Raw genomic sequence first — 144179 nt, forward strand, 5'->3', positions numbered from 1 at the left:
TATTTTTTCACTTTTCAGTGGACACTTAGCAAATCGAACACAGACAGACACAGACACACAACCGGCGTCTGGTTCGGGGAAGAGCTCCCTCTGCTCTCGCTCTCCCTCCTTAAATAGGGCGCGGTCACTGGGGAAGACACACAAACACATTAATTCACATCAGATGCAGTGATTCTGCCACTTACCTTCTCTGACTCTGCCCTCCGGTCACAGACCGATGCTTGACCACGCCCCCGCTGCCACATACCTCCACCGCCCGACTCAGACCGGGTGGCTGTCTGGCCTGCAGCCGACTCCCCCCCCCCTTGACAGGAGAGGAAGTCCGCCACGACCATCTGTGCCCCCAGCCTGTGGATCACCTTGAAGTTAAAGGGTTGGAGTGCCAGATACCAACAGGTGATCCGCGCGTTGGCATCCTTCATGCGGTGGAGCCACTGGAGGGGCGCGTGGTCCGAACAGAGGGTGAAAGGGCGTCCCAGCAGGTAGTAACGGAGGGCGAGGACTGCCCACTTGATTGCCAAGCACTCTTTTTCAATGGTGCTGTAGTGCCCCTCACGCACCGACAGCTTTCTACTGATGTATAAGACTGGGCGATCCTCCCCCTCCACCTCCTGGGACAAAACAGCCCCCAGCCCTCTGTCTGACGCATCCGTCTGTAACATAAAGGGGAGAGAAAAGTCAGGGGAGTGTAAAAGTGGCCCCCCACACAGTGCAGCCTTTACCTCAGAAAAAGCCCGCTGGCATTGCTCCGTCCACTGGACCGGATCTGGTGCCTCCTTTTTAGTCAGATCAGTCAGCGGGCTGGTGACGTCCGAATAATTAGGTATAAACCTACGATAATAGCCAGCCAGCCCCAGGAACTGTCTCACCCCCTTTTTGGTCTTGGGCCTCGGGCAGGCCGCAATTGCTGCTATCTTGTTAATTTGGGGACGCACCTGCCCGTTGCCCAAGTGGAAGCCCAGATACCGTACTTCCACCCGCCCAATCGCACACTTCTTCGGGTTGGCTGTGAGACCCGCTCGCCTCAGCGACCTAAGGACGGCCCTCAGATGTTGGAGGTGCCTCTGCCAGTCATTACTATAAATAATGATATCATCAAGGTAGGCGGCCGCATAGGTGGTGTGGGGGCGGAGGACCCTGTCCATTAGCCGCTGAAACGTAGCGGGCGCCCCAAACAGCCCAAAAGGAAGTGTGACAAATTGGTGTAAGCCGAACGGTGTGGAAAAGGCCATTTTTTCTCGGGATAATGGAGTCAAGGGGATCTGCCAATAACCCTTTGTTAAATCCAGTGTCGAATAAAAGCGAGCCGTGCCTAGTCGATCGAGCAACTCATCAATACGAGGCATTGGGTACGCATTGAATTTAGACACCGCGTTGACTTTTCTATAGTCTACACAGAACCGGACCGACCCGTTGGCCTTGGGTACCAAGACCACCGGGTTGCTCCAGTCACTGTGGGACTCCTCGACAATGCCCATTTCGAGCATGGTCTCAAGTTCTTCCCGAACCACTTTTTTTTGTGTTCGGGTAGCCTGTAAGGGCGGCGACGCACTACCACCCCCGGGGGCGTCTCAATGTGGTGCTCTATGAGGTTGGTGCGGCCGGGCAGGGGCGAGAACACATCCGAAAACTTGGTCTGCAACTGGGCAACCTCCGCGAGTTGGGTTGGGGAGAGGTGGTCTCCACAGGGGACTGGAGAGATACGTGATGTCAATGTTCCTTTTTGAGCCTCCGGCCCCAGCTCTGCCTTCTCCGGAACCACCAACACCAATGCCACGGGGACCTCCTCGTTCCAGAGTTTGAGCAGGTTGAGGTGGTAAATCTGTAGCGCCCCACCCCTGTCCGTTCGCCTCACCTCATAGTCAACATCCCTGACTCTCCATGTGACCTCAAAGGGTCCTTGCCACTTAGTGACTAATTTGGAGCTCGATGTGGGCAACAGTACGAGTACTTTATCTCCCGGTGCGAACTCTCTAAGGCGCGTACCCTTGTCGTACAGGCAGGTTTGTCGTTCTTGGGCCTGCCGTAAATTCTCCTGGGTTAGGTGGGTGAGTGTGTGGGGTTTTGTGCGCAGGTCAATAACGTATTGGATTTCATTTTTACTTGGTGAAGGTCCCTCCTCCCAATTTTCCCGCAGCACATCTAGAATGCCGCGCGGCTTACGCCCATATAGCAATTTGAATGGGGAGAACCCCGTGGAGGCTTGGGGGACCTCTCGCACTGCAAACAACAAGGGCTCGAGCCATTTATCCCAATTACGTGCGTCCTCACTTACGAATTTTTTAATTATATTCTTGAGGGTGCGATTGAACCGTTCAACTAAACTGTCCGTTTGTGGGTGATAAACGCTGGTGCGGATCGGCTTAATACCCAACAACCCATACAGTTCGCTCAGTGTACATGACATAAATGAGGTGCCTTGGTCAGTCAGAATCTCTTTCGGGATTCCAGCTCGGGAGATGACGCGGAATAGTGCCTCCGCAATACTGCGTGCTGAGATATTGCGAAGAGGCACTGCTTCTGGGTATCGCGTTGCATAGTCCACCAGAACTAATATAAAGCGGTACCCTCGTGTTGACCGATCTAATGGCCCAACGAGATCCATCCCAATTCTTTCGAACGGGGTCTCGATTAACGGTAGAGGGTGCAAAGGCGCTTTTGGAATGGCCACTGGATTTACTAACTGGCATTTGTGGCACGCCGTACACCACCTACAGACATCGCCGCGAATCCCTGGCCAATAGAACCGGGCCATTATTCGGGCTAGTGTTTTATCCTGCCCTAAGTGTCCAGCCATGGGATTAAAGTGAGCCGCCTGGAATACCAATTCCCGGTGGCTCTTCGGAATCAAAAGCTGTGTGACTCGCTCTTTGGTCTGAGTGTCCTGCGTCACTCGATATAATCTATCCTTCATAATCGCAAAGTAGGGGAAGGACAGGGTGGCGTTTGGCTGGAGCATTTGACCATCGATTACTCTCACTTGGTCAAATGCATGCCGCAGAGTCTCGTCTTGCAACTGCTCTAATGGAAAATCCACGAGGGATTCCCCAATAGAGAGAGGAGGAGCCGGCAGCTCCTCACTCTGACGCGGAGCTGACATAGACGGCTCTGTGACAGCTGCTCCCGCCAACGCAACACCGGGACCTCCCCTTATTAAACTACGGCAGGACCCACTCTTTACTAGATGACTCATTAATTCCCCAAATCCCGGCCAGTCCATCCCCAAAATTATCGAGTGAGTAAGGCGAGGATTAACCGCCGCCTTTACTATAAATTTTTCCCCTCGAAAAAAAATGTGGACCGACACTAAAGGGTAGTTGTGAACATCCCCGTGCACACACAACACCTTCACCAATTGTGCTCCCCCCAATGCCTCGTCTTGCACCAGGTTTTGGTGGATTGAGGTCTGATTACAACCAGAATCCACCAACACCTGATATGTATCCCCTTGGATACTCACCGGTATGCGATACGCTCTGGCCTGATCGAGGGCGGCTCCTGGCGCATCGGGGATCCGAACCACTGTGCCCACCTCCATTACCGTGCACTGCTGTTGGAGGTGGCCTGGCTCCCCACAGCGCCAGCAAACCGGCCCGGGCTTCCTCTCCGCACTGGTGTGCTGGGGCTCACTCACCTGAGGGGGGAAGAGACAGACACAGAAGGGAGAAACGGGAGGGCACAGTGGGTGCGGCAGGCTGGCTGGGGTGGCGCCGGCCCCCGGCTCTGCGGTGGGGGAATGGGGCGAGGATGAGACACAGGAGGAGAGGGAGAGAGAGAGAGAGAGAGGAGAGGAATGAAGAGGCTGTCTGCTGTCCTGCTGTCAGGACAGCCGCCAAATGGTCCTCCGCCAGCTCGATTACCTGATCCAGCGACGCCGGGCGGTGGCACTGGACCCACTCCGCGGTTCCGGCTGGTAAGCGTGCAATGAATTGTTCCAGTACCACCTGGTCGATGATCCCCTCGGTGTCGCGGTTGTCGGCCCTCAACCGCCGCCAGCAGGCATCCCGAAGTTGCTGGCCAAACGCGAACGGCCGGCTGACTTCCTCCAAGCGCAAAGTGCGGAAGCGCTGACGTTGCTGCTCGGGGGTGCGCCCCACACGCTGGAGGACGGCCCGGTGAAGGTCCGCGTAGGCCAGCCGGCGGTCGGCGGGGAGCTGTAGCGCGGCCAGCTGCGCCTCTCCCGTTAGCAGGGGGAGGAGGCGTGCCGCGCGCTGTTCCATCGGCCACCCCGAGGTCTCTGCGACTTGCTCAAAGAGCATGAGGAATGCCTTGGGGTCGTCCTGCGGGCCCATCTTTGTTAGGGTGGGCCCGCGGTGGGAGAGTTGGTAGACCCCGCCGACGCGAGGAGGTGCCGGAATGCCTGACGATCTTCTTGCTGAGCCAACACCAGGGCCTCGAACCGCTGTTCCTGCTCCTTTCGGAGGGCGACTAGCGCCTGGTGCTGGCTTTGCTGGGCCGTGGCGAGGGCGTGGATCAGGTCGGCGAACGGGGGACTCTATGGGGCTGTTCTGTTTCTGCGCTCCAAATTATTCCCGGGTTTCGGCACCACTGTAGCAGTTCGTACGTATGGGAGGAGCACAGAAGACGGCAGGACAGAGCGCAGGTTGGTAAACCGTTTTATTTTTTCACTTTTCAGTGGACACTTAGCAAATCGAACACAGACAGACAGACACACACACACAACCGGCGTCTGGTTCGGGGAAGAGCTCCCTCTGCTCTCGCTCTCCCTCTGTAGCTGGCGCTGAAAAGTGTGCCAATTTCTTTGTTGCATTTAATATTTTTGTATATTATTTTTATACAATATTTTTGTTTTAAGATATTTTTTATATTCTTATTCTTTCTATATTTCTTATATAATTGGGAAAAAATGTGAATTGTAATTTTGAGCTGTAATAATGACATAATGACGTGCACAGGTAGTCATGTGACTAACGCAATGAGTAGCTGGGAAATCATGCGTTCAGTCTTTTGGACCTGCGATGCTCATGGAGCAAGATGTGTGTAACTGTTTGTCCGTAAAGCCTTAGCAGCTCCTGATTTTCCGGTCAGAAGGCGCACACGGTATGAAAATTGTATTTCCTGTGCATTCTATGTTTATTTTATGTGTTTAAGTTTCCTTAAGATTTTATGTTACAGTTTCATGAAGGCTACATGGACACTCATGGACTGTAAAGGATATTGGCCTAAGATATTCATTGGTTGGGAAGATGTAACAATGTTAAGAATGTAATATTTATTTCATTTCAGTTTTTCACGGTGTTTGGTGTTTGGAGACATTAAAGATTCTTGAAGATAATAAAAACATCACTCTCATCAAGCATCAGTCGATGCGTGGCTTAATTCTGACCAGAAGAAAAGCGTTAGGGGCAGCTAAAGTGAAAAACGTGTCCTCCGAGGGGAACGTGACCGATGGAGGAAGATTTCGCATGGTGACCGCGAGACCATCGATGGAAGGAGGACGGCATCGCCACCCGCGAGAGGGAACAACGGCCATCGGGAGAGAGAACAAGCTGCGCCAGCTTTCCTGTGAAGATCCGAGGGCCTGCGTCTCCGGAGCATTGGCTTGGCATTGTAGGCCTGCGCGAGGACCCGCCTACTCGCTCTGGTATCTGCTCAGCAAGGCAGCGCGAGCTGCAAACCAGCGCAGGAAAAGGGCACAGCGCAAGAAGAAGACGGTGCACAGGCACAATTCAGCTGACGAATAAGCCTACTATTGCAACGGATAACAGGTCAGACTGTATATTTTCCAATTTGATTTTCGTTCATTCAACTGGACAGAATTGAACTGAATATTTCTTGCTCATTTGTTGGTGAAAGAAAAAAAGGAAAAAAGAAAAGAAGAAAATGTTGCATTTTGACAATTTGTAAATTGAACAGAATTATGTAACTTCTTTACATTTGTTTATTTGTCTTTTCATGACAGTTCTATAGTTATGGTTCTATAGTTTGCATTATATTTAAAGATTTAATATTTGCATTGTGTTGCGTGCTAAAAATGTTGAGCAAAATGGCAGAGGGCAAACCAGATACAAGTGTCCTAGAAGGAGTAATTGAAGCTCTGGTAAAAGAGAAGACAGAGTTAGAGGCACAATTAGACACTGAACTTGAAGAGTCAGAAAGACAGGAAATTGAAGAGCGCATAGCTGAAATTAATGCAGATCTTCAAATTCAAAAAATAGGGCTTGAGCCAGCACCTCAGACAGTATTGAGGCGATCTGAAAGAGAGAAGCATCGTACTGAAAAGGGAATTCAATACATAAAAGAGGAGAGTTCCAAAAAGGAAAAGAAGTTCATGTATGCTTATGTAAACTTTAAGGCTGAGGTTCAGCTCATTAGGACCAAATTAAAGCAAGAATGCACTAAAAAGGAACTAGGCGACATGATTCAATCCTTAGGTGTATATGAGCCAATATTAAAGCAAGAATATGAGAGCTTGCGCACCATGACCACACCATCTCCAGACATTAGGAGAAGAATGAATAGCTGCTCTTCAGTGACAACAGAAGTAGTCACACTTCTAAAAACACGCTACGCAGAAGCAGATAGAGTTTGACCCCGAGACAGTGAAAGAATCACTCTCAAAATTGCTTGAAAGAGATGACGCCAGGTCAATATATGGTTCGACAGTGTCAAGAGCTGCAGGGGGCAGTCTGCAAGGTAGCCATGTGTCACAAAAGAAGGCAGAGGTGGCAGCGCGATTGGCTTCGAAGCGTGCTGAAATTACCAGGGAAAAAGAAATATCTGTACAAAAGAAAGAGGTGTTAGCCCAACAAGAGAGGTTAAAAATGATGGAAGATCAGAGGGATATTGAGGCTATGGAGGCTGAATACAATGTATATGCTGAAGAGGAATCAAAGTTATATGCTGAAAAAGGAGAAAGAGAAATTATCATATTGTCTCCACGTCAGCTTCCAATACAGCATGACAGCATTCCACCCATTCAGGCGCCCCAAAATCTCTCAGGTCTGCCTAGCGCTGAAAGCAAAGTAGCACCAACTTCCAATGAAACCTTGCTGGTTGAAGCCTTAAAACAGTCCCTGGTAATGACTAGATTACCAGCACCAGAGCCATTCACGTTTACAGGAGACCCACTCAACTTTACAGAGTGGCGTACTAGTTTCAAGGCGCTAATTGAACCAAGTTGCACAAATTCAGCGCACAGGCTCTTTTTGAAAAAATACATTAGTGGAGAAGCACTTTGTGTATTGGAAGGCACATTCTATAGGAGTGACGAAGAAGCTTACGCCCAGGCACGGGAAGCCCTGAATAAACGTTACAGCCAACCCTTCGTTATTCAAAGAGCATTCCGGGGCAAGCTGAGCAGCTGGCCTTAAATTGGACCCAAGGAGTCTCTGAAGTTGAGAGAATTTAGTGAGTTCCTCATCTCTTGCAAGAACGCAATGCCACATGTAGCTGGTCTGATGGTGTTAGATGATTGTGAAGAAAACCAGAAATTGATACAAAAGCTGCCTGACTGGTTAACTACCTGCTGGAACCGGCTTGTGACTAAAGCCTTGGATGAAGGAAAACCATATCCTAACTTTGAGGAGTTTTCAAGCTTTGTGGCAGAAGAAGCGCGCATCGCGTGCAACCCAGTCTCATCCCTTCATGCACTGAAACACATGGATGAGAAAACTGCTAAAGAGCAGAAGCGTCCTAAGGCCAACACATTGGTGATGACAGCAAAGATGCCAAAGGAAAACTCAAACTCAACAGAGGGTTTTACTGCCAGCCTGCCTGTCACTCAACCAAAAAAGCCCTTAGAATGTGTCTGCTGCAAAGAAAATCATTTCATCTACAAGTGTGAGAAATTCGCAGCAATGCGTCTTGAAGACAAGAAAAAATTCGTGATAAGCAACAACATGTGCTTTGGATGTCTCAGAGTCGGCCATGCTGCCAAAAAATGCCAAAAGAGAGCCACTTGTAACATCTGCAAGCGGAATCACCCATCTCCACTCCACGAGGATCTTCCTCAAGGTGAAAAGCCAGAAGTGCCACTGCAAAATGAAAGTACTTCCACAAACTTGTGCAATGTGAGAATGGACAGCGGTGACCGTACTTCCATGATTGTCCCAGTTTGGCTTTCCAGTGTGGCAAAGAATAGCCCAGAACTCTTAGTCTATGCACTGTTGGACACACAAAGCAGCAGTACCTTCATAGACCAAGATGTCTGCAAAAAAATTCAAGCTCACACAGAACCTGTGAAATTGAAACTGTCAACAATGACAAGAGTTCTATAGTGAATTGCCACAGAGCTGTTGGACTGAGGGTGAGAGGGTATAGCTCACAAGAGAGCATTGAGCTACCACCAACGTATACACAGGAATACATTCCGTTGGAGAAAAATAATATTCCAACAAGTGAAACAGCAAAGAGGTGGGCCCATCTTCATAGCATGGCTGAAGAGATGCCAAGTTTGTTGAACTGTCCAGTCGGACTCCTGATTGGCTATGACTGTGCAAGGGCTCTGAAACCACAGGAAGTGGTATCTGGGGAAGAACATGAACCCTATGCGGTCAAGACAGCATTAGGCTGGAGTATAGTTGGAGCCACTGTGCCTTGCTCTAGCACAAGCAATGAGACCAGATTCTGCCACCGTGTGTCTGTGAAAGAACTTCTGCCCATCACACCCGCCTCTGTGATTAAGGCACTGGAGACTGATTTTCTCGACACGAACCCAAAAGAAAAAACAATATCACAGGAAGACATTCAGTTTCTACACATGTTGAATGACAAAGTCAGGCACAATGAAGCAGGACATCTGGAGATGCTGCTACCATTTAGGGCACATCCGCAGTTGCCAAACAATAGGCAGCTTGCTACAGTGCACCTGAAACATTTAAAAAGAAAAATGGAGAAGAATCCTAAATACAAAGAGGATTACATCAAGTTCATGGACAGTGTGTTTAAAGATGGGGATGCAGAAGAGGCAAGTGCGGACCCCAAAGAAGGCAACACATGGTACATTCCACACCACGGGGTGTATCACCCTAGGAAGCCTGAAAAAATTAGGGTCGTATTTGACTGCTCCGCCAAATTTGAAGGCACTTCCCTGAACGACCATCTGCTCACAGGCCCAGACTTAACGAACACTCTGACTGGAGTCCTGTGCAGATTTCGCCAAAACAAGATCGCAATCAATTGCGATATGGAAAAAATGTTTCATCGCTTCCACGTCAGCCCAGAGGATCGTGATTACATGCGATTTCTTTGGTGGGACAATGGGAATACAGAAAGCGAGCCTAAGGAATACCACATGCGTGTCCACATATTCGGCGCTGCATCATCACCGGGATGTGCTAACTATGGCATGAAACACCTTGCCACTGAATATGAGGCGGACTTCCCACTGGCAGCGACCTTCCTTCGCAAGAATTTTTATGTGGATGATGGGCTGGTCAGCGTCAATTCTGTTGGAAAGGCCAACCAGCTTGTCAGTGAAGCATGACAGGTCTGCAGCAAGGGACAGCTGCGTTTACATAAATTCATCTCCAATAACAGAGAAGTTTTGGCTGCAATACCAGAGAGTGAACGTGCCAGTGCTGTCCAAGATGTAGACCTGAATTACAGTGAGCTTCTGACGCAGAGTGTACTTGGCATAAGATGGAACATTGAGCGGGATGCATTTGCATTCAATGTCGTCCTCACAAAAAAGGCAGCCACACAGAGGGGAATCCTATCAACAGTCACCAGTGTTTACGACCCACTGGGATTTCTAGCTCCCTACCTCTTGAACGGTAAAAGAGTGCTGCAAGAGATGTGCAGACAGGGCGTGGGATGGGATGAACCCATTCCCCCTGAACTGAAGCCAAAATGGGAAGCATGGCTCCAGGACTTAGAAGGTCTTCAAAAGATTGAAATTCCAAGATGCTTCATCCCTGAAACCCTTGGCGCAGTCAAAAAAATTGAGCTGCATCATTTCTCAGATGCCAGCACTAATGGATATGGCCAATGCTCATACATTAGGGTTGTTGCAGACGAGAAAGTGCACTGTGCATTAGTCATGGGTAAGGCCAGAGTGGCACCAATAAGAGTTACCAGCACTCCCTGCCTTGAGCTCACAGCAGCAACAGTCTCTGCTGCTGTTAGTAACACCCTCCGAGAAGAGCTGGAGCTGGAAATAGATCAAGAGTTTTTCTGGACCGATTCACAGGTAGTGCTCGGGTACATAAAGAATGAAGCAAGGCGCTTCTATGTATTTGTAGCCAACCGCATTCAGAAAATAAGAGACACAACTGATCCTAGTCAATGGTTCTATGTTGAGACGGGTCAGAATCCAGCAGACCATGCGTCACGGGGTCTCAAGGTGGCAGAGCTGCTAGACTCAAGTTGGCTGAGAGGACCAGATTTCTTGTGGCAACAAGAAATTGTCACAGACCAAAGAACACCAGAACTTCTTGTGGGCGACCCCGAGGTAAAGGTCTTGAGAACTGATGCAGTTGAACAAGACAGCTTCCTGAAAAGGCTCTCAAGATTCTCGGATTGGAACACAGCCCTCAATGTCATTGTGCGAATCCAAAGACTGGCACATAAAGAGAGAACCGGTCCCATCAGTGTTGAAGAATGAAGAGAGGCTGGTCTTGTGCTAGTCAGAGCAGCACAGAGAGAGGCCTTTGAAGAGGAACTCAAATGGTTCAGCCAAGGGTCCACAAAATTGCCAAAGACTCACAAGATGCATCAACTTGATCCAATATTTGAAGATGGATTGCTTAGGGTAGGAGGCAGATTAAGAATGTCTTCTGCATCCCTAGAGTTGAAGCATCCAGTGATCTTACCTAAAGAGGGCATTGTCACCCAGCTCATTCTTGACCACTGTCACAAGAAGACGCAGCACCAAGGCCGAGGCCAGACTTTGAATGAGCTCAGGGCCAATGGTTATTGGATATTAGGTGCTGGCAAGTTAGTGGCCAAGCATATTAAGAACTGTGTCACATGCAGAAAGGTACGCGGTCCGACAGAGCAACAATGTATGGTGGACCTACCCAGTGACCGAGTCGATCCCTCGCCTCCGTTCTCATACACTGGGATTGATTGCTTCGGCCCTTTTTTCACCAAACAGGGTTGTAAAGAATTCAAGAGATACGGTCTATTGTTTACATGTTTGAGCTCCAGAGCCATCCACATATAAATGTTGGAAGATCTCTCAACAGACGCATTCTTGAATGCTTTGAGGTGCTTCATAGCTCTTAGAGGAGCAGTAAGACAGATCCGCTCCGACCAGGGGACAAATTTCCTCGGAGCTAAGAACGAATTGGAGAAGGGTCTCAAGGATCTAGACAAAGAGAGGATTACAACTTACCTTGCTAGAAAGCAGTGTGATTTCCTCATGAACGTTCCCGAGGCAAGCCACATGGGTGGGATTTGGGAACGCCAAGTTCGGACTGTCAGGAGCGTCATGAGCACTGTTTTGGCACAAGCCAAGGGAAGACTTGATGACACCTCATTGAGGACATTTTTCTATGAGGCTATGTCAATCGTAAACAGTCGTCCACTCACCACGAATACCATCAGTGATCCGAAGAGTCTTGAACCTCTAACTCCAAATCAGTTGCTCACCATGAAGACTGTTGTGCCACTCCCGCCACCAGGCAGTTTTGAGAGAGAGGACTTATATGCCAGGAAAAGGTGGTTGAGAGTGCAATACTTAACAGAGCAATTCTGGAGTAGGTGGCGAAAAGAATACCTGTCTAACCTAAGCCTCAGACAACTATGGCATGTGCCCAGAAGAAACGTGAAAGTGGGAGACATTGTCATTGTCAAGGAGGATAATATTCCCAGAAATGAATGGAGACTTGCCAGAGTTGTGGAAGCAAGACAGGAGGATGATGGTCTGGTGCGCAAGGTTAAAATCCAGATAGGACAAAGTAAATTAGGAAAGCGAGGTGAACGCTTAACTCAACCAACCTTTCTTGAAAGACCAGTTCAAAAACTAGTTGTGCTAGTGGAACAGAATTCATAGACAAGTATCAAACAACACTTAAGGCTGATCTTTAAAGTTTCAGATTTTACACAAGAATAGGTGTGAAAGTTGTTTCTTATTTTGGGAAAATTCCAAGATTTATTTCCATGGTTCAAATACAGGTAACAAATCTCTGAAATTTTGGTGACAGTGTAGCTGGCGCTGAAAAGTGTGCCAATTTCTTTGTTGCATTTAATATTTTTGTATATTATTTTTATACAATATTTTTGTTTTAAGATATTTTTTATATTCTTATTCTTTCTATATTTCTTATATAATTGGGAAAAAATGTGAATTGTAATTTTGAGCTGTAATAATGACGTAATGACGTGCACAGGTAGTCATGTGACTAACGCAATGAGTAGCTGGGAAATCATGCGTTCAGTCTTTTGGACCTGCGATGCTCATGGAGCAAGATGTGTGTAACAATTTGTCCGTAAAGCCTTAGCAGCTCCTGATTTTCCGGTCAGAAGGCGCACACAGTATGAAAATTGTATTTCTTGTGCATTCTATGTTTATTTTATGTGTTTAAGTTTCCTTAAGATTTTATGTTAAAGTTTCATGAAGGCGGGGTGGCACAGTGGTGTAGTGGTTAGCGCTGTCGCCTCACAGCAAGAAGGTCCTGGGTTCGAGCCCCGGGGCCGGCGAGGGCCTTTCTGTGTGGAGTTTGCATGTTCTCCCCGTGTCCGCGTGGGTTTCCTCCGGGTGCTCCGGTTTCCCCCACAGTCCAAAGACATGCAGGTTAAGTTAACTGGTGACTCTAAATTGACTGTAGGTGTGAGTGTGAATGGTTGTCTGTGTCTATGTGTCAGCCCTGTGATGACCTGGCGACTTGTCCAGGGTGTACCCCGCCTTTCGCCCGTAGTCAGCTGGGATAGGCTCCAGCTTGCCTGCGACCCTGTAGAAGGATAAAGCGGCTAGAGATAATGAGATGACATGAGTTTCATGAAGGCCACATGGACACTCACGGACTGTAAAGGATATTGGCCTAAGATATTCATTGGTTGGGAAGATGTAACAATGTTAAGAATGTAATATTTATTTCATTTCAGTTTTTCACGGTGTTTGGTGTTTGGAGACATTAAAGATTCTTGAAGATAATAAAAACATCACTCTCATCAAGCATCAGTCGATGCGTGGCTTAATTCTGACCAGAAGAAAAGCGTTAGGGGCAGCTAAACCGTCCTTAAATAGGGCGCGGTCACTGGGGAAGACACACAAACACATTAATTCACATCAGGTGCAGTGATTCTGCCACTTACCTTCCCTGACTCCGCCCTCCGGTCACAGACCGATGCTTGACCACGCCCCCGCTGCCACAATAAAATATCTTTAAATTAAAATTTCATGTAGAACAAAAATGGTATATGATAATGACTTGATATTTCACACATATACTCACAGTCTGACGGTGTTTCAAAATACTTAAAGAAAAGTAACTGTGAAATATATCAGCAACAAAATTTTAGAAGGCTGGAAGGGATCAGGAATTCTTTCCCGTGTGTGACTTTTTGGCCAGGCAGTGCATTTAAATCACCAATAGCTGTGTTTCCACAACTAATTAGATTAATTGGCAGCAGGTCAGTAAAATGATTGGGCATGAAAAGGGCATCCTAGAGAGGCCAAGTATCTCAGAAGTAAAGATGGGAAAGGATTCACTGTTCTATGAAAGACTGCATGGGAAAATAGTGCAACAATTTCAGAATAAGACATAAAATTGCAAAGAATTGGGGGCTCACATAATCTATGGTACATAATATCATTAAAAGATTCAGAGAATCCAGAGAAATCTCTGTACATAGGGGACAAGGTCAAAAATCAACATTGGATGCCCATGATCTTCGGGCCCTCAGGAGGCACTGCATTAAAAACAGACATGATTCTGTAGTGGAAAACATGACATAGGCTCTGGAACACATCTGAAAACCATTGTCTATTGTCTATTTTGTCGCTGCATCCACAAATGCAAGTTAAAATTCTACCATGCAAAGAAGAAAGCATATATAAACAATATACAGAAACACCACCATATTCTCTGGGCCTGATCTCATTTATAATGGACTGAAGCAAAGTGGAAAATTGTTCTATGGTCTGACCAATTGAAATTTGAAATTCTTTTTGCACATCTTGGAAGGCACCATGAATGCTGAAAAATATATCCAGGTTTTGGAGCAACATATGCTGCCATCCAGACAGTGTCTTTTTCAGGGAAAGCCTTGGTTATAATAATAATAATAATAATAAGCTTTATTTGCCAGGTATGTGAACACACACGAGGAATTTGACTCCGGTTTCACTTAGCTCTCTTAGTACAAACAGATAAAAAGTGTAGACAAAAACAAAAAGCTATGTACATGTAGAAGGGTACATATATGTATAGACAACATTGTGCAAGAATGAATTAGTAAATATAAATATACAGTGTGCACAGAATGACGGTATGAGTGTGCAGATATTTCACAGTTGATGTTACTGATATTTGAGTCCGGTTTTAGCTGTTCATCACAGAGACAGCCTGAGGGAAAAAACTGTTCTTGTGTCTGGTTGTTTTTGCGTACAGTGTTCTGTAGCATCTCCCAGAGGGGAGAAGTTTAAACAATTTGTGACCAGGGTGTGATGGGTCTGCAGAGATGTTACCTGCCTGTTTCCTGACTCTGGACAGGTACAGGTCTTGGATGGAGGGCAGGCTGACACCAATAATTTTCTCTGCAGACCTTATTGTCCGTTGCAGTCTGTTCTTGTCCTGTTTGGTGACCGATCCAAACCAAACAGTGATGGAAGAGCAGAGAACAGACTGAATGATGGCAGAGTAGAATTGTGTCAGCAGCTCCTTAGGCAGGTTGAGCTTCCTGAGCTGGCGCAGAAAGTACAACCTCTGCTGGGCCTTTTTGATGATGGTGACTGTGTTGGTCTCCCACTTCAGGTCCTGGGAGATTGTGGAACCCAGAAACCTGAAGGTTTCAACAGCAGTCACAATGTTGTTGGTGATGGTGATGGGCGGCAGGGTGGGGGGGGCTCCTCCTAAAGTCCACTGTCATCTCCACAGTTTTGAGCGTGTTCAGCTCCAGATTGTTCTGACCGCACCAACAGACCAGCCGTTCAACCTCCCGTCTGTATGCAGACTCGTCACCGTCTCGGATGAGGCTGATGACCATTGTGTCGTCTGCAAATTTCAGGAGTTTAACAGATGGGTCTCTTGAGGTGCAGTCGTTGGTGTAAAGGGAGAAGAGCCTAGACTTAAACACTGAGACTGTTTCTGAGTCCCGAACACTACTTGGAAGGCTGTTCCATAACTGTGGGGCTTTGTAAGAAAAGGCTCTGCCCCCTGATATAGCCTTCACTATTTGAGGTACCAACAGATAGCCTGCATCTTTTGATCTAAGTAGGCGTGGTGGGTCATAAAGAACCAGAATTTCGCTCAAGTACTGTGGTGCAAGACCATTCAATGCTTTCAAGGTCAACAGTAGTATTTTATAATCAAAGCAAAATTTGATTGGGAGCCAATGCAATGTGTATAAGATAGGTGTCCTAGTCCTTCCCACACCATGTGGTGCATCGGGCGGTGCCGATCTCCATTTCCACAGCCCTCGGCCTCTCGCCTATTACATAGCTAGGGTTACAGTGGGGGGCTAGTCCTCTGGTAACCACAAGGGTTTAACTCCCCACTCGCATCTGTATTGCAGCGTGCCTTGCCAGATGGTAGTAGGTACCATTTTTATGATGGTCTTTGGTATGACCTGACCGTGAATAGAACTCACGATCTCCCAATTGAGAGGCAGACACGCTACCACTAGGCCACTAGCCGGTCACATAAGATAGGTGTGATATGGTCATATCTTCTAGTTCTAGTAAGGACTCTTGCTGTTGCATTTTGAACTAACTGGAGCTTGTTTATGCACTTATTGGAACATTCAGACAGTAAGGAATGACAATAATCCAACCTAGAAAAAGCATGAAATAGTTTTTCTGCATCATGTAGTGACTTCATATTTCTTATCTTAGCAATATTTCTGAGATGAAACAAAGATATCCGTGTTATGCTATCAATATGAATTTCAAACAAAAGACTGGAGTCAATGATCACCCCAAGGTCTTTTACTGCTGCACATGAAAAATCAGAAAGGCCACCCAGACTTACTATGTAATCAGAAAACCTACTTCTAGTTGCATGTGGTCCTAGTACAAATAATTCTGTCTTGTCAGAGTTAAGCAGAAGGAAGTTAATAAGCATCCACTGTCTAATGTCCTTTACACATTCATCAATTTTATTAAGCTGTTGTCTCTCATCTGGCTTTGCAGAAACATACAACTGCATGTCATCAGCATAACAGTGGAAGCTAATACCATGCTTACAAATAATATTACCCAGAGGTAATATATAAAGGAAAAAGCAGTGGGCCTAAGCCAGAACCTTGTGGAACATCAAACTTTACCTCAGCATAGAAAAATCACCTTTTACATCAACAAACTGATAGTGATCAGTTAAATAAAACCTGAGTCAATTACTTTGGCTTAATAAAATAAATGCCCTGGTGAGCTTAAAACATCACCAAATGGTATGTTTGTGAAGATCAGATCAGCTGAAAAATAAGCATCTCATACACCACGAGGCATGATTTAGACTGTCATTCCAGCTGCGGACACAAAAGGCATAGTCTTGCAGGCTTGTAGATATTTGCGAGTATCTAGCATAGTCCATTGTCTTTGTTGTCTCTCATCTTCTTGATAGATTTTCAATTTGAGACAAAAGTGACTCAGGATCCAGATCTTCTGCTATGGGATATTGTGGGATCTCATTGAAGATGTTGTTGTCTACTACAGTGTTTCTCAACCACTGGGCCATGGCCCATTAGTGGGCTGTGAGGTGCCATCTAAGTGGGCCACAATTTTTTTTTTTCAAGTTGAAGCTAATTTTTAGCAGGGTACAATTGCATCTGATGTCCTATCCACCTCATCAGTTATGCAAGACATGAAGTGGTGGTCAGCTACAGCACCTTACTAGTTGGTAAAATGCCCTGCGCTTGCTTTGTTTTGGGCTGTTTGAATCAAACAAACCATGAAATTGATAAAAGTTTCTTCTGGGTTCCCCTTGAAGTGATAAAAAAAGGGTGAAAGAGCAAAGGAGCTTACCAAAAGACAAAAAGAAAGGTAGTTCTTGAACCTTTCGCTGTGATGGAACAGAGCCAAGTCGAAGAACATTTGCGTTTGTAGTGATCACTTTGTGAAAGGTTTGTAAATTCCTCTGATTTATTTCGTTTGGACTTGCAAATCACTTTTCTCACCATTTTCTATGATTTCCTGATGTTTTGAAGTTCAGGAGACGCTTAAGTCCTCAGATGTGTTTTTCTTTACTGTTTGATCATATTGTAAACTAATGTGTACAGTGGGGCAAAAAAGTATTTAGTCAGTCACCAACTGTGCAAGTTCTCCCACTTAAAAAGATGAGAGAGGCCTGTAATTTTCATCATAGGTATACCTCAACTATGAGAGACAAAATGAGAAAAAAAAAAATCCAGAAAATCACATTGTCTGATTTTTAAAGAATTTATTTGGAAATTATGGTGGAAAATAAGTATTTGGTCAATAACAAAAGTTAATCTCAATACTTTGTTATATACCCTTTGTTGGCAATGACAGAGGTCAAACATTTGCTGTAAGTCTTCACAAGGTTTTCACACACTGTTGCTGGTATTTTGGCCCATTCCTCCATGCAGATCTCCTCTAGAGCAGTGATGTTTTGGGGCTGTCACTAGGCAACACGGACTTTCAACTCCCTCCAAAGATTTTCTATGGGGTTGAGATCTGGAGACTGGCCAGGCCACTCCAGGACCTTCAAATGCTTCTTAAGAAGCCACTCCTTCATTGCCCGGGCGGTGTGTTTGGGATCATTGTCATGCTGAAAGACCCAGCCACATTTCATCTTAAATGCCCTTGCTGATGGAAGGAAGTTTTCACTCAAAATCTCACGATACATGGCCCCATTCATTCTTTCCTTTACACGGATCAGTTGTCCTGGTCCCTTTGCAGAAAAACAGCCCCAAAGCATGATGTTTCCACCCCCATGCTTCACAGTAGGTATGGTGTTCTTTGGATGCAACTCAGCATTCTTTCTCCTCCAAACACGACAAGTTGAGTTTTTACCAAAAAGTTCTATTTTGGTTTCATCTGACCATATGACATTCCCCCAATTCTCTTCTGGATCATCCAAATGCTCTCTAGCAAACTTCAGATGGGCCTGGACATGTACTGGCTTAAGCAGGGGGGTACGTCTGGCACTGCAGGATTTGAGTCCCTGGCGGCATAGTGTGTTACTGATGGTAGCCTTTGTTACTTTGGTCCCAGCTCTCTGCAGGTCATTCACTAGGTCCCCCCATGTGGTTCTGGGATTTTTGCTCACCGTTCTTGTGATCATTTTGACCCCACGGGGTGAGATCTTGTGTGGAGCCCCAGATCGAGGGAGATTATCAGTGGTCTTGTATGTCTTCCATTTTCTAATAATTGCTCCCACAGTTGATTTCTTCACACCAAGCTGCTTACCTATTGCAGATTCAGTCTTCCCAGCCTGGTGCAGGTCTACAATTTTGTTTCTGGTGTCCTTTGACAGCTCTTTGGTCTTGGCCATAGTGGAGTTTGGAGTGTGACTGTTTGAAGTTGTGGACAGGTGTCTTTTATACTGATAACGAGTTCAAACAGGTGCCATTAATACAGGTAACGAGTGGAGGACAGAGGAGCCTCTTAAAGAAGTTGTTACAGGTCTGTGAGAGCCAGAAATCTTGCTTGTTTGTAGGTGACCAAATACTTATTTTACCGAGGAATTTACTAATTAATTCATTAAAAATCCTACAATGTGATTTCCTGGATTCTTTCCCCCCATTCTGTCTCTCATAGTTGAAGTGTACCTATGATGAAATTTACAGGCCTCTCTCATCTTTTTAAGTGGGAGATCTTGCACAATTGGTGGCTGACTAAATACTTTTTTGCCCCACTGTATATAATATGTGTAATACCCTGGTCTTTAAAGGGGTTTCTGTGGATCTTTGTGAATGATTTCCCCAAAAGAGAAGCGCAAGGAGGATTGAGAATAGCACGGCTGTGGTTTGTTTATACCCAATACTAAAACTTGTCGCATCCTAGCAAACATTGCAAAGACGCGTACAAAAAGCCCCAAAATTCCTACTTACTCGGGCAAAAATGATACACGATTTATCTTGTCATGTCTTGATCCCCAGATCTTTAACCCAGCCACATATAAAAAGTTGTACTCCTCCATGTTTTCATCTGTTTGTCCATGTAGATGTCTGCAACAGCAGGTAGTTTGAGATATCGGGGAATTTAACAGATGGATAATTTTCAACTCAGAAAAAAATCCTTCTTTGTTAACATGTAAGGATCGATCCCATTGAGTGGTTTCTATATCCACTTCTTTTGAGTGTATTTCTTGGTTTTAATAACTTGCTTGTTTGCTGCACACAAACATAGCAATAAGTTCTTGTGTTAATCGACCAGACTCCACTTTTGGGTAATTAATCCCTTTTGACTGAGAATGCCCTGCATGCATGGTTTTATGTTGGCTTCTGGCACATCCATACAGTTTTAAATACAATACCTACAATTAAAGAGAGTTTGTTTTTCTTACATTTATTTAATTCCTGTGCTCCCATCTGTAACAGTGAATGATGTTGCATTCCATTAATACACTTTACAATAGATTATTAGATGCTAATAGGATAGATGAGCCAAAATAATTGGGGCTCTTTCTTAATAGGCGACAACTCATTACAAGTATGAAACGATGGGCCTTAAAGTAGAAAAGGTTGAGAACCCCTGGTCTACTACACTGTGTTCACTGAAAAAGCTGCTGGGTTGCTTTTGCCAGAGGACATTTTTTAGCAACCTTATTTTTCAAGATTACTGTCCTGTGTTTGGAGTAGATGGTTGAAGTGTGTTTATGGACCATAAAGCATTTAAACATCCTTGAAAAATTCATGGATGTCAGTGGAGTCTAAAAAAAATGCATCTTCCAGTTGAACACATACTCGGGCCTCCCAGACATTGTCAACTGTTTCAGCTAGATATTCTCTCAGCTTTTTTGTGTAGCTGGATCTTTGAGAATGATTATGTTGATTCTTTCTCTTTAAGTGTGTTCATTAATTAGGCTTTTGGCTTGGTGGGAGTCACCACCAAATGTTTAAAGGGCTGATGACACGTTTTTGACATCTTTGGCAATGTTTTATAACATAAAAAGTAATTCCCGATGATCCATATATTAATTCACGAAGGCGCCTATTTTACAAGTTATGATAAAAAACGTGGCTATTTGGGCAAATTTGACCGGGCTATAGCACCCAGAAGACGAATGAGGAGGAGGGGTTATATGACGTCAGCGAAAGAATCTTCCTCCTAACTTACCAGTTTGTTGTTGATGCGACAGGTGTTCAGTTTATCATTATTAGTATTATTATTATACATTATTATACATTTTATATATATATATATATATATATATATATATATATATATATATATATAATTATTATGCCTTCGCGTTGTGTTGCCGGCTTTTGCTCCAAAACCCACAAGGATGGTGTAAGTTTATTCAAGTTTCCCAGAGATCCCGAGCTGCATGCGAAGTGGGTGAAGCAAGTCAGGCGCACTCGTGACAAGTGGGAGCCCTCACCAACATCTGTCCTGTGCTCTGAACACTTCGATTTGGATTGTTTTGACACCCTTCCCAGCTTAAAAGAATCTCTTGGGTGTGCAGTTCAGCACAAACGTGTGTTGCTACCACCAGCAGTGCCTACAGTATTCCGGAGGGGGTCTACTAGTAGCTATGCCGGATCCAGCAGTCGCCTGGGACAAGGTGACTCGTCCAAAGACAGTCCTCCTGTCAGAACATGTGTTGAGAAACGACATAAGATAAAGGTACGTAGAGCTATAGAGGGCGGCACGGTGGTGTAGTGGTTAGCGCTGTCGCCTCACAGCAAGAAGGTCCTGGGTTCGAGCCCCGGGGCCGGCGAGGGCCTTTCTGTGCGGAGTTTGCATGTTCTCCCCGTGTCCGCGTGGGTTTCCTCCGGGTGCTCCGGTTTCCCCCACAGTCCAAAGACATGCAGGTTAGGTTAACTGGTGACTCTAAATTGACCGTGAGTGTGAATGGTTGTCTGTGTCTATGTGTCAGCCCTGTGATGACCTGGCGACTTGTCCAGGGTGTACCCCGCCTTTCGCCTGTAGTCAGCTGGGATGAGCTCCAGCTTGCCTGTGACCCTGTAGAAGGATAAAGCGGCTAGAGATAATGAGATGAGAGCTATAGAGTGCTCCGAGATGATGCTAAAAATAGTAACCATGCGGTCTGCGCGGCTATCTTGGAAGTGACTCGCTCCAGAGCGCTCATAGAGTACACATCATAGAGTACACATTCATGATAATCATAAATGTAATCATAAAGTCGGCGTGATGTCAGTCATGTTTGCTTGTGAAAGCTTGCGGCTTTCATGTTACTGCCGCCTAGCAACGAGAGGCAAAGGGTAAAGAGGGTAGGCTATCATAGATTCTATTCAGAAGAGATCAATACATGATTGCTTAAAAATTAGGTATTTTAACAATTTGCATCTGTTTTGTGATTATCGTGACACTTGTGTGTTATATAGAACTGTATGTCTTATCAGCACATCGAGGATCTTCCACCGGAGGCTTTAGCAAGTACTCGTAGCAACACTACACTTTACCCTTTGCCATGCGTTGTTAGGGAACGGTAGCAAGTACCCCGATGACCGACTTCAAGAATATGTAGAAAAAATTTAGAAATTATACTTTCCAAAAGTCATTTGAGCTTAGTGTATTGCATTTACATTTATATTGTAGGTTCTTGCTGATGTTTTTGCGGAGTATAACGCAGCTGCTGAATCAGAAGCTGCAGAGTTTGTATGTACTAGTTGTGAACATTCACATTATTATCAATCTCATTTATTTAAAATCAGATAAAATCATGCCATCATGATCACTGCTTAAAGTACCAGTATTTGGTTGTTCTTTTGTTCAGAACTGTGATGCCAGCTGCCATTTCCATTGAGTAGAACCAGAGTAGAACAGCCAGTGAACCGCAGCGTGTTCTTCCTGTTAGGACTGGGACTGTTTTGGCCTCTAGAGGCCGCTGTTATGTTTATCTTGTCATGTTTGTTTTGGCCTCTAGAGGCCGCCACTGTGTTTTGTGTTTGTCTTGATTGCCTGTTTCCTGCCCCGCCCTGTTCCTTAATTAGTTTATGTATAAATACCCCTCTGTTTGTTCCATTGTCATGGAGTCTTTATGCTATGCTGTCTCATGCTAGGGTCTGCTGACTCATGTAGCTTGCCTGTGCCCTTGTGGTTTTGATATTTTTGCTTTCTTTGGACTTTGTACCTTTTTGATCTTCTGAGCGGTTTGCATTTTTGCCTTTTCTTTTTTGGACTTTGAACTTTTGGATATTTTATTTTTCCCTTTGTCTTCTCTGCGTTGGATTATACTTTTTGGGTTTTTTTGCCCTGGATTGTATATAGTGTATATAAACTGTTTTTGCTACTTTCGCCTCACGCCTCTGCACTTGAGTCATTCCCCTGGTGGCCTAGTAGGGGTTTGCTGGATCATTACACCAGCGACCCAGGCCCGATTCCCAGCAGAACCCTAACACTTCCGCTGACGTCACAGCATGGCCGCGAGCCACGGACCCAGTTTTCTTGTGCTGTGCAATTAAAAGTTGGATATTCGCGTAACAGCTTCTTTTCACGTAATTATAACAGAAATCTAACATGTTTGCGATGTTGTATAGTTTAAGAAATTGCATAGTCATGTTCGTGTTATCAGCCCTTTAAGTCTGGTCAGTTCAGCATTTATTGGTATTAATCTTTTATTCATCTTTCTCTTTCCATAATCTTTCTTCTATTGATGTGCATTCTTTCTCTGCCTCTCCTTTTTGTAAATTTGCTGAGGTTTCCTCCCCTGATAGTTTCTATTTACAATAATACTATATCTAACACACTTGACACTTTCACTCCCCTTAAAACTAGGCAGGTTTCTGTGAATCGTGCCTCTTCTTGGTTCACCTCTGAGCTTAGGGCCATGAAGGCCAAGGGAAGGTGGCTAGAGCACTTTTTTTTTTTATAAGAAAACTGGCCTTACTATTCATCTTTCACTCTTCTCTGAACACACAGTCAAGTATAAGGATGCTCTTAACGCTGCCCGATCCTCTTACTACGCTAACATCATTAAGAGTGGCAACTATAGACCCAAAACTCTGTTTAATACAATAAATACATTTCTTCAGCCTCCTTCCTCAACCACTCCCAGTTCTCCTGCTCAGTGTCAGGCTTTTTTTGGATTTTTTCAAGGATAAAATTGACAGTATTTACCAACACTTTCATTCTTCTGTCTTGCAAATAGCTCTTCCTCATAAAGCTGACTGCTGTCTCTTTGCTTTCTCTCCTGTTGATTCTTCTAAAGTATTGGAAATCATGACTAAGTCCTCCTCATGTCTGCTGGACCCTGCACCCACTGTACTTCTTAAATCCTATGTATCTGCTATCTCCCCTTATATTGCTCATATGATTAATCAGTGTTTTGCTTTAGGCACTGCTCCCACCTCCCTCAAAATTGCTTCAGTTACACCAATACCAAAGAAACCTGGTCTAGATCCTCTTTCACTGTCTAATTATAGACCCATTTCTAATCTCCCTTTCTTAGCTAAAGTAATGGAGTGAGTTGTAGCCTCTCAGCTTCATACTTTCCTTGCTCATAATGATCTCAACTCTTTCAGTCAGGCTTTCGCAATATGTATAGCACTGAATCTGCTCTCTTAAGAGTTGTTAATGACCTCCTGCTCTCAACTGATGCTGGTCATCTCAATGTCCTTGTCCTCTTGGACTTCACAGCTGCCTTTTTTTTTTTTAAACACTGTACATCATGAGAGAGTCTGGAAATGAGTATCTTCTTTTGGTATTACTGGCTTAGCTTTAACCTGGTTTCAGTCATATCTAGCAAACAGGCAACAGTTCACCTCTATTGGTGTTCATAAATCATCCACTGTAACTGTTGCTCAAGGTGTGCCTCAGGGTTCTGTCCTTGGTCCCCTTCTTTTTGTTTCTCCTATAGACCAGATTATTCACAACCATGGCCTTAACTTTCATTGTTATGCTGATGACATTCAAACCGTCCTCCCACTTCATGCACAATAGGGAGGTGTGTCATGCTTTCCTTGATATCTGCCAGAGTCCATGGGCAGTGAACCAGCATAGGCCCATCTGTTCCTGCCACTTACACCATCGGCATGTTCAACGCCTTGTCACCATCATCCTCTGGATGTGAGCCTGCTGCGTGCTCTTTAGCTTTTCTCTGTTTCCTTGTCATCAGTGGTGATGGCTTGCTCTGACGAGGTGTTGTGGGGCGGTCCTCGTATCTGGGTGGTGGACCTGTGGCCTCTGCCAGGTTTGGGTAGAGTGGGTGCTGTGCTGGGGCCTGGGGGGGAGGTGTGCTGGGCATAGGCGATGTGAGGACTGGGGCTCCTCCCTCTGCTACTGGTGGTGTTGTAACAGGAAGTGTTGCATACATGTCAACCTTGGGTCAATCAAACCTGTATAACCAAAATCCGTATTTCCCTTATAAAAGCCGTATAAGATGCAAATTAAAATAATTTACCTAAAATTTGAATGATAATTAACAATGATATATCCAAGTTACTTTTTATTCAATATTAATAACAATAAACCTTCAGAATGAATACAAAGCTCCAATGTTTGACAAAAACACAAAGTGTCACTCTAATGTTCTGAATTGTACTCCATGACAGCTTTTTTTTTTTAGCAGTCTGCACCAATACCTCACTAGGCTGCATGTCACAGCAAGTGTCTGTGTTGATCTTGCCAGAGTGCCCATTCAGAATCTTTTCAGTCACTAGTAAAAGTCGCTCAGGTGGAAATACGCGTTTCAGACAAAATGTTACTTCTGGGTTGGCGGGATTCTCGCAATGCGGTGTGCGCATGATCAAAAGTGGAACGAAGTCTCGCTACCACAAGATAACGCGTGATTTCATAAGACTCTTTACTGGCTGTTTGTGCTATCTGTGGTGTACAGTACGTTTGTAAATGTTATGCGCTCTTTTATCATTGTGGGAATTGATTATAGCTCTAAATATTGAAGTTTTTTTAAAGAATCCGTATAACTTTATTTGTATGCCCGTATACTACGTTTATTGAATCAAATCCGTATAAAATACGGACATTCCGTATAGGTTGACATGCATGGTTTTGGGTCATTGTCTCACCGGGGCGGAGTTGAGGTCAGGATCAGCCTGCAACTTAAAACACTGAGAAACAGATGAAGGTCCTGCCTGCCGTTTTTCTCTTTATGTGCCTCACTCTGCCACTCTCCAAATGCTTTCCAATTAGCTAAAAATGCCTCATTCTTCTTTTATTTTTGTCTAATTCACACTTCTCTTTCTTGTCTAAAGCCTTTTTAAGCCTTCCAACTATCTCATACTAAAACTTCCCTTTTCGGGAAACCCGCATTCTTTTACCCAGATATCAAACTGTGCTAGAGAGCCTTCCCCATAGTTAACTCTCATGAATGTTATATTAGGATTATCATATGAACAACCAGAGTGCCTTATTGTGTGCCGTGTTGTGTCTTCGGTGCCTTTGTTATGGCACGAACCCATTTTACTTCAAATTACTTAACTCTTTGTTACAGAGGAAAACTCTTATTACAACTGTATGTGTAGAATAATGAAATAAAACTTACATTCATGGTATACAAAACTTGCACTACCCACACTGCGTTAAAAATAGAAATAAACACACACGAGATCTCTCTCTCTCACACACGTGCAAGAGATATCTCTGTGTGTGCGCGTGCGCACGACAGACAGGACTTTGCAATTGTGTATGAGAAGAAAGCGAAGAGAGAGAGCACACTGGTGTATATAGGACGAGCCTGGTGTTCTTATCTATGTAGGAACAATTTAACGTGATATGGGCGATTGCTCAATGACTGAGGCTACGTTTACATTAGACTGTATCTGTCTCGTTTTCTTCGCGGATGCACTGTCCGTTTACATTAAACCACCTGGAAAAGCCAGGAAACGGGAATCCGCCAGCGTCCACGTATTCAATCTAGATCGTATCTGGTCCGGTGCTGTGTAAACATTGAGATACGCGAATACGCTGTGCTGAGCTCTAGCTGGCGTCCTCATTGGACAACGTCACTGTGACATCCACCTTCCTGATTCGCTGGCGTTGGTCATGTGACGCGACTGCTGAAAAACGGCGCGGACTTCCGCCTTGTATCACCTTTCATTAAAGAGTATAAAAGTATGAAAATACTGCAAATACTGATGCAAATACTGCCCATTATGTAGTTATGATTGTCTTTAGGCTTGCCATCCTTCCACTTGCAAGTAGTAAGTGATATGCGCTGGGATCTCACACACAGCGTCTCAGTCCCGAATCGTGGCTCGTGCACTTCACTCGCGCTCTGTGAGCTGCACAGGGCCGGAGTGCGCACCCTCCAGGGGGCACTCGCTGTTCAGAGCGGAGTGATTTGGAGCGCAGGATGCCTGCGGAGCCGAGTGTATCCGTGTATTGGTGTTGCTGTGTGCACGGCTAACGGTTTTAGTGTAAACACGAATCGTTTTAAGAACGTTAATCTGGTGATCTGCTGATTCGACGTAATGTAAACGTAGCCTGAGAGTCAATGGCGGATCCGTCTTTTGTTGGCAACTACCCATCACAAGTTATGCCATTCAACCAAACTACCTCTTAACCATGTAGTGAAAATTCATTATGTCTTATTATAACTATTCTTTAAGTTCGTTTCTTAAGACACGTTTTTTTTAGTATGTTACCTCGTTTGTTGACAGTTTCGGCAAACACTTCCGCCTTCTTCAAAACAGTCACCAGATGTCGAGTGGTGACGTGCCTTATCAGCTGATGTACTCTATGGAGGTGTGAACGTCCCGACGTCCCAGAAATCCTTCCTGTAATATGCAAATTTGGCTGTCCAATCAGAGGCGGCCAAATTTGCATATTACAGGAAGGATTTCTGGGATAGCATTGAGTCAAGCCTTCCGTCACTGTGTAACATGTCTCTCTGACTAAAGTTGTAGACTAACTCAAGCAGTAAATCAATTCACTTCTCTTACCAGCTCTGCTTTGCAATATTAAAAATAAAAAAAAAACACCCACACCATTGGTACAAAGCAAGCCCATTCACTTTTTATGCTGATCAAAGAATTACAATGGTTTCTCACATGATAAAAATGTGATTTGCGATTAAATATTTTAATTGTTTGACAGCACTAGTTATTATTTTTAGAGACAGTACATGCTGAATTCCAAAACAAGGTAAATAACAATGGGAGCTGTAGATATTTATGCTGAAATCCACTCAAAGTAGGGGGCGGGGCACCATCACGCTGTGTCAAGACAAGAACTTTCCTGAGAAATAACGCGAACGTCTGCATCATGCGGGATTGAAAATCATAATTTTTTTGTGGGCGCAGGCGGGAGCGGGACTGCACAATGCGGGAGCGGGACTGAAAAATCCGACCCGCGCAGACCTCTAGATCACAGTTGGAGCTCCATTCATCCCCTCAAAACAATAGAAGTCATCTGGCTCAGAAGACTTTCCTCGTGGTTTTAACTCAGGGAACGGAATCTTCAATTCCCTGCACATTTCAGAAGCTTTAACCACAGTCTGTGGATGAGAATATTTGTTATTGCATCCATGAATAATGGGATACAGTCGTTATTTTAGGTTTATTTAGATTTAAATGTATGGGTTGCTGTCCTTAATTCAGACTACAGGCTTTCAGATCCAGAGACTAATGGCCCTTTTCCACTACCCTTTTTCAGCTCACTTCAGCTCACTTCGGCCCGACACGGCTCGCGTTTCGACTACCAAAAACCAGCACGACTCAGCTCGTTTCAGCCCTGCTTAGCCCCTAAAACTCGCACCGTTTTGGGGTAGGGCTGAAGCGAGCCAAACCGTGCTGACTGAGGCTGGGGGCGTGAGCAGACACTCCCCTGTGCACTGATTGGTGAGGAGGAGTGTCCTCACATGCCCACACACGCCCCGCGAGCGCGCTGGGATCTGTAAACACCGCAAACCCGGAAGAAGAATAATTACGAGAATTTCTGAAGCCTTATGCGCCTCGCCTCATCTATACGCTCTTGCCAGTATCTGTTGGCGTTGTCAAGCCACAGCACCAAGACCAGCAACACTAACGACTCCATGTCCTCCATGTTTATTGTTTACTATTCGGGTCGTGAGACTACCGCTTAAAAGCTCACTGAATCAGTGACATACAGAGCATCGTGGACGAGTTCGCGGAGCGCAAGGCTCGTCGTATGCCCTTCAAATAATGCGCGCAGTAGGCTATTGATGTTTTATTATGAGCCATGTACAGTATGTCGCCGAATGTTTTTTTGTTTCTGAGTTACATGCTCGTTTGAAGGACTTAATGTACAAAATAACATAGTTGCACCCCGTAGTGTTGAAATTGGTAAACACAGTGCATTCAGTGAGGTTTGCACCGCCCTCCTTTTATTTCTGACTCTTCCTGCCACCACTCTGAGCGCTCATTCGTATGCCCTTCAAATAATGTGCGCAGTATAGGCTATTGATGTTTTATTATGAGCCATGTACAGTATCCTAATGTTTTTTGTTTCTGAGTTACATGTTCGTTTGAAGGACTTGATGTACTAAATAACATAGTTGCACCCGGTAGTGTTGAAATTGGTAAACACCGCAGTTGCGGACATTTTGTAGCCTAAAACGATGTTATGATAAGCTTTAATAAAGTGCCCGGTCATTTGCCCCGCCCCCGGCCCGGCTCTGACTTGTTCCGCCACTGTCACTGATGTCACTGTTTGCGCTGCTTAACGACATCACATGACGTCCACCCACTTTCGCTAACTCCACCCAATGTGTCCACCCACTTCCAGCCAGCACGGTTCAGCGCGGTTGTAGTCGAAATGCAACTCCAACAGCCCCGCTCAGCTCGACTCGGCACGGCACGGCTCAGCCGCGTTTGTAGTGGAAAAGCGGCATTAGGTGACTTTTTAAATGGGCTAAAATTACCCAACCCGATTTGTGAAAGTTCAAATAAGTAACACTTGAATTTGAACACCTAATTTTGACTTTCACAAATTAGGTTGGTTAATTTTAGTCCATTTAAATACATGTACAATTAATGGGATAATATGTAAGAATAACTACAATGAGAGTTAAAACTCACAAAATGTGATCTGTCAGTTTCACTAATCAGTATGGGTTTAAAAAGTTAAGGAAAATTCTTGACACTGCTTAAAACGTGTCTCTTCCACTTTTGGTTTCACAGACTTGTAAGCAAATGACAGACATGCAGTCATTATTTTCACAAATCTTGGTTAATTAGAGATGGATTTTGAGTCATGGAGAAATCCAATGTTGACAGTAGTGTTTTTTTTTTTTTGTCAGCGTACAACGTTTTTGTAGATTGCAGAATTCCAAATAGCTAACTAACTTTACCAAGCTTACAAAAAGGATATTACACCTTAAGTAGCTGTGTAATAAGTGTGATAATATACAACTACTTACAGCGCTTTTCTCACTCCTATCTCCTGCTGGTTATAATCTGATGTCATCAGATGCCTTTTTTCATAGAAGTTGTCTTTGGAAACTGGCATTTAAACCCCCCCCCCCTCCCCCCCCCCCCCAAAAAAAAAAAAAAACCCTGATAGATGGTGATGAGTTCATACCATTACCTATCACAGGCTAACTTTAACCAGCTTCCCCCAAAGGACACTGATTGGTCTGTGGCTTAGCAACAAGCACATTGCACATCTTTGCAAATGGGAAGTGTGAAATCCAAGCAGGAAAAAAAAAAAGCGTATGCTTACCGCACTGGGAGTGAGGCGTGGACAGCGTATTAGGGCCATTGTAAGTTTTAAAAAATAAATAAAATAAACGAAGTTGGATGGTAATATTCTGAGAAAAATACTTACCAAGATTCAGGTAGTACATTTATGAGAAAAAAACTTGAATATTCTCTGAAATTATAGTCATAAATTTGTGAGGGGAAAAAAAGGAGAAATTTCAAGATTAAGAAGTCACAGATTTATAAGAGAAAAAAAACTTGGAAAAATAGTATTTTTGTCAAGGAACCAGACTGCTGCACTTTGCAAGGTTGGCTCAACATCACATAAGGGATGCCATGGCTGAGCTGAGAGTTACACTCACTGGCCACTTTATTAGGTACACCCATGCACCTGCTGTTTTATGTAATTATCTAATTGGCCAATCCCTTGACAGCAGCACAATGCATAAAATATCATGCAGATACAAATCAACAGCTTCAGTTAATGTTCACTTCAAACATCAAAATGGGAAAAATTGTGATCTCTCTGCCTTTCACTGTGGTATGGGTGTTTGGTGCCAGATGGACTGGATTGAGCATTTCAGAAACTGCTGATCTCCTGGTGTTTTCGCACACAAACAGTCTCTCGAGTTTACACAGAATGTTGCAAGGAAAAAACAAAACACTGAGTAAGCGACAGTTCTGTGGGTGGAAACGTTGATGAGAGGTCAGAGGAAAATGGCCAGATTGGTTCCAGCTGCCAGTAAGGATATAGCAACTCACAGCAACTCTTTACAACCGTGGTGAGCAGAAAAGCATCTCAGCATGCAACGGCAGAAGACCACATGGGTTCCATTCCTGCCAGCCAAGAAGAGGAATCTTACAATCAAGAACAAGTTTTTATTAAAGTGGCTGGTGAGTGTCAGAGAATAAATCACTCAGATTTTCAACTGCATTTCTCAGAATGCACTGCCGGCAGAAAGCACATGGATTGTTGTGCTAGAACAGAATGAGGGAAGTGGGAGAAAGCCCTCACAATATCTTTTGTTTTCTATGACTGGAAGATGTTAAGAGTAAATTAATGTGATTAGGGCTTTCAGCTTCTCCTTTTTTGCATTTTGCAGGGGTCTTGAATTGAAAGATCTGTTGGTCTGTCAGCAGCCAGCTACTGTAGGTCCAAAGAGGCATATTTCTAAATACATTTGTTGGATCACCATGAAATGTTGACAATACTCATGTTGAAATGAGACCTATTAAAATAATGAAATTTAATTGAATAATTCTGTAAGTATGCGAATGCTCTGCATTAATATGAATTCTTTAGAACTTAACATCTCCAAGATGTTGAAGAGCTGTGGCATGTTGGGAGGTGGTTATCTGACACCCCTGACCTCTCACTGCATGAAAGTGGGATTTTCATCAGAAAGCAGCAGGTAAATGAAAATGCTGTGGACTATACAAATGCAAAATCAGGATAGTAGGGGGGTTTTGACCATCCTTGACTTGCAGGTGATGTCAAAGCAAAATAGAAACCTGAATGTCGGCCATGTTGGTGGATATGCAAATGCGGGGTCAAGCGACATTCCATACAAAACAGTCATGCATGCACAACTGTTTTTCCACTGCTTTAAGCGTTCTTTTAGCTATGCCATATCTTTGTGCTGTATATGGTTGTGGTCATAACAGTACTCATTACTGTGGCACATTCTGAGTTTTTAGAATTCCATCCGTGATTTGGAAGGAGGGCAAGGAAACTCTGACGCTTAGTACGGAGAGGAGATGAAGGGATGAGGATACTTCATCCAATGACCATTTCGTTCAATGCCATTTTGTCCAATAGTTAAGGCATTTCATCCAAAGCCTTTTTTATATGCACTATCAATTATTTTATATTTCAGGTATTCCAGTATTCGCAAACGAAAGCCCCGCGAGAACGCTGCTCTGCACCTAAAGATTTAATACGATTCAGCGGCTTTAAAAATCAATAACTTTGCCAACGGATCTCGCAGTGAGGCCAAATTTTACAGGCACCTTCCTCTAAGCCTCCCCCTTCGAAAGAGCATGGTCTCAGGTTGGTAGGGTCACGCCTCGGCCTGGCATTCACGAACAAAGCCTCCGCGAGAGTGCTGCTCTATGCCTGAAGATTTAATACGATCCAGCCGGAAACAGACATGCAAGCAAGCAGCCTGCAATGACAAGAGAGTTAACTCATCCCAGGGTCAGCAAGTGGCACAGGCCCACATGGTTACACCCCCCCCCCCCCCCAGTACACACTAGTGCAGAAGTACACGTACTATGGCACTCATTTGCTTTACAAAACTGTATTTTGCTTCAGTCAAATTCCATTGAGAATTCCTCCCTTTTTCAAACAAACAAATACCTGAAATATAAAATAATTGACAATGCGTATGAAAAAGGCTTTGGACAAAATGTCTTAACTATTGGACAAAAAGGCATTGGACGAAATGACCTGCATTCATGCTCAATGGATGGTAGAAGCGTCTTATCTTCAGCAAAGTCTGACTTTTTAAAATGGGTCAAAACCACACATCTCTTTGTATCGAATCTTCGCTCGATCATTCAAATCGTGGTAATACTGAGAAAATTCAGCATTGTTTACAGACACGGTTTCAGCGGCTGTCATCCTAGTTGCTTTGTATATCAACCATCATGGCAGACGCTTATGACATAGCACATTTTGATCATGTGGTTGCAAGTCATCTATTGGTCTCGAGGTTGCACCTTTTTCTAAAAGGGCCTCACTCCATTTTAAGAAAATCTCTGGTATAAATAGGTTAGGCTTAGTATAATTATAGACTCATACACTGTTGCTTGAATAGATTTACTTTATGAATGCAAGTATGCTATGATGAATTACCTTGCATGCCATTATCAATGGCCAATAATGCTTTTAAAAATACACAAGATAATACAATTTTGTTCAAGAATTTATTTTAAATGAGGGTTTGTTTGCTTCTTAAAAGTAAAATTCAAGTTCTTTTCAAGCAATTTCAAGGTACCTATATCAAAAATTTCTAAACTCTTGAAGCCTTTATCACCACATCCAAGTTGTTCCTATAAATGCAATTGCAAAAATTCACTTTGCAAGGTTGGATCAATATCATGCCACATGTCACGGCTGAGCCAGGAGTTATATGAAATGTAGTTTTTCCTCCTTGATTGCACAATATACAACCCCAATTCCAAAAAAATTTGGGACATAGAGGATTTAAACAATCTGCTACACCGAGCCCACTCGCATCTGGATAAGGGAAATGGCACAGTGAGGATCCTCTTCTTGGACTTCTCGAGTGCCTTCAGCACCATCCAGCCCCTACTGCTTCAGGACAAACTGAACAGGATGCAAGTGGACCCCTGCCTGGTCACCTGGATCTCCAGCTACCTCACTGACAGGCCGCAGTACATCAGGCTGAAGGACATCACGTCTGACACTGTAATTAGCAGCACCGGAGCACCCCAGGGCACGGTGCTGGCCCCTCTTCTCTTCACCCTGTACATCGCGGACTTCTGCTACAACTCAGAGCTATGTCACATTCAGAAGTTTGCCGATGACACAGCCATCGTTGGGTGCATCAGTGACGACAGAGAGGAGTAGTATAGGAGCCTGGTGAGGGACTTTGCTGTGTGGTGCAACAGGAACCATCTGCAGCTCTACACCTCAAAGATCAAGGAGCTGGTCATTGACTTTGGGAGGTCCAGACCAAGGTCACGACCAGTTCTGATCGAGGGAGTCGAGGTGCAGGCTGTGGATTCCTACAAGCACCTTGGGCTGTGGCTGGACAGCAAGCTGGACTGGACTTGCAACACCAATCACTTATACAGGAAGGGGCAGAACAGGCTATACTTCCTTAGGAGGCTGCGGTCCTTTAACATCTGGAGGAAACTCCTGTGGATGTTCTATCAGTCTATGGCTGCCAGTGACCTGTTTTACACTGTGGTGTGCTGAGGGGGGGCAGCACATCCAAGGAGGACACATCCAGGCTGGACAAACTGATCAGGCGGGCTGGCTCTGTGGTCGGCGTGAAGCTGGACTCTCTGGTGACGGTGGCAGAGAATAGGACTATGGACAAACTATTGAACATCATGGACGATGACAGTCACCCTCTGCACACCGTCATCAGCAACCAGAGGAGCCTGTTCAGTGACAGAATGCTCCTTCCCAAGTGCAGGACGAACAGACTTAAAAACTCCTTTGTCCCTCATGCCATCAGACTGTACAACTCCTTTCTGGGGGGGAGGAGGGGTAACAGGAGGACAGAGGACAGGAAGGAGCAGTAGCCTAGCCTGGCACTAAGCAATACCAGACAATGTGCAATATCTTTCCTGCTCCCCCCCCCCCCCCCCCCACACACACACACTTGCCCTAACCCCACTTCCCCCCCTTCCTACCTCCCTCTCTTCCCCATATCTTATATTTGTATATGTAAATACTTAATTTATTTTAATTTATCTAGAAGTTCTCCATTTCTTTTCTCTTTTTATCTGTAATGATGCTGCTGGAATCTTAATTTCCCTGAGGGAACCCTCCCAAAGGGATCAATAAAGTTTTATCTAATCTAAATGTAAATAAAAACAGAATGCAATGATTTGCAAATCCTTTTAAACCTAGCTTTAAAAAAAAAAAACTGTCACATGCACACTTCAAGCACAGTGAAATTCATCCTCTGCATTTAACCCATCTGAAGCAGTGAAAAAAAACACACACGCACCAGTGGGCAGCCACACTAGAGCACCCGGGGAGCAATCGGGGGTTAGGTACCTTGCTCAAGGGCACTTCAGCCCAAGGCCGCTCCACGTCAACCTAACTTGAATTGAATACAATATAAAGACAAGATATTTAGTGTTCAAACTGATAAACTTCATTGTTTCTTGTAAATATACACTCATTCTGAATTTGATGCCTGCAACACATTCCAAAAAAGCTGGGACAGAGGTGTGTTTACCACAGTGTTATTTCACTTTCTTTTAACAACACTCAGTAAGGTTTTGAACTGGGGACACTAACTGCTGAAGTTTTGAAAGTGAAAATTTTCCCATTCTTGCTTGATATATGACTTCAGTTGCTCAACATTCCAGGGTTTCTGTTGTATTATGCACTTAAAAATGTGTCATACATTTTCAATGGGAGGTAGGCAGGCCACTTTAGCACTCTCACTCTTTTACTACAAAGCCATGCTGTTGTAACACATGTAGAATGTGGGTTGGCATTGTCCTGTAGGAATAAGCAGGGAGATTCCTGAAAAACATGTAGGATAGTGGATGGCAGCATGTGCTGTTCCAAAACCTGTATGTACCTTTCAGCATTAATGGAGCCTTTACCCCTGCCATGGGCAACAACACACCCATACCATCACAGATGCTGGCTTTTGAACTTTTGATGCTGGTAACTATCCAGATGGTCCTTTTCCTCTTTTGCCTGCAGGACTCAATGTCCATGATTTCCAAAAACAATTCAAAATGTGGCCTCAAAGCTTTCACTTTGCATGGCAGATGCAGTGATGAACTGTGTTTGTTTACTAACAACAGTTTTCCAAAGTGTTCCTGCGCCCAAATTGCTGGGTTTCACATGATGTCACAGCCGCCTCAATAGTTATTCAAAACTTTAGCTGGTGGTCTACCAAAGCTCAGCTGACAAAGCGTTTGTATGGAGAAGGTGCATTGCTCGCATGAAAAATGCCATACGCTTGCATTGTTTTAGGTTATTCGAATCGATCAAACCATGAAACTGAAAAGTTTCTTCAGGGTTCCCTGTGAACTAATAAAAAAGGGTGAACGAACATAGGATTTCACAAAAAGACAGAGAAAGGTGGCTTTTGAACCTCTCACTGAAATCAAAGGGAGCAGAGTCAAAGCATGCTTGAATTTGCAGTGATCACTTCGTGAAAGGTTTGTATTGCCCTCTCATCTATGTCGTTAGTGTTTTCCAAGTAGTTTTCTTGCTGTGTGTCATTATTTTACAGTACTTTTTTTAGGTGGGGTTTACATTAGACCGTATCAGCGGATCATCAGATTAACGTTTTTAAAACGATTAGTGTGCACACAGCAACGCCAATACATGATTCGCGTGCACACAGCAACGCCAATACACGGATACGCTCGGCTCCGCAGGCATCCTGCGCTCCAAATCACTCCGCCCTGAACAGCGAGTGCCCTCTGGAGGGTGCGCACTCCGGCCCTGCGCAGCTCACAGAGCGCGCGAGTGGAGCGCACGAGCAGTGATTTGGGACTGAGCCGCTGTGTGTGTGTGATCTCAGTGCATGTCGGGCATGGGCGTCACTTACTACTTGCAAGTGGAAGGATGGCAAGCCTAAAGACAATCATAACTACACAATGGGCAGTATTTGCATCAGTATTTGCAGTATTTTCATACTTTTATACTCTTTAATGAAAGGTGATACAAGGCGGAAGTCCGCGCCGTTTTTCAGCAGTCGTGTCACATGACCAACGCCAGCGAATCAGGAAGGTGGATGTCACAGTGACGTTGTCCAATGACGACGCCAGCTAGAGCTCAGCACAGCGTATCCGCGTATTCTCAATGTTTACACAGCACCGGACCAGACACGATCTGGATTGAATACGTGGACCCTGGCGGATTCCCGTTTCCCGGCGTTTTAATGTAAACGGACAGTGCATCCACGAAGAAAACAAGACAGATACGGTCTAATGTAAACTTGGCCTTAGTCACAAAACACTAAAGTCCCCAGCTGTTTCTTTGTTTCCTCCTCACAAAGTCCATATGTATGAAGGTCGCAACAAAATTCTTACCCAGCCATGCAATTAGTACAACGTGACATGATCACTTATCCGTCTTGTTTAACTAAGATCCAGGTCTTTAAAGGGGTTTCTGATGATCTTTGTGAATGACTTACCTGAGAGATAAGAGTGGATACAAGTGAGTGTCAAGCGAACTGGTGTTTGTTTACATTTCAACTTGCAGCACTTCATTGTAAAAATGCAAATGAAAAGCTTAAAAAAAACCCAAACATACAGGGGCAAAAACAATACAGGATTCATTCAGCAGTGACTTGATACTGAAGTCCTTTACCCAGCCACATACAAAAAAGTTGTAAGCCTCCATACTCTTCCATGCTTTCATCTGTTTTGCGGTGTAGAAGGATGTCTGCAACACCAGATAGTTCGAGATGTCGGGGAACTCGACTGAAGGGTAGTTTGTGAGATTGTAAGACAAATCCTTCTTTACCAGATTGTAGAGGTCTATTCCATTGCACATAGCAATCTTCTGAATATATCTAAAGCGAGCAGTGGTTTCTAGATTACTATGAGCATATTCTGATAAGTTATTGTTAGTTGTTTGCACTACGGTGGCCGTTTAGACCACCGACTATTTCACTTCCAGTAAAACCGCTAAGAAAAGTCACATGACTGAAACCCAGCAATTGTAGTGTCCTTTATACAATCATGTTTTTAAATGCCATGCCACCTGAGGGATTGAAGGTCACAGGCATTCAATGTTGCTTTTTTGGCCTTGCCCCTTATGTGCAAAGATTTCTCTGGATTTGCTTTAATTCTTTTATGAGATTATGGATCGTCAGTGGTGAAATCCCTAAATTCCTTACAATTTTACATTGAGGAACATTGTTCTTTGGACTATTTGCCTGCACAGTTTTTCACAAAGTGGTGAACCTCACCCCATTCTTGCTTGTGAACAATTGAGCCTTTCAAATTACCAATTAACCTGTTTCCAAACAGATTTTTTTTGAGCATTCCACAATTTTCCTAATTTATTGTTACCCCATTCCTAATTATTTAAAATGTGTTGCAGGCATCAAATTCAAAAAGAGTGTATATTTACAAGAAACAAAATTTATTGCCATAGCACAGGCACTTACAGATGCAATTGCAGGGGAAAGTGGGTACTGGGCAAATCGTAGAACAGGAATTGTAGTCAGAAAACGGGTGGAGATCAGTCGATCAGCAAACAGAATAGTGTCAGGTAGACAAGAAGATGAAGTCAGGAATAAACATAAACAGAGATCTCAAACTGGAAATCAGGCAGAAATCAAACAGTTTTGTAAAGTCAAGTACAGGACACAGAACGATACTTCGCACTGAGTGAGTGATTGAGCAGGGTAGATGCAGTAATTAGCAGGTGAATTGGTGACAGGTGACGTAATTAGTATTCTGGTGATGGGGGCACTGTGGCTCTTGGGAAGTGTAGTCCAGAGCAGCCATGTTTTGAGGCTGCTTTGAAATCAGGCTTTTAGCCCAGGAGTAATAGGGTTATACCCGGAACAAATTAGTAACAAGCTGAAAATTTCAGAACATGTTCAGAATACCTTTAGGAATAACATACTAAAAGTCCCCGGAAATCCCCCTTGTGCTCTCTGAGAAATTCAAGATGGCGTCCAAAATGGCCCCCAAATGGAGATCTGCCCATATCTCAGGCCCAAAACAAAATATTAATGCAATTAAAAGGTCAGAATATATGTTTTGTAGGGCAGGAGAGTAAATTCCAACATGTGTGTATTAATTACATTGTGTATTAACATTATATAATAACAATGTACACATTATTATAACAGTATATTTGTGTATAGTGTGGATCCATTGGTTACTCGTTCACTCCGTATCATCCTATTCTGTTCACAAAACAACAAACACAATTACTAGGGGTTGGAGCACTTATTTTCATTAATATTAATTAAAGTAAATTGGTGGTGCAAAATGAAAAATGGCATGTTAAAAGGTCATGCTGAGTTCAGTCATTTTTAAAAGGTCATGCTGAGTTTAGTCATTTTTTGTCCGAACACACTGGCATTGCTAGTAGTAAAGACTGGCACTAGAAACTCAAAGATTAATTTTTTTCCACCCTTAAACAAGCTTCAATAAATTCCCTACTTCATTGATGGACCTACAACAAAGGTCCAAGCATTACAACTGAGGCACTGAGAAGTGTTTAAGGCTACATCCACACGACAACGGCAACGAGATGTTATTTAAAAATATATCGCGTCCAAATGGGCAACGATCAGTAAAATATCAGGTCCATATGGCAACGCAACGCTTGCTGAAAACGATGCAATACACATGCCACACCTCTAGGGGCGCTGTAAGACGGTCCCTTCAGAGACACCAGAACAATAGAAGAAGTAAGGACGCATGCGCATAAACTATTATGCGCGAGACTTCATATTAGCCACAAAGTCAGGAAAATCTGTTCGTAAAATTACATTATAATGACCAAATACAATGAAAAGTATTTTTCCAGTCTCACCTGTGAAAGGTAATCCCATGTGATCTCGTTTGGACGGCAAACCTGTTGGTACAATTAAACGCAGCTAATCTTTATTCTCCGCTTTGACCTATCCAATATGGCGGCGAGGATGACGTATGATTCTACGCGGAAGGCGGCGTCTTTAATGGTCCGGAATAAATTGAATGCTACACGTTGATGGATTAATTTGTTGTTTCTCACCTGTGAAAGGTAATCCCATGTGATCTCGTTTGGACGGTAAACCTGTTGGTACAGTTAAACGCAGCATATGAATCTTTATTCTCTGCTTTGACCTATCCAATATGGCGGCGAGGATGACGTATGATTCTACGCGGAAGGCGGCGTCTTTAATGGTCCGGAATAAATTGAATGCTACACGTTGATGGATTAATTTGCTCTTCTACGCCCTTTTTGAGGAATGTATTGTAGGACTTAAACCATCATCTGAAGAGGTGAGATCGCTCCTTTTTTTCCCTATTTTTGCTGGCGGGATTGACTCTGCCCTAAGGGCAGAGTCTCTCTCTCTCTCTTTGCACCATTACACAATAAATATTCACAGTGAAAATATTTTGTAAGCGCGTTTCATGAACCAAGTTATAGGATTTGCTGACAACTCGCATCGAGTTCGTTACACTTCTACCCGGCGTGAAGCACTCACAGTCATGTGGTTGTGACGTCATCGTAAACAAATCCGTTCTACTCATCCAGACGACTTCACAACGGCAACGTTGCCAGATCTTTCCACTCTGGAACCCGTTCTCAAAAAGATTGCGTTTTGGGCACCCAAAACGCCGGTGCCGTGTGGACGCCAGGCCTAAACGATAAGCAATTGTATCGGAGTCACCTGAATCCATTGCCGTGTGGACAGGGCCTAAGTCTACTCATTGTTTATAAGCAAGAGCTTTTATTGAGGCAGACCTTTTTGTCATGAAAGTCGCCGGAATGTTGAAGAAGTGTACTGAAACAGCTTGCCATTGTAGTTTTAGAAGATAGAGTTCTCAAATTTAATTTCCCTTTAATATTTTATCAAAGCTTAAAGATGCACTAAATATTAAGGAAATTGATGTCTAATTGTTGTCTTACATTATGTTCATGTATGTAGGTAGCCTACTAAGCTAATCTGTCAATCATGTCAACCATCAAATTCCATGTAATTTCCACATTAATGACCTTGTAATCTTGGTTAATTTTAACAGTGTGACAATGGTGAATTTGCATTACTTGTATGAGAGAACATATAATTTAACATTTTAATTGCATTTATATTATGTTTTATCCCTGAGATATTGAAAAATCTCCAATCGGCGGCCATTTTGGACGCCATCTTGAATTTCTCAGAGAGCACAAGGTGGATTCCCGGGGACTTTTAGTCTGTTATTCCTAAGGGTATTCTGAACATATTCTGAAAAATTCAGCTTGTTACTAATTTGTTCCGGGTTGGACTCAATTTTGAGCTAATGCTCTTGGGCTATTTCTTGTGCTGTTACTGACACTTATCAGTTTGAACATTAAATAAAAGAGTGACTTCCTGGTTTACGCACTTCCTGCTTCCTGAGTTGTTTGCGCCGAGTCCTTTTTTCCCGCGAGTGCCGGCGTTAATTACTAATCCTTTTTTAACTTTTTTTCTACAAATAAATTTCCAGTATCCTCTTCATTTTTATTGTACTGTCGCTTTCATTTTTGTACTTTTCACTTTCGCTTTCCTTTTTCCGGTTTTTTTTTCCGGTCGAACAGGTTGCTCTCCTTAGTGATGCACCCACTGAGAAACCTGAAAGAGCTCTGGTTATAGGGGACTCTATCATACGGCATGTGAAATTAGCTCAGCCTTTAGGGGCACCAGCAGCTTTAGTCAGGTGTATACCGGGAGCCAGGGCGCCGGACATAGCAGGCAATCTTAGGGTCCTAGGCAAGCACAGGTTCTCAAAGATAGTTATCCATGCAGGAGCTAATGATATACGCCTTCGTCAGTCTGAGGTTACTAAGAGTAACTTTTTGTAGAGGTGTTTAAATTAGCGAAGGCGATGTCTGATGCTGTAGTATGCTCTGGCCCCATCCCAATGCGGCGTGGCGATGTAGCTTACAGCAGGTTATGGTCGCTGAACTGCTGGCTGTCCAGGTGGTGCTCTGAAAACAGTGTGGGCTTTATAGATAATTGGGCTAATTTTGAGGGCACTGCTGGCCTGTTAGGGCGGGACGGTATCCATCCCACTCGGGAAGGTGCTGCTCTCATTTCCTGCAGCATAGGTCATAGTCTCAGAACAGGCCTAGTTAATTTCTGACAATCCAGAGCCAAGGCCAGGGAGCAGACGAACAGGCTAAACCGACTGTCTGCTAGCTGCACAGAGTTGTCACTCAGGGCCCACTACATCGAGACTGTGTCTGTTCCCCGAGCTCAACAAAAAGGTAGAAGTTTTCAGAGAGTTTGTTCTAGTAACCTAATCAATATAAAATTAGATCATACTGACTGTACAGCTGCTGCCAGCACCTTTGATCTAAAGGTGGGGCTATTAAATATTAGATCTCTTACATCTAAAGCACTAATGGTTAATGAACTCATTACTGATCAGGAGTTTAATGTACTGTGTTTAACAGAAACATGGATTAAGCCAAATGAATATATAGCATTAAATGAAGCGAGTCCTCCTGGATACAGTTATATACACCAGCCTCGTCTAACTGGCAGAGGAGGAGGCGTCGCGGTTATTTATAACGATTATCTAGGTGTAACACAAAAACCTGGTTATAAATTTAATACATTTGAAGTTCTTCATACTCATATAATGTATGTAGCCTCGAAAAATAAGTCTACCCAGTTAATTCCATTGCTTATTATTTACAGGCCCCCGGGGCCATATTCTGAGTTTCTTTCTGAATTTGCAGATTTTATCTCAGATCTGGTTATTTCCTTAGACAAAGCTTTAGTTGTCGGAGATTTTAATATTCACTTCGATAACCCAGAAGACCCTTTAAAAACAGCGTTTGTGTCCATCTTAGACTCAGTCGGGATTAAGCAGAATGTCATAGGACCGACCCATAATGGTGGTCACACCCTTGATCTAATACTAACATTCAGATTAAACGTAGATAATATAGTCATACTTCCACAGTCTGAAGTTATCTCAGATCATTGTCTCATCTCATTCAAGATATGTCTGAGTAATAATATATGCACCTCACCACGCTACTGTATTAAACGTACTTTCACGTCAACTCATGCACAGAGCTTTATAAATGATCTCCCAGAGTTGTCAACTTTGATTGAGTCACTGTCAGCCCCTGCAGAACTTGATCAGACAACTGAATGCTTAGAGTCAACATTCCGCCATACTTTAGATAATGTAGCTCCTCTAAAAAGGAAAATGGTCAGAGACAAAAAAATTAGCACCCTGGTATAATGATGACACTCGCACATTAAAACAGACCACTCGAAAATTGGAACGTAAATGGCGTCAAACAAAATTGGTAGTGTTCAAATTAGCTTGGAAGGAGAGCTTCCTGAAGTATAGAAAAGCTCTTAGTGCTGCGAGATCAACATATTTCTCCTCCCTAATAGAAGATAACAAAAATAATCCTAGATTCCTATTTAATACTGTAGCAAAATTAACCAGGAATAAGTCTACTATCAACACATGCACACCTGCAGTATGTAGTAGCAACGACTTCATGAATTTTTTTAATTACAAAATTGAGAATATCTGACAAAAAATTTAAACTACGAATTTAAGGTTAGACAATGAAAGTGACCTTGTAGTTAACAATATAACTGTATCAGATCATCAGTTAGAATGTTTTACTCCCCTAAAAGAAACTGAATTACTTTCATTAATCTCTACATCAAAAGCCTCAACTTGCGTACTAGATCCCTTACCGACACATCTATTCAAACAGATAATGCCTGGAGTAATTGAACCGCTTCTAAAAATAATAAATTCTTCTCTTATGATTGGCTATGTACCCAAATCCTTTAAACTAGCAGTTATCAAACCCCTGATTAAAAAACCTGACCTTGATCCCTGTCAGCTGTCCAATTATCGGCCAATATCAAACCTCCCCTTTATCTCCAAGATCCTTGAAAAAGCTGTGGCACAGCAGTTATGCTCATATTTACATAGGAATAACATCCATGAAATGTATCAGTCAGGATTTAGACCTTATCATAGCACAGAGACAGCACTGGTTAAAGTAGTAAACGACCTACTGTTGGCGTCTGATCAGGGCTGTGTCTCGCTACTTGTGTTGCTTGACCTTAGTGCAGCATTTGATACCACTGATCATTCCATTCTTCTGGATAGACTAGAAAATGTTGTGGGAGTTAAGGGAATGGCCCTCTCCTGGCTCAGGTCTTATCTAACTGATCATTATCAGTATGTTGATATAAATGGTGATATTTCTAGACGTACCGAGGTAAAGTATGGTGTTCCACAAGGTTCTGTCTTGGGTCCACTGCTTTTTTCTCTATATATGTTACCTCTGGGCGATATTATTCGTAAACATTGTATTAGTTTCCACTGTTATGCTGATGACACACAGTTGTATGTCTCTGCAAAACCTGATGAGAGACACCAGCTTAATAGAATTGAGGAATGTGTTAAGGACATTAGACACTGGATGCTTATTAATTTCCTTCTGCTTAACTCTGACAAGACTGAAGTACTTGTGCTAGGACCACATACAGCTAGAAGTAAGTTTTCTGATTACACAGTGACTCTGGATGGCCTTTCTGTTTCTTCACGTGCAGCAGTAAAAGACCTCGGAGTGATTATTGACCCCAGTCTTTCATTCGAAACTCACATTGATAACATCACCCGGATAGCTTTCTTTCATCTCAGAAATATTGCAAAGATAAGAAATTTAATGTCATTGCATGATGCAGAAAAACTAGTCCATGCTTTCATTACCTCCAGGTTGGATTATTGTAATGCCTTATGGCCCTTTTCCACTACCCTTTTTCAGCTCACTTCAGCTCGCTTCAGCTCACTTCAGCCCGACACGGCTCGCGTTTCGACTACCAAAAACCAGCACGACTCAGCTCGTTTCAGCCCTGCTTTGCCCCTAAAACTCGCACCGTTTTGGAGTGGGGCTGAAGCGAGCCAAGCCGTGCCGAGTGAGGTTGGGGGCGTGAGCAGACACTCCCCTGTGCACTGATTGGTGAGGAGGAGTGTCCTCACATGCCCACACACGCCCCGCGAGCGCGCTGGGATCTGTAAACACCGCAAACCCGGAAGAAGAAGAATTACGAATTACGAGAATTTCTGAAGCCTTATGCGCCTCACCTCATCTATACGCTCTTGCCAGTATCTGTTGGCGTTGTCGGTGACAACAAGCCACAGCACCAAGACCAGCAACACTAACGACTCCATGTCCTCCATGTTTATTGTTTACTATCCGGGTCGTGAGACTACCGCTGAAAATCTCACTGAATCAGTGACATACAGAGCATCGTGGATGAGTTCGCGGAGCGCAAGGCTCGTCGTATGCCCTTCAAATAATGCGCGCAGTAGGCTATTGATGTTTTATTATGAGCCATGTACAGTATGTCGCCTAATGTTTTTTTGTTTCTGAGTTACATGTTCGTTTGAAGGACTTAATGTACAAAATAACATAGTTGCACCCCGGAGTGTTGAAATTGGTAAACACAGTGCATTCAGTGAGGTTTGCACCGCCCTCCTTTTACTTCTGACTCTTCCTGTCACCACTCTGAGCGCTCATTCGTATGCCCTTCAAATAATGTGCGCAGTATAGGCTATTGATATTTTATTATGAGCCATGTACAGTATCCTAATGTTTTTTGTTTCTGAGTTACATGTTCGTTTGAAGGACTTGATGTACTAAATAACATAGTTGCACCCGGTAGTGTTGAAATTGGTAAACACCGCAGTTGCGGACATTTTGTAGCCTAAAATGATGTTATGATAAGCTTTAATAAAGGGCCCGGTCATTTGCCCCGCCCCCGGCCCGGCTCTGACTTGTTCCGCCACTGTCACTGATGTCACTGTTTGCGCTGCTTAACGACATCACGTGACGTCCACCCACTTTCACTAACTCCACCCAATGTGTCCACCCACTTCCAGCCAGCACGGTTCAGCGCGGTTGTAGTCGAAATGCAACTCCAACAGCCCCGCTCAGCTCGACTCGGCACGGCACGACTCAGCCGCGTTTGTAGTGGAAAAGCGGCATTACTGTCTGGATGTTCCAATAAGTGCATAAACAAGCTCCAGTTAGTTCAAAATGCAGCAGCAAGAGTCCTTACTAGAACTAGAAAATATGACCACATCACGCCTGTCTTATCCACACTGCATTGGCTCCCAATCAAATTTCGTATTGATTATAAAATACTACTATTGACCTTTAAAGCACTAAATGGTCTCGCACCACAGTACCTGAGTGAACTTCTGCTCCTCTATGACCCGCCACGCCTACTTAGATCAAAAGGTGCAGGCTATCTGCTGGTACCTCGTATAGTGAAGGCTACATCAGGGGGCAGAGCCTTTTCTTACAAAGCCCCACAGTTATGGAACAGCCTTCCAAGTAATGTTCGGGAATCAGACACAGTCTCAGCATTTAAGTCTAGGCTGAAAACATATCTGTTTAGTCAAGCCTTTTGTTAATGGTGTTTATGAGGTAAAGGAGTAGATCTGGAGGGTCCTCAGACATAGAGTGTTTTGGTAAACTGGGATGTATGGATGCTGTCAGTCCCCACTCGCTTGCTCACTCGAGTTTGTTGATGGTGTAGTGGCTGGCTGCTTTATGTCCCGGGGCTCCCTCATGCCTGTGTTACCTTCTGGCTCTCTCCTTTTAGTTATGCTGTCATAGTTAGTTGCCGGAGTCCCTGCTTGTACTCAGTGCAATATGTATACTGCTCCTACTTATTCAGGTGACATTGGGCATACCTAACAACCTGTGTTTTCTTTCCCTCCCCCCCACCCCAAATCTGTCCCTCTGAGTTACATGGAGTCAACAGGAAATCTTTTGGTGGAGAGGGTGGAGACCTCGACTGGCTATCGTAGCCTGCAGGGAATCGGCCGTCAGACATTCTGTCGCATGTCCCAGACCCGGTGAAATGTAACTGAATTGTCTTGGCCAGCCCTAAGGGTCCCATCTGCATCTCATCATTGCTGAGGAGTGTGCTCCCATCATCCAATCAAGCATCCAGCCAGAGCAGGTCATGATATTTTTTTTACCATATTAACATGCCATTGTTGTGTGTTATGCCTGATGTAAAGACTCTCGTCTCTGCGAGCCTACCACATGGATTTAATACTTGTCATTTTTAGGGCATACCTAACAACGTGTTTTCTCCCCCCCCCCAATCTGTCCCTCTGAGTTACATGTTGATCCTGGGATTGAGATGCTGGCCTCTTCTGCCCCTCGGACCTGCTTTATCCATCCTGGTGCCCTGTGTCTGGTCGGAGTTTTATCGCACCGCTCCTGTGAAGGATGGCCCCATGAGGACAGTTGAGGGTTATACCTGTTAAAACTGTTAATATTATAGTCAGGCTGTCTGTTGTTGCCCAAATGAGGATGGGTTCCCTTTTGAGTCTGGTTCCTCTCGAGGTTTCTTCCTCATGTCATCTGAGGGAGTTTTTCCTTGCCACCGTCGCCACAGGCTTGCTCATTGGGGATAGATTAGGGATAAAATTAGCTCATGTTTTAAGTCGTTCAAATTCTGTAAAGCTGCTTTGCGACAATGTTTATTGTTAAAAGCGCTATACAAATAAACTTGATTTGATTAAATATCTTGTCTTTGTATTGTATTCAATTGAATATAGGCCAAAAAGGACTTGCACATCATTGCATTCTGTTTTTATTTACATTTTACACAGCATCCCAACTTTTTTGGAATTGGAGTTGTAAAAGAGCTAAGAAAATTTCAACTACATTTCCCAGAACGCACAACAGCCGTCTAGCCGGTAAGCATGTGATTGTTGTGCTTCCTAGGTTTTTTCCCTCATTTTATCTACCTTCCTATTTCCAGTGGATTCCTCGCATGGGCTATGGACGCGACTGTTGTTTTCCAGTCAGCACTGGTGATGTTGGCGATTATGCTAATAGTATTAATTGTTTGTGTTAAGGAAAATTGTTGGTCAATGTGACATTTTTCAGTTATATTAGTAGATGTAACACAGTACTGACTGTCTGTACTGATTGTGTTAACAGCTGCTGTAAGCAAGGTAAAGTGTACTGCAGTAAACAGACCTTTGGAGGGGCATCACAACTGATATGGTGTTTGTGCCATGTAGCAATAAAGCTATTACTTTTCATCAGCATGTTTCTCACTGGTGATTTTTCTTGGTTGGAGGGAGGTAAGTTCCAGCCAGGCAGTTTCACTGCTATTCAGATGCTAATTAGTCATTCACATCTCTACCACTTTGCCCTCCACCATAGCCACCCCAATAAAAAAACAAAATATGTTTGATATTTCAGATTATTCAAAATAGCCACTGTTTACCTTGATGACGCTTTGCACACTATTGCCATTATCTTAATCAGTTTCATGAGGTTGTCATCTGGAATTTCTTTTCAATTATAAGGTGTGCCTTGTCAAAAGTTAATTATTGGAATTTCTTGCCTTTTTAATCCATTTGAGATCAAACAGTAAATAGTTAATAATAATAATAATAATAATAATACAATAAATAGCCCTATTCCACAGCTGTTCATATTTAATCGATCCATCCGTTATCCATAACTGCTTATCCTGTGCAGGGTCGTGGGCAAGCTGGAGCCTATCCTAGCTGACTATAGTTGAGAGGCAGGGTACACCCTGGACAAGTTGCCAGGTCATTGCGGGGCCAACACATAGAGACAAACAACCATTCACACTCAGTCAATTTGGCACCACCAATTAGCCTAATCTGCATGTCTTTGGACTGTGGGGGAAACCAGAGCACCCAGTGGAAACCCACACAGACACAGGGAAAACATGCAAACTCCACACAGAAAGGCTCCTGTTGGCTGCTGGGCTCAAACCCAGAGCCTTCTTACTGTGAGGCGACAGTGCTAACCACTACACCACCGTGTCGCCCTATTCAATCCATATTAGGTCAAATCCATATTACATCAAGAACCGTTCAATTAAGTAAAGAGCAAAGAGAGTCCATCAATACTTTAAGTGTCTCATCTCATCTCATTATCTCTAGCCGCTTTATCCTTCTACAGGGTCGCAGGCAAGCTGGAGCCTATCCCAGCTGACTACGGGCGAAAGGCGGGGTACACCCTGGACAAGTCGCCAGGTCATCACAGGGCTGACACATAGACACAGACAACCATTCACACTCACATTCACACCTACGGTCAATTTAGAGTCACCAGTTAACCTAACCTGCATGTCTTTGGACTGTGGGGGAAACCGGAGCACCCGGAGGAAACCCACCCGGACACGGGGAGAACATGCAAACTCCACACAGAAAGGCCCTCGCCGGCCCCGGGGCTCGAACCCAGGACCTTCTTGCTGTGAGGCGACAGCGCTAACCACTACACCACCGTGCCGCCCTACTTTAAGTGTATTTTAATTAATAAAAATAAAGAATTGACTTCAAAGGTGTGTCCAAAATTTTGACTGGTATTGCAGAATGCAAAACACAACAGCTTAACTTTTGACTGAAAGAAGCTTTTAAATGTTTCATGAATCTGAATCATAAGTCTGAGATAAACTTAAAACAATATTTTAAATTTTTATTGGAGGTTTAAAATTTAGTATAACTCATTTAGAATTAACTTTTTTGTCTACATTGGTGGGCGGCACGGTGATGTAGTGGTTAGCACTGTCGTCTCACAGCAAGGTCTGGGTTCGTGGCTGGCGAGGGCCTTTCTGTGCGGTTTGGATGTTCTCCCCATGTCCGCGTGGGTTTCCTCCGGGTGCTCCGGTTTCCCCCAAAGACATGCAGGTTAGGTTAACTGGTGGCTCTAAATTGACCGTAGGTGTGAATGTGAGTGTGAATGGTTGTCTGTGTCTATGTGTCGGCCCTGTGATGACCTGGCGACTTGTCCAGGGTGTACCTTGCCTTTCGCCCGTAGTCAGCTGGGATAGGCTCCAGCTCGCCTGCGACCCTGTAGAACAGGATAAAGCGGCTAGGGATGATAAGTCTACATTGGTGCAAAAGAACATTTTTACAGCTTTAGTGCATTTCTGAGTATATATTATGCCTGTCCTTTGGGACTTGGCTGTATATATGGTCACTAATTTGGAACATACACATTTTTATGTGCTCATACACATGCTTGTTTTCTCATTTCTGTTTGCATTACCTCCATGGGGTCTCCAGCACTGAAGTCAAGGAGATGAAGAGATCAATGTGTCTCTCTTTTCTCAGCATTGGGAAATAAGGAGAGTTGTCCAGCAGCCCAGCATCTATATAATTTCTCTCCTCCTCCCTCAGAACAGAGGTGTCCACATCTTCCACTGATATTAACAATCACAGGAAAAACAAATAACATCTTTACATGGTCAAGACAAAGGGCATATATTCACCATACTACAGTTACTTCAAGATAATTTGTTTTCAACACTTTCTCTGTCAATGGGCTCTGTCATTGCCTTTGTGCCTACCTGTCATTTTGTGGAGAAAATTGTATGTTGTTCCCCATGTCCAATCATTAAGAAGCTGAATGATCTTTAGTATAATCCTTGCATCTTTAAAAGTAAATGTACATTTATTCAGTTTACACACAGTCTTATAAAAACTTCAAAATTGAATGGATATTCAAATTAAAAATATGCAAGACATCAACCTTTGATACACTGAGACAGTAGCAGAAAAATATGTAATAAATATATAAAAACTGTTAGCCGTTATCAAACCCCTGATTAAAAAACCTGACCTTGACACCTGTCAACTGTCCAATGATCAAACCTGCCCTTTTTCTCCAAGATCCTAGAAAAAGCTGTGGCACAGCAATTATGCTCATATCTACATCGGAATAACATCCATGAAATGTATCAGTCAGGATTTAGACCTCATAATAGCACAGAGACAGCACTGGTTAAAGTCATAAATGACCTACTGTTGGCATCTGATCAGGGTTGTGTCTTCCTGCTTGTATTGCTTGACCTTAGCACAGCCTTTGACACCACTGATCAATCCATTCTCCTGGATAGACTAGAAAACACTGTAGGAATTAAGTGAACGGCCCTCTACTGGCTCAGTTCTTATTTAACTGATCACTATCAGTTTGTTGATGTAAATGGTGGTTTTTCAATGCATACTAAGGTAAAGTTTGGTGTTCCACAAGGTTCTGTCTTAGGCCCATTGCTTTTTAAAAAAAAAATTATATATATATAAAATCTCTGGGTGATATTATTTGAAAGCATGGTATTAGCTCCCACTGTTATGCTGATGACACACAGTTGTATGTTTCTGCAAAGCCAGATGAGAGACACCAGTTTAATAAAATTGAGGAACGTGTAAAGGACATTAGATCCTGGATGCTTATTAACTTCCTTCTGCTTAACTCTGACAAGAGAGAAGTACTTGTACTCGGACCACATGCAGCTAGAAGTAGGTTTTCTAATTATATAGTAATTCTGGATGGCCTTTCTGTTTCTTCACGTGCAGCAATAAAAATACCTCGGTGTGATCATTGACTCCAGTCTTTCATTTGAAACTCATATTGATAACATTACGAGGATAGCTTTTTTCATCTCAGAAATATTGCTAAGATAAGAAATGTAATGTCACTACATGAGGCAGAAAAACTATTTCATGCTTTTGTGACCTCTAGTTTGGATTATTATAATGCCTTATTGTCTGGATATTCCAGTAAGTGCATAAACAAGCTCCAGTTAGTTCAAAATGCAGCAGCAAGAGTCCTTACTTTAACTAGAAGATATGACCACATCACCTCAATCTTATCCATGTTGCATTGGCTCCCAATTCAATTTTACATTGATTAAAAAATACTACTATTGACCTTTAAAGGGCATATCCTGGACCAATTTAGTGTATTTTTATATGAAAGTATGTCCCTTTACACACTCATCCAGAAGGGTAATTTTGCACAAGGCCATCTGTCTACAGCAGAAAAAAATAAAATCACAAAATGCGTCTAGAAAAATCCCAAGGGAGTCTGGAGCCATATTGATCCAGATTCCTGACGTCACGTGCAGATCCGCCAGCAGGCAGAGAGATCCTGCATGGATTCAGTGCACAGTCTGTGTAGACCAAGTTTAGCAGCTAGCGATTTTGCATTGAAATATGGAATTGGCGCCTGAGCACAATGTTACTTCACCTTTGGATGAAGAATATAATGCTGTGGTCTGTTGCATGTTGCCAGTTTTTCCGGGTGCCTCACACGACGCGCTCCCATTTCTCTCTCATTGTCCAGTCTTTTGGAAAATGATGACTACTAATCCCATCATGATTGGTATTGCTACACCCTCCTACGATACATCTATTAACCATTTTAATAATTATGTGATAACATTGAAGAAATTTGCAGAAAACCACCAGGTCGGATTCTCACTTTTTCAACATAAACAAACCAACGCTGACATGGGATTCAGAATGAGGCGCCCCGCACGTGACGTCACGAAACTCACTATTTGCCAGGAAATCCAAATGCCAAGTTTTTTCAGTGGCAGACAAATTTGCCTCAAATGGCTTGATTTCAACTGAATTTTTCTGGTATTGCACAAGGTAAAAAAATTGCCCAAAAAGCAAAATGTAACAGATCTTTGACCAAAGTTTAATATAAAATAGGAGAATTACATTGATCTTGCTCCTAAATATACCCAAGATGTGCCCTTTAAACACTGAATGGTCTTCCACCACAGTACCTGAACGAAATTCTGGTACTTTATGACCTGCCATGCTTACTTAGATCAAAAGTTGCAGGCTATCTTTTGGGACCTCAAATAGTGCAGGCTAATGTCAGGGGAACAGCCTTTTCTTACAAAGCCCCACAGTTATGGAACAGCCTTCCAAGTCGTGTTCAGGACTCAGACACAGTCTCAGTGTTTAAGTCTAGGCTGAAAACATATATTTTTAATCAAGCCTTTTGTTAATAGTTTTTTTTTTATATGAGGTAAAGGAGTAGATCTGGAGGGTCTTCAGGCATAGAGTGTTTTAGTAAACTGGGATGTATGGATGCTGTGCCCCCCCCACACATTCACTCAGGTTTGTTGATGGTGTAGTGGCTGGCTGCTTTATGTCCCAGGGCTCCCTAATGTCTGTGTTACTTTCTGGCTGTCCCTTTTAGTTATGCTGTCTTATGGCCCTTTTCCACTACCCTTTTTCAGCTCACTTCAGCCCGACACAGCTCGCGTTTCGACTACCTCAGAGCAGCATGACTCAGCTCGCTTCAGCCCTACTCAGCACCCAAAACTCGCACGGTTTTGGAGTGGGGCTGAAGCGAGCCCAACCGAGCCGAGTGGGGCTAGGGGCGTGAGGAGACACTCCCCTGTGCACTGATTGGTGAGGAGGAGTGTCCTCACATGCCCACACACGTCCCGCGAGCATGCTGGGATCTGTAAACACCGTAAACCCGGAAGAAGAAGAATTACGAGAATTATGAAGCCTTATGCGCCTCGCCTCATCTATGCGCTCTTGCCAGTATCTGTTGGCGTTGTCGGTGACAACAAGCCACAGCACCAAGACCAGCAACACTAACGACTCCATGTCCTCCATGTTTATTGTTTACTATCCGGGTCGTGAGACTACCGCTTAAAAGGTCACTGATGTCACTGTTTGCGCCGCCTAACGACATCACGTGACGTCCACCCACTTTCGCTAACTCCACCCAATGTGTCCACCCACTTCCAGCCAGCACGGTTCAACGCGGTTGTAGTCGAAATGCAACTCCAACAGCCCCATTCAGCTCCACTCAGCCCAACTCAGCACAGCACGGCTCAGCCCAACTCAGCCGCGTTTGTAGTGGAAAAGCGGCAATAGTTAGTCTTGTCAGAGTCCCTGCTTGCACTCAGCACAAAATGTATCCTGTTCTTAACCATTAGGTGACATGGGGGATACCCAACAACCTGTGTTTTCTCCCTCTCTCCCCCATCTCTCCCTCTGTCTGTCTCTCTCTGTCGAGTTCCATGTCGATTCTGAGACACCAGTACTGCTGATCTCTTCTGCTCTTCAGACCTGCCTGATCCATCCTGATGCCCTACGTGACCACCATCTGTGTTTACATCCCTCCGAGGGCAGCCGCAGCCGCTGCATGTTTCACCCCAGGAAAGCAGCAGGCCCGGTCACTCTGTCACAGCAAGGCTGCAGACACAGCACCCTGAGGCATTTATGGTCATTTCTGGGGACTTTAATCATGCTACTTTGGACTCTACTTTGCCTGCTTTTTACCAGGTAGTGGATTGTCCAACAAGGAACAACAGGACAATTGACTTGCTGTATGTTAATGTGAGGGATGCATACAGAGTCACACCCCTCCCCCAACTAGGGAAATCTGACCACAACCTGGTTCGTTTACAGTTGAAGTACACCCCCCATTTGAAAGGCAGTCTGCAACAACTAGCTCCATCAGGAGGCGGTCCCCTGAAATGGAAGATGCCCTCAGAGACTGCTATGACATCACGGATTGGGATGTGCTGCTTAGCCCACACTGTGAGGACATAGAGGGGCTGACACACTGTCTGACGGATTATCTCAACTTCTGTGCAGATGTGGTTTCCCCTGCTAAGACTGTGGGTGGTAAAAGAGAGCAACTGGACTTGCTTGAAGATTCTTGAAGACCTCTCATCCGAAAGGCTTCTTCAGTTCTGTCTGACTGGTAGGGAGCATCAGGTATTTATCCTCTCATGGATGAAAAGCTCATCTAAGGTGTCATTGAGTCATCCTGTTGGTGTGGGTCAACTGGGGGATGGTTGTGAACGGCCTCGAGAGTCGTTAGGATGATCAATGGATTGCCCGTTAGGGTGATCAATGGAATGCTGATTCTGTCCTCCTGTGAGTCACTGAAAACAGCTGGGTTTTGGTGTGCATTCAGTTGTCTGGGAAGTGTGCCAAGGACTGCATTGTAGGTGGCTGATAAATGATGTCTTAGACCCCCACCTCTGTTCAGTGATGGCCATTCCAGGTTGACAAAAATGGCTTCTTTAACTCCTCGCTCATACCAACGATCCTCTCTGGCTAAAATGCGTATGTTGCAATCCTGAAATGAGTGTCCTTTGTTGTTAAGATGAAGGTAGACAGCAGAGTCCTGGCCTGAGGAACTGGCTCTCCTGTGTTGAGCCATGCGCCTGTGAAGCAGTTGCTTTGTCTCCCCAATATACGAGTCCATGCATTTCGAGACAGCACCTTATTGGATAGAACGAACCTCACCACGGACCAGGTTTGCACCCTGCTTGACCTCTGCCTGACTACCACTTATTTCCAGTTTAATGAAAGTTTCTACAGACAGAAGCATGGATGCGCCATGGGCTTACCAGTATCCCCTATTGTGGCCAATCTTTACATGGAGGAAGTGGAACATAAAGCTTTGACCACTTTTTCAGGAGTTGCTCCCAGCCACTGGTTCAGATATGTGGATGACACCTGGGTTAAAATCAAAACCCATGAGGTGGAAGCCTTCTCTAAGCACATCAATGCAGTGGATATTAACATCAACTTCACTTGGGAGGACGTCAGTGGGAATAATCTAGCCTTCTTGGATTGTGATGTACACATTAGACAAGACAGAAGCCTGAGCATCGAGGTCTACCGGAAACCCACACACACAGACCAGTACCTACTCTTTGACTCTCACCACCCACTGGAACACAAATTGGGGGTCATTAGGACCTTGCAACACAGGGCTCAGAATATCCCTACAACGATAGAGGGAAAAGAGAAGGAGCAGAATCACATCAAGAAAGCACTTCAGAACTGCGGGTATCCCAACTGGTCTTTCCTCAAGAGCAGAAAAAGGAACAGAACGGACAAGGAGGATAACAGGAACAAATGCAAGAACATTGTCATTCCCTACATTTCTGGTCTATCTGAGAAACTCAGGAGGATCTTCTACAAACACAACATTCTGGTACATTTCAGACCCAGTAACACTCTGAAGCAGAAACTGGTCCACCCTAAGGACAGAATACCCAGACACAAACAGGACAACGTAGTGTATGCCATTCAGTGCAGTGAGGAATTCACGGACTCATATATTGGGGAGACAAAGCAACCGCTTCACACGCGCATGGCTCAACACAGGAGAGCCAGCTCCTCAGGCCAGGACTCGGCTGTCTATATTCATCTTAACAACAAAGGACACTCATTTCAGGATTGCAACGTACGCATTTTAGCGAGAGAGGATCGTTGGTATGAGCGAGGAGTTAAAGAAGCCATTTTTGTCAACCTGGAACAGCCATCACTGAACAGAGGTGGGGGTCTAAGACATCATTTATCAGCCACCTACAATGCAGTCCTTGGCACACTTCCCAGACAACTGAATGCACACCAAAACCCAGCTGTTTTCAGTGACTCACAGGAGGACAGAGAGAATCAGCATTCCATTGATCACCCTAACGGGCAATCCATTGATCATCCTAATGACTCTCGAGGCCGTTCACAACCATCCCCCAGTTGACCCACACCAACAGGATGACTCAATGACACCTTAGATGAGCTTTTCATCCATGAGAGGATAAATACCTGATGCTCCCTACCAGTCAGACAGAACTGAAGAAGCCTTTCGGATGAGAGGTGAAACGTCTTCAAGAATCTTCAAGCAAGTCCAGTTGCTCTCTTTTACCACCCACAGTTTACCATGACCTGGATGAATGAGAATCTTCACAGACCCTGCTAAGACTGTACGGTGTTACCCTAATAACAAGCCATGGGTAACACAGGAAGTGAAAGCTGTCCTCAACAGGAAAAAGGCCGCCTTCAGGATCAGGGACAGGGAGGCGATGAAAGCAGCACAGCAGGAGGTGAAACGCTGTGTGAGGGAAGCTAAGGACAGCTACAGGAGAAAGGTGGAGCAGAAGCTGAAGGAGAACAGCATGAGGGAGGTCTGGAAGGTGTGAAAACCATCACAGGCAACAACACAAAGACCAGAGTCACAACACAGACTCCTCCATGCATTACTGCAGACCAGGTCAGAGATCAACTGAGGAAGCTTCACCCCAGGAAAGCAGCAGGCCCGGACAAGGTGTGTTCCCGACTACTGAAGACCTGCACTGCTGAACTGGGTGAACCACTCCAATGCATCTTCAACCTCAGCCTGCAGCTGGGGAGTGTGTCCACCCTCTGGAAGACATCATGCATCGTTCCAGTTCCTAAAAAGAATCAGCCCAGTGAGCTGAATGACTTCCGACCGGTGGCACTCACTTCACATCTGATGAAGACGTTGGAGCGGCTCTTCCTCAGCCTCCTCAGACCCCAGGTACAACATGCCCAGGACTGTCTGCAGTTTGCATACCAGGCAGGTGTTGGTATGGAAGATGCCATCCTCTACCTGCTACACTGAGCCCACTTGTATCTGGATAAGGGAAATGGCACAGTGAGGATCCTCTTCTTGGACTTCTCGAGTGCCTTCAACACCATCCAGCCCCTTTTGCTTCAGGACAAACTGAACAGGATGCGAGTGGACCCCTGCCTGGTCACCTGGATCTCCAGCTACCTCATTGACAGTCCGCAGTACGTCAGGCTGAAGGACATCACATCTGACACTGTGATTACCAGCAACGGAGCACTCCAGGGCATGGTGCTGGCCCCTCTTCTCTTCACCCTGTACATCGCGGTCTTCTGCTACAACTCGGAGCTGTGTCACATTCAGAAGTTTGCCGACATAGCCATCATTGGGTGCATCAGTGACAACAGAGAGGAGGAGTATAGGAGCCTGGTGAGGGACTTTGCTGTGTGGTGCAACAGGAACCATCTGCAGCTCAACACCTTGAAGACCAAGGAGCTGGTCATTGACTTTGGGAGGTCCAGACCAAGGTCACGACCAGTTCTGATTGAGTCAAGGTGGAGGCTGTGGATTCCTACAAGTACCTCAGACTGTGGCTGGACAGCAAGCTGGACTGGACTTCCAACACCAATCATTTTATACAGGAAGGGACAGAGCAGGCTATACTTCCTTAGGAGGCTGCGGTCCTTTAACATCTGCAGGAAATGCCTGTGGATATTCTATAAGTCTGTGGTCACCAGTGTCCTGTTTTACACCGTGGTGTGCTGGGGGGGGGGCAGCACATCCAAGAAGGACACATCCAGGCTGGACAAACTGATCAGGCGGGCTGGCTCTGTGGTTGGCATGAAGCTGGACTCTCTGGTGATGATGGCAGAGAAGAGGACTATGGACAAACTATTGAACATCATGGACGATGCCAGTCACCCTCTGCACACCGTCATCAGCAACCAGAGGAGCCTGTTCAGTGACAGAATGCTCCTTCCCAAGTGCAGGATGAACAGACTTAAAAACTCCTTTGTCCCTCATGCCATCAGACTGTACAACTCCTTTCTGGGGGGGAGGAGGGGTAACAGGAGGACAGAGGACAGGAAGGAGCAGTAGCCTAGCCTAACAATAAGCAATACTGGACAATGTGCAATATAATGTGCAATATAAAGTGCAATATCTCTCCTGCTGGCCCCTTCCCCCCTCCCCATATCTTATTCTTTTTATATTTGTATATGTAAATACTTAATTTATCTAGAAGTTTTTTCTCTATTTTCTATTCTCTGTTTATCCTGTAATGATGCTGTTGGAATCTTAATTTCCCTGAGGGAACCCACCCAAAGGGATCAATAAAGTTCTATCTAATCTAATCTAATCTAATCTAATCTAATCTAATCTAATCTAATCTAATCTAATCTAATCTAATCTAATCACATCAGATCAGTGTTTACGCCCTCCTTATCAACTGCTCTACCTGTTCACTCTCGTGCACTAGCTATTTCTACTCTTAATCAATTTTAGCCCATCTCTCTCAGTGAATTGCGGGAACTAGTTTTACATATGAAACCCAGTGGATCCCCCTATGATGCCATTCCTTCCTGTATCATAAAGGATGTTTTTGATGCTGTTGGGCCATCGATTCAAATAATTCTAAATTCATGTCTCACATCTGGTACTGTCCCTACCGTTTTTAAGCATGCAGTCGTCCAACCCCTACTTAAAAAACCCAACCTCGAAGCCCAATGTTTGCAAAATTATTGCCCCATCTCCAAGCTCCCTTTTCTTTCAAAAGTTCTAGAAAAAGCTATACTGTCACAGTTGATTCCTTTTCTGACCACCCGTAACATACTTGAACCTTTTCAGTCAGGATTCAGATCCCTTCACAGCACTGAAACAGCCCTGCTTAAAGTAACTAATGATTTGCTCCTCACTTTAGATTCTGGTGATAATGCCATTTTGGTTTTACTCGACCTTAGCGCTGCGTTTGACACTGTTGACCACAACATCCTCCTCAGCCGTCTAGACCAGCAGGTGGGCATCAGGGACACTGCTCTTCACTGGTTCAGGTCCTACCTTAAACATAGGACCTTCTCTGTTTCCACTGGCCATTTCTCCTCATCAACTGCCTCTGTCTCCTATGGGGTCCCCCAGGGGTCCATCTTGGGTCCCATGCTTTTCAGTCTCTACATGCTCCCACTTGGTGACATCATTAGAAAGTACAACATTTCCTTTCACCTTTATGCAGATGACTCTCAATTGTATTTGCCCTTAAAATCTAGGGACTCCATCCAATCTCTCCTTGTCTGTCTTGAAGACATCAGAAATTGGATGGCTAACAACTTCCTCCAGCTAAATGATGACAAGACTGAAGTAATTATTTTTGGTCCCTCCAAGGCAAGATGCACTACAGTGAACGATTTAGGTCACCTCACTCCTCATGTCACACCCTCTGCTAAAAACCTGGGTGTCTTCCTTGACTCCGATCTGTTTTGACAAACAGATTAGCACTGTGGTCAAAAATAGTTTTTACCAACTCAGAGTGATTTCCTGCCTCAAATCCTTCCTATCTCATAACGATCTTGAAATAGTCATCCATGCTTTTATCACATCATGATTGGATTACTGCAATTCCCTTTATCCTGGCCTCCCTCAAACCTCACTTAGACGTTTACAGCTGGTCCAAAACACAGCTGCACATCTTTTAACTGGCACCAGGAGACGTGAGCACATCACTCCCATTCTGGCCTCCTTACACTGGCTCCCAGTCTTTTTTAAAATACAATTTAAAGTCTTATTATTTGTTTTTAAAGCACTCAGTGGGCTGGCCCCAGCCTACATCAATGACCTTTTACAGCCCCACTCAGTCCAAAGGTCTCTAAGATCCTCTAACACAGGGCTTCTTCATGTACCTCGCTCGCGGCTGAAGCAGAGAGGTGACAGAGCTTTTTCTGTTGCTGCTCCATGTCTCTGGAATCAGCTCCCACCAGACATCAGATCTGCTCCCTCCATCTCTGCCTTTAAATCTAGGCTAAAAACCCATCTCTACTCCTTGGCCTTTCCCTAACCATCAGCTTATTAGGGCCCGAGCCCTATAGGGCGAAGGCCCTATTGTTCTTGTAAGAGTTCACTATTATTATTCTTCCGTCTTCTTCTTCTTCTTCTTCTTCTTTATTTTTCTCCGCTGTTGGGCCATTTTCGGGGCGCTTGCCATGGGCGAAAACGCACCAAATTTGGCACCAGTTCCGAGAATTGCCACCGCTACTCAGAACCAAAAGCCCAAACTTGGCCGGGGCTCAGGGCCTCTATAGCGCCCCCTAAGTCGTTGTGATTTTGGCCTCCCACATTAAGGTGCCTGGGTGCCGTGTTGTTTGTAGTAGTGGCATGCCATTTGGTACGCATATGTATCTCACTAAGCCGGACAAAAATGTAATGCCAATGCATTAGCCACGCCCAACAGGAAGTGAGGTAATTTCACTTTTGTGCGAAATGCATGGCCACGAAGACGGCGCAACTCCTCCTAGACCGTTCATAGGAATGTCACCAAAATTGATACACATCATCTACAGACATGGCTGACAAAAGTTACTAAATACGTTTCACGTAGGATAAACCGTTCAGAAGTTATACGTCAATCAATTTTCGATGCAAAATTTTACATGCTTAAAAATTCATAACAAATCTTCTGATTGCTCAAAACTGCTCATACTTCACACGCAAATCACTCATTGGGCTTCTGACATGTTACCCAATTTCTGTGATATTTCGCCACTGGGGGTGCTATTTTTGGGCAAAAAATCCAATCTTTCCTCAAATTTGGTCAAACTTCACGGCCACCCTCTTACTACCTCCCATGTCATGTATACCACATTTTGGGAATTTTCGTCCATGGGGGGCGCTCTTTTTGGCCGACGCAATTGCTCCAAAACTGGTTTTTGGTAAATAATTCCATAATGCTTTCCCTTCACACCACTACCTTGTGATAGTATGTTGCTGTTGTAGAAACTTATTTTTCCAACTCATAATCGCTCATGTACAGCATAGCGCCACCTACTGACATGGGAAAAACCACAAAATTTATTCTTCAAAAATCTATATCTCATCTTCTATTTACTCAATTGTCATCAAGCTTCATACCCAAACTCTTCATAGCTCACCTGACATATACGCCAAATTTTGTGCACTTTCGCCCCTGGGGGTGCTGGTTATGGCAAAGATGATATTGCAGCTTCTGATTTGTCAAACTTGGCAAGCAAACTCTTTACAAGACCCTTATTGGGGCGCTTGCCATGGTCGACAACGCACGAAATTTGGCTCCTTTTTCTTAGACTGCCACCGCTACTGAGAACCAGAAGCCCAGATCCAGGCGGCCCTCAGGGCCTCTTTAGCGCCCCCTAAGTCGTTGTGATTTTGGCCTCCCGCATAAAGGTGCCTGGGTGCCATGTAGTTTGTAGTAGTGGCATGCCATTTGGTACGCATATGTATCTCACTAAGCCGGACAAAAATGTAATGCCAATGCATTAGCCACGCCCAACAGGAAGTGAGGTAATTTCACTTTTGTGCGAAATGCATGGCCACGAAGACGGCGCAACTCCTCCTAGGCCGTTCATAGGAATGTCACCAAAATTGATAGACATCATCTACAGACATGGCTGACAAAAGTTCCTAAATACGTTTCACGTAGGATAAGCCGTTCAGAAGTTATACGTCAATAAATTTTCAATGCAAAATTTTACATGCTTAAAAATTCATAACAAATCTTCTAATTGCTCAAAACTGCTCATACTTCACACGCAAATCACTCATTGGGCTTCTGACATGCTACCCAATTTCTGTGATATTTCGCCACTGGGGGCGCTATTTTTGGGCAAAAATTGCAATCTTTCCTCAAATTTGGTCAAACTTCACAGCCACCCTCTTACTACCTCCCATGTCATGTATACCACATTTTGGGAATTTTCGTCCATGTGGGCCACTGTTTTTGGCCGACGCAATTGCTCCAAAACGGGTTTTTGGTAAATAATTCCATAATGCTTTTCCTTCACACCACTACCTTGTGATAGTATGTTGCTGTTGTAGACACTTATTTTTCCAACTCATAATCGCTCATGTACAGCATAGCGCCACCTACTGACATGGGAAAAACCAAAACATTTATTCTTCAAAAATCAATATCTCATCTTCTATTTACTCAATCTTGATCAAACTTGATACGCACACTCTTAACAGGTCACCTGACATATCTCCCAAATTTTGTGAACTTTTGCCACTGGGGGCGCTGTTTTCAGGCAACAATTTATATCTCGGCTTCTGATTGGTCAAACTTGATCAAACTTGACACAACAACTCTTCATAGGTCCCTTGACATGTATACCAAATTTGGTGAACTTTCACCACTGGGGGCGCTCATTGCGCTGTAGCAGTTGCAGGAGAGGTGTTTACAATCATGAGGCACCAGGAGTATGTTGTTTTGGTTGCCTTAAACACACATGACTTGTGGGGGATGGGTAGGCTGTCGGGAGCAAGTGTTGTAGCATTACATACAGACTAATAGATGTCTAACAGAAGACAATCCTATGTAGCTATAGCTTGGTGACTGATGAGGTAAATACATTAATTTGGTTAGGAAGCCATGGCATAAAATGTTCTGTCCATGACAACATCTCAGCGCACCGTGTACTCTGTGTCCGATTCTGTGCTTTGTCGCCATTGTGGGAGTAATGTCTCTTGCCGAAGAAGCTGTGGAAGGTATTTCGCGGGGACGCATGCCCCCGCCCCCCTTGGCCGCTGGCGCGAGGGCCCGTCGAGGCCGCTTGCGGCTTTAATTGTTATTGTTGTTATTATTATAGTTTTATTTTATTTATTTCTTTTTTATTTTCTTTTGATAATTTGTCTTTTAATACTGACTCTGTACAGCACTTTGGTCAGTGTATGCTGTGTTTAAATGTGCTATACAAATTAAACTTACTTACTTACTAATCTAATCTAATTTACGTCTGGCTGGAGTCTCATCACATTGCTCATGTGGAGGATGGCCTCATATGGACAGTTGAAAATCACACTTGGAAGATGGCTCTGGACACTTATAGCTTTGCTATGATGGTTTAGGATTAAAACTGCCATGATAAATTTAGGACTGCATGAACAGTTTTGCAGTCAAGTTTCCATCAATGAACAGTTGATAACTTCAAAAAAATAGACTTCATGCTCAAACTATATTGATTTCCTGGTTACACAGTTGTACTTTGTAATTATATAGGACACAGTTAAACAAGCAAGTTATTTATAATCATGCTATCTGTTATCACCCAAGTGAGGTTGGGTTCCCTTTTGAGTCTGGTTCCTCTCAAGGTTTGTTCCTCATGTCATCTGAGGGAGTTTTTCCTTGCCACAGGCTTGCTCATCAGGGATAGATAGATAAATTTATTCAGGGCAAAATTAGCACATAAAGTCTTTAATTTTCTGTAAAGTTGCTTTGCAACAATGTCTGATGTTAAAAGCGCTATACAAATAAACTTGTCTTGACTTGTACAAGTTGTATGAACCCTCATCAAAAGGAACTGCAGTTTTATTTTAACATGTAGACAGTTGTCCAACAGCATGAAGATATCTGCATGGCATGCAAATGCTGTCTGACATGGCATGCAGGCTCATGCCAGCTGTTCTACAATAGCATGCAGACCATGAATAGCTTGTGCATGCTATGACAGCATGTATTGGTCCATGGCATGCAGATTTGCATGCTAAATAGCATGTGCATGGCATTCTCATTTGCATTTTTCAGCTGCCTGGCAAGTTATCAAACTGCTGTCCGGGGACTGCATGCCATTTGAACTGCTATTCTGACCAACACAACATGTACATGCACATAACATGTGCATGGCTTTGGACAGCTGTCTGACTACAGCATGCACATGTTGTTGAAATGCTATTGGAAGGCTGTCAGGTTAGGTAAGGGATAACTTCCTGACTGTGAATAGCAAAATAAAGCTTTTTCTAAATAAAGGTTTCACTGTGTTTTCCCTTATCTCCACCTTCTTCTCACTCAGCTGGTCAGTAGACACAAGGGAGGTTCATAATTGTTTAGATTTTAAACTATTTTCTTCGTCTAACATCCTTTGTTAAAATCTGCAAACATTTCTTCATCAAACTGACATCTTCTCTTCCACTTTACTTCTCAAAGTTGCTATTTCCATTAAGCTCTTACAGGTTTCACAGCATTTCAACCTCTCACTACAAGTCCAGCATCTCCACAACAATTTCCATCTTCAGCAGCTTGACGGACATTGCTGGTTTGAATCCCCATAGCACTAAGAGAAGGTATATCTAAACTTATTCTATAAAAAGGATGTCCTGGACCTTAATGTAACTCTGTCTTGGTCTGAAAAGTGCTAAAAACCTGCCATTCTGCTGGAAGTCCAGGACCTACATCTTCTCTTACAGCTCCTCTCTGCCCTGCGCTAAACATACTGTGGGCCACCTGGCTGAAACTACATCAACATCTCCAGCTACCTCTTCTTTCTCTAGCATGTGAACAGTTATTTTCCCCTGTGCTGCTCAGGTTTCTTCTCCAGTCCCTTGTCCAATTTGCTGCTCCCTCACTACTCCAGCAGAGTCTAGGCACTGTGACACCTCACCATCCTCTAATGAATCCCTCATGATCCCTAAATTAATATCCTTGAATGTCCAGTTTCTGGTTGCAGTTTGGTGGTGCACAGGATGCAGTGGTTTTTGTGACTCCTAACACAGTGCTATAATCCATCCATCCATCCATCTATCATTTTTTAAATTGTACACTAGTTTCAAGTTTATTTATGAGCTTAGACAATGCTTTCTCTCTTTGACAGCCATCTGGAACTTTTAAATCACAGAAAGGATGCATACTCCCTGCTTTCATCATAGACAGTTTCCTCATTGACATTGTGGGCAGCCATGACCTAATGGTTAGAGAAGCTGCTTTGGGCCCAAAGTCTCCCTAGACTGGCAGGAAAATCCATGGCTGAAGTGCCCTTGAGCAAGGTACCTAACCCCCAACTGCTTCCCAGGCACTGGGTATGTGTGTACTTGTTGTACATTGCTCTGGATAAGAGTGTCTGCTAAATGTAAGAATATGTTGGATGAAGATGATGTTAGACGAAGAAAATAGTTTAAAGTCTAAACAATTATGAACCTCCTTTGTGCCTACTGCCAAATGATAAGAGCATATGCCTGTAATGTAAAGTGATTGTCTGCTCACCGGTCTCACAGTGGAGGCACAGGCCCTGTCAGGAGCATAAAGAGAAGAGGGGGAATTGAGCTGGGCTAGAAGCTAAGCTTAGCGGCACTCCCCATAACATTTCCCTTTCGAGTATCTTCTTGGCCAATGTCTGCTTGCTGCCTAATAAAATGGGTGAGATAAAACTCTGGCTATCCTCTCAGAAAAGGCTGGAAAACTCCTGTGTTCTGGTGTTTACAGAGACCTGGCTCGGAAACAATATCATCAACATGGCTAATGAGCTAGCAGGCTGCACAGCCTTCCATGCCGACAGGAGAGCAAACACCAGCAAGATCTGCGGTGGATGTCTGTGTATTTTTCAATAACTCTTGGTGCAGTAATCTAAACTTTAAATCTTAACTTTGTGCAATAATCTTAACTTTATGGCAATGGGGGTGAGTGTGATGGTGTGGAAGTCAGTGCCAAAAGGCATTGCTCTGCTGACCTTGAGCTCCATATGGTTCAATGTAGTCTTTTTTACCTGCCTATGGAGTTCACGCCCATTACCATTGCCACTGTTTACATCCCTCTTAATGCTATGGTAGCACTTAATCAGCTACAGTATTCTGTCAGCAGACAACAAACCAAACACCTGGACAATGCCATTCTCAGAGGCAGATTCATAGTGTGATTTCAACCATACCAATCTCAGGATGGTTTTACCTAAATTTCAAGATGTATCCTGCCCCACCAGAGGACTAAACACCTTGGAGTACCTTTAAGCTAACATTAGGGACTTGTATAAGGCTACTTCATGCCCCTACTTTGGGCAGTCTGACCATCTCTGTCTGTTCCTGGCCTCAGCTAATGGAGCCCTCATAAAACGCATCAAACCAGCAGTCAGAGGGGGCTGTCTCTGAACTCCAGGACTGCTTTGATAACACAGACTACAGCATTTTTACACACTCAGCCACTTATGGCTCTCATAGACATTATACATCTACTTTGTCATCTTATTAACTTCTGCACTGAGGCTGTCACAACAAAAAAACAGCTGGCTGAGGTTTTTACCACAATATTCAACCCCTCACTTTCCCAGTCCATAGTCCTCACATACCTTAAGACCAGCTCTATTATCCCCATCCCCAAGAAGTCATCACACTCATGTCTAAATGACTTCCACACCATAGCACTCACCCCCATTGCCATAAAGTGCTTTGAGAGACTGGTTCTGGCCCACATTAAAGACTCCATCCCTTCAATGCTTGACCCACATCCAATTTGCCTACCATCCCAAAAGATCAAGGGAGGATGTCATTGTTACTGACCTGCACTTTGCTCTGACCCATCTGGAATATAAAAACACATACATACAGATGCTGTTCATTGATTTCAGCTCTGCCTTCAACACCATCGTCCCCTCCAAGCTGACCACTAAACTTCTCTGCCTTGGCCTTAACCGCTCCTCTGCAACTGGACCCTGGACTTCCTGACCAAAGGACCTCAGTCTGTTAGATTAGGCAATCACACATCCTCTAACCTTACCCTCAGTACAGATGCCCACCTCTCACCCCAAGGCTGTGTCCTGGGCTCCCTCTTCTATTCCTTCTTTGCCCATGTCTGCCTGCCAATCCACCACTACAACTCACTAATAAAGTTTGTGGTCAACACCACAATTGTAGACCAAATCACTAACAACAAAATAACAACCTACAGTCCAAAAGCTGCAGCCACTTCCCCCTATGGGGTCAAAGTGGAACATATGCCCAGCTTTAACTCATTCCCTACGGCAACCCACTGACAGCGGCTCGACGAATTTTCCCATTCCCTACGGAAAGCCGGTACTATCGGCTTTGGTGACGTCATACGGAATTCCCTCAGAAACTCCCATAATAAAGCAGTACACATGAATTTGACCAATCAGAGCTGTAGAGGACTGCATATAGACCACATTTGGATATTATAATTAGCGGGAAACCCCAGAAGGTTTGTTCTGGTTGCACTGGAACTCCACACCTCCATCCAAAGGACTGCTTTCTGTTCTATCACACTACAAAGTGATGCAGCATTGATGGATAGTTACTGAGCAGTTGATCTACTGATGACCTGTCTGTGTAAATAAGTTGTGTTAGTTACTGTTTTTACATTGTGAGTTACTCTTCATTCAATGTAGAATAATTTATTCAAATACGTGAGATAAAGACATGAACAATTCTGTTTATTTCAAAAAGAGAAAAGACTTTAGTAAGGTTTATTCGCTTTATTTGCTTATCAAGTGGAATACTGTGCATCAGGGACAGGTAAGTATATTGAAAAAATTTTTTTGGTCATAATTAGTCTTTTTTTCAGGTACAGATGGCTGTGAGAGCACAGCGGTTTTCTATTTCAATGTGTTTTCAAAGTTCAAAGTGTTTTCAAATGTAAAAGACATTTAACTGAATGTACCTATTAAATTCGTGATTTTCACAAAAAGTATTCCGTCAAAACGTGACTGAAAAAATTGAAGTATTTCATAAGGAATGAGTTAAATTTCTTGGAGTTCGCATCAATGAGGACCTCTCCTGGTCAACAAACACCTGCTCCCTCATGAACAAGGACCAAGATTACATTACAGGCATTTAGCAGATGCACTTATCTAGAGTGACATACAATGAGCACACACACATACCCAGTACCAGGGGAGCAGCTGAGGGTTAGGTGCTTTGGTTTTCAGCCATGGATTTTCCTACTAGTCCAGGGAATCGAACCAGTGTTTAGGCCATGGCTGTCCAACAGCACCTGCATTTCCTGTGAAGGCTGAGGAGTGCCTGCCTATCTCCCAAAATACTCACCAACTTCTACTGCTGCACGATTGAGAGCATCCTTATCTGTTGCATCTCAGTGTGGTATGGTAAGTGCTCATCAGCAGACCAGAAAGCCCTGCAGCGAATGGTCAAGATGACCCAGCATATCATCAGTACCCAGCTCACAGTCATAAAAGATATTTACCATAAACACTGCCTGTGCTCATGCATCAGCATCAGTAGCATGGCTGTAGCCAGCTATAAGGCCACCTCGCTCCGGACCTCGGTCATTTTTAAGAGCTGAAAATACATTCGTACGCTAAATATTCAACTGGATAAAAAAATAAAGAATAACATTAAAACGTCTCCATAAAAAGTGCATTGTTAATTATGTTAAACGTTGATTCTGTCTTCTGCATTTGTTTCGTGCGCACGGCTCTGAGACCAAGAACACAAAAATGAATGAGTGCGCGACTCGGGGGAGTGAACGCAGTGCAGGAGACACATTTTTTTTCATGGTAACCATCAGTGCACTTTCATGAAGCTGTTAAATTTACATTTTCGAAGCAGCGCAGTTTTGTCCTCATTGCTTGGGCCAGATCAAACCATTAAACAAGCTTAAATTATTCTTACTCTTGCCACACACATGATTTTTTTTTTCCTTTCAAAACTGATGATATTCAGTTCAAACACCATTAAAAGTGATTTCAGGAATAGATCTCTTGTGTGACGTGTAATTCACCCCTCTCATTTAAATATGTCAAAAAATTTTCGGCGCGCGCTTTGCGCGCACATCATGGACCTCAGTAATTTTAAAATGCTGGCTACGGCCCTGATCAGTAGGGATCCCATCCATTCCAACTTGGCCTGTCCCACCCATTCCAATATGCCCTGTTCTCTCCCTGCCCTTAGGGAGGTGCTACAGGTGTCTCAGACCCTGCACTACCAGGCTCAGAAACAACTTCTTCCACCAACCTGTTATGCATCTGAACCTAGCTACCACTGAACTCTACCCACTCAGTTCTTATCATTCCCCCCTTTGCCCCTCCTTCCCCTGTCTCTGCACCTTAATGGCTCTCTTCTGCACTGCTGACATTTTCAGGACTGCCATGTTTATAATTCATACATTTATATTTATAGGCACGACTGCCTTATGTCTACAGTGTCACTTTATGTTTACAATGCTACTTGCACTATTACAATTACCTCAAACATACACTACCTCAGTCAATGCAAATTTGCACATATGTGATACTTTTCCTTCTGTTGTGTTCTTATTGATACTTTTTTTGCTTCTTGTTACTCTTATGATTTTATTGATACTCTTGTGTTCTCACCACTTCACTGTTTGGTGAGGCTGCATCCCTCTTTTTGTTTACACTTGTGCCTGCACATTGTGTTAATGACAATAAAAATTTAATTGAATTGAACTGATTTACAGATACCACAGTGTGTTTCCTTACTTTGGGAGTAGGGTTAATGTAGTCACAAATAAAAAATTTTTCATGCATTTTCTAAAATATTTATTGGAACCATTTATAAAATATATAATAGTGTAATAATAGTATAGCAGAACAGCATACTCGTTATGGGGCCTAACAGCATATGTTATGGGGCCTTTCACATGATGTCATTTTAACTGCAGATTTGTTTATCCAGCCATGTTGCCAGGCAAGCTTTGTGTTTGAGGACAGCCGGCACAAGTGTGCGTGAGTGACTGTAAGCCCAAATCAGTAAATATCTACAGATAATTTTTTTTTAAATTACATCTAAAAAGGAAAATGCCAGAGACCTGTAGTGCTGTTGGATGTTGTTAGGATTTTGCTGGGATTTGAACCTGGTTCACTGGTGTGATAATCCAGCAAACCCCCACTAGGCCACCAGGGGGATGACTCAAGTGCAGAGGCGTGAGGCGGAAGTAGAAAAGTATCAAAAAGTTTATTTACAAAATGTACAATCCACGGCAAAAAACAAAAGTAATCCAAGAGCTCAGAAGATAAAGGGAAAATAAAAAATATCCAAAAGTTCAAAGTCCAAAAATAAGAAAAGAAAAGGCAAAAATGCAAACGCTCAGAAGATCTCAAAAATGGTAAAAACAAAATTCAAAAAGGTCCAAAAAGAAAGCAAAGTACAAAAACCACAAAGACACAGGCAAGGAACATGGAACAGAGGGAACTAGCACTAACAGGCATAGCATAGGAAAAAGACTCCGTTACAAGGGAACAAACAGAGGGGTATTTATACACACACTAATTAAGGAACAGGGCGGGGCAGGAAACAGGCAATGAAGACAAACACAAAAACACAGTGGCGGCCTCTAGAGACCAAAACAAACATGACAAGATGGAAATAACAGCGGCCTCTAGAGGCCAAAACAGTCCCAGTCCTAACAGGACACCCCCCCCCCCCAGGAGCGTTTCCTGACGTTCCCAGGGCGATCCGGATGGGCCGAATGGAAGTCCCGACATAGTCCTTTATCTAGAATGTCCCGGGCGGGGACCCAACAGCGTTCCTCAGGGCCATAGCCCTCCCAATCTACTAGATATTGAAGCCCACAGCGGACCCGGCGGGAGTCAAGCAGGCGATGCACGGTGAACACAGTCTGACCCTGGAAGATACGGGGGGGGGGGGGGGTTCCTAGGGGCAGGGGCATACATGGATGTCAGTACGGGCCGCAACAAGGAAACATGGAATGTGGGGTTGAATCTCAGAGTCCAGGGCAACTGGAGCCGGTAGGCGACAGGGTTCACCCTGCGCACCACCTTGAAGGGGCCAATGTAGCGAGGAGCAAGCTTGCGGTTCTCCACCCGCAGCGGAAGGTCCTTAGTGGACAGCCAAACCCGCTGCCCAGGGCGGAAAGCGTGGGCAGGTCTTCTATGGCGGTTGGCCTGAGTCTGGTTGGTTCTGGAGGTCTGGATGAGGGTCTTCCTGACCTTGCTCCAGGTCTTGCGACACCGTCTCACATATTGGTTGACCGAGGGCACCCCCGCGTCCTCCTCCTGGTCCGGGAACAGAGGTGGCTGGAACCCGAATTGGCACTGGAATGGTGACAGCTTGGTGGCCGATGACTGCAGGGTGTTGTGGGCGTACTCTGCCCATGGCAGCCAGGTGCTCCACGATGTCGGGTTATCCATAGCCAGGCCTCGCAGGGTGGTTTCCAGGTCCTGGTTGAGCCTCTCCGTCTGGCCATTGGACTGTGGGTGAAACCCAGAGGAGAGGCTGGCAGTGGCTCCGATGACCTTGCAGAACCCATGCCACACTCGGGAGGAGAACTGGGGCCCTCGGTCTGAGACGATGTCCTGCGGGAGACCAAAGACTCGGAAGACATGAGTGAATAATAGTTTAGCAGTTTCAAGAGCAGAAGGGAGCTTGCACAGTGGTAAAAAGCGGCAGGCCTTGGAGAATCTGTCAACTATGACCAATATGACAGTGTTACCTTGTGACTCAGGGAAACCCGTGATGAAGTCGACTGCCACGTGGGACCAGGGACGCCGGGGAATGGTCAGAGGATGCAGGAGACCCTGGGGGTGCTGTCGTGGGTTCTTGCTTCTGGTGCACACTTCGCAGGAAAGGACGAATGACCTCACTTCCTTCTCCGTGCTAGGCCACCAGAAGTGCCTTCGCAAAAAGTCCAGGGTCCTTCGAGCTCCCGGGTGGGCGGTGAGAGGGGACGAGTGACCCCACTGGAGAACCTTGGCCCGGGCTTGATGTGGGACATACAAGAGGCCTGGTGGCCCCGTCCCAGGACCGGGGTCCTGGCGTTGGGCTCGTCGGACAGCCTCCTCAATACCCCAGTGGACAGGGGCCACAATCCGGAACACAGGGATAATAGGCCCGACTTCACTCTCCTTGTTAGTGGCAGAGAACAGCCTGGACAGTGCGTCAGGTTTGGTGTTCTTGGAGCCGGTGCGGTACGATAGGGTGAAGTCAAACCGACTGAAAAACAGGGCCCACCTAGCCTGTCGTGGGTTCAGTCTCTTGGCTTGCTGGAGGTACTCCAGGTTCTTGTGGTCCGTCCAAACCAGGAATAGATGTTGCGCTCCCTCCAGCCAGTGCCTCCACTCCTCAAGGGCCAGTTTGACCGCTAGCAGTTCTCAATCCCCCACATTGTACCGGGACTCCGCAGGACTCAGGCGGTGGGAGAAGTATGCACAGGGGTGCAGCTTTCCTTCCGAACGTTGAGAGAGCACCGCACCGACACCACTGTCCGAGGCGTCCACCTCCACGATGAATGGTTGGGAGGTGTCCGGGAGGACCAGAATGGGTGCCGTGCAGAAGCGGTGCTTGAGGTCTTTGAACGCCTTTTCCACCTGAGGAGACCAGACATAAGATCCACCTGTCCCTTTGGTGAGGTCCGACATGGGTGCTGCTACAGAACTAAAGTTCCTGATAAACTTGCGGTAGAAGTTAGCAAATCCTAAGAACCGCTGAACCACTTTGATGGACTTGGGAGTGGGCCAGTCCCGGATGGCCAGGGTCTTGGCTGGGTCCATTTGGAGTTGGCCTGTCCGTACAATAAAACCCAGAAAGGAGACCTCGGGAACATGAAATTCGCATTTCTGGGCCTTGGCGAACAGATTGTTCTGTAGCAGCCTCTGGAGAACCTGGCGGACATGGTGGCAGTGCTCCTGCATGGTCTTGGAAAAGATAAGGATGTCGTCGAGGTAGACAAAAACGTACAGGTTAATCATGTCCCTCAAGACGTCGTTGATTAGGGCCTGAAAAACAGCTGGTGCGTTGGTGAGTCCGAAGGGCATCACCTGGTATTCATAGTGCCCAGACGGGGTGTTAAAGGCAGTCTTCCACTCGTCTCCCTGTCGGATACGGATGAAATGGTGTGCGTTCCGTAGGTCCAACTTGGTGAAGACGGTGGTGCCTTGGAGCAGGTCGAATGCTGTGGACATCAGCGGAAGGGGATATCGGTTGCGCACAGTGATCTTGTTCAGGCCCCTGTAGTCAATACATGGTCGGAGCCCCCCATCCTTCTTGCCGACAAAGAAGAAGCCGGCACCAGCAGGTGAGGTGGAGGGTCGAATGAACCCAGAGACCAGGGCGTCTTTGAGATATTCCTCCATGGCCTTGCGTTCTGGCTGAGAGAGGGAAAACAGTCTGCCACGAGGAGGGGTAGTCCCAGGGAGCAAGTCGATGGCACAGTCGTAGGCCCGGTGCGGAGGAAGAACGGTGGCCCTGCTTTTGCTGAATACCTCCTTCAAATCCCAGTACTCTGTGGGAACTTGAGATAGCTCGGTGAGATCAGGGGGCTCGGCAGGAGACACAGGAGAGCTAGAGAGCAGACAAGAGGCATGGCACGCAGGGCCCCATTCCACAACCTGGCTTGTTACCCAGTCTATGTGAGGGTTGTGGCGGGTAAGCCAAGGAAGGCCTAGAATCACTGGGAACTCTGGTGAAGGAATCAGGTGCAGGGATATTTCTTCCTTGTGACCTTGAGACTGGAGGAAGACTGGAGAAGTTACTTAGGTGACTCTTCCATCACCTAAGGCTTGGCCATCCAGGGCAGACACAGACAGTGGGACTTCAAGAGGTGCAGTCGGGACATTGATACTTTGGGCGAAGTGAACATCCATAAAGTTTCCAGCCGCCCCGGAGTCTAACAAGGCTTGACAAGAGTGGACGGACTCACCCCAGGAGATGGAGACTGGGATGTAAACTCCTTGGCCAGGAAGTTCAGGAGAGAGGGTAGGCCCTGTCACAACCCTCCCTCGGCTGGACGGGGCGGTCCTTTTCCCGAGAGTTCGGGACATGATGCTCGGAAGTCACCAGGCTTGCCACAGTAGATGCAGCACTTGTCCCTCCTTCTGCGCTCCCTCTCAGATGCGGAGAGGCGAGTATGACCCACTTGCATGGGTTCTGGACAGTCACTGGAGGAGGTAGATGGGCTCCAGGTAGAGGCAGGGAGGCCGGGGAGGCTCAGGACTTGGTGGCGTTCTCTCATCCTGTTGTCCAGACGAGTAGAATGTGAGATCAGTGTTTCGAGGTCACTAGGGCATCCGATAGAAGCCAGACCATCTTTGATGGGGTCAGACAGACCATGGTGGAAGGCTGACACCAGGGCAGTCTCGTTCCATCCACTTACTGCTGCTAGCGTCCGGAACGAGATGGCGTAGTCTGCGACGCTTCCCCCTTGCCGGATGGACATGAGCTTTCTGGCTGCGTCTTTACTGATGTCTGCTTGATCGAAGACACGAAGCATCTCCTCAGTAAACAGCTGGAAATCAGAGCACTCGGGTCCCTGTCTCTGCCAGATAGCAGTGGCCCAGGCCCGCGCCTTACCAGCTAACAAGGTTATCACAAAGGCAATCTTGCGACGATCCGTAGTGTAGGTGGTAGGCTGAAGCTCAAAGGTGAGTTGGCACTGGGTAAGGAACTCTCGACACTCACTGTGCTTGCCGTCATACCTCTGTGGTGCAGGAAGGCTGGGTTCGCGAGGTGAAGAAGGCAGCATGGCAGGGGGCACTGGAGCAGGAGCGGATGGTGGAGCAGGAGCAGAATCAGGCGGAGGAGATGGGGGCAGAGAAGTCAGCTGTGCCAGGGTTTTCCCAATCTGCTGAAGCAGTACCTCGTGGCGAGCAAGGGTCTCACGTTGGCTTGCGAGAGTCCGTCCATGAGTGTCCATGGTGGATCCGAGGCATGTTAATGCAGCCATCATTCCCTGAAGGTTGGCCGGGTAGACAGATGAAGAAGCCTCTGCTGAGTCGGTCATGACGGAGTCTTTCTGTTAGGGTTTTGCTGGGATTCGAACCTGGTTCGCTGGTGTGATAATCCAGCAAACCCCCACTAGGTCACCAGGGGGATGACTCAAGTGCAGAGGCGTGAGGCGGAAGTAGAAAAGTATCAAAAAGTTTATTTACAAAATGTACAATCCACGGCAAAAAACAAAAGTAATCCAAAAGCTCAGAAGATAAAGGGAAAATAAAAAATATCCAAAAGTTCAAAGTCCAAAAATAAGAAAAGAAAAGGCAAAAATGCAAACGCTCAGAAGATCTCAAAAATGGTAAAAACAAAATTCAAAAAGGTCCAAAAAGAAAGCAAAGTACAAAAACCACAAAGACACAGGCAAGGAACATGGAACAGAGGGAACTAGCACTAACAGGCATAGCATAGGAAAAAGACTCCGTGACAAGGGAACAAACAGAGTGGTATTTATACACACACTAATTAAGGAACAGGGCGGGGCAGGAAACAGGCAATGAAGACAAATACAAAAACACAGTGGCGGCCTCTAGAGGCCAAAACAAACATGACAAGATGGAAATAACAGCGGCCTCTAGAGGCCAAAACAGTCCCAGTCCTAACAGATGTAATAACAGACATGGAGATAAGCCTGGTTTAACTTTTCACCGCTTCCTGGCAAACCCAGAAAGATGAGAAAAATGGAGAGCTGTAGGTAAACAACTGGATTGGATGCCAACAAAGACCGGATTCCAATAAAGCATTCCCATGTGTGTGGAGAACATTTTATATTAGGTGAGTATGAAAGCTCTGTGCAATGTTAAAATTTATATCTGGATGTGGGCTTTGGATGTGATATATTTTATTAGACATAATGCTTGGCTAGACTAGCAGCATGTTTGTCATGTACTGATAATACAGATGAGGCTAAACACCATAAAAATATGCTAGCTCTAGGCCCTGGCTTGTTTATTACTGTTAGAAGTCCTTGTTTGAGCTTACCGTTGTCATAATAAGGTCTTTTTCTTTATCTGGACCTTCTTGTAACTCTCTCTCACAGCGAGAGAGAGAGAGAGAGAGAGAGCGCGGGAGTGTGTACACAGCAGGCAGAATAAATAAATACATTGGTGGGTAAATTATATGGATCTGTGATGCCTGCAAGTTTCAGCTTTTGGATGTAACATGATCTGCTGGTATAATATACATTTTTAATAATTTCAGAGAGATTGTACTGACTGCAGTTGTCTCAATTTTCATTATTGACTGTTGCGGCTATGTTTCTTTGTTTGCCTGGCAGTATGGCTGATGCTGCATGATAAACAAACATCTGTGATGTCAGTGAAAGGCCCCTATTTGTATACAAGTTGATACTTATTTACTTCAATAATTAAGTCTGTCTGTCACCATCCTCATAGTTGAAGGTTGGCGATCCAGGAAGCCATCAACTAGCTTCCATGAATTCCAAGGACCCAAACCCTCAACTCATGTCAGGTACACATATTCACCTATGGGCACTTTAGAGTAGCCAGTTGAATTAATCTGCATGTCTCTGAACTGTGGGAAGAAACTAGAGCATTTAGAGCAGGGGTCGGCAACCTTTTTGCCATGTAGTACCAATTAGAAATTTTCTTGTTAACTATGTGTAATTAGACACCACACATTTTAGACGGATATGGATATTTAATGCATTGAGCAAATGTAAAACACCACTGCACTTGTTTTATGTCATTAACCTCACACACTTTAACCCACTTTATGCCAGTTGTTTGCTGCACCCTTACGTTTTCTGCCATTTCACCAATTTGTCGCTCAACAGTTCTGGCTGATACGGGCATATCTTTTATTCTTGATTTTATTGTCTCTTTATTTGGCAGCCCCTCAAAAAGACTATCCGAGCTGGAGAGAAAGGCCTCCTTAAAAGGTGTCATTGCATCATTTTTTCATTAATTGTGCGGTGGTCTCTAGTATGAATGAATGCCCTGTGAGCCAGTTTTGGTGAAAAAAATGCTGTGGTTCTCCTGTTTCAGGCTGTTCTAGTTTGCTGGAGGAGTGGGTGGCAGGAGAACGACAGGATTTCAGCTCTTACTCATTAATATTCATGACATGTAAATGTGTTACCTCTGATTGGCTAACAGCACTGTGACACTACCTCCAGTGGGTCAGAACAAGCGGATGTGGGTGTCTTTGTAAAAACTGTTTTGATTGGCTATTATGGTCTCGACATCGATGTTTTGACCAATAATGTAGGTAACACGAATTTTACATCACATTCAACAAGATTTAAACGAGACTAAAGATGGCAACTTACAAATAATGTGTAAACATCATTGGAGTTAATAAAGTTTAAACAGCATGAAGGAACATACCCCAACCCCCCGAAATTAATAAAAAAAATTCTCAACGGATTTGGCATAATATAAAAAGGTCGTTTTTTTACTCAGAAAAAGCGGAAAACTCTCATCCCTGCCTATAGCTTGTGACCATGTCATGCATGCTAACATGGAGAATATGAACATGCTATTTTGTAACAAAAACCTTCGAATAAAGAGCTCATGTTTTACTTACAGCTTGTGAGCTGGTGGTCAATCGTCTTGACGGCACAGATCCAGGGATTAAATGCAACCTTGAAGCAAAACCACTACTGAAGTCACCGAAGTTTGAAAAGTCACTGTGGTTGAAATGATCAGAACACAGTACTAACGCTGCATTATACTTCGCTGGTGGTGTTCCAAAGATAAATTCCAACCATTTATTCTTCAGCTCTTCTATCTTGCAACGTTGCTCCGCTTAGGTTTCGTTTCTGTCGGCGGCTCCAGCCCGACTTTGGACACTCGTAACTTGGGCAGGGGAGCTCCCAGCCTCCCCAAATTGGCAGCCAGCGACCTCTGCCCTCTCCCCAACGAACCAGCACTGCCAGGGCGGGCTAGCCCCGCGCCTCGGGATGTAATTCGCCCCGAGGCGCTCCGCGGCGCTCCGCGGCGCTCCGCTTAGGTTTCGTTTCTGTCGGCGACTCCAGCCCGACTTTGAACACTCGTAACTCGCGCAGGGGAGCTCCCAGCCTCCCCAAACATGCAATGTTGATGTGTTACTGCCACAAATAACACAGGCACGAACTTGTTCAGCCATGTTTTCAACTTGCTGTTAGGTCCTCTTCATTAGCTACTGACGAGATGCTGCTCTGCTATCTCTCCTCACGCTTAAATCCGAACTTCCTTCCCATGGGCGGTCGCAAGCTAAGGTGGGTGAGGCCATGAATACTAATTTTCGAAGCGACGTAAGATCGTATGGCTTTTTCAGATCCGCTCGTTTTTCCGACTATTTTCTTTCATAAGCTAATACAGGGAATGGGAGTAGAATTACATTTTCACATGCAGCATGCATATGCAACTCGGAGTGAACTATGGTATTTCAAAAAGAGCCAGTATTAAAAGTTTTTGGTGGAAGGGCACCTTTAATGTATTCACCGTCTGTGAATGGCTTTCCATGTTTAGCTATGCAGTGAGAAATTATATAGCTAGCTTCAGTGGCATTGTTTTTAGCTGAGGCAAAGACTTTTAAAGTGTGGGCTTGCTTCCCATATCTGCACACTGCGTGTGAGATTGATTCGTCCTTATCTGCCTGATCTTTGAAAGTCTTTTCATGCTTTGCCTCGAAATGACGTTTAACACTGGATGTTCGACACACAACACTTTCAAAACACAACGTGCACACAGCACGGTCCCTCTGAGAAACGAACCCATATTCTTTGGTCCACGAGGAGAGGAAAGCCCGAACTGTCGGCTTCTTTGCCATCTTAGCGCAACTGCTGCATCAAGTGGGCCCATCTCGTGAGAAATATGGGGAGGGGGCAGTGTTGCCAGATTGGGCAGTTTTAAGTGCATTTTGGCTGGTTTTGAACATATTTTGGGCTGGAAAACGTCAGCAGTATCTGGCAACACTGGGAGGGGGGCGCTATGTTGTTGTGTAGTCATGCTAAAAGAGCAGGCTCGCCATGCAAAAGCCAACGACAGTTCAAGATGACGTTTGAACATTTTTAATGTGTTGAATAATTAGGTTTGTGTATCATCGTCAGTGTGCCACTGGAAATTCCTCGGTGTGCCAGTTGTGGCACACATGCCTAGGGTTGCCGACCCCTGATTTAGAGGAAACCCACACAGGCATGAGGAGAACATGCAAACTCCACACAGAAAAGCCCCAGTCAACCATTGGGCTCAAACCCAGAACCTTCTTGCTATGAGGCGGCAGTGCTAACCACTGCCTCACCGTGCTGTCCAATAATTAAGATATATTAGCACGTTCTCATATGATTAGGCATATACAACACACACACACATATATGAAATTAATGGAATTCAATGAAACTAGACATGTACTTCCATTAAGAAAAGTGACGATGTACTGTAATACTGAAGTAACATGCTTCAGAAGTGATACAGTGGAAAAGCAAAAGCTGTGCCAATGCCTCAAGTCAAACTAATCTATGATTATATTAGCATTCTAACTGCCACTGGCATAAGTCCTGAATTCCAAAACCAGATTTCATCCATTTATAACCTCTACACAGGCCAGTGTGATGGTATCCATCCATCCATCCATCCATCCATTATCCGTAACTACTTATCCTGTGCAGGGTCATGGGCAAGCTGGAGCCTATCCCAGCTAACTATGTCAGAGATGGCGAGCTGAGGTGAAGTGAGGACCCAAGAGCAGACTCAAGACAGGCAGTGTACAAAAAGAAACTTCTTTAATGAAGTACAGGGCAGCGGTACAATAGGGCTCAGGCAAAAATCGGTGGTCAAAGAACGGGCCAAGAGGTCAAAAACACAGAAGAGCAGGCAGGCACGGTCAGGGACAAAAACAGGACAGAAAAATCTTCACAAAAACTGAAGAAAACAGGGACAAGGGAAACCCAGGCAGAGGAAGCACAAAACACAATCCAAAGGAACAGGCAGGTAAAACGGGGCAAAAACTGGACAGAAAACTAGACAAAAAAAACAAAACAAAACACAGAACGATACAGGAAGGGGGAATTGAGAAGTCACAATACCAAAGTGCTGTAGCGAGGCAAGGAAAGTCTGCAAAAGACAGTCTGGCAACTGGAGTAGCTCCAAACAGCTCTTAAGAAAGCCCTGGCTGATGGGAGGGGAGTGGTAGCAGGTGTGGGAGTGCCGCTTCAGGGAAGATGGCCTTCAGCAGGGCAGGACTGAATTCCTGTCCCGGATCTGGCATGGAAGTCCCACAAACTCAGGCATGGATGGACTGGACTGTGACAAACTATGGGTGAAAGGTGGGGTATACCCTGGACAAGTCGCCAGATTATCACAGGGCTGACACATAGAGACAAACAACCATTCACACTCACACCTACGGTCAATTTAGAGCCACCAATTAACCTAATCTGCATGTCTTTAGACTGTGGGGGAAACAGGAGCACCCGGAGGAAACCCGCGCAGACAGAGGTAGAACATGCAAACTCCACACAGAAAGGCCCCCCATCAGCCACTGGGCTTGAACCCAGAACATTCATTCTGTGAGGTGACAGTGCCAACCACTACGCCACTGTGCCACCCATCATGATATTTAAATCCTAACAAAATACAAGGAAATATTCATTTCAAAAAATTATCATTAAAAAGCTATTATAAATAAACCATGTATCTAAAGGTATGGTGACAGATCCATATGACGTTTCACAAAATAAATGTACTGAATATTGAAGAACTGAGAATTTTGATAAACTCACTACTCTCAAAGTCCCCAAACCAATTTTTGAAGTTTTCACATATCGTCCGTGTGTATTTCTTCTGTATCTTATGCTTGTGGTCGTATAGTAACTCTTCTGGAGAGATGAACATTGCTCTCCCATGTTCATCCAGCTTTCCTGTGGTGGAATACATGACCGGTTCATATCTTAGTAAAGGAGCATTTACCAAGTTTTATGATAAATTTACAGACTTCTCTCATACACCATTCATACATGACTTTATTTCTAAATATTTTTGTTATTTAAATTAACTCTTCTAGACAACAGAAATGTATTTTTAACAGTATAAAACATTTCTGAACAGCGTACCTTCTAGTAATGGAGTCATTTCTGTGATTAGACTTGTGGGATCTTCCTTGTTCAGAGCACATATGCGCAGCTTCACTAGATTTCAGAGCACCTTTTGGCCCTGGGATGAGTCTTGTGGAAATGGAATTAATTCTGTGTGTGTGCGTGTGTGTGCGCGCGTGTGTGTGTGTGTGTGTGAGAGAGAGAGAGAAATTCAAAACAGATACATTAAACTGAGCACTCATAGCAGTTAATTTTGGAATATTATAGATTGAAGATGTCTAGTTGTCCAGACTGACTCCTTAAATGGAAAAACAAATAAAACAGATGAGTGAAAAATTAATCAAAAGGCATTAATACTTTTGATATGTTCCCATAACCATTTCCGTATCTCTTGTCCATCAGCGAGGGCACTGCCACAGAGTCCTGTGTAAAAATATCAGAAGGATAAACAGTTAGTGGTCTCTGGTTAATTATGATAATTTATTTACGTGGCTGTATATAACATTTCTCCATGTTTAACATGCTCATTTAACCTCCTAGGGCTTAGCGGTCACATGCGTGGACAGCACTTTTTAGAAATTCGGAACAAGAATCCACATATGTGGACATACTTTTTCTCTAAAAGTACATCTTATCAAAAGATGATGCTTAGTTTTTATTCTAATCAGGTTCTAATAAGGGCGGCACGGTGGTGTAGTGGTTAGCGCTGTCGCCTCACAGCAAGAAGGTCCTGGGTTCGAGCCCCAGGGCCGGCGAGGGCCTTTCTGTGTGGAGTTTGCATGTTCTCCCCGTGTCTGCGTGGGTTTACTCCAGGTGCTCCGGTTTCCCCCACAGTCCAAAGACATGCAGGTTAGGTTAACTGGTGACTCTAAATTGACCGTAGGTGTGAATGTGAGTGTGAATGGTTGTCTGTGTCTATGTGTCAGCCCTGTGATGACCTGGCGACTTGTCCAGGGTGTACCCCGCCTTTCGCCTGTAGTCAGCTGGGATAGGCTCCAGCTTGCCTGCGACCCTGTAGAAGGATAAAGCGGCTAGAGATAATGAGATGAGAATGAGGTTCTAATAAGCCCAAATAGCAAAGAGAAATAAAAAATGCATGTAAAAAAACAGCTTGGGCCTTAGGAGGATAATGCATATTTCTCAATCATTTGTTTACATGCATTACCAGTCAAATGATTTTATTAAGAACCTTGAGAACCTGCACAGAACCTTATTAAGAACTGAAAGAATTCTGAGAACCTTCATAAACATGATTTTATTAACTTTTTTTTGTCATAAACTGACAACATGCTAAAAGAAATTTCCTTTCCATTCAGTTCTCTCTTTTCATTGTGTGTAAGTTTACATCAGCCTCTGTGCTGTTGATTCTCTTAGATTTGAGGGGAAATGGACATGGGAGTGCGTTAAGAGTTGACAGTGCATTTATGAATATTAATGTGAGTAAAAAAAAAACTGGGGTGACTGGCTTCCGGTGCCATGGATAGATAGGCAGCAAGGGTGAGGAGCTCTGACCACGCTTGAAAGTAACTTTTAAATTAACTGTCCAGTGGCCAATAAAACCCAATTTTATTAACGGGGAAAGGAGCATATACGTTTTAGTTACAAACAGATGATGAGCAAATCTTCAAGACAGAAGCCGAATTCTGCCCCACCGAACACAAGAAATACAATCGCCAACAAAGCTGCAATGGCGTCTCCTGCTAACCGTCCCTCCCAAGAAGAAGGAATATCAATGACCCAGTTAGTGCAAGAACTGTCTAAACAACGTGTCAGCATAAAGGAGGACATTTCCAGTCTCATCCAGGAATCTATCGGACCTCTACAAGCTTCTGTCGACGCCTTGCGAGAAATGGTGAACGGTTTTCAAACTCGCCTGACCGACGTAGAAACTTTAGCAGGTGATAATTTCGAGAAAATCACTGCAGCGGAGCTAGCCATCGACTCTCTACAAAAGCAGAATGCAGCACTGCTCGATCGCATTGAAGGTCTTGAAAACCGTTCACGCCGTCACAATTTGAGAATCGTAAATGTTTTAGAAGGCAGTGAAGGCAACCAAGACACTGTGGCATTTATGTCCAAAATGCTGATGGAGCTCACAGGCGAAAACCTATTCGACTCGGCGCCAGTCTTGGAGAGAGCGCATCGAGTAGGGAATGCCCCAGCGACTGCTGCGCAAAACCCACGAACATTCCTGGTATGCTTTAACCGGTTTCAAGATAAGGAACGTCTCTTAAATTTTGCCAGGCAGAACACCTTGCAATACAAGAACGTCACTGTTCGGATTTACCCAGACTTCAGCATGAGTGTATCGAAGAAACGGAAGGGATTCAACGACATCAAGCACGCACTTTACTCAAAGGGGATAAAGTTCCGACTCCGGTTTCCAGCCACACTACGTGTGTTCTTCAAAGGGGACACCTTGGACTTCGACACACCGGAGGAGGCACAGACATTCTATCACCGTCGGGTTATGGCGCCAGGTACCACAGAATGACAGCACCCAGGCTCTGGTTTACAGCCTGTCGAGGGTCAGTAACCTGCAGTGCTTGAACTCTGACTTAAACTCGCCATGCTTATGTCTACCCTACTGACTGTAATGACATATTTGGTACACATCAGGCCTTACCGGTCCTTCTATTCTCTCTATAATTTTTTTTTTTTTTTTGTAACTGTAATTTAATTCTAATGACGTGTGCCCACCTACTCAACAGCCTTAATGTGACAGTGGGGTTGGTGCACTTTAGTTGGCCTTCTCTCTCTCTCTCTCTCTCTCCCCTTTTCACTCCTTTTTTTTTTTTCTTTTCTTTCACGATAATTTTGGTGAACTCTACGACTACTTTGTTAACCATGGTCATTAATCTCCACTCCAACTCAATGACAGTTTAACGGTCATTGCTCCACAGCCTATAAGACGGTTTGGAATGTATCGGAAGAGACTGATATTATTAGAACAACGCCTGCAGTTTGTCTCTGTTCAGATGACAGACATAGGTATTGTATATAGTTTGTTTAAGATGGGGAGGGCACTTTCAGGGGCTTGGATAGGTTTTTGTTTTATTAAAAGGGGACACACTGCCAAAGGGATTTATTTTTTCTTATGGGCATTTAAATACATGAAAACATTTTATTTAGTTATAGACTCGTCTCATTACCTCCCATTTTTTCTCCTGTATGTCTTATTTGGATATGTCTGATGGTAATACACATAATGTCGGGCGTAATGTTTCCTCTTCACCAATACGATTTATAAGTTGGAACGTTAAAGGGCTCAATGGGCCAATTAAAAGAGCACGTGTCTTTTCCCATTTAAAAAAGTTAAAGGTGGGTCTCGCGTTTTTGCAAGAGACCCATATTACAGCTGCAGATCAGATTAGACTCAAGAAGAATTGGGTTGGTCAAAGCTTTCACTCCAGCTTCACTACTAAAGCGCGCGGGGTATCAATATTAATCCATAAAAGCATATTATTTGCTCCATCCAAAGTAATCTGTGATCCTCAAGGCAGATTTCTAATTGTGCCAGGTTCTCTCTTCAACATCCCCATAATACTTGTAAATGTGTATGCCCCAAACTGGGATGACAGCAGCTTTATTTCTAAACTTTTCTCCCTCATACCAGACTTGGACACACACAGGCTTATCCTAGCTGGTGATTTTAATACTGTAATTGACCCGTCTATGGACCGCTCATGTCCTAAAACCCTTACCCGATCTAAAATGTCTCAAATACTTTCTGACTTAACGCATAAGATTGGTTGTGTGGACCCATGGAGATTTTTATATCCCCAGAAAAAGGATTTTTCCTTTTATTCTAATGTACATCACACATACAGCAGGATAGACTATTTCTTTATTGACAAAACATTTCTCCCTGCTGTTGAGAAAGTTGAATATATGGCCATTGTAGAGTCCGACCACGCGCCTGTAATCCTTGATATAACATTTTCACAAAATCTTACACAACATAATACCTGGAGATTAAACACTGCCCTACTAGCTGATAATAAATTCTGCAAACACATTTCAGGGGCCATAGATGAGTTTCTAGAATTCAACAGAAGTGACTCAATTTCTCCATCTACTCTGTGGGAGACACTAAAAGTTGTCATAAGAGGTGAGATCATTTCATACTCCACATCACGTAATAAGGAAAAGAAGCGGAAGGAGAAAGAGCTTATTTCAGCAATTAAAAAAATAGACCACCAATATTCTATAACCCCCACACCGGAGCTAAACAAAGTTAGAATTGAACTGAAAACTCAGTATGACTTGTTATCCCTGGAAAGAACTGAGAAGCACCTGCTATGGTCCAAAGGACATTACTACGAACATGGTGACAAAGCTAGCCGTCTTTTGGCCTATCAATTAAAAAGTAGAGCTGCCTCACGCCTGATCCCACAGATTCGTACATCTTCACAAGTATTAACCATAGACCCAAGGGAGATAAATACCACCTTCAAAGAATTCTACTCAGAATTGTATACATCTACATTCCCACAAGACACCTCAAACATGAAAGAGTTTTTAGATGACCTTGAATTCCCCTCTCTAGAAGACGCTGCGAGAGACGAGTTAGATAAACCTCTACAATTACAGGAAATTGCAGATGCCATTAAGAACATGCAGAATAATAAAACTCCAGGTCCTGACGGCTACCCTGTCGAATTTTATAAAAAGTTTAGTGCAAAGCTAGCTCCAGTCTTGTCAGAAATGTATAATTACTCTTTAGAACAAAACACTCTTCCACATAGTCTTACTGAGGCCTCCATCTCACTCATTCTAAAACCAGGTAAGGATCCACTTGAGTGTGGTTCCTACCGACCAATCTCTCTTTTAAATACAGACGTTAAAATATTAGCTAAGCTCCTAGCTTTAAGATTAGACAAAGTCATATCTCCTATTATCTCAATGGACCAGACTGGTTTTATGAGGAACCGACATCCTTTTGTAAATATCAGGAAATTGCTTAATGTTATTCACTCCCCAGCGTCCAGGGGGGTGCCAGAGGTGGTTGTCTCCCTGGACGCAGAAAAAGCTTTTGATAGAATAGAAATGCCTTACTTATTTGCTGTATTAGAGAAATTTGGCTTTGGTACTACATTTATCTCTTGGATCAACCTGTTATACGCTTCACCCAAAGCATCAGTGCTGACTAACAGGGTAGCCTCTCAATTCTTTCATTTGTCAAGGGGCACCCGACAAGGGTGCCCCCTTAGCCCTCTGTTGTTTGCACTAGCGATTGAACCCCTGTCCATTAAGCTAAGATCTTCTACTAATATACAGGGCATCCATAGAATGGGAACTGAGCATAGGTTATCTCTCTATGCTGACGACCTTTTGCTGTACATTTCAGATCCAGTCAGATGTGTTCCTTTTATTATCAATTCTTTAAAAGAGTTTGGTGTGTTTTCGGGTTACAAATTAAACCTAGCTAAAAGTGAATGTTTTCCCATCAATACTTTGGCACTTCAACTTTCAGACAGTGAACTTCCATTCCGCATATCAAAATCTGGCTTTAGATACCTTGGTATAAATATCACCCGTTCTTTTTCTGATCTCTTCAACAAAAACATTACCCCTCTTATTAATAATCTAGAATCTGATATTAAAAGATGGTCTGCACTCCAATTATCACTTGCAGGTAGAGCGAACTGCATAAAAATGAATGTGCTTCCTAGATTCTTATATTTGTTTCAGTGTCTTCCTATCTTCCTTCCTAAGTCATTCTTTCAATCACTGAACAAGCTACTCTCTTCATTTCTATGGGACTGTAAAACCCCCAGAATTCGCAGAGAACTTCTGGAAAGGCCCAGAGATGTAGGCGGCCTAGCACTTCCCAACTTGAAATATTATTACTGGGCTTGTAACATACACAAAGTTATATACTGGTTTCAAACCCCAGACGCAGATTGGTGCCAAATCGAGGCAAATTCTTGTCTATCCACTTCACTCTCTGTTTTGACAACGGCTAAACTACCACTATCACCCTCACATTTTACGTCCAGCCCAATAGTAACCTCAACTCTCAAAATATGGGCACAGTTTAGACAACATTTTAAACTCATAGAATTTTCCTTATACAGTCCAATCTGTAAAAACCACCTCTTTCCAGCTGCCCAGCTAGACCATACATTTACTGAATGGCAAAGGAAGGGTTTGGATAGGTGTGTTGATTTCTATATAGATGGTATTTTTGGTAGTTTTACTGAAATAGCTGGCAAATACCAATTGCAACGTTCAGATTATTTTAGATACCTCCAGGTTCGACATTTCATGCGGACACTAAGCCCAACTTTCCCACACTTGCCAGTGGAATCAGGGCTGGAGAAAGTTCTGGGGATCAACATGGTACACAAAGGTCAAATTTCATCCATCTACAATTTAATCTCTTCCATTCAATGTGTAACACTAGATAAATTCAAAAATGACTGGGAGGAAGAACTGGGAACAGAAATTTCAGACACTATTTGGGAATATGCTCAAAATACAGTCAACGGCACAACATCTTGTGCACGCCTGAGCTTAATACAATTCAAAGTTTTGCACAGGACATACTACACCAAATCAAAGTTGTCCAAGATATATCCAGACATTGAAGATAGGTGTGATCGCTGTAATTCACCTTCAGCTAACATGACTCATGCATTTTGGTCCTGCCCAAAGTTAATAGACTTTTGGTCAGATGTCTGCAAAACTTTGAACGAGGCGTTTGATACCAATATACAACCCACTGCAGAACTTGCCATTTTTGGAATAGTGGATCCTGAGATCCCAATGACATCCAAGCAAGTAAATGCGTTTGCTTTTGGCTCTCTTTTGGCTCGTAGAAGGCTTGTCTTACAGTGGAAATCCCCTCACCCTCCAAAAGCATCAACTTGGCTCAGTGACTTAATGCTTTTTCTAAAATTAGAAAAAATCAAATACTTCATCAGAGGATCAAAAAAATCATTTCATAAACTATGGGACCCATTGATCTCATACTTTCAAACCCTTTCCACTCTCCCCTAAGACCACATATTGCGACCCGGCATTAGCATCTATAAAAATTATACATACATCTGTGTATAAGATAAGTTAATGTACTGCACATGTAACTGCACATATACATGAGTGTATGCACAATGTCCTCAGACATCTTCATTAGGAGCGAGACGTGCTATATCTTATTGTGATTTTAAGTTTTATTAATTTATTTAGTTATTTATTTTATTTATTTATATATTTTCTACCTTAATACATCTTATGTGCACTTTTTATTTTTTTATTTTTTTATTTTTTTTTTTATTTTATTTCAGTCATCACAAGGCAGTGTGTATGGGAAGTAGGGGTGGGCATTGGATGGGTCTGTTTACTCTCTGTTTGTTAAAAAATCTATAAAACAAGAAGAATATGTACCATAATGTTATATTTTAAAAAAATTTAAAAAAAAAAAAAAACTGGAGGAAGAGAGAATACTCAGTAACATGGCTCTCTAGTTTATTCAAGAGAGGACATTTTTACTCGTTTGGTATTTTTCATGTGTCATTTGTGTACCTTCAGGTCCCAATTTAGTCTGTTCCAAATATATAGAGAGAAACACTGGCAAAAACATTTCAACAAAAAAGTACTGATTTTTATGTGCACACCATAATGAGCCGATCACCATTGCAAATCTCATCCTCTGCATTTAACCCATGCTGTAGTGAACAAGAAGCAGTGAACAGCAATAACACCCAGGGAGCAGTTAATAGTAAATAATACTAAGTATGATTATATAATACTATCATCATCCTCAAGCAAGATGTTTCCTGCTGGTCCAGGGATTCAACACACCATCCTTTCAGGCACAATTCTACAGTGGTGCTTGAAAGTTTGTGAACCCTTTAGAATTTTCTATATTTCTGCATAAATAGGACCCTAAAACATCATCAGATTTTCACACAAGTCCTAAAAGTAGATAAAGAGAACCCAGTTAAACAAATGAGACAAAAACATTATACTTGGTCATTTATTTATTGAGGAAAATGATCCAATATTACATATCTGTGAGTGGCAAAAGTATATGACCCTCTAGGATTAGCAGTTAATTTGAAGGTGAAATTAGAGTCAGGTGTTTTCAATCAATGGGACAACAATCAAGTGTGAGTGGGCACCCTGTTTTATTTAAAGAACAGGGATCTATCAAAGCCTGACCTTCACAACACATGTTTGTAGAAGTGTATCATGGTACGAACAAAGGAGATTTCTGAGGACCTCGGAAAAATCATTGTTGATGCTCATCAGGCTGGAAAAGCTTACAAAACCATCTCTAAAGAGTTTGGACTCCACCAATCCACAGTCAGACAGATTGTGTACAAACGGAGGAAATTCAAGACTATTGTTCCCATCCCCAGGAGTGGTTGACCAACAAAGATCACTCCAAGAGCAAGGCATGTAATAGTCGTCGAGGTCACAAAGGACCCCAGGGTAACTTCTAAGCAACCGAAGGCTTCTCTCACATTGGCTAATGTTAATGTTCATGAGTCCACCATCAGGAGAACACTGAACAACAGTGGTGTGCATGGCAGGGTTGCAAGGAGAAAGCCACTGCTCTCCAAAAAGAACATTGCTGCTCGTCTGCAGTTTGCTAAAGATCATGTGGACAAGCCAGAAGGCTATTGGAAAAAAATTTTGTGGACAGATGAGACCAAAATAGAATTTTTTTTGTTTAAATGAGAAGTGTTATGTTTGGAGAAAGGAAAACACTGCATTCCAGCATAAGAACCTTATCCCATCTGTGAAACATGTTGGTGGTAGTATCATGGTTTGGGCCTGTTTTGCTGCATCTGGGCCAGGATGGCATTCCATCATTGATGGAACAATGAATTCTGAATTATACCAGTGAATTCTAAAGGAAAATGTCAGGACATCTGTCCATGACCTGAATCTCAAGAGAAGGTGGGTCATGCAGCAAGACAACGACCCTAAGAACACACATTCTACCAAAGAATGGTTAAAGAAGTTAATGTTTTGGAATGGCCAAGTCAAAGTCCTGACCTTGATCCAATCGAAATGTTGTGGAAGGACCTGAAGCGAGTAGTTCATGTGAGGAAACCCACCAACATCCCAGAGTTGAAGCTGTTCTGTATGGAGGAATGGGCTAAAATTCCTCCAAACCGGTGTGCAGGACTGATCAGCAGTTACCAGAAATGTTTAGTTGCAGTTATTGCTGCACAAGGGGGTCACACAAAATACTGAAAGCAAAGGTTCACATACTTTTGCCACTCACAGATATGTAATATTGGATCATTTTCCTCAATAAATAAATGACCAAGTATAATATTTTTGTCTCATTTGTTTAACTGGGTTCTCTTTATCTACTTTTAGGACTTGTGTGAAAATCTGATGAGGTTTTAGGTCATATTTATGCAGAAATATAGAAAATTCTAAAGGGTTCACAAACTTTCAAGCACCACTGTAGAATCAAAAAAGAAAAAAAATGTGTTAGATTTTAAGGTATTTGGAAGCAAATTACTACTGAGAAATAACTATCATTCTGAGGATGTAGTATATAGTGTTGTGATAACAGTGGACCCACTGGACACTTTGGTGTGACTTATTGGAATCTCTGCTGTTGGACAGCACCTTGCAGATACCTTGCATATACAGCAAGTCAGTCTCAGGTTGTTTATTCACTAAACATCCTTCTTCAAACTGACTCCCAAAATAGGCTGAATCCACAAACGCACCACTGAGGGAGTAGCCAGCTTCATGAGGCGAAACCTCAAACCAGACATCTGCACAGAAAATGCTGTCAGAATTTCAGCCTTATGCTTACTTATTACAACCCCGATTCCAAAAAAGTTGGGAGAAAGTACAAATTGTAAATAAAAACGGAATACAATAATTTACAAATCTCAAAAACTGATATTGTATTCACAATAGAACATAGACAACATATCAGATTTCGAAAGTGAGACATTTTGAAATTTCATGCCAAATATTGGCTCATTTGAAATTTCATGACAGCAACACATCTCAAAAAAGTTGGGACAGGGGCAATAAGAGGCTGGAAAAGTTAAAGGTACAAAAAAGGAACAGCTGGAGGACCAAATTGCAACTCATTAGGTCAATTGGCAATAAGTCATTAACATGACTGGGTATAAAAAGAGCATCTTGGAGTGGCAGCAGCTCTCAGAAGTAAAGATGGGAAGAGGATCACCAATCCCCCTAATTCTGCGTCGACAAATAGTGGAGCAATATCAGAAAGGAGTTCGACAGTGTAAAATTGCAAAGAGTTTGAACATATCATCTACAGTGCATAATATCATCAAAAGATTCAGATAATCTGGAAGAATCTCTGTGCGTAAGGGTCAAGGCCGGAAAACCATACTGGGTGCCCGTGATCTTCGGGCCCTTAGATGGCACTGCATCACATACAGGCATGCTTCTGTACTGGAAATCACAAAATGGGCTCAGGAATATTTCCAGAGAACATTATCTGTGAACACAATTCACCGTGCCATCCGCCGTTGCCAGCTCTATAGTTCAAAGAAGAAGCCGTATCTAAACATGATCCAGAAGTGCAGACGTCCTCTCTGGGCCAAGGCTCATTTAAAATGGACTGTGGCAAAGTGGAAAACTGTTCTGTGGTCAGACTAATCAAAATTTGAAGTTCTTTATGGAAATCAGGGATGCCGTGTCATTCAGACTAAAGAGGAGAAGGACGACCCAAATTGTTATCAGCGCTCAGTTCAGAAGCCTGCATCTCTGATGGTATGGGGTTGCATTAGTGCATGTGGCATGGACAGCTTACACATCTGGAAAGACACCATCAATGCTGAAAGGTATATCCAGGTTCTAGACTCAACATATGCTCCCATCCAGATGACGTCTCTTTCAGGGAAGACCTTGCATTTTCCAGCATGACAATGCCAAACCACATACTGCATCAATTGCAGCATCATGGCTGCGTAGAAGAAGGGTCCGGGTACTGAACTGGCCAGACTGCAGTCCAGATCTTTTACCCATAGAAAACATTTGACGCATCATAAAACGGAAGATACAACAAAAAAGACCTAAGACAGTTGAGCACCTAGAATCCTACCTTAGACAAGAATGGGTTAACATTCCTATCCCTAAACTTGAGCAGCTTGTCTCCTCAGTCCCCAGATGTTTACAGACTGTTGTAAAGAGAAAAGGGGATGTCTCACAGTGGTAAACATGGCCTTGTCCCAACTTTTTTGAGATGTGGTGTTGTCATGAAATTTAAAATCACCTAATTTTTCTCTTTAAATGATACATTTTCTCAGTTTAAACATTTGATATGTCATCTATGTTCTATTCTGAATAAAATATGGAATTTTGAAACTTCCACATCATTGCATTCCGTTTTTATTTACAATTTGTACTTTGTCCCAACTTTTTTGGAATCGGGGTTGTACTTTATAAGCACACACAAACAGGCCTTACATTACCCCCATATACATGTACACACATGGACACAGAACAAACCTCGGTTCAGTTTCTTCTTTTTGCACTGCTTGTCGATCACAGTGTAAATGGGATATGGGTCTTTGCTGTGATTCTCTCTCTGACTGCTTATAGTGTTTTCATCAATCTGCACATAAAAAAGTACAATTTACACTGACTCACAGATAAAACTCATCTGTGAATATTAATTATCATTTCACAGAAAATCTGGGCACAGTGTCATTTCTAGTGTGCTTTTAAAACAATGTCATAAAGTGTAAAACATATACTTAACAAAAGTACAGGCTGGTATTTTCATGGAGTATCTACTTAGTGCTTTCTTGCAGTGCAGTTTTCTAATGTGAAATCTGGTTTTACTTCTCAGTTTATTTCAGAAAGCTGCAGGATAATACTTATTTGTCTGTATAAGGCCAAATATCAGCATTAAGTAAACACTACAGAAACAATGGCAGACAGATTGTGGTTTCTTCATTCTGTGTACTTCACTCTCTGACCACATGACTGAACGCACTTACCTCTTTCATTAACATAGTGACAAACATTACAGCCCAGAAGTCTGTCAGGGAAAAGTTGTCCTGGTTAAAGTATGTGTTCAGTTTTTCACAAGCATCCGACCAGGTGACTTTAGGCCCGTCAAGCTTTTTAATGATATTCTCCTTCACAGCAGCCAGTTTGGTGGACCAGTCTGACTCTTTGTATAAGGATGCCATGCACCTGTATACCATATTCACACACACACACACATACACAAAGAAAAAAGGAAAAAAAAAAAGAGAGCCAGATATTGGTCAAATATTATTATTAGAAGTCAAATATTAACTCATAAGTCACAGATCCCTTTATCTATTTCTAATAATACCGATTTCTTCTATAGTGGGACAGTTGTAATATCTGTATTCTTTGTACAGTGCATCAGTACAAAGACTATAAAGTACATTTAGCATAGATTTTTACTATACTGTATGTATTTCACTTTTTTACAGATATACAGCGTCTTGCAAAAGTATTCATCCCCCTTAGTTTTTGTCCTGTTTTATTGCATTACAAGATGGAATTAAAATGGAATTTTGGAGGGTTAGCAACATTTGATTTACACAACGTGCCTGCCACTTTAAAAGGTGCAAATTGCTGTTTTATTGTGACACAAAGAATAATTAAGATGAAAAACAGAAATTGGGAGTGTGTATAGGTTTTCACCCCCTTTCGTATGAAATCCCTAAATAAGAGCTGGTCCAACCAATTCACTTCATAAGTCACATAATTAGCTGATTAAGAGCCACCTGTGTGCAATCAAAGTATCACATTAACTGTCACATGAACTGTCACATGATGTCTGCATAAATCAACCTGTTCTGGAAGGACCCTGACTCTGCAACACTACTAAGCAAGCAACATGAGAACCAAGGAGCACTCCAAACAGGTCAGAGACAAAGTTGTGGAGAAGTATAGATCAGGGTTATAAAAAAAAATCCCAAACTTTGACTATCCCAGGGAACACCATTAAATCCATTATCAAAAAATGGAAAGACTATGGCACCATGACAAACCTGACAAGAGAAGACCACCCACAAAAACTCATGGACCGGACAAGGAGGGCCTTAATCAGAGATGCAACAAAGACACCAAAGATAACACTGAAGGAGTTGCAAAGCTCCACAGTGGAGATCGGAATATCTGTCCATAGGACCACTTTAAGCCATACACTTCACAGAGTAGGGCTTTATGGAAGAATGGCCAGAAAAAATGTTATTGCTGAAGAAAACACATTTGGAGTTTGTGCAACAGCATGTGGCAGAAGATGCAGTGGACAAATGAGACTAAAATTGATCTTTGTGGTCAGCATGGGAAATGCCATGTGTGGTGCAAACCCAACACCCTGAGAACACCATTCCTCCAGTGAAGCATGGTGGTGGCAGCATCATACTTTTGGGATATTTTTCATCTGCAGGGACAGGAAAGCTGGTCAGGATTGAAGGAAAAATGTATGGCACCAAATACAGGGGAATTCTGGGCCAAAACCTGTTTGAGTCAGCCAGAGGTTTGAAACTAGGATGAAGGTTCATGTTCCAGCAGGGCAATGACACTAAACATACTGCTAAAGCTACACTGGAGTGGTTTAAAGGGAAACATTTAAATGTCTTGGAATGGCCTAATCAAAGCCCAGACCTCAATCCAACTGAGAATGTGGCATAAATTGAAGATTGCTGTACACCAACACAATCCATCTAAAGCATCACTCACACCCCGCCGTGAGTGTTTTGGACACGCACGGGTTGCACGGTTTGGTAGCTCGCAGCCACGCCGCAGGGTCGTGGTGAACCCGGGGGAAAGTTTGGGGGAGGAGTACAGGCAAAGTACTTGTCAAGTACAGGTTGCACACCTGACTTCCTCGAGGCGTGGGAAAAATTGCGCTGTTAGCCCATGGAAAGCGTATATCTGACGCGTGTGATCAGTGTGTGTTCAGTTAGTGTGGCATGTGTGTGACTTGCATTTTACCAGTTTCCTGCGCTACAAGTTCAGGCCGCACTTGTGAAGCGTGTGTGATGCATGTGATTAGCACATGACAATCACTCAACTTGCGTGTGATGCAAGCCAGGAGTGGGTATAAAACCAGCGTGTCTGCAGTATTCTGCATCTGTCTTTTGATTGAAGAACATTGGATATTTTGTGGGAAAATTTTTTTTAAATTTCAGTTTAAAATTTAGAAAATGGGACCCAAGAAGAAGCGAGCAAAAGTGAAGTAACCCAGCCTGAAACAGCAGAGGGGGAGAAGGAGGAAGAATTTGATGATAGTAGCAGCACTGTCGAGCCCTGCACAGACGGGGAGAAGTATGCCTTCTAGCCGGCAGAAGACTCAGCATCCTGCCAGAGGTATTTTCACAGGTAAATACACATGCTTTAAACATTCATTTCAGTATCTGTATGTTTATGTAATTAATATTACATATGCTGATTTTCATGCATGTTTCAGCTAACAATGCCCAGGAGTGAGGACATTCCAATCCCATCATTGCTGTCAGGCCATTGTGCCATGCTCAGTGATAAGGACAGCCCGACACCCCGTCCCACCACTCAGCAGGAGTAGGAGCAGGACAGCAGTTCAGAGTCAAAGTGTATTTCAATGCTCAAACTGTTGGGCTATTTAGTTGGGATTTTTTACAGTGTAATAAAATGTGTTATTCCCTTATACTCGTGTTTTATTATTTGATGTTTGCATGGTAAATTAACATATACTCAAATAAAAACAGCAAATGAGATGGTCTTCTTCCTTTTGTCATGACTTCCTGGCTCAAGGCCGCCACAACATAAGGGGGGAGACCACACCGATGTACATCAAATGAAAAAATAGGTTTATTAAAAGTACAAAAAAAAAGTACAAAAGTCAGTAAATGTAAGACAAAGCAAAACTGTAGTGTATCAGCATAATGGAATGTAGTGCAAAAAGGTAAATAAAAATAAGTGGGGAGCGCAGCCAGCGCCACAGCAAGCGTGATGTCAAGCAAGCAAGCACCCCCTCGCGAACTGGGAGGTCCAGGTTTTATCCGGCTCCTAATTACACCACCAATTAGTCACGTCATCAGAGCCCCAGAACTCCCCCTGCTGGCCTAGAGACAAACACAAAACAGCAACCAAAACACTGGCAGACCAAGAGAGCTAGTGATGAACCCAGCATGGGAAAGCTGCAGCGTCACACTTTCTACAATGCTACACGCTACAAGATTGGTTCCTTGATTCCTCCCCAATATATATACCCAGAGTCTTGCCCCTCGTGTTGTGTGCAGGTCGCGTGCGCTGTGTGCACACCACACATAGGGGTAGAAAGTGAGATGCACTTCTGTCTTGCGCGCCACACAAATAGCAAGTATGGAATACTTGTGTAGTATTTCTGAGGCACATCACTCATACAATGACCGTGCATCACTCATGAGTCTTACTGTCATCGCAAAAAGCCCCCACTAGCCACGCTGCTGACTTGGTTCAGGCGTCCAAAAGGAGTACAGGTCCCGTACGTAGTGTATGCGTTCTTGATTTGTCGCAAGACCTGTAGAATTTGCATGTGTAGGACCAAAAGTCTCCACGGGCAGTCTGTGACCTTCTACGGTGCTGAACACCCACAAGTGTTGCGCAAGTCTCAAGCACGGTTTTGCCAAATTTTTTTACCGTAGACCACCTGTAGCAGCCCATACAGCAGGTTGTGAGTGAGGCTTAAGGAGATGGAGCCATTTTACCTTGAAGAATAGTCAAAAATCCCAGTGTCTAGATGTGCTAAGCTAGAGACATTCCCCAAGAGACTTGCAGCTGTAATTACAGCAAAAGGTGGCTCTCCAAAGTATTGACTTTGGGGGGTGAATACCTATGCACACTCCAGATTTCCATTTTTTCATTTTAATTATTGTTTGTGTTACAATAAAAAAAGCCAACAATTTACACCTTTAAAGTGGTAGACATCTTGTATAAATCAAATGGTGCTAACCCCCCCAAAATTAATTTTCATTCTAGCTTGTAATGTGACAAAACAGGATAAACACAAAGGGGGATGAATACTTTTGCAAGACACTGTAAGACACACTGATTTATGTCCTCCAGTTTATATTGTTCATGAGTGTGTGTGTGTGTGTGTGTGTGTGGACAGTACCATGTGGATCCTGAGACTCCACTCAGGTACATTATGCTGTCCAGGAGATCACATTTCTCCAGTTGAACTAGTGATCCCAGAAACCCCAGCATGGCTCGCTCACCTCCCCCTGAGCCCAGCAGTGCAATGTTGGGTACTGAAACCTTTGAGGGAAAGCATATAACATACAAAGATACCAGTAGCTTAAAGCTTAGTGCACATTATTTCTGTGTCACTTAATTACTGTGGGAGATAACCAACAATGAATTCTGTTGAGGAGCCTGCAGGGTCATCTGAAGAGTTACCGACTAGGGTTGCTCCACTTACCAGTAGATTTGACATTTGAAACAGTACGGTATCATCATTTCACAAACTTTGGCAATGTTATTGTATTTCGCTGCCTTTTTCACTATACTTTGAAATGCACCTTTAAGAGTTTGCTCTTTCACCCAGTCTTTAAGACTAAGATTAAGATAGTTGAACCAGTGATCCCAGTAAACCCAACATGGCTTGCTCATCTCCCCCCAAAGCCCAGCAGTGCAATGTTGGGCATTGTATCCTATAAGGAAACACTTGACCAGGTATTCTAGGTTGCCTCTTTTGTGTCATTGTTGTGAACAATGTAATTGTTGTCAGGTTAACTGTCAATAGTGAGGGGTGCAGGAGGTGAAGTGGAAGAAACATTGGTGGCTAAAGAACTAGGGATGGTGGGTTTCAGGCAGGGCCGGATTATGGGGGGTCTGGGCCCCGGGGCCAGGAGTTCGCAAAGCCCCCCCCCCCCCACACACACACAAAGGCTACTGAGGTCACAAACTAGCAGAGGGCAACATGTGAATGAAGTAAATAAAATGACATGTGAACGTACTGTATGTTTAGAACATTAAGGCATACAATGTTAGTGATTAAAGATATATGTATTGTGTCAAGAAGTTAACAAGGAAACTGATTAGGATATGTCGATAATTAAGCCGTACCTAAGGAATAATTCATTCTAGGCTATATAAGTTTTTTCCTACTCTTCCTTCTTGCAAAGTCATCCACTAATTCATCAAAGTTAAGCTGTCGGACCAGCTCTGATTCAATTGCCAGAAGAGAAAGTGAATTCAAGCGGTTTTGGCACATTGTCATCCTGAATTCATTCTTAATATGAGCCAGTCTGGAGAATGAACATTCCCCTTCACAATTTGTAATAGGCAGGGTCAAAAAAAGTCTGAGTGCTATGTAGACATTTGGAAAAGTGAACTGTAGATCCAAATCCACCATGGTCTTCAGCATTGTACTTGGGCATTTTTGATTTTCTGACATGAATGATTTGTATTGTACAAGTTCATCTGCCAGGCTCATGTCCAAATCTGTGGGATATGCTGCAGCAAGTGATTTGGCCCTTGAAGTGAGCTCACTGTTGGACATATTGTCAGGCATGAAAAGAACATGGAAAAGATTGGTCAAGTGTGTGTATGCAGTTAACCGATGGTTAAGACAGGACAATTCCTTTGTTCTTTCTCCCATTAATGTGGATAAATTCCTCACAGATTGTTGATGAGAGGTAGGACACAGAACCTTTGCCCTTGCCTCCAAACCTTTGGAGATGGTCGGCTAGAAAAGGGTCAAATTTGGCCAACAGTTCGACAATGCCCAAGAAATTACCATTGTGAGGTGATTCCAGCTGCTCATCGTCTCCCCTGAAAGCAAGGCCCCTCTCCCCCAAAAACTGGATTACAGCAACAACTCTTTTCAAAACTTCCCGCCAGTATTGCCTCTCTGCATCCATTTGTTTGACAAGATCAGAATCAACTCTTCCTGTGTTTTTGGAGCGATTGTGTAATGCTAGCATGCAAGCCCTATGCCCCTCACTCCTCTCATGCTCACCGATATGCTCAGAATGTGTCCAATCAGAAAACCTGTGGACAAACACATTGTGCTTACTTGAAAATAGCTTGCAAGCAAAACAAAAGATGCAACCAGTTGAAGGGGAGTAAAGTAGCCACTGCCTAGTCACAGATTGGCCATTAGGTAGAGAACATTTGAGTAAGGAATTTGTGAAACTCCTAGGCTACGTTTACATTACGTCGAATCAGCGGATCATCAGATTAATGTTCTTAAAACGATTCGCGTTTACACTAAAACCGTTAGCCGTGCACATAGCAACGCCAATACGCGGATACGCTCGGCTCCGCAGGCATCCTGCGCTCCAAATCACTCCGCCCTGAACAGCGAGTGCCCTCTGGAGGGTGCGCACTCCGGCCCTGCGCAGCTCACACAGCGCGCGAGTGAAGTGAACAAGCCACGATTCGGGACTGAGCCGCTGTGTGTGAGATCCCAGCGCAGAGCACTTATTACTTGCAAGTGGAAGGATGGCAAGCCTAAAGACAATCATAACTACACAATGGGCAGTATTTGCATCAGTATTTGCAGTATTTTCATACTTTTATACTCTTTAATGAAAGGTGATACAAGGCGGAAGTCCGCGCCGTTTTTCAGCAGTCGCGTCACATGACCAACGCCAGCGAATCAGGAAGGTGGATGTCACAGTGATGTTGTCCAATGAGACGCCAGCTAGAGCTCAGCACAGCGTATTCGCGTATTCTGAATGTTTACACAGCACCGGACCAGATACGATCTAGATTGAATACGTGGACGCTGGCGGATTCCCGTTTCCTGGCTTTTCCAGGGGGTTTAATGTAAACAGACAGTGCATCCGCGAAGAAAACGAGACAGATATGGTCTAATGTAAACGTAGCCCTAGTCATGCCTCCCATTGTCCTATCCATACTTGAGGCAGGGTACTTTTCACTTCGATTTTGAAAAGCAGCTGCTCCTCTACTAACCAGAATCGACTTGGCTTGTTCAGTAATGGAACTTGGCCATAAAGCAGGGTCATTATCTGTTTCACACCAGGAGTTTGAGCCCCCAGCTTCTGGTGTGATACTGGTCTCGGTGTACCCCTTCTGACTTGACAAGACTTTCTCAGGCGATGCCTGGTCTGACAGTGAGTCTCCTGTACTAACAAGAGTGCAGTCTTGGTCGGTTGTGGTATTTGGCCGTAAAGCAGGGTCATTAAGTGTTTCACAACTGGAGTTGGAGTCCCAAACTTCTGGTGTGAAACTGGGCTCCGTGCACTCCTCCTCACTTGGAAACACTTTCTCAGGCGATGCCTGGTCTGATTGTGGGCCTGAGGCCTGAGCCTGACAGGTCGGGTCTATGCTTGATTGGGTCTGTGAGGGCTCCTGTATGATCAAGCCAGTAGTGATCTCTTCATTGCTACAACTTGGGCCACTGATAACATTATCAATACTTGAATCTTGAGGCTTGTCGAAAAAGTTAGAAATCAGAGGCACATTTAAAAAAAAATTGGCCTGCTTTGCCTCCCTAATTTTTTTGGCTTTTTGTTTTGAAGCCCCACTTTTTTGTTTGCAATCCATATTACTGATGCCAAGTGTAATGTGGGAGTGTTATATCTATTGGATTTTCACTGGGACTTCCTAAATTTCTCACAACTGATTATAATAATAATAATAATAATAATAATAATAATAATATATACGAGTATACACACACACACACACACACACACACACACACGCAATACAATAATTAAAGGCAATGAGCCTTTAAAAAGGCTTTGAACCTTTGAAGGTGCAGTGTTGTTTCTAGTAATATAATATAATATATCAAATCAAATCAAGTTTATTTGTACAGTGCTTTTAACAATAAACATTGTCGCAAAGCAGCTTTACAGAATTTGAACGACTTAAAACATGAGCTAATTTTATCCCTAATCTATCCCCAATGAGCAAGCCTGTGGTGACGGTGGCAAGGAAAAACTCCCTCAGACGACATGAGGAAGAAACCTCGAGAGGAACCAGACTCAAAAGGGAACCCATCCTCATTTGGGCAACAACAGACAGCCTGACTATAATATTAACAGTTTTAACAGGTATAACCCTCAACTGTCCTCATGGGGCCGTCCTTCACAGGAGTGGGGCGATAAAACTCCGACCAGACACAGGGCACCAGGATGGATCAAGCAGGTCCGAGGGGCAGAAGAGGCCAGCATCTCAATCCCAGGATCAACATGTAACTCAGAGGGACAGATGGGGGGGGGGGGGAAAGAGAGAGAGAGAAAGAAAACACGTTGTTAGGTATGCCCTAAAAATGACAAGTATTAAATCTGTGTGGTAGGCTCGCAGAGACGAGAGTCTTTACATCAGGCATAACACACAATGGCATGTTCCTCATCTCATCTCATTTTCTCTAGCCGCTTTATCCTTCTACAGGGTCGCAGGCAAGCTGGAGCCTATCCCAGCTGACTACGGGCGAAAGGCGGGGTACACCCTGGACAAGTCGCCAGGTCATCACAGGGCTGACACATAGACAACCATTCACACTCACATTCACACCTACAGTCAATTTAGAGTCACCAGTTAACCTAACCTGCATGTCTTTGGACTGTGGGGGAAACCGGAGCACCCGGAGGAAACCCACACGGACACGGGGAGAACATGCAAACTCCGCACAGAAAGGCCCTCGCCAGCCCCGGGGCTCGAACCCAGGACCTTCTTGCTGTGAGGCGACAGCGCTAACCACTACACCACCGTGCCGCCCCAATGGCATGTTAATATGGTAAAAAATATATCATGACCTGCTCTGGCTGGATGCTTGATTGGGTGATGGGAGCACACTCCTCAGCAATGATGAGATGCAGATGGGACCCTTAGGCCTGGCCAAGACAATTCAGTTACATTTCACCGGGTCTGGGACATGCGACAGAATGTCTGACGGCCGATTCCCTGCAGGCTACGATAGCCAGTCGAGGTCCCCACCGTCTCCACCAAAAGATTTCCTGTTGACTCCATGTAACTCAGAGGGACAGATTTGGGGTGGGGGGAGAGAAAGAAAACACAGGTGGTTAGGTATGCCCAATGTCACCTGAATAAGTAGGAACAGTATACATATTGCACCGAGTACAAGCAGGGACTCCGGCAACTAACTATGACAGCATAACTAAAAGGAGAGAGCCAGAAGGTAACACACAGGCATGAGGGAGCCCCGGGACATAAAGCAGCAGCCACTACACCGTCAACAAACTCGAGTGAGCAAGTGAGTGGGGACTGACAGCATCCATACATCCCAGTTTACCAAAACACTATGTCTGAGGACCCTCCAGATCTACTCCTTTACCTCATAAACATATCTGAAGAAAACTGATAGAGTTATTCCAGATAGAGTTATTTTTTTGAGGCTACATACTGTATATTATATTAGTATGAAGAACTTCAAATGTATTGAATTTATAGTTTTTGTGTTATGCCTAGATAATCATTATAAATAACCATGACGCCTCCTCCTCTGCCAGTTAGGCAAGGCTGGTGTATATAACTGTATCCAGGAAGACTAGCTTCGTTTAATGCTATATATTAATTTGGATCACACTGACTGTACAGTAAAATTATACAGTAAAAATCCATGTTTCTGTTAAACACAGTACAATAAACTCCTGATCAGTAATGAGTTCATTAACAATTAATGCTTTAGATGTAAGTGATCGAATATTGAAGAGTGTAGTGATCTTTTACCAAAAATCCAGGTGACTGACTATGAGTATTTCCATGACTGACTGTCCTTGCTTTCATGGCTCAAAAAGGAATTGTCCACAATGTCAAATATAATTTAAACTCAATGACTTAAAGTTTTATTTTATATTCAACATAAAAGGTAAAGCAAAATGATAAATAAGTTTCAAACAAACAGTCCCAGCCTGTGAAGGCAAGAAACAGATATAAGAAACAGGGTTTGTACACATTTTTTACCATCAAATTCAAGCACTTTTTAAGGACTTTCAAGGTCAATTTTCCAGTTTTTCCAGTACCATTAAAGGAGAAATCTCGTGTGATTCAATCCATAGCCCTTTGTTTGTTTGAGGTCACTGAGTTCTGCCTGTGGGAAAAAGAACTAGAAAATCTGATACAACCTAGGGCGAATATCGAACCGGCAGCTAACATTAACTGAATGGGGCATAGACAATGAGCTACTGTGCCCCATTTCATTAGTTGGCTGCTGATTCTGTATTTGGTGTATGTTGTAGAAAATTTTACTCATTCTTTTTCTTACTGACAGCTCTTTGTGACCTCGAACAGCAGAGCTATGGACTGATTTAGACCATATTTCTCCTTTAAGAAGTTGTAAATTGCATAATGCGATACAAATTCATGTACCCTCAAAATGGCCATTTCATGTGTTTATTTATTAACAAAACTTTCCCAAATGAACAGGATAACAAATTAAAGGGGAAGATTGTCACATTGACAATGTCAGTCACTTTTAAGTAAGCAGAACTTGCTTGACAACTAAGGTTATAACTGTGGCTATGATAATGACTATGGAGCTAGCGCTAGAGCTAGCGCTGGCTCCGGAACCTCGGACGTTGGCTCCGGCAGTTATTTACACTGGATCCGGTGTAAATAGCTGCCAGATCATAATTACAGTAAACTAGAATGGAATGTTAACAGCAGTGTAATGCCTTTTCTGGCTAATTTTATTCGTCTTACCTCCAACAAAGTGGTCACTACACAAGCGTTGGTATGCCGCTATCCATCTTCTCTGTCAGTCAGCATCTACCGGGATCCGATAAAACGATAACCCTTGCCTTGTTTGTTGATGGTTACTACATCCAGGTACACAACAATATAGTGGCATGATGGAAGTCTTGCTGAAAGTAAAAACTTTCTTTGCTGCCGTTCCTCAATGTTGGCTGTGGTAAACTACTGGTAGTACATGTCCAAAATGGCGGCCGCGTTTGTCGTGACGTCACGTGAAAAGGGTCCATAGGCAGTAAATTGTCTAAAAACGTACATTATGAAGGGTAATACTTTTAATCAAACACATCCACCTATTACCAGCTAAAACAAAATCCGACTACAAAACACATGAAAATCTCATCTCATTATCTCTAGCCGCTTTATCCTTCTACAGGGTCGCAGGCAAGCTGGAGCCTATCCCAGCTGACTACGGGCGAAAGGCGGGGTACACCCTGGACAAGTCGCCAGGTCATCACAGGGCTGACACATAGACACAGACAACCATTCACACTCACATTCACACCTACGGTCAATTTAGAGTCACCAGTTAACCTAACCTGCATGTCTTTGGACTGTGGGGGAAACCGGAGCACCTGGAGGAAACCCACGCGGACACGGGGAGAACATGCAAACTCCACACAGAAAGGCCCTCGCCGGCCCCGGGGCTCGAACCCAGGACCTTCTTGCTGTGAGGCGACAGCGCTAACCACTACACCACCGTGCCGCCCACACATGAAAATATAAACGTCAATTTTTTTTTAGTCAGTCACAACCTTGCAACTGGGCTATAGAGTGCTTCGAGGTCAGCGCGAACCCAGCGGCGGCCATATTGGAAGTCAAAGGTCGCTGTGTCAGTGCATTGTTGTTGTTCAGCAAAGCAAAAAGGGGTGACAATGCCGAATACGTGTGTCACTGTTGGCTGTAGTAGCCGGGGGGAAAAGGGTGGCAAAAGCTTCCACAGACTCCCTAAAGTCATGACTAACCAGGGAATTGCAGCACAGGAGAAAAGCGAGTGGAGGAGACGACAGTGGCTGGCTGCCATTAACCGATCAAATTTAGGACAACTTGACTGTATCCGGATTTGTTCTGATCACTTTGTGACAGGTAGGCTAAATTGTCTTGAATTTCATAGTTACTAAAATAAATGTGATACAAACTATTACCTTTTCTATGTACTTTCAGCAATGATTAATGGATATATTTGTCACATTAGGTAGCTTATGTCTACTGCAGTGCATTGTTGCATCAAATGGCATTTAAGATCTAGGCCTAGTAATGTTTATGTACACATGCTGTTAGTACAAGTTACATACTAGGCCTACATTTTATTCACTGACTAAAATAATTGATAATAATTATAATAGTTTTTCAAACATTATTTAGATTTTGGCTTCCATACTCTTGTAGTTCTGGAAATCCTTTAGTTCACAAAATGGACTTGGGTGAAACACTAGATAGTTCACAAGATCGATGTATGTCACATGCGGCAACAAGCTGGGGTCAGCTTTCCATTCCTTCTCACTAACAGTGTATGGATCTACATTCCCAATGAAACGTACCTTCTCAGCATAACGCTCCCGTGCCTGCTTATCCAAACTTTCACAGTAGTGCTCCATCACTTCAGATGATCCAAGCTTCTAAGCCCTCTAACGCGGAAACGAATCGGTGAATGTGTACTCTATGAGCGCTCTGGAGCAAGTGACTTCCAAGATGGCCACGCAGACCGCAGTGTTACTATTTTTAGCATCATCTCGGAGCACTCTATAACACACACTGTATAAATGCGTTAGCTATGTTATGTGCTAACGTCAGCTGTGCTTAAATTTTCAGTTGCGGGAAGTTCTTAATTACATTAATTTACCGTTGAGAAACGCTGGCATTGTTCTTTACATTGCCGATAACAACTTTCCAAAACTGACATGTAATCCTAGCACTAATATCACATTTAGTGCTTCTATGTTTAGGTGTAACATGTAGCTAACGCTTAGCAAACAAATCATGGTGTAGGGCTAATCATCTCTGTGACTTACCTTTCATGTGACTAGAGAGCACTGACTCTCCCATTGCGAAAATCTGGATGTCTTTTTTGCATACTTTGCAGCAGGCTACGCGTGGATTTGGTCCACGTTTTATCCAGAGTTTATACTTTTCATTTACCAGCCAACGTTCGTTGAAACGACAACCTCCCGGCATGTTGGTCAACTGTCCTCTTGGGGGCGACGTGACATAACATGACAACTATCGATACGGTGACAGATCACAAACAAAAGTTCACGTGAAGCCCAGAGTGAGCCGTGTAGGCGTGATTTTAATCCGACTTATTTTATTTCTTTTATTTTATTTCTTTCCATTTAATGGTGGTCTACTGAGTCAGACTTCCGAGAAATATGCTAACAATTTCAAGCATTTACAAGCACTTGACCCAAAATTCAAGCGTTTTTCAAACCTTGAAATCAGGACATTGAAATCCAAGCATTTACAAGGATTTCAAGCACCCGTACAAACCCTGAAGAAAGCTGTTGCCTCCAACCAGCCACACCTTCTCTGGCTCTGGACAGGTAAATGTAGCTTTGAGATGGAAGTACTACACTCCAGACCTGCAGATGGCGCACAAGACACTCAAACAAAATGGTTAAATTTGGCTCCAACATTCCGGCCCCTAATTGTATGCAATGTGAATAGAATACAATTACAAAAGCATAAAATGGAGCTCTTAACCATAATAAAAATGATTTCCCTTTTTATTATAGAAAAAGATAAAGTTACATACTTTCAATAGGGGCGGCACGGTGGTGTAGTGGTTAGCGCTGTTGCCTCACAGCAAGAAGGTCCTGGGTTCGAGCCCCGGGGCCGGCGAGGGCCTTTCTGTGTGGAGTTTGCATGTTCTCCCCATGTCCGCGTGGGTGTGCTCCGGTTTCCCCCACAGTCCAAAGACATGCAGGTTAAGTTAACTGGTGACTCTAAATTGGCCGTAGGTGTGAATGTGAGTGTGAATGGTTGTCTGTGTCTATGTGTCAGCCCTGTGATGACCTGGCGACTTGTCCAGGGTGTACCCCGCCTTTCGCCCGTAGTCAGCTGGGATAGGCTCCAGCTTGCCTGCGACCTTGTAGAAGGATAAAGCGGCTAGAGATAATGAGATGAGACTTTCAATAGGTTGATTGCATTAGTTGTCAGAGGAGCAATCATCTACCAGCAGACAGACTTTTGTAATGGGTCGCTCGAGAACACTCGTCTTTGTTTTAATCTGTACTGAACGTACCAGCCCTTTTCCATCCTGAAAGGTTTGAAGGACCCTTCCCAAGATCCAGGACCCTCGAGGTGCTGTTGCATCCACTATCAAAACTATGTCTCCTGTTTGGATGTTTCTTTTTGTATTTGTCCACTTTTGCCGTTCTTGTAACAGCGGTAAGTATTCTTCAATCCATCTCTTCCAAAATAAATCAGCCATATATTGGACTTGTTTCCACCTACGTCTCAGATACATGTCAGATTTCTGAAAGATTCCTGGTGGTAAAACAGGTTTAGACTTTAAAAGCAAAACATGATTAGGTGTCAGAGCTTCAAGATCATGTAGGTCAGGTGACATAGTGGTAATGGGCTGACTATTGAGGATTGCCTCTACCTCACATAGGATGGTACACAGGCCTTCATCATCAAGTACTTGCTGGTGTAAAACTGACAAAAGCACTTTTCTCACCATTCTGATAATCCTCTCCCACACGCCACCATGGTGTGACGCTGCTGGGGGATTGAAAGACCATTTGATGTTATCTTTTAACAGGGAATTTCTTATTTTATCCTGATTCAAACTCACAAGAGCTTTTCTCAATTCTTTTTCAGCACCTACCAAATTGGTACCGTTATCTGAACGAATGTGAGAGACTTGACCTCTACGACAAACAAATCTTCTGATGGTGCTGATACAAGAATCTGTATCTAAGGAATATGCCATCTCAAGATGCACTGCCCGACTAGACATGCAAGTAAAGATTACCCCGTACCGTTTTACAAGGCTTCTAGCCCGCTTGATTTCAATTGGTCCAAAGTAATCCATTCCTATGTTTGTAAAAGGGGGAAGGTCAGGGATTAATCTCTCTTTTGGTAAATCTGCCATTTTCTGTATTTTTGTTCTTCCAGCTACTCGTCTGCAGACTAGGGTTGGGCGGTATCCAAATTTTGATACCTTTAAACTGTCTCTGTGTTTTCCCGGGGTATACGGTATTACCGAGAAAAAACTATTTTTGTTTCGGCCTACTGTGTAACGTGCGCCTATACCGGCGGACCTTGTCCAGACCTGCGCCTATGCCTCAAATGTACTATTTAAAAGCAGCATAGCGAATTATGTGCATTGTGGTATGGATTAAGCAGCAAAGCGAATTTTGTGCATTGATGAATGGATTAAGAGATATTTCAAAGCATCACGCAACTCTTCCTTCATCTTGAAAATAGCATTCAACTGTCGTTTACACATGTGTGCGTTGAAACGCCATTTGCAGCACTATTTCACCTACTCCATCAAAAAAAGTACACGATGAGCAGGATCATACCCTTTCAAGCATGGGAAATAAAAAAAGAAAAGAAAAAGAATCAACCAACACCCAAGTCCGTTTAGACTGCGCGATAAACCATATTCTTCAGCGCAAATGAGGCGAACCTAATTCAAATGCGTGATAGCTGCACAAGGCAAAATCATATGGGCCCACGTCATGCCATGGCGGGGAAATTAATAATCAAATGGCCTTACCTTGCTTAAAACGTTGTCTTGATCACATAACTCCTTACAATTATTCCACTTACGTAAATCCATACGGTTTAACACACCCAACAAAGATAGCAAGCGCATTGCTAATTCCCACCAGAAACCTAACAGTTTACGCTACGATGTTTTCTTCCGTTTCTTCAGTAGAGGACATTTCAAACGTTTATTACCCACATCCCAAATGTCATACGTTATATTATTTTACCTTGTTGTTACTCATGTAACCTACTCAAAACACAACTCATTGGAGAGATATCGTGGAAGTGGAGTACCCCAGGCTATGGTGTGCCTTAGGGGACATATTAGATTTTTTTCGATTTTGTGCGGTCATTTACATTATTGCTGGCTCTTCCTTTTCGTTTGAAACCAAAATACTGCCACACTGCCGATGTTGTATTTATTTATTTTTTTTTTTTTGCCACTAACTCGTTATCTTGACTTGCCATCTTTCAACCGCGGTCTCAGTCTCTTGCGAAGCTTTCTGTCAGACTCCAAATGTCACGCAGGGTTGCCATGGTAATAGGGCTGTGCCGATAGACGATGCCATCGTCCATCGACGATGGTGGTCATCCATCGCGATGGAGAGCCACCATCGTGATACCACGCCCCCTCCTGTCATAATCATGCATACGGTATCATCTGGGCCTATTTAACCTAAAAAGTTAGTTTTTTGTTAGTTTAGTTAGTTAGTTTTGTTTAATATATAAATATATTATATAACATGTATATATATAAATACATAATTATATAAATCATTATAAAGTAATATCCTATTACCGCTTGTTCACGTAGGCTATGGTGCAGGGACGGGCTAGTGAACATAACGTGGTTACACAAATACAGTATGCTACTAATAATAAATTTCGACTTCATTTTTTAGCCTACACTATACTTTTAATGTAAAATTTGTCATGTTGTTCAAACAAATAGCCACTATTAACGACTTCAGTCGGGAAATATTGCACCTTATCAAACGGCAGTGAAGCGCAGACTTCGGCAGAAGTCAAATAACTTTAATCTGGTAAATAGGCCTACTTTCAGACACAAAATGGTCCACTCTAAGCCATAATGTCAACCCAAATGGAAGAATGAAGGTGATTCTGATAAATGTAAAGACAGTAAAAAAAAATATTAAATCATGATTTTAAAAGCGGCTGCAGTAATTCAAACACTAATAAATTGGAAAAATTAGCGCGTTCAAGTGCGCACTAAAGGCCGAAACGCATCTTCAATTGATATGGTGTAAATAAACAATGAGTAATAGCTTAAGTGTAGTTTCTTCTCATAATTTGAATACTAGTCTTTCATTGTTAGAGCAGATTAATATCTTGCCGTGATCAGTGAGTGCTCGGGGAGGTTCATTTCCACATGCGCTTTGCGCAGCTCATTTCTCCGAAGCCAGCTGTGCGCAAACGCAGTGTTGACTGCTCGGCAAACTCCAAACGCTCGGTCTGTACTGGCCCTCTGTTGCGCAAGCGAGTTGGTTATGGCCAGGTTCAAATTGTGCCCAAAACAAAACCACGGCCATTTCAATTGCCTGATGGCTGTGACAATATTCGCCCCGTTGTTATGCAGGCGATCTTTTTCTCCTCTATTTTCCATTCGGCAAGTGTCTCGCGCAATGCGTCTTCTAAATTGTCCGCTGAATGTGTCTCTGGCATGAAACTCGTCTGCAGGCATTTGGACTGCATTGCCCACTCTCGGTCCACATAATGTACGGTAGCTGACATATAGGGCATCATGTTGCAGCTGGACCACATATCCGTTATCAAGGCCAAATATTCCACATCACCTAGCGCTTTTTTTTCCTTTACGTGCCAAAGCCTCGGATGAGTATCTAATACTTTTAATAATAATAATAATAATAATAATAATAATAATAATAATATATTTAATAACGTGGTATTAAAATCCCCCGCCCACGATATCATCGTCCATCACGATGTTTGCACTGTAAACATCGTCGATGCCAATTAAGGGGACATCGCACAGCCCTACATGGTAACGACATAAACAACCCTGCACGCGATGAGAACTTCTTTAGGAAATTGATAGAATTAGTGAAAATACGATCACACAGTTATTCGGGATGATCTTCAATTTATTATTTTATATTATGACCTCATGTACTCCATATTTATTTAGATTTTTTTAAAATGACGGTAATGAGACCGATACCGTTGGTACTTTTGGATACCTCGGGATACCTTCTTACCGTAATACCGCCCAACCCTACTGCAGACAACACATTTGTTAACTATCGTCGACTGATTGTCAAAACGTCATAATTACGACAGTTTTTTGGTTGTCCTGTAAAGTTATCAACTTTGAAGTTACGACCTTTTGACAATTCGTCGACGCTATGCTTCTTATAGCAGAGTTTGCATTTGTGATCCAGTACTTTTTACGGAGTTCTGAAAGAACATGATTTCTTCCACTATGTCCTGTGTGTTCATGAATATGACGCAATATCAGAGAAGAGATTGGATGACCTTTATGTAGGATAACTGGATGTTTTACCTGCTCAGGCATAGCTGACCTGCAGAGGCATCCACCAACTCTCAATACACCATCATCCAACATTGGATCCAACCTAAACATGCAACTTGTTTTTTGTACACTAGGTGACACCATTTCCAATCTGGCCAATTCTTTAGAGAATGTTTGTCTTTGGCTTATTCCAATGATTACCTTCTCTGCCCTTTCCAGATCTTCAATATTAAGGTTCTGACCACCCAATGTAGATTTGAAGGCTTGCATCTTTAAAGCAACTCCTCTGCTTTGAGGGCAGATCTTTGCACATTCGATTTCTTTTTCTTGCAAGGATCTTCAAGGTGTCTTTAAATTTCAAAAACCAAGCCACTGCCTTCTTAAGTTTCAACCACTCTGAAAAATATAACAGCAGCTGATCAATTGGGATTTCTTTATCTTGGACATTAGGGCTTAACACAGTAACTTTCTTTTTAACCTCTTGGTCATCCACTGGGCTGAACTGGAAATCTGTAGGGTAAAATGGCCATTCATCTTCTGGTTTACTGAGAAAGGTTGGACCTTCTATCCACCGTCTGCATTCAACAAATTTCTTGATAGTCAAGCCTCTAGACACATCATCAGCTGGATTTAATTTTGTTCCCACAAACCTCCACTGAGACAAACTGGAATTTTCCTGGATAACAGATATTCGAGTGGCAACAAAGGTGTGGAAACGTACATGTTCATTAGCTATATACTTTAAGACTGTCTGACTATCAGTCCAAAACACTGAGTTCTCAAGTTTAAGTTGAAGCTCTAACCTGAGCATTTTATCCACCCTTACTGACAGCACTGCCGTAGAGAGCTCCAGTCTGGGAATTGTCATCTGTTTCAAGGGACCCAATCTTCCTTTTCCCATCATAAAGGAAACAGAGACATCACCGTGGTCATTCTCCATCCGCAGGTAGCTTGCAGTGCCATAGCCATATTCACAAGCATCCGAAAAGAGATAATTAATATATCTCAGGTAACTCATTCACAAATCATTAGAAACCCCTTTAAAGACCTGGATCTTAGTTAAACAAGACGGAGAAGTGATCACGGTGCATTGTAATTGTATGGCTGGGTAAGAATTTTGTTGTGACCTTCATGCATATGGACTTTGTGAGGAGTAAACAAAAACAGACGGGGACTTTAACACTTCGTGACTATAAAAAAGTACCATAAAATAACGACACACAGCAAGAAAAGTACTTGGAAAACACTAACAACATAGCTGAGCAGGACATATAAACCTTTCACGAAGTGATCACTGCAAACTTGAGCAAGCTTCCACTCGGCTCCCTTTGATTTCAGTGAGAAGTTCAAAAGCCACCTTTCTCAATGTCTTTTTGTGAAATCCTGTGTTCGTTCACCCTTTTAATTCACGGGGAACCCTGAAGAAACTTATCAGTTTCACGGTTTGATCGATTCAAACAACCTAAAACAAACAACGCAAGTGTAAGGCATTTTTCATGCAAGCAATGCACCTTTTCCATACAAACACTGTCAACTGAGCTTTGGTAGACCACCAGCTAAAGTTCTGAATAACTAATGAGGCGGATGCGACGTCACATGAAACCCAGCAAGAGGCTGGGAATCTTGTCACTTCTCGCATTATAACATGGGCAGGACAGCCAAACTTCTTGGTCTTTTGCATCAGAAATCTTTGCTTTTTAATAAAATGATCACCACTGACCTGTAACAGTGTAGCTGGATTTCTTTGAAATGGTAGTGAAGAGAGACATTAACTCATTTCTGTTCATGGCAGATTTCATTACCTATATATTTTTCAAAATATCTCCTTTTATCAGCCTTGTTCCGGTCAATACCAGGCTGATAGTCATTGACCTTTCTACCATTTGTCACATATGGTACACCAAACTATTTTTATACAAAATAAAACCAACAGATGAAGGGGGGAGGGGAGTGTATTTTGAAGATGCCAAATCAACAACCTCTGCTAAAATAAAGATTGATACATAGATAATTATCTATTAGACTGATAAAGAAGGAAATGATTACATTACATTTATGAAACAAAATGTTCTCATTTGTATTAGTGACCTTGAAAGAACAGAGACCACACTTGTGAGATTGAATTAGTTGTTATAACACCAAGTGCTACCGGGTGAGGCTTGTTTTGCCTGGCAACACTTGTTTATGTATTTAAAGACTAATTATCTGCCAAAAAAAACAAAACAAAAAAAAAAAAAAAAAAAACACCCAAAACTTAAAAATTTTTATTTGACTTTTCAGAAGGACCAAACAAGAGCTGTGATAACCAAAAGGTAAATTTTCTTAAACACTACTTACTTGACATCGAATCAGTAGCCTTGGCGAACCACGAGGTGAATTTTGTTTCTTTTTATCTACTGATCATCTTCCGATACTACAACATTATCATGAGGTTTCTCTTATTTCGTTTCTAGTTCTGATTAGTTCAGAAGTTCATCAAGAAATAGAACGAGTAATTGAACTTGATCAGGATAAGTGCTGATTGGTTACAAACAGTGTCCTAAATCACTCATATTCACTACACCCTACTCACTATTTAGGGACTTACTCTATGGAGGACTATATAGTGAGCTCATTGATTAAATGATAAAACTACTTTGCTGTGGCACTACTTTCATGATGCATTGCGAGATACTTTGAGTGCACTATATAATAATGTAATAATACTCGCTATACATTCGGACAGCACTACAAAATGGCGATCTGATTATATAGTCACAATGTGTCCCAAATCACACTCTACTATATATGTAGGGCGTGATTTGGGACACATTCAGGACACCATTTGCACCAAAAATGATTTTAACCTTTTTGGTGACCTTGACCGGATGACCGTCAAAATGTTGGAGGTTCTATTTGAGACCAATGCCAATCTATCCTGAAAGTTTCATGAAGATTGGTCCAGCCATTTTCTCATAATGTTGCTAACAAAAACCCCACTAAAAACCACACCTTGCCCCCTGGTGGACTCTGTCCTGGGCAAGGTAAAAAAAAAAAAAAAAAAAAAAAAACTATTTTCTTAACATTTTCTCCATTTCTTTTGTCTTCATTTCATTTCCCCCCTATTAATCACTTCTGCAGTAAGTATTGTCAACATATCCCATTTCCATGTCAATTTTTTTTTTACTATTTGTAATACTATCAATCTGACATTGCATTGTTGTTTTTTTATTGTATTCTCTAGGTTCCACAACATAGGTTTAACAAACTATACAGAATGTCTCTGTGATCCATATCGGTCATGACATCCATCGTGTAGGTTGTTGGTTGCTGGAGGCCGGGTGTGAACGGTGTTAGCAGCCTAGAGGGTCGTTGGAGTGATCTGTGGGTCGCTGGCCCTCTCTGCCATCAGCTGAGTATTGGTGCGGATGTGTATTTAGTTTTCTGGGAAGTGTGCCAAGGACTGCATTGTAGGTGGCTGATAAATGGTGTCTCAGACCACCACCTCTGTTCAGTGATGGTCGTTCCCAACCTTCCTCCTTGCTCATGTGAGTTGTAGATTATTCAAATGTTGTAAGGAGTGTCATACTGAGTCTTTTATATTTTCTAATCTTAGCCCCCTCTTTTTTTCCCCACTCTAATTTGCATACCAGTCTTCCAATTTAAAATGTGTTCCATCATCCCTGAGTGTGTAAGGAGGGTACAAGCTTCTAACCTTAAAGCCTACTATGTATAAATAAAAAAATTTATTGCAAATTTAAAAAAAATGCATATAATTACTAAGAATTATTAATTCTTACTTCTGAGAGTAGTTATATTTATGATATTAGAATATTAAATTGTCCCCATAATATTAAATTCTGTGAGGGGAGGAGGGGTAATTAAAAAAATGTCAAAGAATTTACCTTTTCTTGCAATAAAAAACACAGAATTAACTTATTGCTGTTTCAAACTCCAAGTACTTCTAAAGCTTGAAGTTCATTTGAAACATATCCAAAATTTGTCTCGAGATGTGAAGCAATTTAAATTAAGCAGAACTTGGTGGTCCATCTCTATAGATTTCCCAGTAAATTTTTTAAATTCCTGCCACAAGACGAGCTACCCATAATTCACTTCTGGTTGTCACAATGATAAAAGTATAACACTTCTTAAGTTTTTTTTTTTAACTTAAAGAAATTATCACGGTTAAACCTGTTTATTCAACCAAAAGGCTCAAGTCTGATTCACCCGACAGCTCCACTCATTGAGACATCGTCGGTTCGATGGTGACGTCATCTTTGGGATGTCATTCTGAATCTTGCAAAAATAGTGTTCGTATCAGAAGACTTCGTATCAGAAGACTGATGGTTTGTATCCGGAAGGGGGCAACGTTCTGAAAATGGTAGCAAAACAAGAAATTAAAAAAAAAAAAAAAACACGAGAAAATTTTCAATTACAAAATTTGACTAAGTTACGCATACAGTTGCCATTCTGACTACAAAATTTGCATGTTTTAACTTGCCCCTCATTACACTTGGGGCAGAAAACAGCAAGAAACTTAACACACACACACACACACACACACACACACACACACACAGGTCCATATTTGGACACTGACACAAATTTTGTTTTTTTACCTGTTTACTGAAACATATTCAAGTTATAGTTATATAATGGACATGGACATAAAGTCCAGACTTTCAGCTTTCATTTGAGGGTATCCACATTAAAATTGGATGAAGGGTTTAGGAGTTTCAGCTCCTTAACATGTGCCACCCTGTTTTTAAAGGGACCAAAAGTAATTGGACAATTGACTCAAAGGCCATTTCATGGGCAGGTGTGGGAAATTCCTTTGTTATGTCATGCTCAATTAAGCAGATAAAAGGCCTGGAGTTGATTTGAGGTGTGATGCTTGCATTTGGAAGATTTTGCTGTGAAGAAAACATGCGGTCAAAGGAGCTCTCCATGCAGGTGAAACAAGCTATCCTTAAGCTGCGAAAACAGAAAAAACCCATCTGAGAAATTGCTACAATATTAGGAGTGGCAAAATCTACAGTTTGGTACATCCTGAGAAAGAAAGAAAGAAAGAAAGAAAGAAAGAAAGAAAGAAAGAAAGAACGAACTGGTGAACTCATCAATGCAAAAAGACCTGGACACTCACAGAAGACAACAGTAGTGGATGATCGCAGAATAATTTCCATGGTGAAGAGAAACCCCTTCACAACAGCCAACCAAGTGAACAACACTCTCCAGGAGGTAGGCGTATCAATATCCAAATCTACCATAAAGAGAAGACTGCATGAAAGTAAATACAGAGGGTTCACTCTGGGTGCAAGCCACTTATAAACCTCAAGAATTAAAAGGCTAGATTGGACTTTGCTAAAAAACATCTAAAAAAAGCCAGCACAGTTCTGGAAGAACATTCTTTGGACAGATGAAACCAAGATTAACCTCTACCAGAATGATGGAAATAAAAAAGTATGGTGAAGGTGTGGTACAGCTCATGATCCAAAGCATACCACATCATCTGTAAAACACAGCAGAGGCAGTGTGATGGCTTGGGCATGCATGGCTGCCAGTGGCACTGGGTCACTAGTGTTTATTGATGATGTGACACAGGACAGAAGCAGCCGGATGAATTCTGAGGTATTCAGAGACGTACTGTGTGCTCAAATCCAGCCAAACTGATTGGTCGGCGTTTCATAATACAGATGGACAATGACCCAAAACATGAAGCCAAAGCAACCCAGGAGTTTATTAAAGCAAAGAAGTAGAATATTCATGAATGGCCAAGTCAGTCACCTGATCTCAACCCAATTGAGCATGCATTTCACTTGTTAAAGACTAAACTTCAGACAGAAAGGCCCACAAACAAACAGCAACTGAAAACCGCTGCAGTAAAGGCCTGGCAGAGCATTAAAAAGGAGGAAACACAGCATCTGGTGATGTCCATGAGTTCAAGACTTCAGGCAGTCATTGCCAACAAAGGGTTTTCAACCAAGTATTAGAAATGAACATTTTATTTACAATTATTTAATTTGTCCAATTACTTTTGAGCCCCTGAAATGAAGGGATTGTGTTTAAAAAAATGCTTTAGTTCCTCACATTTTTATGCAATCATTTTGTTCAACCCACTGAATTAAAGCTGCAAGTCTGAACTTCAACTGCGTCTGAATTGTTTTGTTCACAATTCATTGTAGTAATGTACAGAACCAAAATTAGAAAAATGTTGCCTCTGTCCAAATATTTATGGACCTAACTCTGTGTGTATTATTTATATATATATATATATATATATATATATATATATATATATATATATATATATATATATATTATATATAAATAAATAAAAAAATAAAACACACACACACAAAACTACAGTGCTTTTTTTTTTCTTTAAAAGCTGAGCTACTAATAAAATCTCCTTCCACCCATTAGTTAAGGGATGAATTTGAATATTATTTGAATTTTTTTATTTATATATATATATATATATATATATATATATATATATATATATATATATATATATATATATATATATCTTCCAAATGACTCTTTGGGTTAAAATTAATCAAACAAGGCTTTACATCTAAAGATTCTATAGCTTTCTTTTTTTTGTCAGTCCATTTAGTGTTTTAAAAGAAAATCCATTTCTCATATGTAAATAAACTAATATACGTCAATGGAGTTTTTTGTCCAATTATATTTTTGTATAAATTTCTGATGATCACTAGCATTTACACTAACGAAATATATCCTTTTTTTTTTTAGGTCAAAATCAGGCGAAGCAAAAAGAGTCTCAAATTAAATAGGTTGTATTTAGTCACATGACTAAATACAACCTTGCTTGCGAGTTTACTTCCGGTGAACGAAGTGGTGGTCAGACAAACCAATTTAGCTGCAGTTATGTAAAAAGAGCTAGTGAAACCGTCTCCAACTATTTTCGCAGTTGAGGGGTCAATACATGGTCAAGATACCTTCAGAAAGTTGTTCTTTGCAATGGGACAGACACGTTATCAAAGAAGGATTTTTCCTACGAGTTGGAAAATTCCCCATCTGTTGAGTTCCCCGACACCTCAAACAACCTGGTGCTGCTGACATCGTTCAACATGGACAAACAGATAAAAACATGGAAGAGCATAGAGACATACAACTTTTTATACATGGCTGGGTTAAAGATCTGGGGTAAGCAGGCATTTTTGGGCTTTTTGTGCACGTCTTTGCAGTGGTTGCTAAGACACTAAGTTTTAATATTGGGTGTAAACAAACCACAGCTGCTCGATTCTCACCCTTCCCTGCTCCTCTTCCAGCAAACGATACTTTTTTTTTTTAAACAAAAAAAAAAAAAAAATGCAGTGACAATAAATAAACGCTGCATATCAAAGATTTCTAGGACATCCTAATAAAGTGAAAACATGAGCTTTGGTTGACAATATGGCGACCATGATCAAACAAAACAAAAACACATGAGGATCTGAGAGTCTCCTGAACTTCAAAACATCATGAGATAATGGAAAATGGTGAGAAAATTCATTTGTGAATCCAAACAAAATAAATCAGAGGAATTTATTGAAGTGATCACTGCAAACTTGAGCGTCCTTTGACTTGGCTCCCTTCCATCACAGCAAAAGGTTCAAGAGCCACTTTTCATCACCTTTGCTCTTTCACCCTTTATTACTTCATGGGGAACCCGGACGAAACTTATCAGTTTCACGGTTTGTTCGATTTGAGCAGTGCAAAACAACGCGCACACACAGGGCATTTTAACGACTAACAACGCGCTCCAGTGATAGTAACGCTTTGCGAACAGTCAGCTTAGCTGACCACCAGTTCATGTCTTGCATATCTAATGAGGCGGATGCAACGCCATGTGACCAACCTATATCCAGGCTGAAAATCCTGAGATATATAACAGATTTGTAGCTGAATTTACAAAAAAATTACAATTTGTATACATACAAATTCCTTGCTCCCTCCCAGTTATATTTATATTTCTGAAGTTTGTTGTGGTTTGTATTTATATGCATTTTGTGTTATGAAGTGTCATTGTGTGCTTTGTCTCTAATTAAAAGCCAAAAATGGATAATGTGCAAAATAAAGTGTTACACACAAATATACAGAGGCCTGGAAGGAACATGGGGGGGGGGGGTTTACAGATGTGTGCACTTTGTTAACTTTGTGAAATGTGTGTGATAGCTCACCTAGTATGTGCTGTACTCAAACATTAAGCTGGTCTCTGCGCCAGTGGTCATAACAGTAATCATAACACAGCGAACATAACACCTTGCTCATCCAACTGAGGAAACCCACCAAGACTGTTGTGTCTGCTCCCCTCACTACCACTAGAGGAAACAAGAAAAAGAAAGATTGGATGAGAAGCACATGGAGTACAAGAATGCCAATATACACGGTGGATTCAGACCCCTTTAATTGTTACACACTGTTGTGGATTTGATTTTGAACGGACAGAATGGACTTTTTTACTCATCAATCTACACACAGAGTCATCATATGTCTGGGGAAAAACAAAACGTTGACCAAGTAGAAATACATCAAGCAGGTGACGGATGATTTTAGCAGATTTTGCCCCCATCCCTCTCTGTACATGCGCACTGTCTCAGAGCCAATTTAAGAAGCACACAAGCTAGCAACAGCAGCTAATGCAGTGTCATGAGATGGAAGACCTATTGGACCATAACATCTAGCTCAGGACCCACATTAACAGAACAAAAGTTGGATGTCTTCAGATATTTGAACCATTAAGGCTTCCATGCTATTGGTTGGCGTTAAAAGACCCACCCCTTTCTGACATAGGGACTGCGTGGGCTGATATGCTGTGGTCATGTGGGCTCTTGCCAGTGGGTATGTTTAGGTTACGTACCCATCATGTGTTTGATATGCAACTGTGATGTAGTAGTTGGGACAGTCCATTTGGGCAGTGTGGATCAACGAACAAGGAAACCAAGTAGCTGGGAGTGATTTCCCCCCCCCGCATGGAGAAGCAGTGTTCCAGCCAGTTTATTTTACAAGGGTACTATGCCCAGCCATCAAATACTAACATCATGCCCAAATTTATATGCGCCCTGCTCATAAAAGCGCCCTTGACATATGTTCCACAACAGAAACAAAGTGTGTCCTAACGAGTACAAACAAATATTGCCAACTTCCAGTGAAAATAATGCATGCTGACCAATCACAGCATACTAGGTCATAGTCATAGCAGAGCACATTGTGCGGCTCTATACTTCTGATGCATCAGCCTGATTTTTGATGGCTTTTGCAACCAGATGGTACCCAAGCATAAGTGCAGGGCAACATGTAAAACACAACCACCAGACAAAGAAATTTCTCTCTTTATTTATAGAAGATAGATGGGTTTTTATTTCACAGCGTTTATTTTAACTTGCTTTATAAAAAAAAAACAAAAAACATGGGATTATTTACCAATACATTTTACAGAAAATATTCACAACAGTTTCACCTTTTCCTTCACAAAATTCATGATGATTTGTTGGCCGAAAAAATAAAAATCTTGGGTGGCTGTGGTTTTGGCGGTATTCCCCGACAGGCACGTGCATTCAGGTCACTAACAAAATTAGTTTTGAGTGTTTTTGCTACTTTTTGTTTTCGTAGTTATAAGTTTGGTACTAAAACACTTCCAGTATCTTGCTTTTTTTTTTTTTTACAATTACAACAGACTAAAAGTCCATAACCATTTTGGCACTGCTTAAGAAAAAGTCGCAATGAAATTGCGAGTTATCACTTTTTATCCTTTGAAATTGCAGTGCAAGAATTCTTGAGGCCTGCAAATGAATTAAGCTTACTCAAGGTTAACTTTCAAGTCTTGTGGATACACTGGATTATTTAAGCTTATTAATATTTTATTATTCTATTCAGGTTGATTTTGTGCCTTTGAAAATCTTTTGCTCATATACTTATCAGGAGCTCTGCCTTTAAGCAGTGCCTAAACATACAGTAGTGTCTTGCAAAAGTATTCATCTGCCTTGGTGTTTGTGCTATTTTGTTACATTACAAGCTGGAATGAAAATTTTTTGGGGGGTTAGCACCATTTGATTTACACAACATGCCTACCACTTTAAAGGTGCATTCTTAAAAAAAATTTCAGGGGTTGTGCCACGAACAATAATTAAGGTTAAAAAAAAAATAAAATCTGGAGTGTGCACAGGTATTTACCCTTTTTTGTATGAAGCCCCTAAATAAGAGCTGGTCCAACCAATTCACTTCATAAGTCCCATAATGAGTTGATTAAGCTCTGCCTGTGTGCAATCAAAGCAGCACATGATCCGTCACATGATGTCTGTATAAAAATCTACCTGTTCTGGAAGGACCCTGACTCTGCAACACTACTAAGCAACCAACAAGGAGCTTCCAAACAGGTCAGAGACAAAGTTGTGGAGAAGTATAAAATCAGGTGTAGACTCATCTGTGTTGGTAAATGACATTATAAAGACTAAACTTTTGTTCCAACACATAGGGACTTGGACTTACCTTGAACGCTGTTTGGGTAAGTCAGAGTCCTTATGTGTTGGAACAAAAGTTTAATCTCTATAAAGTATAGAAGAAGAAACCTTTGTCACATGCACACTTCAAGCACAGTGGAATTCATCCTCTGCATTTAACCCATCTGAAGCAGCGAACACACCCACACCAGTGGGCAGCCACACTACAGCACCCGGGGAGCAGTCAGGGGTTAGGTACCTTGCTCAAGGGCACTTCAGCCCAAGGCCGCCCTACGTCAACCTAACTGCATGTCTTTGGACTGTGGGGGAAACCGGAGCACCCGGAGGAAACCCACGCAGATACGGGGAGAACATGCAAACTCCACACAGAAAGGCCCTTGCCGGCCACTGGGTTTGAACCCAGAACCTTCTTGCTGTGAGGCGGCCGTGCTAACCACTACACCACCGTGCCGCTATCAGGGTTGGGTTATAAAAAAAAAAAAAAAATCCCAAACTTTGAATATCCCATGGAGCACCATTAAATCCATTATAGCAAAACGGAAAGCATAACACCACTACAAACTGGACAAAAGAAGGCCACCCACCAAAACTCACAGACTGGGCAAGGAGGGCATTAATCAGAGATGCAACAAAGACAACTTTCAGTGCGTTTACATGCACATAGAGAAAATCGAATTTCTGCCGTAGCTCGACTGAAATCAAAGTTCTAAATGCCATGTCAACACCTTAGCTCGGCTGAAATCGAACCAAACTGGATTTCTCGTAATTGAGCTACGCGACCTAGATTATGCGATTGTAGCCGAGCTACTTAGTGCATGCAAACCCTATCGAGCTACATAGTCGAGCTACTTACTTCAGCACTGCCCCTTCCGGAAGTGACGAGTGATGAGACCACAAGCGGGAAACACAACAGCCTCGGTCGGCATGACAACAGCAGAAGTAGCGAGCAGCAGAAGAGGTCAGGAGGAAGAGAAAATGGCGAGCAGAAGTGTGCACCTCTGGAGCAATGAGGAGACAGAGTTCATGCTCATTCAGCTTCATGCTCATCAGCTCGTTTTTCTTGCGAACACGGAACTGATAACTTTGTTTATACTCTTGAATAGCTGTTCTTCATGACGACAACCGGAAGTGTACCAACACGATGGGGCGTGTAGCGCCACCTGTGGCTCGGGTGCACAATGTACCTCACACAATAGCTCGATTTCCTTGTGTGCATGTAGGATTGGATTTCTCTGGCACCCCTGCTGGGACCCTTAGCTCGATTACCGACAGTAGCTCGATTTGGATGTGCATGTAAACGCACTGACTGAAGGAGCTGCAAAGATCCACAGCGGCAATGGGAGTATCTGTCCATAGGATCACTTTAAGCTGTACACTCCACAGAGTGGGGCTTTATGGAAGAGTGGCCAGAGAGGAAAAAAAAAAAAAAAAAAGCGCCAGTGCTTAAAGAAAAAAATAAGAAAACACATTTGGAGTTTGCCCAACAGCATGTGGCAGATTCCCCACACACATGGAAGATGATTCTCTGGTCAGATGAGACTAAAATTGAACCTTTTCACCATCATGGGAAACGCCACATGTGACACAAACCCAACACTTCCCATTACCCTGAGAACACCATTCCTACAGTGAGGCATGGTGGTGGCAGCATCATGCTGTGGGAATGTTTTTCCACCTGCAGGGACAGGAAAGCTGGTCAGGATTGAAGGAAAGATGGATGGCACTAAATACAGGACAATTCTGGAGGAAAACCTGTTTGAGTCAGCTAGAGGTTTGAGACTGGGACGAAGGTTCATGTTCCAGCAGGACAATGACCCTAAACATACTGCTAAAGCTACACTGGGGTGGTTTAAAGGGAAACATTTAAAATGTCTTGGAATGGCCTAAACCTCAATTCATTGAGAATCTGTGGCATAACTTGAAGATTGCTGTACACCAATGCAATCCATCTAACTTGAAGGAGTTGGAGCAGTTTTGTCTTGCCAGTGGCTAGATGTGCTAAGCTAATAGACACATACCCCAAGAGACTTGCAGCTATAATTGCAGTGAAAGGTGGCTCTACAAAGTATTAATTTTGGGGGGTAAATACCTATGCACACTCCAGATTTCTGTTTTTTCATCTTATTGTGTCACCAAAAAATAAAAAATAAAAGTAGGCATGCGTATAAATCAAAATGGTGCAAATGCCCCAAAAATCCATTTTTATTCCAGGTTGTAATGCGACAAAACAGGACAAACACCAAGGGGGATGAATACATTTGCAAGACACTGTATATATTACAATAATTAATCAGTGAAGCAAGTGTAAAAAGCAGCGATGCCTACAAACACACAAAAGAGAAAAGAACTGGTGAAAGCTGCAAGGGGCTCAGAGAACTGAGCATCTCTCTTTGCCAGAACATAAGCACATCTAGAAGTTGTAGGACTAAACAAATTCAATTTGAATCACAAATTGATCACAAATTTAGGACTGATAGATCGAGACTCTAGATATAGATCTGTAGAAATCTAGTCCCTCACATTAACGTGTTAGACTAGATCTACCACACTGAACTCTGCTCTGAAGTTATACACACACACCATAATCAGTAACATGTCAAGCTACCCACATCTTGAGTAATATTTATTCTTCTGGTTATTTATCCATTACCAAGTGCATTATCCGCTATTGTGCAATATCTATTACCATAATCCCTCTGACCAAGTGCAATATCTACCACAATATAACCAAGTGCAATATCTATGACCAAGTGCTCAGTGTATGTTATGTGAATGTCTGTAGATTGTATATCTTTCCTCTTTGTAAATTTCGTTCACATCTTGTAAATTTGTAAACCATTATATCCACACCTTGTTTGTAAATATTGCATCTTATGTATATATTGAGGTCTATTTCGTAAAGCAGTGCATTGAAATTTCATTGTCTAGATTACACAATGACAATCTTGAATCTAATTGAACATTAAAGTATTAATACTTTTTACATTAGCTGAACTGTAACATCAAGTCAACATGTAAAATCTACAAATACTACAAAAGTCTTGTAATTGTTAAATGTTGGAGTGAAGTCATAAAATTGTACCCCAGTGAAGATCTTAACTTTCTGCCTCCTTCTCCTCCTGTTCTTGGCTAATCACTGGGATCCCTGGTAATGACAGTCAGAAGAATGACAAGGGTCAGCATCACAGCTCACTGATGACTGAAGCTACAATTCACCAAATCACAGCTTACTTACTTCTGGATAGATAATATAGACCCTGATATAGCCACAACGGTTGGGGAGAAAGCAATACTTTGTGTGTTTGTGATTAAATATCAAAATACTAATATACGGTGTACCTCTGAATATTCCGTCTGAGAAAAAAAATGCATTGCTAATGTTGGTTAATATTTAACAAAAGCAACATTAGCAAACCATTTTTTTTAATCCATTTCAGTGCAAAGTTATACACACGTTGCCCTATTAACTGTGAGGTGATTATCGGAAGAATAATTGTTCTTCCAATATCATCAATCACCTCACAATTAAGAGGGCAATGCGTGTTTAACTTTGCACTACAATGGATTTGAAATGAAGCAATCAAGAAGTGATTGAAGTGTAGACGTGCAGCTTTAATTCAAATCAATTAACAAAAATATCACATTAACTTTCGGAATTACAGCTTTTTTTTTTTTTACAAAGTCCCTCCATTTTCACTCAAAAGTACAAACTCAATTATAAAAAGATGAGCATTATTTTTAATACTTGAAAACAAATCCTTTGCAGTCAAACACTATCTGAAGACTGGAACCTATGGACATCACCATGCTGTTTCCCCTCATCTCTCCCTTGAGATGCTTTGCAAGCCTTTACTGCAGCTGCCTTCAGCTGTTTGTGGTTCTTTCTGCCATCAGTTTTGTCTTCAGTATGTGAAAAGCAGCTCAATTTGCTTAACCGACTTGGACATTTAATAATATTCTTAATTTCTCTGCCATAAAAAAGTCTCCCAGCCTTACTTGCCCAATGGGCAAGCAACACCCAAAACATACTTGCCCAAAGCTTTATTTTATTTTGGATAGGACAGAATGCAGTGGACTTTTTTTAAATAGGTGAAGCAGCATAATTATCATAAATCCACAAAACAAACAAAACCTGTGCAAAATGTCACCGTGGAACCAGAGTGTAGAAATGAACCTAATGAACCTACAGTTCAAGAGAGTTCGACACAAACACACTGAACTTTACAACAGTTGCATGCATGTGAAATGGGGGGGGGGGGGGGGGGGGGGGGACTAAGCAAGAAAAACTGTATTGGATAAAATTGTTCTTGTCCGTTACACACTGAACTGTGTGATTCAGTTGTGCCTTTGAATAAAGAATAAATGAAAAAGGAACTGAACATTAACTGTTTATTGAAATTATTACTACAAGAATGATTATAGTTACTACATAACTATAGCTACAACTGAAATGTGCCGATTCTGTTACTGTTTGTAAATTATTGTACCATCCACTACAAGATAAAATTAAAATAAAATTTAACAATATTGTTTGAAAGTCTAGAACAAGATCTTGCAAATAACACTTCAGATATTGTTTTAACAGGCGGCATGGTGGTGTAGTGGTTAGCGCTGTCGCCTCACAGCAAGAAGGTCCGGGTTAGAGCCCCGTGGCCGGCGAGGGCCTGTGTGGAGTTTGCATGTTCTCCCCGTGTCCGCGTGGGTTTCCTCCGGGTGCTCCGGTTTCCCCCACAGTCCAAAGACATGCAGGTTAGGTTAACTGGTGACTCTAAATTGACCGTAGGTGTGAATGTGAGTGTGAATGGTTGTCTGTGTCTATAGACCCCTTTCACATGATGTCACCGTGCCGCGAGATTTTGTTAGGCGCCATATTGGAAGACCAAGTACATGCACTCACAATATAAAACAAAGTACGAGCGAGAGTAAAGTGACACGATGGATGATAATTCGGGTTATGTGAGTATATTACCAGTTGCAGAAAGGGCACGGTATGTGGAGAAACTGGCTGTGATTGATGGGTTTGACCCATATGATAAGACTCAGAAAAAATTATGTGAATCCAAGCACACGGTTTAACGCAAAAGTTCGTTTATATCCCGACCTTGTCAGCTGTCAGATTTATGTTAATGGACCCGGTAAGCTGGTAAATAATATATATTTTTTTTCTTTACCAAATTCTAACAGGGCGGCACGGTGGTGTAGTGGTTAGCGCTGTCGCCTCACAGCAAGAAGGTCCTGGGTTCGAGCCCCGGGGCCGGCGAGGGCCTTTCTGTGCGGAGTTTGCATGTTCTCCCCGTGTCCGCGTGGGTTTCCTCCGGGTGCTCCGGTTTCCCCCACAGTCCAAAGACATGCAGGTTAGGTTAACTGGTGACTCTAAATTGACCGTAGGTGTGAGTGTGAATGGTTGTCTGTGTCTATGTGTCAGCCCTGTGATGACCTGGCGACTTGTCCAGGGTGTACCCTGCCTTTCGCCCGTAGTCAGCTGGGATAGGCTCCAGCTTGCCTGCAACCCTGTAGAAGGATAAAGCGGCTAGAGATAATGAATGAATGAATGATGAAATTCTAACAGAAAACGAGAGCGCCCGAAAGGGAAAACCAAGCCGAGCCGCCTCACGGCTGTAATGCAAATTGCTTTCCTCCTCGGTATACAAGTGCGCTTCCATGGCAGGGAAAAAGAAACTACATTTTGCCGCCTATGTAGTCCCCTATTTAAACAAATAGGAGTCATTCAGGATTCAGCCATGTTTTTGCTCCGTGCTTTTACTCGACCAAAGTTATACAGTATTATGAGCTTTAAATTGCATAAATAAAACCATTTGGTGAAACTTTGAAGAAGAGATTGTACTGGTTTAAAGTTTTTACCGAACGTTTTCATGTCGACTCCAATTAATACACTAGTAGAATCGATGACTAGTTTAGTAGGCCAAAACTTTTTTCAATTTTTGACTGTACCAGCCTGAAAAAACTTGCGACAGTCAAATGGAAAAAAAGCAAGCTGGTCATGTTGTACTGGACTAATCTATGACTGATGAGTATAGTAAGTGATACTAGTACTGATACAATAAAACAGACGACTGTAATCTGGTAGGCAGCACGATTTATATTATTTCTCCGTGTCAGATACATAAGGAGGACTGGACACCAATTCTGCCATCTGTTTGCTACCCAGACATTGTAAACTATTTGTTGTTTACACCCAGTGCCTACACTGCTGATGACTTGAAAGCCTACAAAGGGCTACAGGCTTACAATTATGTTGTTAGTGGCTTGGTTCATGATATTACAGCTGTTATTAAGAATAACCTACACATAGTTATTATTATTAAATTGTAGAAGTCTGGGAGGCTTGCTCCTCATACAATTATCAACTTGAGGCCACTTTAGCATGTTTTAAATCTGAATTTCTTGCGTTTGCTTACCTCAAAGTGTCCGCAGATCATGCACAGACTTATCCATTATATCCACAGTTTTTTGCCAAGTCTCACACAGGTTTCTTTCAAGTCTACTGTTGGGCCAATAAATCATAAATAAAACAGCTCAGATTTAAGTCGTTTGCCACTCCACTTTATTCTCGTGGGTTCACATACCGCTGCCGTTATCAGGAGTTTGTTGGTCTTCCAAAATGGCGCAGGGTCTGTTTACTTCCGGTTTCGGGTGACGTCAGTGAAAGGGGTCTATTGGGCCTTTTCCACTACCCTTTTTCAGCTCACTTCAGCCCAACACGGCTCACGTTTCGACTACCTCAGAGCAGCATGACTGAGCTCACTTCAGCCTTACTCAGCACCCAAAACTCGCACGGTTTTGGAGTGGGGCTGAAGTGAGCCCAACCGAGCCGAGTGGGGCTAGGGGCATGAGGAGACACTCCCCTGTGCACTGACTGGTGAGGAGGAGTGTCCTCACATGCCCACACACACCCTGCGAGCATGCTGGGATCTTTAACCACCATCTGTAAACACCGTATGCGCCTCGCCTCATCTATACGCTCTTGCCAGTATCTGTTGGCGTTGTCGGTGACAACAAGCCACAGCACCAAGACCAGCAACACTAACAACTCCATGTCCTCCATGTTTATTGTTTACTATCTGGGTCGTGAGACTACCGCTTAAAAGCTCATTGAGGTCACTGTTTGCGCCGCCTAACGACATCACGTGACGTCCACCCACTTTCGCTAACTCCACCCAATGTGTCCACCCACTTCCAGCCAGCGCGGTTGTAGTCGAAATGCAACCCCAACAGCCCCACTCAGCTCGACTCAGCACCGCACGGCTCAGCCCAACTCAGCCGCGTTGGTAGTGGAAAAGCCCCATAAGTGTCAGCCCTGTGATGACCTGGCGACTTGTCCAGGGTGTACCCCGCCTTTCGCCTGTAGTCAGCTGGGATGGGCTCCAGCTTGCCTGCGACCCTGTAGAACAGGATAAAGCGGCTACAGATAATGAGATGAGATGAGATATTGTTTTAACAATAATAAGCATCACTGTGTGACCTGGCGACTTGTCCAGGGTGTACCCCGCCTTTCGCCCATAGTCAGCTGGGATAGGCTACAGCTTGCCTGCAACCCTGTAGAACAGGATAAAGTGGCTAGAGATAAAGAGATGAGAATCACTGTATAAAAGACAGAGTGCAGATAGCGGTGTAACTAGGTCCTTGGGGTTGCTGAGACATGGAGGGACAGGAATACGTAGTTTACCATCCAGCCCACAGTTCAGGTCATAGTCCTTTGACGGTAACTGCTTTGGCTTTCACAACATTCTGTTCCTAAAAGCTGATGTTGGGAAAAAGTCTTTACACAAAGGTTCTTGCTTCTATAGGGCTTCTTTTTTTTTTTTCTTTTAAACTGTTCTTCCATGTCAGGACTTTCCGGGAAAAAACAAGGTACATTCCAACATGTAGCTAATGCTAGGCCACAAATCTGCACCGTCATTCCAAAGAATTTTGTATAGATCATAACCGCTAATAAACTCTAATTTCCGTGTACATCTATCCTTTGCTTCTTTCTGTCTAAAACTGTCCAAGTAATCCAGTAGTAGAGCTTTTTTTTAAGCTGTAGTTTTCTTCAGACAACAGCAACAGACCCCGGACATCTCCGCTTGACTTCAGTATGTGAACAGCCAATCAGCGGGTCCTGTATGCGTTTACGATTTTTATGTCACGATTTACAACCAATGGGAGACACCCTTTGTCAGCTGTCTACTAATCACAGGCTCTCATGCAACAATGGCAGTATGTTGATAAATATTTAGAAAATAAAAATATTACGAAATATATGAAACCATCAAAAATAAAATCGTTTATACACACACACACACACACACACACACACAAATTTAGGCCATAAAAAGAATTTTCCCTGACACCCAATTATTTATTTTTTTTAGTGGACCAAAAGCTACCAAATTCAAAATCACAGCCTTCCAATTTAAAAAAAAAAAAAATTAATTTAGAGCCCCATGACCCTAAATTTTCCTACCATTTTTTCCTTGCCTCACCACAACCTAACTCAAGATACCACATCATGCATGACGTGGTGGGCTTTCCCCGTTCGTGCAATGCATTGTGGGATACAAATTTGAAACAGGAGAGAAAAACGGCAGACGCGAGTGTGCGCATGAAACATGGAAGACTGATGACAGTCACGGAAAATGAGAAGAAAAGACACTGTATTGCGAAGGAAAGGAAATGCAGGACCAAACTAATAAATAATCGGTGGCCAGCAAGCACCTCAGTGTGATCAGCTGTTTGTTTAGTGACAGAATGATGTAACTGTTAGTGTATGGTCAAGGTAAACCTGTAGATGGCAGTAACGCAACACTGTGGATGCCAGGTACTGTAAAACCCGAAAGGTGAAGATGACGACGGCAGCTCAGGTAAGAGTGCATCTGCGCACATGGACTTCCTCGGTCTGCTTGACTGAATGAAGCGAGCGATTTCATGTGTAAGGGGGGCTGCCCGTCCGTAGCCATAGTAACCATCTTCCCCCTTTCACAGTACAGCATTGAAAACACCAATCCCTGTATTTGATGCCATGCTCTATCTCCGCCCATACTTCTGACTCCCTGTAACGGTATTGGATACAGAGACGATACCGGATACCAAAAATACAATGACGTCACGACTGCTTTAAACCAGCAGCGGAACCGAAATTCTCTCTCTCTGGCGGTGGATTCCACACGTGAAAGAGAGAAGCCAATGCATTGGCACTACAGAAGGACAAAGAACAAAGAACGAGCTGTTGATACCGAACCTTTAGCCAAAGTTCAATGTATTTGACCTTTGCAGAGTTGTTATAATAACTGAACCGGTTAGTTCCTGCAGCCCACGCAGTATTTCAAAGAGAAAAGGCGACTGGGTCCCTTTCTCAACATCGACGAACTATAAACAAGATTCCTTCCAGATCATCGGATGACCGGTGGGACACCGAAGATCTTCAGCTGACGAGCTGTAAGGAATGAACTGTCTTCTCCCTGGATCTGCTCTATCTTCGGAACAGAAGGCGCGCTTTCAGTCGCTAACAAGAGCGATCTTGAGTAAGGCTGGCATCTGGGCAATTGTAGTCTTAGTTGTGGCTAGTTAATATGAAGAGTGTTGTTCATTTGAATTAATTTATGGTTTAAATGTATGCATTTTGATTCACATGAAGGTCGGTCTTAGACCGCATGTTTGATTTACTTTGTTTACTACCTGTATTTAGTTAGATTGTGCATGCACTCTCTCTCCCTCTCTCTTTTACTCCCTCCATTGTACTCCACTCCTCAACACTGGGATTTCAGGAGTTTGGGTTTAAGGCCTAGCCGAGACTAGTTTAAACCACAGATTCCTTTGTTCTTGTTTTTTCGCGCACTCTTTCTGTGCTGACCATCCCCCTTTGGGCACAGCTGGCACAGAATTCGCATTCCATACACACACACACACACACACACACACACACACACGTGACTTCCCCATCACATTTTAACATCCACTCGCCCCTACACTGTAACACTGGCTATAGCTCATTACTTCTGATCACCATTAGTGCCTTAATTATCAAATACACTACTGATTCTTATTTGTATACATTGTATCACCATTTATATTGAATTATTCCTTGGCTGCTATTGTTGCTATATCTGAGCAGTATTAGTTTGCCAATTCATGTCAGCCATTTCAATAAATGGTATCTTTGGAATAAACTGTGCCCTGTTTATTGTTACAATATTCACTGAGTGCCAACCTCTACCAAAGAAAGTATTCTAATTGCCTTCACCCATTTGGTTGTTATATGAATGTTATAGATCTAGAGTAAATGTATTACATTAGAGCTACAATACTCACTAAACTATAGCAACATCACTAAGTTATTCCATTGATTTTAATAGTTTAGCTATAAACTATTAGACACTTGAATTAATGAGACTGATCCCTTTTTACATGAGACTGATTTGATAAGCCTATTGCACCTACACATGCACATCATTTACTAGGAAATCCCCTCAAATTAAATAACTTCCCAGCCACAGAATGGCTTTTTTTTAAAAAGATATTACAAAAATAAACATGTACCACAATGACCAAATTTCAGAGGACTCTAAATTTCACCGATTTTATGAAATCGAAAGGCCGTATTGCTTTAAGAAGCTCTTGGGTTGCTTTCATGGTATGTTTTGGGTCATTATACTTCTGTACTGTTAAGCGCCATCCTATCAGTTTTGCAGCATTTGACTGAATCAGAGCAGAAAGTAAAGCTGTATACACTTCAGAATTTATCGTGCTACTTCTATCAGCAGTCACAAAAATGGCTGAAATTCCTAGTTAATGCAACATTTTTGTTAAAGCCCTTGAATTAAAATTGAAAGTCTACACTTCAATCACATCTTGATGGCTTCATTTCAAATCCACTGTGGTGGTGTATAGAGGCACAAATTACCAAAATTGTGTCATTGTCCAAATACTTGTGGACCTGTGTGTATAGTTTATATATCTGAAGTGAAATCAAAATGAAATAGAAATGAATCAAATGAATGCAAATCCGTATGGCTGTGTGTTTGTATAGCTGCATATGCATCAGTGTAAAGCTCAGGAACCAGAAGTTCCTTACCATCAAGCTTCTTCAGATTGGGGACCCTCTTGGTGGCCTCATCTATCCAGGTACCTTCAGCAGAGTACTTCTCTTCTAAAGGATTGCCCACAAAGACCAGGTCTACCAATGATGAAATTTCTGCCAGCTTCATAAACTCCCCTGATGTGGCACACGTTCACAAAACAGCTGAATATTCATTTCATGGTTTCCAAAAAGCAACTACAGTTTCAAATGTTCTCACTCACCCCAATCTTTGACCGAGTTGTTGGACATGTACAGGACACGGAGCTTCTTCATCACATGGATTCCCTTCAGCTTCTCTATGAGGTTGTAGGAGATCCATAGCTCCTCCAATGTGTCCCCTACAGGGTCCTACAGGACACAACAGCACAGATGAATATTTATCGCTCTCCTTTTCTCTCTCTCTCTCTCTCTCTCTCTCTCTCACACACACGACATTAATGAATTACTGTACATTAGCCTAGAGCTGAGGTTTATAAATGAGATCAGCAACGCTGCAATAAACAATCACCTGGAAGACAGTCAATGAAATCAGCGGCAGAAAAATCATCTAACATATCTACAACCCCGATTCCAAAAAAGTTGGGACAACGTACAAATTGTAAATAAAAACGGAATGCAATGATGTGGAAGTTTCAAAATTCCATATTTTATTCAGAATAGAACATAGATGACATATCAAATGTTTAAACTGAGAAAATGTATCATTTAAAGAGAAAAATTAGGTGATTTTAAATTTCATGACAACACATCTCAAAAAAGTTGGGACAAGGCCATGTTTAGAGACATCCCCTTTTCTCTTTACAACAGTGTGTAAATGTCTGGGGACTGAGGAGACAAGTTGCTCAAGTTTAGGGATAGGAATGTTAACCCATTCTTGTCTAATATAGGATTCTAGTTGCTCAACTGCCTTAGGTCTTTTTTGTCATATCTTCCGTTTTATGATGCGCCAAATGTTTTCCATGGGTGAAAGATCTGGACTGCAGGCTGGCCAGTTCAGTACCCGGACCCTTCTTCTACACAGCCATGATGCTGTAATTGATGCAGTATGTGGTTTGGCATTGTCATGTTGGAAAATGCACGGTCTTCCCTGAAAGAGACATCATCTAGATGGGAGCATATGTTGCTCTAGAACCTGGATATACCTTTCAGCATTGATGGTGTCTTTCCAGATGTGTAAGCCCATGCCACACACACTAATGCAACCCCATACCATCAGAGATGCAGGCTTCTGAACTGAGCGCTGATAACAACTTGGGTCGTCCTTCTCCTCTTTAGTCCAAATGACACGGCATCCCTGATTTCCATAAAGAACTTCAAATTTTGATTCGTCTGACCACACAACAGTTTTTCACTTTGCCACAGTCCATTTTAAATGATCCTTGGCCCAGAGAAGACGTCTGCGCTTCTGGATCATGTTTAGATACGGCTTCTTCTTTGAACTATAGAGTTTTAGCTGGCAATGGCGGACGGCACGGTGAATTGTGTTCACAGATAATGTTCTCTGGAAATATTCCTGAGCTCATTTTGTGATTTCCAATACAGAAGCATGCCTGTATGTGATGCAGTGCCATCTAAAGGCCCGAAGATCATGGGCACCCAGTATGGTTTTCCGGCCTTGACCCTTACGCACAGAGATTCTTCCAGATTCTCTGAATCTTTTGATGATATTATGCACTGTAGATGATGATATGCTCAAACTCTTTGCAATTTTACACTGTCGAACTCCTTTCTGATATTGCTCCAATATTTGTCGACGCAGAATTAGGGGGATTGGTGATCCTCTTCCCATCTTTACTTCTGAGAGCCGCTGCCACTCCAAGATGCTCTTTTTATACCCAGTCATGTTAATGACCTATTGCCAATTGACCTAATGAGTTGCAATTTGGTCCTCCAGCTGTTCCTTTTTTGTACCTTTAACTTTTCCAGCCTCTTATTGCCCCTGTCCCAACTTTTTTGAGATGTGTTGCTGTCATGAAATTACAAATGAGCCAATATTTGGCATGAAATTTCAAAATGTCTCACTTTTGACATTTGATATGTTGTCTATGTTCTATTGTGAATACAATATCAGTTTTTGAGATTTGTAAATTATTGCATTCCGTTTTTAATTACAATTTGTACTTTGTCCCAACTTTTTTGGAATCGGGGTTGTAAAATTAAAGCCAAAAACCAGTCAGACAGACTAAAAAAAACTGGAAAGATCATTTCGAAAACCTGTTAGGAAAAGCTCCCAATGTTTCAGATATTGAAATAGAAACAATCGTTGAGCAGGCTCTCAACATAAAAACAGGTCCATTCAAGGAAGATGAGCTTGAAGTGGTTCTGAAACATCTCAAGAACAACAACAAAAAAAAAACTGCAGGATTAGATATCCATCCTCAAGCATGGAAAACAAAATAATTTAACAACATTCTCCTCAACCTCTGTAATGCAGTTTATAACGGACAGACGATAGAAAAATGGACTGAGGGCTGCATCCTCCCGTTTCCTAAAAAAGGATATCTAGGTTTGACTAAAAACTACAGAGGAATCACTCCAGGGTATCTGCACATTTTTCAAGTACAAATTTAAAGACTTTTAAGACCTTTTCAAGACCTCTAAATAGAAAAATTAAGACTGTACAATGGCAAAGAAAATGATAAATATGATAACTTAAAACTGTTTTCTGCAATAGTTTTTTACTAACTTTAAGAAGAATGCACACAATTGGTGAACAAATTGGTAAACATTTGGATAGGTAAACAACTCGACTGATCTGCCATATAGTGCTTATGTTTCTCACTTTTCATGTGGGAATCTAGGGCTGTTTGACCCATTGTCCCCAACTCAGGGATGAGAGTGGGTCCTGATAAAAAAAAAAAAAAAAAAAAAAAAAAAGCAGAAAATCTGTAATAAGGGGGATCCGGGGGGACAACCCCCGGGAATGTTTTTTCAAAATGAGGCCTTACACACCCTATTTCCTGCATTCTGAGCTGTAGTTAATTAAAACACCTCATGCCTATTTTAATAATTATTGAAATAAAAACACTATTATATAGAACAATAATGTAACAAAATCAATATGTGTATTGTATTAATTCAAAATAATATCTACATTTTATGGGGACTGGTTATTACTCATTGTCAACATCACTTGTTTTTCTAAAAAATGTCCATTAAAATTCAGTTATTTACAGTTGCATTAATAATTCAAATTTTCATATATTCAATATATTGAATTAAATAAAAATATTCATATCTTATGGAAACTGACCTTTTCCTAATGTCCTCATTACTTGTACATGATTTCTTCACAATGTCCATTTAAATTTTAAAGTTACAGTTATCAACACTGTCAGCTATAATTCAAATTATCATATATTCAATGTATTGAATCAAACAAATGCATATTTTATGGGGACTGTCTTTATCTTACTGTCCACATCACTTGCATGTTTTCTTCAAAAGGAAAATGTCTATTTACACTTTTTACAGTTAAAAGTTATTTACAGTTCCCAGTTATTTTTGAAACAAATTTTCATTTAAGCATTTAGACTTCAGCTTCTTGGCCAAAGCCAAAAGCTTATCAGTCCTCTCTTTTTTTTTTTCTTTCATTAGCCAGCTCCTCTTGTGTTTTTACATGCTCTAACCTAGCTCTCTTCTGCTCTCTCGCACACTCCTCTCTTGCTTTCCTTTTGCTTTGCTAAACTTCTTTTTTATACCAGCATCAATTTCACATACCTTCGCTTCATCTCGCTTGTCAATAGCATTCGGCATCTTGAGAAAAAACGCCGATTAGAGGAAAGTATTTTTGATATGCAGCTCACGAACGTGTAAGTTTTGATAAAAGAAAACGGATGTGGGTGTTTTTGTAAAAACTGTTCTGATTGGCTATTATGGTCTCGACATCGATGTTTTGACCAATAACAATGCAGATAACACGAATTTTACATCACATTCAACGAGATTAAACGAGACTAAAGATGGCAACTTACAAATAACGTGTAAACATCGTTGGAGTTAATAAAGTCTGAACAGCATGAAGGAACATACCCCAACCCCCCGAAATTAATAATAAAAAAAAATCTCAACGGATTTGGCATAATATAAAAAGCTCGTTTTTTTTACTCAGAAAAAGCAGAAATCCGCCGAAAAGCAGAAAACTCTCATCCCTGCCAACTGTATAATTTTTTTGCAGAGATCACATCGGGCCTCCTTATTGCTGCCAGTTTTCTTTAACCAATCCTTGTATTTGTCATCCCCCAACCACTTGTCGTTAAACAGACATCTTCCCATAATTATCAATGCTTTCTACTGCCCATGTAAGCTACCTGCATATCTCTCACTCTTCACAACCACCACACCACACTTCCTCCAGTAGCCTCCTAACGTTAGTTCTTGATCTACGGAATGCACAGAACCAATGCTGCCCCCAAAAGGTACGCTGGTCACTTAAAATTACGATTAAAAAAATACCCCAAACCGGATGGAGACATTTCACCCGTTCGGTTCAATGTTAAATTTAATACCTCCCTTTCGAAAATTCCAGTCATTCCAAACAATTTAAGATGTTTTTAGGCCTTGAAAACCGAAAGTTGTATTTAAGACTTTTTAAGGACTCGCGGGAACCTTGCACTCTTACTACCATAGCTGCAAAAATATATAACTCCTTATTGCTAAATCGTATACAACCTGAAAGAGAAAAAAATAAAAACATTACGCAAAAACCAAAATGACTTCAGGAAAAGCAGATCAACCATTGGCCAGATTCTCACTGTTATAAGAATCATAGGTGGTGTTAGAGCAAAAAAAAAAAATCTTCCAGCTGTATTAGCTTTCAGAGATTTCACCAAAGCCTTCAACTCCATCCATAGAGGCAAAATGGAGAAAATATTAAGAGCATATGGCATTCCATCTGAAACCGTTGCAGCAATCATGATGCTCTATAAGAATAGGAAAAAAAAAAAACCAAAACAACAACCTCATAAGCTCACCAGATGGGGACACCAATTTCTTCAACATACAAGCTGGCGTACTACAAGGAGACACCTTAGCTCCTTTCCTCTTCATCATCACTTTACATTATGTACTGAGAACATCCGTAGACAAGCCCAATAGCTTAGGTTTTACACTCACCAGAAGACAATCACGCAGATTCCCAGCAAAAACACTTACTGACGTAGATTATGCTGATGATTTAGCCATCTCAGCAGATATCTTCACCGATGCTACCACACTCTTACAATAACTAGAAACCGCCATCCAAGACGTTGGTCTATATGTCAATGTCTCAAAAATGAAAATGCATGTGTTTCAACCAACAAGCCTCAATGCAAACCCTAGCAGGTGAATCCATTGAACATGTCAAATCTTTCTGTTACCTTGGCAGTGAAATAGCATCCAGTAAAAAAAAAAAAAAGACCGCAGCAATCATATTGCTAAAGCCTGGACTGCCCTCAACAAAATGAATACCGTGTGGAAATCCAATCTTCCCAACCACCTAAAACGTAGGTTCTTCAGAGCAACCGGTGAATCCGTATTGATGTATGGCACCACAAACTGGACTCTAACAAAATCACTTGAGTCAAGGCTCAATGGGACATATACACACATGCTGCGAGCCATATTAAACATCTCATGGCGTGACCACCCCACCAAAGCACAGCTATATGGAGATTTACCCCTATATCAGAGACTCAGAGCACAGATTGCGATGCGCTGGGCATTGCTTCAGAGCTAAACAAGAACTTGCTAGTGAATTACTTCTTTGGACCCCTTGACACGGCCATCTTCATGTGGGTCATCCCACGACAACATATATTGATCAATTCTGTTCAGACACTGGGTGCCAACCAACCAATCTCCCAGCAATGACGATGGAGCGTGATGGATGGGTCAAGTTTATCAGAGTTCGCTCAACCAATGATGATGAGCCAAGAGATGTGTGGGACTTATTTTTTTTTTACTCCCATTCTCACAAGGTCCAGCTGAAATCTTGACCAATCTCATCCATTCCTGCAGCTATTATTGTTTGCACCTGCCTGGGATATATTGTGATGAATTTACTTGATTCCCTTTCTTAAAATATAACCAAATTATTCATTCAGCAACCATGACCCTCACCAGGATGCAGTAGTTTCTGAAAACGAATGAATAAAAGTAGCATCACATTACCTCTCCTATTAATGAACATGACCTTTAATCATGGCTGAGTTTCATTTTAGTCCCAATGCACACCTCCACCTTAGCCTTTAACTCTGGGAATAGATTATTCTCAAAAACGCCACTGGGTGCCACTTCTGTTACTCATTAGCATTAAATTAAGTCTGATGGATATTGCTCAGGGTGGCACGGTGTTATGTGTTTTTTTGTTTTGTGGTTTTTTTTTTTCATATGTATTTGATGTTGGGGATGTGCCAAAACAAATTCCTATCAACTGTGTTGACATGGCAATAAACTATTGAATCTTAGCGCTGTCGCCTCACAGCAAGAACGTCCGGGTTCGAGCACCATGGCCGACGAGGGCCTTTCTGTGCGGAGTTTGCATGTTCTCTTCGTGTCCGCGTGGGTTTCCTCCGGGTGCTCCGGCTTCCCCCACAGTCCAAAGATATGCAGGTTAGGTTAACTGGGGAGTCTAAATTGACCGTAGGTGTGAATGGTTATCTGTGTCTATGTGCCAGCCCTGTGATGATCTGGCGACTTGTCCAGGGTGTATCCCGCCTTTCGCCCGTAATCAGCTGGGATGGGCTCCAGCTTGCCTGCGACCCTGTAGAACAGGATAAACCGGCTAGAGATAATGAGATGAATGAGATGGGATGTTGCTCACTTACTAGTCCATTAAGGTTCTTGATGTTGTTACGACTTAAGGATAATATCTTGAGGTTCTCTTGGAAAAGCAGAAAAACTGCATATTAGTTTCAGACAAAAAAAATGGTCACATTTAGAAAAAAGTTAGATGCTTTGTATTTCACAAGTCACACACATTTATATGAATTTAATTAATTTGTTTTTGGATAGTACTTTGAAAAATAGTCACAAAGTAGCTTTACAGAAATGCAGATATATTTAGATTTATACATAAGCCCATGCAATATATACTTACTTAATGCATTTAGGTTGGCAATTTTTTCAATACAGTTCGTTGACAATGACAGTTTCCTGGACAACAAACATGACAAAAGTTACACAACCAACCAATTAATCAGGATGCTAAAGAAATACAACTAAAAGGGTAAACTCACTCGCAGTTAGTCAGGGTGGAGAGAGACGCATCCATCTTTTCAATAGGAGGGATTTGGCCATAGAGCTTCACTTCTTTAGCATCAGCTGCTTTTTCCCCTGACTTCGCCTCCTGAGGAAAAAACAACCACGATTCACCAACATCTCTTTAAATATGTGCTGATTAAGAATGACAAAAATGTTATGTAGTTCATGTTATAAAGACAAACACTGACTATTCCTTACCCACTTCGCCAAAGCTTCTTTAATAGTCGTTGCTTTTGCCTGCAAAGGAAAAGAATCCGTGAGAAGTCTGTAATAATCAGAACACAGAAAACTTTTATATCTTGACCAACAACTCTGTCAACATTATGCCTACTTAATACCAGGTTAACATGTTGGCAGTCCTATCCCGTGAACCTTTAGTTGCGATTTCCTCTCATTTTGGCATTATTTTGTAAAATACTCAGCTACAATTCCTAATTTATTTGACTAATTTTGTCCCAAAAATAAAACGTCAAGATTCTCGTTTTGTTCCAAGATGCCCCAGTTACTTTTTAACTTCAGTAATACTGTACAACTTTATTAAACGTTTGTTTGTTTAATTAACAAACAAACCAGTGTTGTCACTCACCATGGTATCTTCTGTGGAACTGTTATCCTAAAACGCGCATGCGCACACTCGACGTCCATCTCAGAGTCAGACCCCTTGCTTATGACGTCACGCATCATGTGATAATTTCTCCTTGAGGACAACCACTGAGTACGTAAAAATCAGGATAGCTCATTGTCCAATCCGCGCTGTACAGCCGATGAAGCCATCTGGCCACCATATTACCACGCACATCGCGTGTATTTATTTGGCTTATGTGTCAAACCATCGTATCTGATCAAATGAACTCTGATTCTGAGATGAACTCGACGTCCATCTCAGAAACAGAATCAGACCCCTTGCTTGTGACGTCACGCATCACGTGATAATTTCTCCTCGGGGACAACCACTGGCTCTACGTAAAAAACTCTGGATAGCTCATTGTCCAATCCGCGCTGTGCAGCCGAATGAAGCCATCTGGCCACCATATTACCACGCACATCGCGTGTATTTGGCTTATGTGTCAAACCGTAGTATCCGATCAAATTTGCCCCAAGAAAAGTATTTCTTGACTTTTTCCCCCTTTCATTACCTTCTCTTATTTTTCTCAACTTTACCCACATTCCTTACATATCTTTAGAACGCCCCCCTTCATTGTTTTCCCCCTTTTCCAGTTCAGTCTCTGATAATTTTTTGAATGGCTCTTTTACTGTCAACTACACAGAGATTATTTCAGTTTTTCTCTGATACAGTGTACCTTTCTCCTATATTTCTTCTTTCTATTTAGGACAATTGTTGAAACAGAATTATTTTCTTCTGTAATTTGTCAATTTTCACTTAATTCTCACAGTCATGTCTTAAAAGTATTGGTCACATAATTCACATCACACATGAATCGATACTGATTGAGTTCAATAACAGATTATTCCTTAGTGCTCACACTAATATCTCACATCTCATTTTCTTTAACGCACATTGGCTTTGTTATACTACTGAATTGTTATATTGATCTTATTTTTGCTTGATACAATGATACATAGACACTGCCTGATGTTATTTAGGTTTTCTTGAAATTTATGTCATTTTTTAAATGTTTTGTAAATATTAATTTGGATGAAAATATTTTTTAATAAATTGAGTATTATAATAATTTATTGTTTTGTTAATTATGCAGTAAATTGTAATTAATGAAGGACTTGTTTAATTTTATTTTTATTATTATTATTATTATTATTATTAGATGATTGATGAAACATAATTTGTACCTATAGCTACAAATTGGTATTAATCAGTTAGTTAATTTGTAATATCTCCATGTAACTCTCTGTTCTGTCCATTATTTGCATTATTAGTTTCATTTCATTTTTCATTCTGTGCAATAGACTGTATTTGCTTATATTATCAATTAATTTATTTTATTATTATTATTATTTACTTTTTTTATTGCTGATCTGGAACAGCATATGAGGGTTCACATGCCTCCAGGCAACAGGAAATGACTACTTTTGTGGACCCTGACCCACATGCTGTCTCCATCTCTGTGTAAACCAGAATTGTTCTATCATGTTGTAATGTACACTTTGTTTTCTTCTCTGTTATACATGTATTGTCTTTGTATTTTCTATTAAGTAGAATAAATAAGAATAAGAATAATTCATCACCACTTATCCTGTACAGGGTCACAGGCAAGCTGGAGCCTATCCCAGCTGACTATGGGCAAGAGGCAGGGTACAACCTAGACAAGTCACCAAATCATCACAGGGCTACAGTTACACCTACAGTTAATTTAGAGCCACCAATTAACCTAACCTGCATGTCTTTGGACTGTGGGGAAAATCAGAGCACCTGGAGGAAACCCACACAAACACATGGAGAACATGCAAACTCTACACAGAATGGCCCCTGATGGCCACTTGGCTTGAACCCAGAACCTTCTTGCTGTGAGGTGACAGTGCTAACCACTACACCACTGTGCTGCCTAGAGTAATGCTTCTTTTCTAATAATACAAATCCCACTTTTTAATTACAGGTAATGAGACAAAAGCTAAAGCTCTTCCAACCTTTTGCTTGTCTCATCTAATCTCATTATCTCTAGCCGCTTTATCCTGTTCTACAGGGTCGCAGGCAAGCTGGAGCCTATCCCAGCTGACTATGGGCGAAAGGCAGGGTACACCCTGGACAAGTCGCCAGGTCATCACAGGGCTGACACAGACAACCATTCACACTCACATTCACACCTACGGTCAATTTAGAGCCACCAGTTAACCTAACCTGCATGTCTTTGGACTGTGGGGGAAAACGGAGCACCCGGAGGAAACCCACGGGGACACGGGGAGAACATGCAAACTCCACACAGAAAGGCCCTTGTCGGCCACGGGGCTCGAACCCGGACCTTCTTGCTGTGAGGCGACAGCACTAACCACTACACCACCGTGCCGCCCGCCGCCAATAATAATAATAATAATAATAATAATAATATCTGCTGTAATCTTCCTGAATGTATCTGGGATGATTAAATGTATTGAATACACACACACACATTTTATATATATAACATGTCCAGTTTGTGTTTTTTTTCTCAACAATTAGATGAATAACATGTCCAGTTTTGTGTAGCTTCCTAGGCAGAGACATGACCATAACAAGCTGATGGGTGTGGTAATATGGCGGTCAGACGGCTTCACTCTGACTGGCCAATGAGCTATCAGATATTTTACGGAGAGATCAGTGGGCACAACCAGACACTGTCTTTCCTGTAAGCAAGGCTTAATCTGTCTTAACTATGGTTAATTTTTGCACTGTTTTTGAATGTTCCAATCATTCAAATAAAGAAAAAGATAAAAGGTATTACCATCTCCCTGGAACTTTGTCCTGAACTTCTGATTGTGGTTTAGGAACTTGATTTGGGCATTTCTTTAGAAAGGAAATATCTCTGATCTGGGAGTAGGAGATTTTTTTTTCACAGCAGTTGGAAGACTCCAATACGCCTTTTTATCTGTAACTGTCAGTGAATTCAATAGCCCACAACAACGATGCTTTGTGAGAAAAGCTCTCAAGGCTTGCCATACAATCACAGTGTGAGGCCATTATCTTGCCATTTTTTCCACTGACAATCCATGGAGTTAGGTTTTTCAGTCATTCTTTGTGAGTGGTTAACCTGGAATAGAATATTGGTTGTATTCAGTCACATGACTTTTGCTTGTGAGTTTACTTCTAGTGAATGAAGTGGTTTTCAGATAAACTGATTTGGTTGCTGTTATGCAAAAAGCTAGTGAAACCATCTCTGACTATTTTCAGAGTTTAGAGTACAATGCAAGGTCAAGATACCTTGAGAAAGTTGCTCTTTGCAATGGGATACACCCTTACAAGCTAGTAAAGAAGGATTTTTCTGATGATTTGAAAAAGTATCCATCCGTTGAGTTCCTTGACATCTCAGACTACCTGGTGCTGCAGACATCGTTCAGCATGGACAAACAGAAGAAAACCTGGAAGAGCATGTAAGTGTACAATTTTTTATACGTGGCTAGGTTAAAAATCTTGAGCTCAAAACACTATAAGATAAATCCTGTGTCGTTTATGCCCAGGTAAGTAGGCATTTGGGGGCTTTTTGTATGCATGTTTGCAGTGGTTGCTAGGATGCTAAAAGTTTTAGTATCAGGTGTAAACAAACCACAGCCACTTGATTTTCAATCCTCTCTCTTCCTCTCTGCTCTTCTCTTCCAGCAAACGTTAAGTTGTTTTTTTTATTAAAACAGAAAATGCAATGAGAAGATACATTCCTACATCGATGTAGGTAATGCAATCTACATTGTCATTCCAATCATTTCAAGGATTTTTGTATGGATCATAACCGCTAATAAACCCTAATTTCTGTGGATATCTATCCTTTGCTCCTATCTGACTTAATTTGGTAAGACAGTAGGAAAACTTTTTTAGCTGTAGTTTTCTTTGAACTACAGACATCTGACATCTTCAGTATTGCTTGTCTTCAGTATATAAACAAAGTTTACTTGTCCCCCAGGACAAGGGTAGAAACAGTTGCTAATGCAAGTGTGACATCAGTGCAAGGGGGCCAAGTTTGTTGACACACACAAGGAATTTGGTTCCGGAGTTGGTATCTCTCTGGCGATACAGAAAAAAAGAAGAAAAAGTGTATATATGTTTATGTAGGTGTAAAATATTGACATCACACACACAAATATATATCTGTAGCTGGTTATCCTGTCCTACAGGGTCACAGGCAAGCTGGAGCCTATCCCAGCTGACTATGGGCAAGAGGCAGGGTACACCCTGGACAAGTCACCAGATCATCACAGGCTGACACATAGACAACCATTCACACCTATGGTCAATTTAGAGCCACCAATTAGCCTAACCTGCATATCTTTGAACTGTGGGGGAAACCCACGCGGACACAGGGACAGCATGAAAACTCCACCCAGAAAGGCCCTCGTCGGCCGCTGGGCTCGAACCCAGGACCTTCTTGCTGTGAGGCGACAGCGCTAACCACTGCGCATATAAATATATATATATATAACCCGATTCCAAAAAAGTTAGGAGAAAGTACAAATTGTAAATAAAAACGGAATGCAATAATGCAATAATTTACAAATCTCAAAAACTGATATTGTATTCACAATAGAACATAGACAACATATCAAATGTCAAAAGTGAGACATTTTGAAATTTCATGCCAAATATTGGCTCATTTGTAATTTCATGACAGCAACACATCTCAAAAAAGTTGGGACGGGCAATAAGAGGCTGGAAAAGTTAAAGGTACAAAAAAGGAACAGCTGGAGGACCAAATTGCAACTCATTAGGTCAATTGGCAATAGGTCATTAATAT

At 42.7% G+C, this 144179-nt stretch overlaps 1 protein-coding gene and 1 pseudogene across 5 annotated transcripts; both read right to left on the bottom strand.

The window, feature by feature from the left end:
• Window positions 1–27539: 27539 nt before the first annotated feature.
• On the bottom strand, window positions 27540–110283 carry LOC132897568 (cytosolic phospholipase A2 gamma-like; annotated as a pseudogene).
• A 1986-nt stretch (window positions 110284–112269) lies between these two features.
• Window positions 112270–139425, bottom strand: LOC132898095 (dynein axonemal light chain 1-like). 5 transcript variants are annotated; one of them, XR_009656447.1, is made up of 10 exons: window positions 139373–139425; window positions 138985–139023; window positions 138762–138871; window positions 138623–138678; window positions 138351–138406; window positions 131763–131889; window positions 131536–131676; window positions 123544–123606; window positions 116958–118322; window positions 112270–114364 (listed from the first exon to the last, which is right to left on the bottom strand). XR_009656447.1 is itself a non-coding variant. In XM_060939484.1 (9 exons), the coding sequence occupies exons 1-8, from the start codon at window positions 139373–139375 to the stop codon at window positions 123557–123559; spliced, it is 582 nt and encodes a 193-aa protein (XP_060795467.1). In that variant the 5' UTR covers window positions 139376–139425; the 3' UTR covers window positions 116678–118322; window positions 123544–123556. The 5 variants fall into 5 exon arrangements, 1 of the variants encoding a protein (XP_060795467.1); XR_009656450.1 differs by having other exon boundaries at window positions 112274–114364; window positions 118182–118322; XR_009656449.1 differs by lacking the exon at window positions 112270–114364 and having other exon boundaries at window positions 116683–117071; window positions 118182–118322.
• Window positions 139426–144179: the final 4754 nt, after the last annotated feature.

The sequence above is a fragment of the Neoarius graeffei genome, chromosome 14 (genome assembly GCF_027579695.1).
Source record: "Neoarius graeffei isolate fNeoGra1 chromosome 14, fNeoGra1.pri, whole genome shotgun sequence".
Taxonomy (NCBI): Eukaryota; Metazoa; Chordata; class Actinopteri; order Siluriformes; family Ariidae; genus Neoarius; species Neoarius graeffei.

What these genes read in the sequence shown, in the direction of transcription:
- LOC132898095 (XM_060939484.1), bottom strand. An exon ending in TGCCAACCTAAATGCATTAA is followed by an intron (nt 138,407 to 138,622) that starts GTAAGTATATAT and finishes TGCTTTTCCAAG; the next exon opens with AGAACCTCAAGATATTATCC. An exon ending in CAATCTGAAGAAGCTTGATG is followed by an intron (nt 123,607 to 131,535) that starts GTAAGGAACTTC and finishes TGTCATTACCAG; the next exon opens with GGATCCCAGTGATTAGCCAA.